Source organism: Bombina bombina, chromosome 11, assembly GCF_027579735.1.
Source record: "Bombina bombina isolate aBomBom1 chromosome 11, aBomBom1.pri, whole genome shotgun sequence".
Taxonomy (NCBI): Eukaryota; Metazoa; Chordata; class Amphibia; order Anura; family Bombinatoridae; genus Bombina; species Bombina bombina.
Window position 1 is genome coordinate 29565747 of NC_069509.1, and position 144179 is coordinate 29709925.

General features: G+C 40.4%; 1 protein-coding gene across 1 annotated transcript; it reads left to right on the forward strand.

Moving 5' to 3' along the window:
• The first annotated feature begins 21038 nt into the window (after window positions 1–21038).
• Window positions 21039–79396, forward strand: LOC128642300 (microfibril-associated glycoprotein 4). The gene is made up of 7 exons (XM_053695019.1): window positions 21039–21169; window positions 27091–27247; window positions 28749–28833; window positions 41015–41175; window positions 47119–47215; window positions 47373–47567; window positions 78973–79396. Exons 2-7 carry the CDS (start codon window positions 27242–27244, stop codon window positions 79221–79223), a joined length of 795 nt encoding a protein of 264 aa, XP_053550994.1. The 5' UTR covers window positions 21039–21169; window positions 27091–27241; the 3' UTR covers window positions 79224–79396.
• Window positions 79397–144179: the final 64783 nt, after the last annotated feature.

A 144179-nucleotide genomic window follows, 5' to 3' on the forward strand; every position in this document is an offset into this window, starting at 1 on the left:
ACATGTATTATTGTTTAGTCAAATGTTTTATTTTTATTATTGTTTTGAATAAGATGACCAAGAACGGTAACAGACGCTACTGCACTACATTGAATGTTTTCATTTGCTCTAATTTGTCTATATTAACATACCAACTACGTAAACCTAAGGATGGCTAGAAAGGAAATCTCTGGTAAAACCAAGAAACGTATGTACTTTTATTTTGTTAAATGTTCCATGTTTGTTTTGAATAGGATGACCAAAATAGGTAAACTCAACTGCCTAGAACTAGCTGCAGGGAAGACAGGAAGACACTACTTACCCACCATTACAGACACACCTCACATAGTGTGGACAAAGCACTCTCACATCCACACTCATTTGCAGCACCCCTAACACAGGCCCCCCGCCTTCTTACACGACACACAGAACCTGCACGTTGGATAATTCTGCTCACCTGATAACTCACACCATTACAAGGGAGGTGTACAATGATAAAAATGAAGGGCACTCGCAAAACAGAAAGATACACACAACAATAGGGAGATTGCCACTCTCACAAATGACCCACTGCACTTACGCTGGACAGAAAATTATTCCCCAACCCAGACTATTCTTTAGACTAGACTCTCAGAATGACACAAAGAACCGCTTACAACAAATCGGAAAATATTCTAGTCGTGTTCTGTTCAACTCATAAATATGAAGAATGCCTATTGTCTTACTTCGCTCTCCCTTCCTCTCTCCTCCCCTCCCCCCCCCCCCCCTTTTTTTTTTTTTTTTTTTTTTTTTTTTCTCCACTACACGACATAACTCAAACATGTACAAATGCCTCTTAAAGTGATAACGTGGAACGTGGGGGGTCTCAATACTCCCATCAAACGCAAGGCAGCCCTCAACCACCTTAGAAAATTAGGAGCCGACATCGCAATGTTACAAGAGACACACCTTACAGACACAGAACACCAGAAATTACAGAGAGAATGGGTAAATCATGTAGTTTTCCGCTCCCACACCAGCGCCAGCAGAGGCCTAGCCATACTATTTGGGAAGAGGGTGGCTGTCAGTGTTAAAAACGTTCACCTAGATCCTAACTGTAGATATATCATAGCTGAAGCAACAGTAGACTCCATAGATTACACATTCTGCAATTTGTATGCGCCAAACCACAGAGATACGAAGTTCTGGCAAGACTTGATAAAGACCTTGGTTCCCCATATGGGATCTAAATTGATAATTGGAGGGGACTTCAATATCTCCCCTACACATACACTAGACAGACAATGGCTAGAACCACTCAGACTTAAAGACCCCAAAAAAAATTATAAAGCCAGATACGAATCTAAAATATTTAACATGTTCCATAGGGACACTAATACATGCGACATATGGAGATTGTATAATCCAGAAAGCAAAGAATACACATGCTTATCAAAGGCCAAACATACACTATCTCGGATAGATCTCTTTCTTATAGCCAATAAATTATCAGATGAGGTACAGGGTTGTAGAATACACGACATACTAATCTCAGACCATGCTCCGGTAGAACTAACACTGAGAACCACCAAACACCAAACTAATAGGAACATACTTCGTTTCCCCACATACTTAGTCAAGTCAGAAGCCTTTGTTAAGTTCTTACAGCACTCTTGGACGGATTTCGCAACAGACAATGCAGCACATGTAGACAACCCTAAGCTCTTTTGGGAGACAGCTAAAACCGTGCTGGCAGGCAATATAATCTCTTATGTTGCAAAAGTAAAACACAAAACCCAATATAGATATAGAACCTTGCAAGAACAGCTGGGACAGGCCTATCTACTATACTTACAGAATGAGTCAAGAACAGCATATGACAGATACATAGTTGCCAAAGCAGACCTAGAAGCATTCACAAACCAACAAGCAGCGGCAGGACTGCTAAAGACAGCGGGTAAAATGTATAGATTTGGAAGTAGAGCAGGCAAACTACTGGCGGCCCTAACCAAACCACACTCTGTAAAAACTGGAGTAAGCGCTCTGCGCTGGAAAAATAAAACATATAACAACCCTGAAAACATAGTGGAATGTTTTAAATCATACTATACACTTCTTTATACTAAACAAGCACCAGCACCAACAGAAACAATGGCTCAATTCTGGAGCTCAGTAGAACTACCTCAAATTAGCTCAGACCAAAGAGACGCACTAAACGCCACAATCACACGAGATGAACTAATCAGCACCATCAAAGGTCTCCCCATAGGTAAGACACCAGGCCCAGATGGACTCCCATCGGAGTTCTACAAGGCTTTGCAACCGCAACTAACTACGACACTCATTAAAGTATTCAATGCTTTGATGCTGACTGAAACACAACCCTCTAAAGAGTTCACGGCGGCTCATATCACATTGATCCCCAAACCTGGTAAAGACCACTCACTCCCAGAGTCCTATAGACCGATTTCGCTCCTAAATGTGGACTATAAGCTGTTCACTAAAATTATGGCGAATAGGCTGCGGACGATTCTGCCAGACCTGATACACCCAGATCAAACTGGCTTTGTGTTTGGGCGCACCTCGGTGGTAAATCTCCGAAGGGTCTTACATGTTATAGAACATTACTGGTCAAAAGGAAAGGACAGTGCCACACAGGCCTCATCGGAGGCCTTCCTGCTGTCCTTGGACGCGGAGAAGGCCTTCGACCGAATAGAATGGCCGCATCTGATGGACTCTTTGCGTAGGTTCGGCTTTGAGGGCCCATTTCTAAATGTATTAAGTAAAATTTACGATAAGCCGGTGGCACGGGTCCTTTCCAATGGGCTTTTCTCGGGAGACTTTCCTCTTCAGCGAGGCACTAGGCAGGGATGCCCCCTGTCCCCGCTGCTGTTCAATTTGGCGCTAGAACCATTGGCAATAAAGCTTAGACACACTTTCCCAGGAATCAAAATTAAAGGAGTCCCCCTACACCTTGCGCTATATGCGGATGACATGCTACTATTCGTTGATTCCCCGCGAACCCATATACCCAATATCCTCCGCACGATAGTTGATTTCGGCACCTTCTCCGGGTACAAAATAAACGCCTCCAAATCTGAGGTAATGTGGCTCAATAAACACCCTCAATCCACACATGACTTCCCATTTGTTGAGGTGACGGAGAAACTGACCTACCTAGGTATACACCTACATAGGGACCCCTCAAGCATCTACAAATTGAACATTTCGGAGAAAAGTGCCCAAATCATATCACAACTATCCAATTGGCTTAATCTCCCTCTGGGACTGTCAGGCAGGGTCAACCTGATCAAGATGACAATGTTGCCCAAGATACTCTATCCCTTGCTTATGCTGCCATTCCTCATGACCAAAGCAGATACACAGTCGCTTAACCGAGCAATATCTCAGTTCATTTGGAAAAAAGGCAAACCGAGAATAGCAATGGAGAAGCTTCAGCTTCCATACTCAGCGGGAGGGCTAGGCCTTCCGAATCTTAGACTGTATAACTGGGCGACATTGGCCCGTCTTGTCATAGACTGGCAGCTGAACACAGAACATTTCTGTGATGCCAACCTTGAAAGGGCAGTGGTGGCTCCTATGGCACTGTCCTACCTACCCTATGGAGACCAAAAAACGATCCCGCCAGAGATATATAATAACATACTCTACACAGACCCTCTTAGGGCCTGGCAAGGAATCCATAAACACCTAAAAGCCAATATACCCTCACCAAAATTCATCCCAATAATTGGAAATCCAGACTTCCCTGCGGGGAATGATCAGGAACCATTCCGATTCTGGAATAAATCTGGCCTAACGCTGGTCGGAGATGTCCTGGATCCCTTACACCACGCGGTACGGTCATTCCAAGATTTAAGAACTAAATACTCAATCCCAAATAAACACTTCTACGCCTACTTACAGCTACGCCACTATATTACTTCATTGCAATCCTCGAATGTGGGATTTTGGGATGCGTCACCCTTTGCAGTTTCCCAAACACTATTTAGAGCAGGGTCCTTCTCTCTTTCTCATATATACACCCGCCTGATACAACAAAAAGAGTCACAGATCCTAGAGGACATATCAATTAGGTATAATAATATCTGTTTAACAGTAGTGACGACACAAGACGTCAGGGTGAGCCTAGAACACACACAGCAAGCAACAATGGCAGTATCACACAGAGAAGCACAGGTCAGGATCCTACACATGGACTACATCACGCCCCATAGACTATCGAAGTGGAATAGCTCAATCCAGGATAGATGTGTTAAATGTGGCGCTGCGACCCCATCATTCCATCACTATTTTTACACTTGCCCGAAGATAAGGAGGTTCTGGAGTCAATGTCAATATTGGCTTAAAATTACACTGCAAGTGGACGTAGAATTCACAGAAGCAGAAATTTTCATGCTGAAATGGGAAAACCCACACAAAAGGTTACACAAATTCCTCACATTATATACTATCCTGGCTAGACAATGTATTCTTGCAAGATGGCTAATTAGACAAGCTCCGACAATAGCACAACTGAAACACCTACTGCTTAAACAACTCTTTGTGGAACAATATGATGTTCGACTTGATACAAAACATAGACTGCGCCCCTTCTTGAAAAAATGGGGGGCATTTCTAGACTCACTTGACCCAGACATTCGAAATCAGGTGCTGAAACCTTTTGCTCACTTGGAAACAATGCAACTCATGACACTGGGTGAAGGGGCAGAACACATAGGGCAGAACACACAAAGCCGAGAACCCTTGGAAGTGATGTTATTCTAAAGGGAAGGGAAGGGACTCAAGCCGAATATTCAACCCAGATTACCACACACACTTCCTTTTTTTTTTTTTTTTTTTTTTTTTTTTTTTCTCTCTCTCTCTCCCCTCCTCCTCCTCCCACCCTCTCACCCTCTTCAGCTACTCCTTATTCTTTATTGAAAATGGAAAGATTCACAGTCAAATTGCCTAAGAAACTTGGTCAAATTTATATAGATAGTTATTTTACATGTGTTCAATGTTTTTTTTTAAATGTTTAAAATTAAAATGTTTTAAGGAGTGAAGTGCGCAACTTTGAGCTGAAACCTGAACTATGAACATTACTTCTGCGACATACCACCTCGGCAATGACTTTTAATTGCTCATACTGAACTGTTCACACTTGTGAAATGGAATCCAGACTGTTGTATCACTGCATAATTGTTCATTCGAGGAAATCACTGTCTATACATGTAATGACTATTGTAAAGATGTTGTAAGCGCTTGATTCCTTTAATAAAAACGAATTTAAAAAAAAAAAAAAAAAAAAAAAAAAAAAATCAAGTGAATGTTCTTTTGCTATTTACTTTGCTAGATGATTGAGATTTGTATTGACGGGAAGGTGCTTTCCCTTGTTTTGTTTTAATTTCTTTCTTTCACCTGGTGATGTATTGTACATATTCTACCAATAATAAAAAAAACACTAAATTACAAAAAATAACAAACAAAATGATCAAAAATAAAAATGTTTACACCTAATCTAATAGCCCTATCAAAATAAAAAAGCCCCCCAAAATAAAAAAAACCCTAGCCTACACTAAACTGCCAATAGCCCTTAAAGGGGCCTTTTGTAGGGCATTGCCTTGACTTTAACAGCTCTATTAGGTGAAAAAAAAATACAAAGACCCGCCCCAACAGTAAAACCCACCACCCAACCAACCCCCAAAATAAAAAACCTATCTAAAAAAACTTAAGCTAACCATTGCCCAGAAAAGGGCATTTGTATGGGCATTGCCATTAAAAGGGAATTCAGCTCTATTGCATTGCCCTTAAAAGGGAATTTAGCTCTTTTGTATAAAGCCCAAACTCTAATCTAAAAATTAAACCCACCCAAAAAAGTTTTAAAAAGCCTAACACTAACCCACGACGATCCACTTACAGTTCTGAAGTCCCGACATCCAGGCAGAGAAGTCTTCATCCATCCGGCGAAGTCTTCATCCATCCATCCGGCGAAGTCTTCATCCATCCAGGTGGCATCTTCTATCTTCATCCCGGAGGTGCAGAGCGGGTCCATCCTGAAGATGTCTGACGGGGAGCTCTTCTTTAATACGGCTGCCGCTGTAAACCGAGCTTGAATGCAAGGGCCGTGATTCAAGATGGGTCCCTTGCATTCCTATTGGCTGATTTGAGTGTTAAATTCAAATCAGCCAATAGGAGGCGAGCTTCTGAAATCCCATTGGCTGTTCAAATCGGCCAATTCAAATCGGCCAATAGGATGAGAGCTACTGAAATTCTATTGGTTTAGTTAGTGGTGGTGATGTGGGAGGCCAGAGGTTTAGGGGTTAATAAGTTTATTTAGGTTGCGGCGGTGACGGGGAGCGGCAGGATAGGGGTTAATAACTTTATTTAGGTTGCGGCTGTGTCGGGATAGGGGTTAATAACTTTATTTCGGTTGCGGCAGTGTCGGGGAGTGGCGGGATAGGGGTTAACCATTTTAGTATAGTGGCAGCGTTTAGTGAAAGGCTTTAAATAAAGTTCGGAAAACTCAGAATTACGGCATAATCGTTCACTGTTAGTTAACAACAGTCCGATGCTCATCGCCCCGTACTTGGTGCGTGTGTTTTTGACGTTTTTTTTTATAAATAAGGGGATCGTATTCAGATCCGCGGCGAGTGTCTTGATGCCGGCAAATGCAATGAGATTGACGCTTTGATAATTCTGCCCCATTGCCTATCTATAACTAAATTATGTAAACTTCCAGAATATGGTGTTTTTTACCTTCCCGACATAAAATGGTATAGTATTATAATACTTGCGCAGTTTGCAGTTGTTCGGATAACAAGAAAGAATTATTTCACTAATCTTCAAATTGAGGAGAATCTAGTCTCTCTATTTTTGTTTGAAGCCATTATCCATTGCCCTGTATCACAGCTCCCAACAAATGTTAAAAACTTGCTTGTATTTCATAAAATTATTATAGCCTGGCAAAAACTTTGCGTAGCACTAGATATAGATTTTCATGTTTCCTCTTATTTACCTATGCGAGGTAACCCTCTTTTCCTGCCTGGTTTACATTCCGAAGTATTCAGAATATGGGATCAAAAGGGTCTGGTGTATGTAGCACAAGTTTTATATAGTTTTAATAAAACAAGAACCTTTGACTCCATTTCACAAGAATATAATTTATCTAATAAAACCTTCTACACTTATTTACAACTTAGACACTATATAGTCGGATATAAAGACACAAGGCAGGAGATTAGCCAATTTGGCAAATTAGGTGATTGTATTACCTTACATAGGACGCGTATACATGCTATCTCGTTAATGTATTATTAGCCAAGCAGGGACAATTAGGCTTGGAATTAGTACAGTCAAATTGGAGGACGTATTTCCAAGAGATAACATCAGAGAATATTATAGCAAGTATCAAATGGGTGAAGGAGGCATCCCTTTCTTGTGTGTGGAAAGAATTGCATATAAAGTTAAAGGATTACTTTCTGTTATAATTTTTAAGCTAAACAACTAACATATTAAAGTTAATAAACATTAATTAAAACCTACTGACCTATATTTTCTCCAAAACGAAGTTTCATAACGTTCTAAAAGTTATATATTTTATTCGCTGATGATGTCACGTTATCCTGCCCACTATTTTCAGCACTGCATGTTCAAAATACTTAAACCAATAACTTTGTGTTTAAGGCGCCATTTTGGAACCTAGGTATTGTAAACGGATTGGTACAGAGCAAAGGATAACCACGGAGTGGGTGTGGAAAACAATTAAATTTGCAGACAAGATTTCTGATATACGGTAGAGATATGTTAATGAAATGCTATTGATAAAAAGCGTATTTGGGGTAGTTAGTTAGTAACAGGCATAGAAAATATTTACTTACAGTGGCCCTTTAATTAATAATGCCTACATTACACCTATAAAATTAGCTAAATGGACAGAAGATAGAATAAGTAATTGCCTCAAATGTAATGGAGCTTCTGCAGATTTACTTCACTGCAAACTACCGCCACATATCACTGCTTCCGCTAGCTTCTAGCTTTTTAGAGAATATCGGGCAGACTTGCTGGGCCTATGGATCTTATCTGCCGTCAGTATCTGTCGCCTAGATTTAGAGTTCTGAGTTAGCCGTCAAAACCAGCGTTAGGGGCTCCTAACGCTGGTTTTGGCCGCCCGCTGGTATTTAGAGTCAGTCAGGAAAGGGTCTAACGCTCACTTTCCAGCCGCAGATCCCCCTACGCCAATTGCGTAGCCTATCTTTTCAATGGGATCTTTCTAACGCCGGTATTTAGAGTCTTGGCTGAAGTGAGCGTTAGAAATCTAACGACAAAACTCCAGCCCCCTAATCTGCCGACCGCACACCGCCGCAACCTACATTATCCCTATGTACCCCTAATCTGCTGCCCCCAACACCGCTGACCCCTACATAATATTTATTAACCCCTAATCTGTCCCCCCCAACGTCGCCGCTACCTACCTACAATTATTAACCCGTAATCTGCCGACCGGACCTCACCGCTACTATAATAAAGTTATGAACCCCTAATCTGCTGCCCCTAACACCGCCGACACCTACATAATATTTGCTGCCCCCCCCCAACGTCGCCGCTACCTTACCTACAATTATTAACCCCTAATCTGCCGACCGGACCTCCCCGCTACTCTAATAAATGTATTAACCCCTAAAGCTAAGCCTAACCCTAACCCTAATACCCCCCTAAATTAAATATAATTTTAATCTAACGAAATAAAATAAATCTTATTAAATAAATTATTCCTATTTAAAGCTAAATACTTACCTGTAAAATAAACCCTAATATAGCTACAATATAAATTATAATTATATTGTAGCTATTTTAGGATTAATATTTATTTTACAGGCAACTTTGTATTTATTTTAACCAGGTACAATAGCTATTAAATAGTTAATAACTATTTAATAGCTACCTAGTTAAAATAATTACAAAATTACCTGAAAAAAAAATCCTAACCTAAGTTACAATTAAACCTAACACTACACTATCAATAAATGAATTACATACAAATACCTACAAATAAATACAATTAAATAAACTAACTAAAGTACAAAAAATAAAAAAGAACTAAGTTACAAAAAATAAAAAAATAATTTACAAACATTATAAAAATATTACAACAATTTTAAGCTAATTACACCTACTCTAAGCCCCCTAATAAAATAACAAAGCCCCCCAAAATAAAAAAATGCCCTACCCAATTCTAAAATAAAAATTGAAAAGCTCTTTTACCTTACCAGCCCTTAAAAGGGCCTTTTGCGGGGCATGCCCCAAAGAATTCTGCTCTTTTGCCTGTAAAAAAAAACATACAATACCCCCCCCCAACATTAAAACCCACCACCCACATACCCCTAATCTAACCCAAACCCCCCTTAAATAAACCTAACACTAAGCCCCTGAAGATCTTCCTACCTTATCATCACCACGCCGGGTATCACTGATCCGTCCAGAAGAGGGTCCGAAGTCTTCATCCTATCCGGGCGATGTCTTCATCCAAGCGGGGCCTGAAGAGGTCCATCATCGGGCTGAAGAGGTCCATCATCCGGCTGAAGTCTTCTATCAAGCGGCATCTTCAATCTTCTTTCTTCCGGCTCCATCTTCATCCCGCCGACGCGGAACATCCATCCTGGCCGACGACTTCCCGACGAATGACGGTTCCTTTAAGGGACGTCATCCAAGATGGCGTCCCTCGAATTCCGATTGGCTGATAGGATTCTATCAGCCAATCGGAATTAAGGTAGGAAAAATCTGATTGGCTGATGGAATCAGCCAATCAGATTCAAGTTCAATCCAATTGGCTGATCCAATCAGCCAATCAGATTGAGCTCGCATTCTATTGGCTGTTCCGATTGGCTGTTGTACCTGGTTAAAATAAATACAAAGTTGCCTGTAAAATAAATATTAATCCTAAAATAGCTACAATATAATTATAATTTATATTGTAGCTATATTAGGGTTTATTTTACAGGTAAGTATTTAGCTTTAAATAGGAATAATTTATTTAATAAGATTTATTTTATTTCGTTAGATTAAAATTATATTTAATTTAGGGGGGTGTTAGGGTTAGACTTAGCTTTAGGGGTTAATACATTTATTAGAGTAGCGGTGAGGTCCGGTCGGCAGATTAGGGGTTAATAATTGTAGGTAAGGTAGCGGCGACGTTGGGGGGGCAGATTAGGGGTTAATAAATATTATGTAGGTGTCGGCGGTGTTAGGGGCAGCAGATTAGGGGTTCATAACTTTATTATAGTAGCGGTGAGGTCGGGTCGGCAGATTACGGGTTAATAATTGTAGGTAGGTAGCAGCAACGTTGGGGGGGCAGATTAGGGGGTAATAAATATAATATAGGGGTCGGCGGGGGTTAGGGGCAGCAGATTAGGGGTTCATAGGAATAACATAGGTTGCGGCGCTGTACGGAGCGGCAGATTAGGGGTTAATAATAATATGCAGGGGTCAGCGATAGTGGGGGCGGCAGATTAGGGGTTAATAAGTGTAAGGTTAGGGGTGTTTAGACTCGGGGTACATGTTAGGGTGTTAGGTGCAGACTTAGGAAGTGTTTCCCCATAGGAAACAATGGGGCTGCGTTAGGAGCTGAACGCTGCTTTTTTGCAGGTGTTAGATTTTTTTTTCAGCTCAAACGGCCCCATTGTTTCCTATGGGGGAATCGTGCACAAGCACGTTTTTGAAGCTGGCCGCGTCCGTAAGCACTGCTGGTATTTAGAGTTGCAGTGGCGGTAAATTATGCTCTACGCTCCCTTTTTGGAGCTTACCGCAGCCCTTCTGTGAACTATAAATACCAGTGGTATTTAAAAAAAGAATACACACAAACAGTATACAGCTCCACAGTATCACAGGTGCAAGTGGTGAGAGGGACTGTCAACCTCTATAATGTGTAGAAAAGTAGAAAAATCCACAGCACCTTAGTATATTTTCAATGCTTTATTGAAACATCTTTATCCCATACAGGTACAAAGCAGGTAGGCAGCAACGTTTCGGGATGTTATCCCTTAATCATGCTAATGAGCCTCATCTGTTGAGGTGCATTTATAGGCCTACATATTAACCCCATGTATAATGTTACAAAGTGAAATCTATCACTTAACACCACCACCTAGTGGTTACAAGTATTATTACAATTTAAACACATAAACAAAGTTAAAAACAATATACAATATACCTATTCATATGTTGTTAAAATACATATAAATTTTAACCAATACTTGTTTTTTTACAAAGTAATACTTTTTCTAAGGACCATTGCAGTATTTTTTAATACACAAGTATATATTACAGAAATACTTTGAAGTCCAGCTCTCTGTTAATACCTTTAGGAATTAAAGCATCCAATTTATGTATCCAATATGACTCCTTTTGTTTTAATATGGTTTCCCTATTGCCTCCTCTTCTTAAATTATCCACTCCATCAATTATTTGCCACCGTAACTGACTTATGTTGTGGCCTGCACTTAAAAAGTGACATGATACAGGGGCTTCCTGATCCCCACATCTGATATTGGATCTATGTTGACTCATCCTATCTCGTACCCTTCTGGTGGTCTCACCGATATAGATTTTGGAACACGGGCATTTAATGAGGTATACGACATAGGATGAGTCACACGTATAAAAATTGTTAATGCTAAAAAAAAATTCCTGTTTGAGGGTGTTGAAATTCTGTCCCTTTAATGACTGCACTACAACTTGCACAGCCCAAACATGGAAATGTTCCATAACTCTTTTTAGTAATGTATTTCTGTTTTTTCCGCGATCCCAAATCATTTCTAACTAGAATATCTCCCAAGTTTTGGACTCTGCGGTATGCCATCATTGGTGGTTTTTTAAAAGATGCAACATCCATATTACAATTTTTCAAAATATGCCAGTGTCTGGATATAATGTTTCTAATTTCTCTACTGATGGGGTTAAACTGTGTTACACAAACTACCCTTTCGTCATTCTCTTTCCTAGAAACACTAATACCTTTCTCCTCTGGCTCCTGAACCCTTTTAATCTCATTCTCAATCAATTTTGCAGGGTATCCCCTTTGTATGAATTTATCCCCCATTTCTTGTAATCTACTTGTAATTAGGGATTCTTCATTAACTATCCTTTTCACTCTTTTAAATTGACTACGTGGTAGAGAATTTTTTAAGGGTTCATTATGAAAGCTCTCATATCTTAGCAAAGTATTTCTGTCTGTTTCCTTTCGATGTAAATCAATTTTAAAATTACAATTTTCCTTATTTACATGTATTACTGTGTCCAGGAATACCACTTTTTCTTCACTGAAGGTCAGTGTGAATTTTAAATTATTAACAGCTAAGTTTAGTTCTTCAACAAATGCCAATAGAGTACCAACGTCACCCCACCATACACCAAATATATCATCTATGAAGCGCCAATATGACGCTCCATGCTTTAGGAACAACTTATTTTCATATACAAATTTTTCTTCAACACTATTCATGAACATATTGGCGTATGCTGGGGCGACGTTGGACCCCATGGCTGTACCTCTTATCTTGAGAAACCAATCATCTTGAAACAGGAAGTAGTTATTGTATAACACTATTCTTAACAAACTCTCAAAGAACAGTATTTGACTCTCATTATACAATGTGGAATTTCTAAGTGCCAAGATACATGCACCTATACCACTCTCATGGTTAATTACCGTATATAGACTACTTACATCAAGTGTGTACAAAATACATTTTGCTTTACCCAGTGGTAAACCTTTTAATTTTTCAATAAAATCATTAGTATCTTTAATGTATGATGTTATTTTTTGTACCTCTGGCTGCAAAATCCTATCCAGATATGTGGCTATGTTAGTAAAGACTGACTCTATTCCTGCCACAATTGGCCGCCCAGGGGTTTTTGTTAGATTTTTATGTACTTTTGGGACTGTATAAAAGATTGGTGTTTTGGGCCACTCCACATACAAATATTCACTTAATTTTTTATCTATAATGCCAATCTTAAATGCCCAGTTTAGCACTCTTTTTATCTCTGCCTGTATTTTAGTAAGCGGTATTTAAAAGGTGCGGGGGAAAAAAAACACGCGTAGCTAACGCACCCCTTTGGCCGCAGAACTCTAAATCTAGCCGTATGTTTCTATGTTTCTAAAGTCCTGTAAAAACTAGTTTTCAATCGCCTAACACATTTCCTATCCTCCAACTCATTGCTTGACCCCCTGCAATCTGGCTTCCGTCCCCAACTCTCAACTGAGACTGCCCTCGCCAAGGTTATTAAAGGGACAGTCAAGTCCAAAAAAAAACTTTCATTTTTCAAATAGGGCATGTAATTTTAAACAACTTTCCAATTTACTTTTATCAACAATTTTGCTTTGTTCTCTTGGTATTCTTAGTCGAAAGCAAACCTAGGAAGACACATATGATAATTTATAAGCCCTTGAAGGCCGCCTCTATTTTATTCAATTTTCACAGCAGGGGAGAGCAAGCTCATGTAGGCCATATAGATAGCATTGTGATCACGCCCGTGGCTAGTGGCAGACACTGCATTAATTGGCTAAAATGCAAGTCAATAGATAATAACTAAAAGTCATGTGATTAGGGGCGGTCAAAAGATGCTTAGATACAAGTTAGTCACAGAAGTAAAAAGTGTATTAATATAACAGTGTTGGTTTTGCAAAACTGGGGAATGGGTAATAAAGGGATTATCTATCTTTTTAAACAACAAAAATTCTGGTGTTGACTGTCCCTTTAACAATCTTCTTTCTGCTAAAAACAATGGCCACTATTCTATACTTATCTTACTTGACCTGTCTGCTGCCTTTGACACTGTTGACCATCCCCTCCTCCTCTGGACTCTCAGCTCCCTTGGGCTCTGTGACATTGCCCTCTCCTGGATCCACTCTTATCTCTCTAATAGGTCCTTTTCTGTCTCATTTGCTGGCGACTCCTCCTCTCCATTGCCTCTGTCTGTTGGAGTACCTCAAGGCCCTCTACTCTTCTCTATTTATACTTCCTCACTGGGTAAACTTATCAGTAGGTATGGCTTCAACTATCACCTCTATGCTGATGATACTCAGATCTACCTATCCAACACTGCACTCTCTCCTTCTGTCCTTTCCCACATCAGCGACTGCTTATCTGGATGGCCTCTCACCACCTAAAAATCAACATGTCCAAGACTGAGCTTCTTCTAATCCCCCCATCTAATTCTACTCCAGTTTCTAACTTTACTATCACTGTTGGTGACACCACTATCTCCCTATCATCCAAAGTCTGCTGCCTAGGAGTTAAACTTGACTCCAATCTGTCCTTCATACCCCACATCCAATCGCTCTCTTCATCCTGTTGCAACCACCTACGCAATATCTCCAAAATTCATCCTTTTCTGAGTGCTGAAACTACTAAACAGCTAATCCATTCCCTGGTAATTTCCCGGGTTGACTACTGTAACATCCTACTAACTGGCCTTCCTCTCTCCTGCCTCTCCCCCCCTTCAATCCATCCTAAATGCCTCTGATATGTTAATCCACCTCTCCCGACGCTCTGTATCTGCTGCACCCCTCTGTGAGTCCCTTCACTGGCTCCCCATTCACAGCAGAATTAAATTCAAAATTCTCACTCTGACCTACAAAGCCCTTACCAATGCAGCCCCCCCTACCTGTCCTCACTCATCAACAAATATACTCCAGCCCGTCCCCTAAGATCCAACAACGATCTACTCCTTGCCTCTTCTACCATCACCTCCTCTCATGCTACACTACAGGACTTCTCTTGTGTGGCACCAACCCTCTGGAACACACTTCCTCGAGCTATCAGACTTTCCCCCAACCTCTCCTCCTTTAAACGCTCCCTAAAAACCTTCTTGTTCAGGGAAGCCTATCACCAAATCAGTAACTAGTGAATTCCACTTGCCTAATAGTTGCCCTCATCTAACTCCACACTAACATCATTCCCACCTTTGCAGTCCCCACCTCCTGTTTCTCACCTTCCTACCCATTTAGATTGTAAGTTCCAATGGGAACAGGGCTCCCAATTCCCTCTGTATTTGTTTGTTAAATTTTGTCTAGTGTCTCATATTGTACTGTCCTTTTATCTTTGTTACCAATGGACAGCGCTGCGGAATCTGTTGGCGCTTTATAAATAAAGAATAATAATAATAAATTGTTTTGGGTCATGTCCAAAAATCAAACAGTTTTGGCTAAGGGTGGTTTTCTGGCTTAACAAGATTCTTGATGAGAGAATTATACTAGAATCTCCCTATATTTTTTTTTATGTTCAGGATATACCTCAAAATCTTTTAAAGTAATAAATACTGCTATTATGATTAGTCACAATTTAATTTTAAAGAACTGGGGAAAAAGTCAGCACCATCAATAGTGGCATTTAAACAAGCAATATATTCCCAAATCATGTTTGAACAATTTAATATTCTTGTATCTTCTTCTAAACAGGTCCAAACCTTCTTTGATAAGTGGCTTAATATTATTTTACTTCATCCTATCAGTATCCAATACGTTTTAACAAAACAATTCCACAAGACCGATACCTTTGCAATTCTGATGCTGAGAAATATCTTTCCCTCAGCTTGGTATTAGTGGTTTGAGTCGGGGGCGGGGGGGGGGGGGGGGAGAGGAAGGGAGAAGAACTGTATATATATATATAAAATTTCCCTTATTTATTTATTTTTTTATTTTATTTTAATTTTTTTCAATTTTTTTTTCTCTCACTATTTTAACATTATTAGTTTGTATGTCTATGGGAAAAACCAAGAAAACGCATCAACATGCTGTACACAATATGTTCATCAAGATATTCATTAACATTTAATTTTTACAAATATTTATTTATTTACCATGAAGAGTTCTGAACATATAGCGATAGTGGATAATTTTTTGTTAGTAAGCTAATTTACCAAAAGGAATACGGTCGGTCACGTGTATGCTTGTTTCTCGCTATGTATTTGAATTATGTTACCTTTCGTATTACCTTTTTCTTCTGTATTTGTATTATAATGAACTCGGAAGACATGCTAATGTACGCTGTGTTGATTATAAATAAATGATTTAAAAAAAAAAAAAGACTGGAAAATTGACTGGTTGGGCGTTTAAGAATGGAGTGCCATGTGGGATGTGTAAGAACTGGGGAGTGCTTGTTTGTGTATATAACAGTATGCCTAGTCAGTTTATAAGAGTAAGAGAGTGCCTAATGGGGTAGTAAGAGTAGTATATTTCCAAGTTGGGTGTGTTTGAGTAAGAAAGTCCCTGATGGGGTGTGTAAGAGTAGTAAAGTCCCTTGCTGGGCATGTTAAAGTAGGAGAGTGTCTGATGGGGTGTCTAAAAGTAGTAGAGTCCCTAGTTAGGTGTGTTTGAGTAGTACAGTCTCTGGTTGGGTTTGTTAGAGTGGGAGAGTGCCTGGTGGGGTGTGTTAGAGTAGTAGAGTCCCTGGTTGGATGTGTTAGAGTAGAAGAGTGTCTGATGGGGTGTCTAAGAGTAGTAGAGTCCCTGGTTGGGTGTGTTAGAGTAGGAGAGCCCATGATAAGGTGGGTAAAAGTAATAGGGTCCCTGGTTCGGTGTATAAGAGTAGTAGAGTCCCTGGTTGGGTGTGTTAGAATAGGAGAGTGCCTGGCTGGGTGTGTTAGAGTAGGATAGTTCCAGATTGGGTGTCTTAGAGTTAGGAGAGTGCCTGGTTGGTTGTAGACATGTGCGTTTCGAATTTTGGCTGATTCAGAGATTCAAATGCATCTGAATTTCCGAATCGGCACCATAAGTAAAATCCTGAAAAATTCCGAAAATGAATAAATCAGTTTCCAAATTTTCGGATCCATTATTCATATTTGGAATTTTTCATTGTTCTAATCTAAATCGCAGTTCGCCAACACAAACTAAATCACTAAATAAAGCTATTAACCCCTTAACCAGCAATCCCCCGACATCGCCGACACCAAATAAACCTATTAACCCCTAAACTGCAGTTCCCCAACATCGTAGATACAAACTAAACCTATTAACCCCTAAACTGCAGTTCCCAAACATCGCCGACACTAACTAAACCTATTAACCCCTAAACTGCAGTACACCCACATTGCCAACACTAACTAAACCTATTAACCCCTAAATCGCCGGCCCCCACATCCCAGCAACCTAAATGAACCCCTAAAACCTAACACCCCCTAACTTTAACATAATTAAAATAAACCTAAATTAAAGTTACAATTATTAACTAACTACCTATTTAAAAATAAATTCAAACTTACCTGTGAAATAAAAATAAAACCTAAGCTAGCTACAATATAACTATTTACTACTTAGTTAAAATAAATAAAAATTTACCTGTGAAATAAAAATAAAACCTAAGCTTAAACTAAAAACACCTAACATTACAAAAACTAAAAATCCTAACATTACAAAATTAAAAAACCTAACATTACAAAAATAAAAAACCTAACATTACAAAAATAAAAAAACCTAACAATACAAAATTAAAAAACCTAACATTACAAAAATAAAAAAAACTAACATTACAAAATTAAAAAACCTAAAATTACAAAAAATAAAAAACCTAACATTACAAAAATAAAAAAACCTAACATTATAAAATTAAAAAACCTAACATTACAAAAATAAAAAACCTAACATTACAAAAATTAAAAAACCTAACATTACAAAAAAAAATAAAAACTACAATTACAAAAAATAAAAAAAACTACCATTACAAAAAATAACAAACAAAATTATCCAAAATAATAAAAATTATTCCTATTCTAATACCCCGTTTTTTTTTTTAAAAAAAACACCCCAAAATAAAAAAAAATTATTCTATATATAAACTACCAAGGGCCTTAAAAGGGCCTTTTGTAGGGCATTGCCCTAAAGTTAACAGCTCTTTTGCAAACAAATAAAAACAAACACCCCCTAACATTACAAATCCCCACCCCCCAAACCCACAAAATAAAAAAAACCTAAGTAAAAAAAAAACTAATCTACCCATTGCCCTGAAAAGGCATTCAGCTCTTTTACTGCCTTTAATAGGGCATTCAGCTCTTTCTCGTCCCATCAAAATAAAAAAAAGCCGTAATCTAAAAAAAAAAAACACCCCAAAAAACACTAACCCCAAAATCGGTACTCACAGTTGCTGAAGTTCGGCTAAAGATCTTCATCCCAGCGGCAAAGCATCTTCATCCAGGCGGTTCCATCTGATTTTAACAGCCAACAGGATTTAAGCAGCTCTCATTCCTATTGGCTGATTCAAATCAGCCAATAGGAATGAGAGCTGATTAAATCCTATTGATTGTTTAATTCAGCCAAAATATTTCGCCGGACTTTTTTTTTTTTTTTTTTTAAATGTGGTATTAGAATAGGAATAATTTTTATTTGTATGGATAATTTCATTTGTTATTTTTTGTAATGGTAGTTATTTTTTATTTTTTGTAATTGTAGTTTTAATTTTTTTTGTAATGTTAGGTTTTTTATTTTTGTAATGTTAGGTTTTTTATTTTTAGTAATGATAGTTTATTTATTTTTGTAATGTTAGGTTTTATAGGGGGAAAGCTAAAGTTTTATTTTTATTTCACAGGTAAGTTTCTATTTATTTTAACTAGGCAGTTAGTAAATAGTTATATTGTATCTAGCTTAGGTTTTATTTTTATTTCAGGTGTATTTATTTTTAAATAGGTAGTTAATAATTGTAACTTTAATGTAGGTCTATTTTAATTATGTTAAGGTTAGGGGGTGTTAGGTTTAGGGGTTAATACAGTTATAATTTAGGTTGTTGCAATGTGGGGGTGGGGGTTTAGGGGTTAATGGGTTTAGTTAGTGTTGGCGATGTCGGGGAACTGCGGTTTAGGGGTTAATAGGTTTAGTTAGTGTCAGCGATGTTTGGGAACTGTGGTTTAGGGGTAAATAGGTTTAGTTAGTGTCAGCGATGTCAGGGAACTGCAGTTTTGGGGTTAATAGGTTTAGTGTCGGCAATGTCGGGGAATGGCGGTGTAGGGGTTAATAGCTTTATTTAGTGTTGGCGATGTGGGGGGGGTGGTTTAGGGGTATTTAGGTTTAGGTAGTGTCGGCGATGTGGGTGTCAGCGGTGGTAGTTTTAGATCATTTTGTTTTGGCAATCGTTGACATATTAGTTATGTTAAATTAAATAGTTTTTTCACATCCTTTTTTTTTTTCAGATCCATTCTTTATTCATATGCATTATTCTATTCTAAACAGAATAATGCATATGAATAAAGAATGGATCCAAAAAAACAAACGGATCCGAAAAAACGATTTAACTTAACATAACTAATTTGCCGAATTTTTTTTTTTTTTAAACTTTACTAAACTAATTTGCCGAAATGAAATTATTTATTTAACTAATGAAAACGAAACAAAACAAATTTTTTAGCGTTGCACATGTCTAGTTGGTTGTGTTACAGTAGAAGAGTGCCTGGTTGGGTGTGTTAGAGTAGGAGAGTACCTTGCTGGGTGTGTTAGAGTAGGAGAGTACCTTGTTGGGTGTGTTAGAGTAGGAGAGTACCTTGTTGGGTGTGTTAGAGTAGGAGAGTACCTTGATGGGTGTGTTAGAGTAGGAGAGTACCTTGTTGGGTGTGTTAGAGTAGGAGAGTATCTTGTTGGGTGTTAGAGTAGGAGAGTACCTTGTTGGGTGTGTTAGAGTAGGAGAGTACCTTGTTGGGTGTGTTAGAGTAGGAGAGTACCTTGTTGGGTGTGTAAGAGAAGGAGAGTACCTTGTTGGGTGTGTAAGAGAAGGAGAGTGCCTTGCTGGGTGTGTCAGAGTAGGAGAGTACCTTGTTGGGTGTGTAAGAGAAGGAGAGTACCTTGTTGGGTGTGTAAGAGAAGGAGAGTACCTTGATGGGTGTGTTAGAGTAGGAGAGTACCTTGTTGGGTGTGTTAGAGTAGGAGAGTACCTTGTTGGGTGTGTTAGAGTAGGAGAGTACCTTGTTGGGTGTGTTAGAGTAGGAGAGTACCTTGTTGGGTGTGTAAGAGAAGGAGAGTACCTTGTTGGGTGTGTAAGAGAAGGAGAGTGCCTTGCTGGGTGTGTCAGAGTAGGAGAGTACCTTGTTGGGTGTGTAAGAGAAGGAGAGTACCTTGTTGGGTGTGTAAGAGAAGGAGAGTGCCTTGTCGGGTGTGTAAGAGTAGGAGAGTACCTTGTTGGGTGTGTAAGAGTAGGAGAGTACTTTGTTGGGTGTGTAAGAGAAGGAGAGTACCTTGTTGGGTGTGTAAGAGAAGGAGAGTGCCTTGTTGGCTGTGTAAGAGTAGGAGAGTACCTTGTTGGGTGTGTAAGAGAAGGAGAGTACCTTATGAGGAATCGAAGAGTGGAAGAATGCCTGGTGTAGTAAATTTAAGAGTTGTTTAAAATAGTATGCTCTGTCTGAATCATGAAAGTTTAATTTTAAAGTTACTGTCATTTTAATTCAACTCCTTTTCCTTCATGTTTTTTTCAGGGACAAAAATCTGTGTGTAAAATGCTGCTTTATATAGTGGAATAAATAATTAATTTGAGTTTAATGTTTCTTTTATTATGACATCAATAGTACAAGAGGAGTCTTTATATGTCAAGTTACATTTTCCAACTTTGGAAGGTTGGCTTGCATACTGTATAATGTAACAGCTCAATAAAATATCGCTGGAACCAAAGTGACACTTTATCAGATTACAGCACAATGCTCTACAGTTAAGATCTAGTATTCAAGGGGTTAATGAAAGTGTTTGAACTTTATACAGATCACAATACACCAGGAAGTGTGTTTCACAGCAAATAGTTTTCAGCTGAGAAGTCACTTGCCTAATAATAAATTGTGCAACTGAATGTTGACACAAAGGTTTTTAAACAATGGTCAATATAAAATATCTCCTGTAATAATTAAACACTTGGCATGAATGGCTACCTCAGATTGCATTTTATGTTATTTGTATATGTGTATTTTTACAGGTTAGTGGTGCAATAACGGGTTTTACAGGATAAACCAAGGGAGATAGATGTTTCTGAGGATTTGAGAATTTACCTGTTGAGCAATATCACAACTCCTCCGGTACGTTTAACCACATCTGTTGTCAGACAATGGTTTCCTTTCAGTAAGTGTTGTAACATTACAGCAAATCCCCCATAAACCCAAGATAAAGGAAGATAACTGGATTCCTATAAAAACAAAGCAGTGAAGACACTTACTTGAAACATCTCCTTGTACAAGCTCTATGAACCAGGTAAATCATTTGTATTGTACATTGTATTTCAACTGGTTGCTAAAATCTAATGTATTTATTCTCCAAAGATGCATCTGTAATGAGCATACATACAATTACTGACTGCTTGGGGATTGCTTTTGTTTTTTGACATTGACCACCAAAGGAAAATGTAATGTTACAGCCCTTACCAATTGCTCTTTGAGAGGGTGGCAAGTTTAGAGTCTATTTTTCCACTGGCAGTAAGTGGGTTAAATCGCTGCACCATGTGGAGAACTTGGTGGTAGAGGCTGTCTCACTGCTCTATCTGCTGTCTAACTAGTTAGCTAACTGGGATGATAAGTGTGTGAGAGACTGGCTATATGAGGGTTAAATCACCACACCATGTAAAATACTTGTTAAAATAACGTTAAATTACAGCACTGTGTGAAGAATTGATTATATGAGAGTTAAAGGGGTGTTAAAGGGATGTGAAACCCAGCTTTCAAATTTGCTTCATTGTCTTTTTATCCTTTGAGGGAGCAGCAAATGCATCACTGACAGTTAGCCTAAGACAGCAGTGAGCCAATGACAGTAGACACAGATATGCAGCCACCAATCAGCAGCTAGCTCCTAGCTCTTGTACCTATCTAGATATGATTTTCAACAAAGCACTAGATGGCAGCAGTTTTATAATAATGTTATACATTAGCAAGAGCACTAGATAGCAGCAGTTTTATAACAATGTTATACATTAGCAAGAGCACTAGATGGCTGCAGTTTTATAATAATATTATACATTAGCAAGATCACTAGATGGCAGCAGTTTTATAATAGTGTCATACATTAGCAGGAGCACTAGATGGCAGCAGTTTTATAACAATGTTATACATTAGCAAGAGCACTAGATGGCAGCAGTTTTTTAACAATGTTATACATTAGCAAGAGCACTAGATGACTGCAGTTTTATAACAATGTTATACATTAGCAAGAGCACTAGATGGCAGCAGCTTTATAATAATGTTATACATTAGCAAGAGCACTAGATGGCAGCAGTTTTATAACAATGTTATACGTTAGCTAGAGAACTAGATGGCAGCAGTTTTATAACAATGTTATACATTAGCAAGAGCACTAGATGACTGCAGTTTTATAACAATGTTATACATTAGCAAGAGCACTAGATGGCAGCAGCTTTATAATAATGTTATACATTAGCAAGAGCACTAGATGGCAGCAGTTTTATAACAATGTTATACATTAGCTAGAGAACTAGATGGCAGCAGTTTTATAACAATGTTATACATTAGCAAGAGCACTAGATGGTAGCAGTTTTATAACAGTTATACATTAGCAAGAGCACTAGATGGCAGCAGTTTTATAATAATATTATACATTAACAAGAGCACTAGATGGCTGCAGTTTTATAACAATGTTATACATTAGCAAGAGCACTAGATGACAGCAGTTTTATAACAATGTTATACATTAGCAAGAGCACTAGATGGCAGCAGTTGTATAGTAATGGTATACATTAGCAAGAGCACTAGATGGCAGCAGTTTTATAATAATGTCATACATTAGCAGGAGCACTAGATGGCAGCAGTATTATAACAATGTTATACATTAGCAAGAGCACTAGATGGCAGCAGTTTTATAACAATGTTATACATTAGCAAGAGCACTAGATGGCAGCAGTTTTATAACAATGTTATACATTAGCAGGAGCACTAGATGGCAGTTTTATAACAATGTTATACATTAGCAAGAGCACTAGATGGCAGCAGTTTTATAACAATGTTATACATTAGCAAGCGCACTAGATGACTGCAGTTTTATAACAATGTTATACATTAGCAAGAGCACTAGATGGCAGCAGTTTTATAACAATGTTTTACATTAGCAGGAGCACTAGATGGCAGCAGTTTTATAACAATGTTATACATTAGCAAGAGCACTAAATGGCAGCAGATTTATAACAATGTTATACATTAGCAAGAGCACTAGATAGCAGCAGTTTTATAATAACATTATACATTAGCAAGAGCACTAGATGGCAGCAGTTTTATAACAATGTTATACATTAGCAAGACCACTAGATGGCAGCAGTTTTATAATAATGTTATACATTAGCAAGAGCACTAGATGGCAGCAGTTTTATAACAATGTTATACATTAGCAAGAGCACTAGATGGCAGCAATTTTTTTAACAATGTTACACGTTAGCAAGAGCGTAGATGGCAGCAGTTTTTTATAATAATGTTATACATTAGCAAGAGCACTAAATGGCAGCAGCTTTATAACAATGTTATACATTAGCAATAGCACTAGATAATAGCAGTTTTATAACAATGTTATACATTAGCAAGAGCACTAGATGGAAGTAGATTTATAACACTGTTATACATTAGCAAGAGCACTAGATGGCAGCAGTTTTATAACAATGTTATACATTAGCTGGAGCACTAGATGGCAGCAGTTTTATAACAATGTTATACATTAGCAAGAGCACTAGATGGCAGCACTATTTCCTGTCATGTAGTGCTTCAGGCATGTGCACACTGCCTACCTAGGGATCTCTTCAACAAAGAATAACACAAGAACAAAGCAAATTTGATAATAGAAGTAAATTGGAAACTTTTTTTAAAATTGTATTCTGTGAACCATGAAAGAAAAATTTGGGGTTTCATGTTCCTTTAAAATGGGATAGTGATTTAACCCCTTCATACCCAGTATTTTACACATGGAGGCCGATTAATTATGGCATGAATGAGGCTAAATACTCCTAGTTCCGCGCATGCCTTTAGGCTCACCAGAAACAGGAGTTAAGAAGCAGTGGTCTTAAGACCGCTGTTCCTTAACTCGTTCGCTGCCTCTTAGGCTGTGGACATCAAACCGCCCGATCTCATATGATCAGGTTGATTGAAACTCCCTGCTAGCGGCCTGGCGGCAAATCTGTAGGGGGCGGCATTGCACAAGCAGTTCACTAGTGCTCTTGCTAATGTATAACATTGTTATAAAACTGCTGCCATTTAGTGCTCCTGCTAATGTATGACACTATTATAAAACTGCTGCCATCTAGTGCTCTTGCTAATGTATAACATTATTATAAAACTGCAGCCATCTAGTGCTCTTGCTAATGTATAACATTGTTATAAAACTGCTGCTATCTAGTGCTCTTGCTAATGTATAACATTATTATAAAACTGCTGCCATCTAGTATTCTTTGTTGAAAATCATATCTAGATAGGCACAGGAGCTAGGAGCTAGCTGCTTCTGCTAATGTATAACATTGTTATAAAACTGCTGCCATCTAGTGCTCTTGGTAATGTATAACATTGTTATAAAACTGTTGCCATCTAGTGCTCTTGCTAATGTATAACATTGTTATAAAGCTGCTGCCATCTAGTACTCCTGCTAATGTATAACATTGTTATAAAACTGCTGCCATCAAGTGCTCTTGCTAATGTATAACATTGTTATAAAACTGCTGCCATCAAGTGCTCTTGCTAATGTATAACATTGTTGCAAAACTGCTGCTATCTAGTGCTTCTGCTAATGTATAACATTGTTATAAAACTGCTGCCATCTAGTGCTCTTGCTAATGTATAACATTGTTATAAAACTGCTGCCATCAAGTGCTCTTGCTAATGTATAACATTGTTATAAATCTGCTGCCATCTAGTGCTCTTGATAATGTATAACATTGTTATAAAACTGCTGCCATCTAGTGCTCTTGCTAATGTATAACATTATTATAAAACTGCTGCCATCTAGTGCTCCTGCTAATGTATAACATTATTATAAAACTGCTGCCATCTAGTGCTCTTGCTAATGTATAACATTATTATAAAACTGCTGCCATCTAGTGCTCTTGCTAATGTATAACATTGTTGCAAAACTGCTGCTAACTAGTGCTTCTGCTAATGTATAACATTGTTATAAAACTGCTGCCATCTAGTGCTCTTGCTAATGTATAACATTGTTATAAAACTGCTGCCATCAAGTGCTCTTGCTAATGTATAACATTGTTATAAATCTGCTGCCATCTAGTGCTCTTGCTAATGTATAACATTGTTATAAAACTGCTGCCATCTAGTGCTCTTGCTAATGTATAACATTATTATAAAACTGCTGCCATCTAGTGCTCCTGCTAATGTATAACATTATTATAAAACTGCTGCCATCTAGTGCTCTTGCTAATGTATAACATTATTATAAAACTGCTGCCATCTAGTGCTCTTGCTAATGTATAACATTGTTACAAAACTGCTGCCATGTAGTGCTCTTGCTAATGTATAACATTGTTATAAAACTGCTGCCATCTAGCGCTCTTGCTAATGTATAACATTGTTGCAAAACTGCTGCCATATAGTGCTCTTGCTAATGTATAACATTGTTATAAAACTGCTGCCATCTAGTGCTCTTGCTAATGTATAACATTGTTATAAAACTGCAGCCATCTAGTGCTCTTGCTAATGTATAACATTGTTATAATACTGCTGCCATCTAGTGGTCTTGCTAATGTATAACATTGTTATAAAACTGCTGCCATCTAGTGCTCTTGCTAATGTATAACATTGTTATAAAACTGCTGCCATCTAGTGCTCTTACTAATGTATAACATTATTATAAAACTGCTGCCATCTAGTGCTCCTGCTAATGTATAACATTGTTATAAAACTGCTGCCATCTAGTGCTCTTGCTAATGTATAACATTATTATAAAACTGCTGCCATCTAGTGCTCTTGCTAATGTATAACATTGTTATAATTCTGCTGCCATCTAGTGCTCTTGCTAATGTATAACAGTGTTATAAAACTGCTGCCATCTAGTGCTCTTGCTAATGTATAGCATTATTATAAAACTGCTGCCATCTAGTGCTCTTGCTAATGTATAACATTGTTATAAAACTGCTGCCATCTAGTGCTCTTGCTAATGTATAACAGTGTTATAAAACTGCTGCCATCTAGTGCTCTTGCTAATGTATAACATTGTTATAAAACTGCTGCCATCTAGTGCTCTTGCTAATGTATAACAGTGTTATAAAACTGCTGCCATCTAGTGCTCTTGCTAATGTATAACATTGTTATAAAACTGCTGCCATCTAGTGCTCTTGCTAATGTATAACATTGTTATAAAACTGCTGCCATCTAGTGCTCTTGCTAATGTATAACATTGTTATAAAACTGTTGCCATCTAGTGCTCCTGCTAATGTATAACATTATTATAAAACTGCTGCCATCTAGTGCTCTTGCTAATGTATAACATTATTATAAAACTGCTGCCATCTAGTGCTCTTGCTAATGTATAACATTATTATAAAACTGCTGCCATCTAGTGCTCCTGCTAATGTATAACATTATAATAAAACTGCTGCCATCTAGTGCTCTTGCTAATGTATAACATTATTATAAAACTGCTGCCATCTAGTGCTCTTGCTAATGTATAACATTGTTACAAAACTGCTGCCATGTAGTGCTCTTGCTAATGTATAACATTGTTATAAAACTGCTGCCATCTAGTGCTCTTGCTAATGTATAACATTATTATAAAACTGCTGCCATCTAGTGCTCTTGCTAATGTATAACATTATTATAAAACTGCTGCCATCTAGTGCTCTTGCTAATGTATAACATTGCTATAAAACTGCTGCCATCTAGTGCTCTTGCTAATGTATAACATTGTTGCAAAACTGCTGCCATATAGTACTGCAGAAACGTGCACACTCCTGAACTTAGCTTCCTGCTTTTTAACAAAGGATAACAAAAAACAAAGAAAATATGATAATAGAAGTCAATTGGAAACATGTTTAAAATTGTATTCTCTATCTGAATAATGAAAGTTTCATTGTTATGTCCCTGTTATGCAGAAAATCAGTATCAGCGTGTTATTTATATTACCTTTTATAAATCTTGTTGTTGTTTTATATTTCAACTTATTTCTTTTTTTTTTGTTTACAGAACTCACAAGAAGACAAAAACAGGAATTTAGTAGGAATCCAAAAACAAGGAAAGAGAGAGACGCGTACCATCAGATCTGGCAGGTCTCACTGTGACATATTATATTATAGAGAGATAGACAGACGCACAGACATACAAGACTGGAACAAATATGCTGGTAAGCCAGGGATTTGATGTGAGATCTGTGCACAATAACAAGAGGCAAGTTCAACAGGGCCAGATAACAAGTGGAGCACTAACAGTTGCGCACAAGGGATATCGAGTATATTGCGGCTGTTTGTACACACAGGATGTAGCGCACATATTACAAGTTGAAAGAAAACGCAATTGATTGAGCGCAATTTAATTTAACGTGCGCTGGGATATTGCGACCTCTGAGCTTGGGTTTCATGAAACAAAAAGTGTCCCAAAAAACCTCAAAAAAACATTTAAAAGTACAGTCACACTCATGTTAACACTGTCTATAAAAATGATTAAACAAATGATTGCACACATATGTATTTATGTGTATATATGTCTGTAAATACAGATAAACACATAAAATACATATGTACACTTGTATAGGCACATATATATAGAAGTGCATTGGAACCCTTTGCAAGTAGATGAAAACTTGTTAAAGCATATTCATGCAATATTTATAAATGTAACTGTATTTACAGTAAATATTTCACATTGCAATGTTGTGCACAAAGCAGAATATGTTCTATGTATCTTTAAATAGATATTTATATCTGTATATACAGTACCTATATAGAAAAAGCTTACTTCTAGCGAAGGTAGCACACGAGCAGAAGAGATAAATACCGCACCACTTGTAATATGGCTATGGGACTAACGCAGCAGAAGTGGGAGACAAATATTACCAGGACAGTCTAGTAAAGAAGGTGAACCTCTCAACTGACAGCACCTTCAGTTTGTGAGCTAGTAATGCTCCAGCTATTGATGTGTTTTAAGCAAAGTTGTTAAACACATAGTTAAAGTCCCAGAGCTGAACAAAACGGGTGACTGACAGGGTTGTGTGACTGCTGCTGGCGATTGTTTCACAGGCCATGTCCACTTGGGCCCTTTAAGGGACATAAACCCCATTTTTTCTTTCATGATTCAGATAAAACCTACAATTTTAAACAACTTTCCAATTTACTTCCTTTATCAAATTTTCTTAGTTTTCTTGTTATCCTTTGTTGAAAAGCAGGGAGGTCATTTCAGGAGTGTGTCTGCAGCACTGTATGTCAGTAGTTTTGCAACAATGGTATACAAGAGCAATAGATGGCAGCACTATGTCCTGTCATGTAATTCCCCAGATATGTGCACGCTACCTGCCTAGATATCTCTTCAACTAAGGGTAGCATGAGACCAAAGTAAATTTCATAATAGAAGTAAATTGGAAACTTTAAAAAACAAATATTATTCTCTATATGAATCATAAAAGAAACATTTTGGGTTTCATGTCCCTTTAATCTATGTGTTAATGTGGCAGTAAAACACACAGAACTACATGGTCTAATAAAATACAGCATGCATTTGTTTTTAATGGAATGTCCCTTTAAATTACAAACACAAGCAAGATAAGAAAGAATCTCTCAGGTTTATTACTGTATTTATTGGAGAGATAGACAAACATACAACAATAATGTAATATTCTCTTCTCCAATCAGAAGCTGCCAGTGTTTCTTGCGCTTTTTTTGTCCCTGAGATGTGATTCTGCAACCCCAGACCTGACACCAAAAAACCAAGATAACAGTGAGTATAAATTTCCTAGAAGCCATTCAAACCCTTAGTAGTCTTAAAATCCCCCAATACTGCATACAATACCTGACCCTGTTTCAAACAACACTTGGTGAACAAGGATAAAAAAGGTATAATTTAGTCTCATGAAATGCTGATAGAAAATCCATCTTGGCTTTAAAATATGAGCTAATTTCCTTAAAATATTACCTTGTGATACATGTGAGACGTGTGTGTGTGTGACAGGGCATGTGATACATATGAGACGTGTGTGTGTGTGACTGGGCATGTGATACATATGAGACGTGTGTGTGTGTGACTGGGCATGTGATACATATGAGACGTGTGTGTGTGTGACTGGGCATGTGATACATATGAGACGTGTGTGTGTGTGACTGGGCATGTGATACATATGAGACGTGTGTGTGTGTGACTGGGCATGTGATACATGTGAGACGTGTGTGTGACTGGGCATGTGATACATGTGAGACGTGTGTGTGACTGGGCATGTGATACATGTGAGACGTGTGTGTGACTGGGCATGTGATACATATGAGACGTGTGTGTGTGATAGGGCATGTGATACATATGAGACGTGTGTGTGTGTGACTGGGCATGTGATACATATGAGACGTGTGTGTGTGTGACTGGGCATGTGATACATATGAGACGTGTGTGTGTGTGACTGGGCATGTGATACATATGAGACGTGTGTGTGTGTGACTGGGCATGTGATACATATGAGACGTGTGTGTGTGACAGGGCATGTGATACATATGAGATGTGTGTGTGTGTGACTGGGCATGTGATACATATGAGACATGTGTGTGTGATAGGGCATGTGATACATATGAGACGTGTGTGTGTGATAGGGCATGTGATACATATGAGACGTGTGTGTGACAGGGCATGTGATACATATGAGACGTGTGTGTGATAGGGCATGTGATACATATGAGACGTGTGTGTGACTGGGCATGTGATACATGTGAGACGTGTGTGTGACTGGGCATGTGATACATGTGAGACGTGTGTGTGACTGGGCATGTGATACATATGAGACGTGTGTGTGTGATAGGGCATGTGATACATATGAGACGTGTGTGTGACTGGGCATGTGATACATATGAGACGTGTGTGTGTGATAGGGCATGTGATACATATGAGACGTGTGTGTGTGTGTGACTGGGCATGTGATACATATGAGACGTGTGTGTGTGACTGGGCATGTGATACATATGAGACGTGTGTGTGACTGGGCATGTGATACATATGAGACGTGTGTGTGACTGGGCATGTGATACATATGAGAGATGTGTGTCTGATAGGGCATGTGATACATATGAGACGTGTGTGTGACAGGGCATGTGATACATATGAGACGTGTGTGTGTGTGACAGGGCATGTGATACATATGAGACGTGTGTGTGTGACTGGGCATGTGATACATATGAGACGTGTGTGTGACTGGGCATGTGATACATATGAGACTAGTGTGTGTGACAGGGCATGTGATACATATGAGACGTGTGTGTGTGTGACAGGGCATGTGATACATATGAGACATGTGTGTGACTGGGCATGTGATACATATGAGACATGTGTGTGACTGGGCATGTGATACATATGAGACGTGTGTGTGTGTGATAGGGCATGTGATACATATGAGACATGTGTGTGACTGGGCATGTGATACATATGAGACATGTGTGTGACTGGGCATGTGATACATATGAGACGTGTGTGTGACAGGGCATGTGATACATATGAGACGTGTGTGTGTGACAGGGCATGTGATACATATGAGACATGTGTGTGACTGGGCATGTGTTACATATGAGACGTGTGTGTGTGATAGGGCATGTGATACATATGAGACGTGTGTGTGTGACAGGGCATGTGATACATATGAGACGTGTGTGACTGGGCATGTGATACATATGAGACGTGTGTGTGTGATAGGGCATGTGATACATATGAGACGTGTGTGTGTGACAGGGCATGTGATACATATGAGACGTGTGTGTGTGACTGGGCATGTGATACATATGAGACGTGTGTGTGTGTGTGACAGGGCATGTGATACATATGAGACGTGTGTGTGTGACTGGGCATGTGATACATATGAGACGTGTGTGTGTGACTGGGCATGTGATACATATGAGACGTGTGTGTGTGTGTGTGACTGGGCATGTGATACATATGAGACGTGTGTGTGTGACTGGGCATGTGATACATATGAGACGTGTGTGTGACTGGGCATGTGATACATATGAGACTAGTGTGTGTGACAGGGCATGTGATACATATGAGACGTGTGTGTGTGTGACAGGGCATGTGATACATATGAGACGTGTGTGTGTGACTGGGCATGTGATACATATGAGACGTGTGTGTGACTGGGCATGTGATACATATGAGACGTGTGTGTGACAGGGCATGTGATACATATGAGACGTGTGTGTGACAGGGCATGTGATACATATGAGAAGTGTGTGTGTGACTGGGCATGTGATACATATGAGACGTGTGTGTGTGACTGGGCATGTGATACATATAAGACGTGTGTGTGTGTGTGACTGGGCATGTGATACATATGAGACGTGTGTGTGTGACTGGGCATGTGATACATATAAGACGTGTGTGTGACTGGGCATGTGATACATATGAGACTAGTGTGTGTGACAGGGCATGTGATACATGAGACTAGTGTGTGTGACAGGGCATGTGATACATGTGAGATGTGTGTGTGTGTGACAGGGGATGTGATACATATGAGACGTGTGTGTGACTGGGCATGTGATACATATGAGATGTGTGTGTGTGTGACAGGGCATGTGATACATATGAGACGTGTGTGTGACTGGGCATGTGATACATATGAGACTAGTGTGTGTGACAGGGCATGTGATACATGTGAGATGTGTGTGTGTGTGACAGGGGATGTGATACATATGAGACGTGTGTGTGTGTGACAGGGCATGTGATACATATGAGACATGTGTGTGACTGGGCATGTGATACATATGAGACATGTGTGTGACTGGGCATGTGATACATATGAGACGTGTGTGTGTGTGATAGGGCATGTGATACATATGAGACATGTGTGTGACTGGGCATGTGATACATATGAGACATGTGTGTGACTGGGCATGTGATACATATGAGACGTGTGTGTGACAGGGCATGTGATACATATGAGACGTGTGTGTGTGACAGGGCATGTGATACATATGAGACATGTGTGTGACTGGGCATGTGATACATATGAGACGTGTGTGTGTGATAGGGCATGTGATACATGTGAGACGTGTGTGTGTGACAGGGCATGTGATACATATGAGACGTGTGTGACTGGGCATGTGATACATATGAGACGTGTGTGTGTGATAGAGCATGTGATACATATGAGAGGTGTGTGTGACAGGGCATGTGATACATATGAGACGTGTGTGTGTGACTGGGCATGTGATACATATGAGACGTGTGTGTGACAGGGCATGTGATACATATGAGACGTGTGTGTGTGACAGGGCATGTGATACATATGAGACGTGTGTGTGTGACTGGGCATGTGATACATATGAGACGTGTGTGTGTGACTGGGCATGTGATACATATGAGACGTGTGTGTGACTGGGCATGTGATACATATGAGACGTGTGTGTGTGTGACTGGGCATGTGATACATATGAGACGTGTGTGTGTGTGACTGGGCATGTGATACATATGAGACGTGTGTGTGTGTGACTGGGCATGTGATACATATGAGACGTGTGTGTGATAGGGCATAAGATACATATGAGACGTGTGTGTGTGACTGGGCATGTGATACATATGAGACGTGTGTGTGACAGGGCATGTGATACATATGAGACGTGTGTGTGACTGGGCATGTGATACATATGAGACGTGTGTGTGACAGGGCATGTGATACATGTGAGACGTGTGTGTGTGACAGGGCATGTGATACATATGAGACATGTGTGTGTGACAGGGCATGTGATACATGTGAGACGTGTGTGTGACAGGGCATGTGATACATATGAGACGTGTGTGTGTGACTGGGCATGTGATACATATGAGACGTGTGTGTGTGACAGGGCATGTGATACATATGAGACGGGTGTGTGTGATAGGGCATGTGATACATATGAGACGTGTGTGTGACAGGGCATGTGATACATATGAGACGTGTGTGTGACTGGGCATGTGATACATATGAGACGTGTGTGTGACAGGGCATGTGATACATATGAGACGTGTGTGTGACAGGGCATGTGATACATATGAGACGTGTGTGTGATAGGGCATGTGATACATATGAGACATGTGTGTGACAGGGCATGTGGTACATATGAGACGTGTGTGTGTGACTGGGCATGTGATACATATGAGACGTGTGTGTGACAGGGCATGTGATACATATGAGACATGTGTGTGACAGGGCATGTGATACATATGAGACGTGTGTGTGTGACTGGGCATGTGATACATATGAGACGTGTGTGACAGGGCATGTGATACATATGAGACGTGTGTGTGAGAGGGCATGTGATACATATGAGACGTGTGTGTGACAGGGCATGTGATACATATGAGACGTGTGTGTGACAGGGCATGTGATACATATGAGACGTGTGTGTGAGTCACTGGGCATGTGATACATATGAGATGTGTGTGTGACAGGGCATGTGATACATATGAGACGTGTGTGTGTGTGTGACAGGGCATGTGAGACGTGTGTGTGTGTGACAGGGCATGTGAGACGTGTGTGTGTGTGACAGGGCATGTGATACATATGAGACGTATGTGTGACAGGGCATGTGATACATGTGAGACGTGTGTGTGTGTGACTGGGCATGTGATACATATGAGACGGGTGTGTGTGATAGGGCATGTGATACATATGAGACGTGTGTGTGACTGGGCATGTGATACATATGAGACGTGTGTGTGACTGGGCATGTGATACATGTGAGACGTGTGTGTGTATGACAGGGCATGTGATACATATGAGATGTGTGTGTGACAGGGCATGTGATACATATGAAACGTGTGTGTGACTGGGCATGTGATACATATGAGACGTGTGTGACTGGGCATGTGATACATATGAGACGTGTGTGTGTGTGACAGGGCATGTGATACATATGAGACGTGTGTGTGTGACAGGGCATGTGATACATATGAGACGTGTGTGTGTGACAGGGCATGTGATACATATGAGACATGTGTGTGACAGGGCATGTGATATATATGAGACGTGTGTGTGTGACAGGGCATGTGATACATATGAGACATGTGTGTGACAGGGCATGTGATACATATGAGACGTGTGTGTGTGACAGGGCATGTGATACATATGAGACATGTGTGTGACAGGGCATGTGATACATATGAGACGTGTGTGTGTGACTGGGCATGTGATACATATGAGACGTGTGTGTGACAGGGCATGTGATACATATGAGATGTGTGTGTGTGACAGGGCATGTGATACATATGAGATGTGTGTGTGTGACAGGGCATGTGATACATATGAGACGTGTGTGTGTGACAGGGCATGTGATACATATGAGACGTGTGTGTGATAGGGCATGTGATACATATGAGACGTGTGTGTGACTGGGCATGTGATACATATAAGACGTGTGTGTGACTGGGCATGTGATACATATGAGACGTGTGTGTGACTGGGCATGTGATACATATGAGACGTGTGTGTGACTGGGCATGTGATACATATGAGACGTGTGTGTGACTGGGCATGTGATACATATGAGACGTGTGTGTGACTGGGCATGTGATACATATAAGACGTATGTGACTGGGCATGTGATACATATGAGACGTGTGTGTGACTGGGCATGTGATACATATGAGACGTGTGTGTGACTGGGCATGTGATACATATGAGACGTGTGTGTGACAGGGCATGTGATACATATGAGACGTGTGTGTGATAGGGCATGTGATACATATGAGACGTGTGTGACAGGGCATGTGATACATATGAGACGTGTGTGTGACTGGGCATGTGATACATATGAGACGTGTGTGTGACTGGGCATGTGATACATATGAGACATGTGTGTGTGACAGGGCATGTGATACATATGAGACGTGTGTGTGTGACAGGGCATGTGATACATATGAGACGTGTGTGTGACAGGGCATGTGATACATATGAGACGTGTGTGTGTGACAGGGCATGTGATACATATGAGACGTGTGTGTGACAGGGCATGTGATACATCTGAGACGTGTGTGTGACAGGGCATGTGATACATATGAGACGTGTGTGTGTGACAGGGCATGTGATACATATGAGACGTGTGTGTGACTGGGCATGTGATACATATGAGACGTGTGTGTGACTGGGCATGTGATACATATGAGACGTGTGTGTGACAGGGCAAGTGATACATATGAGACGTGTGTGTGACTGGGCATGTGATACATATGAGACGTGTGTGTGACTTGGCATGTGATACATATGAGACGTGTGTGTGACAGGGCATGTGATACATATGAGACGTGTGTGTGTGTGACAGGGCATGTGATACATATGAGACGTGTGTGTGTGATAGGGCATGTGATACATATGAGACGTGTGTGTGACAGGGCATGTGATACATATGAGACGTGTGTGTGACTGGGCATGTGATACATATGAGACGTGTGTGTGACAGGGCATGTGATACATATGAGACGTGTGTGTGACTGGGCATGTGATACATATGAGACGTGTGTGTGACTGGGCATGTGATACATATGAGACGTGTGTGTGACTGGGCATGTGATACATATGAGACGTGTGTGTGACTGGGCATGTGATACATATGAGACATGTGTGTGTGTGACTGGGCATGTGATACATATGAGACGTGTGTGTGACTGGGCATGTGATACATATGACACGTGTGTGTGACAGGGCATGTGATACATATGAGACGTGTGTGTGACAGGGCATGTGATACATATGAGACGTGTGTGTGACTGGGCATGTGATACATGTGAGACGTGTGTGTGACTGGGCATGTGATACATATGAGACGTGTGTGTGTGATAGGGCATGTGATACATATGAGACGTGTGTGTGTGTGTGACTGGGCATGTGATACATATGAGACGTGTGTGTGACAGGGCATGTGATACATGCGAGATGTGTGTGTGTGTGACAGGGCATGTGATACATATGAGACGTGTGTGTGACAGGGCATGTGATACATATGAGACGTGTGTGTGACTGGGCATGTGATACATATGAGACGTGTGTGTGACAGGGCATGTGATACATATGAGACGTGTGTGTGAGTCACTGGGCATGTGATACATATGAGACGTGTGTGTGATAGGGCATGTGATACATATGAGACGTGTGTGTGATAGGGCATGTGATACATATGAGACGTGTGTGTGACAGGGCATGTGATACATATGAGACGTGTGTGTGACAGGGCATGTGATACATGTGAGATGTGTGTGTGTGTGACAGGGCATGTGATACATATGAGACGTGTGTGTGACAGGGCATGTGATACATATGAGACGTGTGTGTGTGACTGGGCATGTGATACATATGAGACGTGTGTGTGACTGGGCATGTGATACATATGAGACGTGTGTGTGTGTGACTGGGCATGTGATACATATGAGACGTGTGTGTGTGTGTGTGACTGGGCATGTGATACATATGAGACGTGTGTGTGACAGGGCATGTGATACATATGAGACGTGTGTGTGACTGGGCATGTGATACATATGAGATGTGTGTGTGACTGGGCATGTGATACATATGAGATGTGTGTGTGATAGGGCATGTGATACATATGAGACGTGTGTGTGACTGGGCATGTGATACATATGAGATGTGTGTGTGTGATAGGGCATGTGATACATATGAGACGTGTGTGTGACTGGGCATGTGATACATATGAGATGTGTGTGTGATAGGGCATGTGATACATATGAGACGTGTGTGTGACTGGGCATGTGATACATATGAGACGTGTGTGTGACTGGGCATGTGATACATATGAGACATGTGTGTGACTGGGCATGTGATACATATGAGACGTGTGTGTGACTGGGCATGTGATACATATGAGACGTGTGTGTGACTGGGCATGTGATACATATGAGACGTGTGTGTGTGACTGGGCATGTGATACATATGAGACGTGTGTGTGACTGGGGCATGTGATACATATGAGACGTGTGTGTGACTGGGCATGTGATACATATGAGACGTGTGTGTGGACTGGGCATGTGATACATATGAGACGTGTGTGTGACTGGGCATGTGATACATATGAGACGTGTGTGTGACAGGGCATGTGATACATATGAGACATGTGTGTGACAGGGCATGTGATACATATGAGACGTGTGTGTGACTGGGCATGTGATACATATGAGACGTGTGTGTGACAGGGCATGGGATACATATGAGACGTGTGTGTGACAGGGCATGTGATACATATGAGACGTGTGTGTGTGACTGGGCATGTGATACATATGAGACATGTGTGTGACTGGGCATGTGATACATGTGAGACGTGTGTGTGATAGGGCATGTGATATATATGAGACGTGTGTGTGACTGGGCATGTGATACATATGAGACGTGTGTGTGACTGGGCATGTGATACATATGAGACGTGTGTGTGATAGGGCATGTGATACATATGAGACGTGTGTGTGATAGGGCATGTGATACATATGAGACGTGTGTGTGACAGGGCATGTGATACATATGAGACGTGTGTGTGACAGGGCATGTGATACATATGAGACGTGTGTGTGTGACTGGGCATGTGATACATATGAGACTAGTGTGTGTGATAGGGCATGTGATACATATGAGACGTGTGTGTGTGACAGGGCATGTGATACATGTGAGATGTGTGTGTGACAGGGCATGTGATACATATGAGATGTGTGTGTGACTGGGCATGTGATACATATGAGACGTGTGTGTGTGACTGGGCATGTGATACATATGAGACGTGTGTGTGACAGGGCATGTGATACATATGAGACGTGTGTGTGACAGGGCATGAGATACATATGAGACGTGTGTGTGACTGGGCATGTGATACATATGAGACGTGTGTGTGACAGGGCATGTGATACATATGAGACGTGTGTGTGACTGGGCATGTGATACATGTGAGACGTGTGTGTGTATGACAGGGCATGTGATACATGTGAGACGTGTGTGTGATAGGGCATGTGATACATATGAGACGTGTGTGTGACAGGGCATGTGATACATATGAGACGTGTGTGTGACAGGGCATGTGATACATATGAGACGTGTGTGTGACTGGGCATGTGATACATATGAGACGTGTGTGTGTGACAGGGCATGTGATACATATGAGACGGGTGTGTGTGATAGGGCATGTGATACATATGAGACGTGTGTGTGACAGGGCATGTGATACATATGAGACGTGTGTGTGACTGGGCATGTGATACATATGAGACGTGTGTGTGACTGGGCATGTGATACATATGAGACGTGTGTGTGACTGGGCATGTGATACATATGAGACGTGTGTGTGACTGGGCATGTGATACATATGAGACGTGTGTGTGACTGGGCATGTGATACATATGAGACGTGTGTGTGACTGGGCATGTGATACATATGAGACGTGTGTGTGACTGGGCATGTGATACATATGAGACGTGTGTGTGACTGGGCATGTGATACATATGAGACGTGTGTGTGACTGGGCATGTGATACATATGAGACGTGTGTGTGACAGGGCATGTGATACATATGAGACATGTGTGTGACAGGGCATGTGATACATATGAGACGTGTGTGTGACTGGGCATGTGATACATATGAGACGTGTGTGTGACAGGGCATGGGATACATATGAGACGTGTGTGTGACAGGGCATGTGATACATATGAGACGTGTGTGTGTGACTGGGCATGTGATACATATGAGACATGTGTGTGACTGGGGATGTGATACATGTGAGACGTGTGTGTGATAGGGCATGTGATATATATGAGACGTGTGTGTGACTGGGCATGTGATACATATGAGACGTGTGTGTGACTGGGCATGTGATACATATGAGACGTGTGTGATAGGGCATGTGATACATATGAGACGTGTGTGTGATAGGGCATGTGATACATATGAGACGTGTGTGTGACAGGGCATGTGATACATATGAGACGTGTGTGTGACAGGGCATGTGATACATATGAGACGTGTGTGTGTGACTGGGCATGTGATACATATGAGACTAGTGTGTGTGATAGGGCATGTGATACATATGAGACGTGTGTGTGTGACAGGGCATGTGATACATGTGAGATGTGTGTGTGACAGGGCATGTGATACATATGAGATGTGTGTGTGACTGGGCATGTGATACATATGAGACGTGTGTGTGTGACTGGGCATGTGATACATATGAGACGTGTGTGTGACAGGGCATGTGATACATATGAGACGTGTGTGTGACAGGGCATGTGATACATATGAGACGTGTGTGTGACTGGGCATGTGATACATATGAGACGTGTGTGTGACAGGGCATGTGATACATATGAGACGTGTGTGTGACAGGGCATGTGATACATATGAGACGTGTGTGTGACTGGGCATGTGATACATGTGAGACGTGTGTGTGTATGACAGGGCATGTGATACATGTGAGACGTGTGTGTGATAGGGCATGTGATACATATGAGACGTGTGTGTGACAGGGCATGTGATACATATGAGACGTGTGTGTGACAGGGCATGTGATACATATGAGACGTGTGTGTGACTGGGCATGTGATACATATGAGACGTCTGTGTGACTGGGCATGTGATACATATGAGACGTGTGTGTGATAGGGCATGTGATACATATGAGACGTGTGTGTGACTGGGCATGTGATACATATGAGACGTGTGTGTGTGTGGGCATGTGATACATATGAGACGTGTGTGTGACTGGGCATGTGATACATATAAGACGTGTGTGTGACTGGGCATGTGATACATATGAGACGTGTGTGTGACTGGGCATGTGATACATATGAGACGTGTGTGTGACTGGGCATGTGATACATATGAGACGTGTGTGTGACTGGGCATGTGATACATATGAGACGTGTGTGTGACTGGGCATGTGATACATATGAGACGTGTGTGTGACTGGGCATGTGATACATATGAGACGTGTGTGTGACTGGGCATGTGATATATATGAGACGTGTGTGTGACAGGGCATGTGATACATATGAGACGTGTGTGTGTGTGGGCATGTGATACATATGAGACGTGTGTGTGACTGGGCATGTGATACATATGAGACGTGTGTGTGTGTGGGCATGTGATACATATGAGACGTGTGTGTGACTGGGCATGTGATACATATAAGACGTGTGTGTGACTGGGCATGTGATACATATGAGACGTGTGTGTGACTGGGCATGTGATACATATGAGACGTGTGTGTGACTGGGCATGTGATACATATGAGACGTGTGTGTGACTGGGCATGTGATACATATGAGACGTGTGTGTGACTGGGCATGTGATACATATGAGACGTGTGTGTGACTGGGCATGTGATACATATGAGACGTGTGTGTGACTGGGCATGTGATACATATGAGACGTGTGTGTGTGACTGGGCATGTGATACATATGAGACGTGTGTGTGTGATAGGGCATGTGATACATATGAGACGTGTGTGTGACTGGGCATGTGATACATATGAGACGTGTGTGTGTGATAGGGCATGTGATACATATGAGACGTGTGTGTGTGTGTGACTGGGCATGTGATACATATGAGACGTGTGTGTGTGACTGGGCATGTGATACATATGAGACGTGTGTGTGACTGGGCATGTGATACATATGAGACGTGTGTGTGACTGGGCATGTGATACATATGAGAGATGTGTGTCTGATAGGGCATGTGATACATATGAGACGTGTGTGTGTGTGACAGGGCATGTGATACATATGAGACGTGTGTGTGTGTGACAGGGCATGTGATACATATGAGACGTGTGTGTGTGACTGGGCATGTGATACATATGAGACGTGTGTGTGACTGGGCATGTGATACATATGAGACGTGTGTGTGACTGGGCATGTCATTGCACATAACATGAGACCCAGAGAGATAACATTTCTCATTCCTCCTCCAGTCAGGGTCTGTATGGATTCCTGTTACCCCCACGACTGCTCGGATGTGTACAGAACACAGGGACTGACAACGGATGGGGTGTACCTGATATACCCCTCTGGAACTAACTCTCCTGCAGTACCTGTATACTGTGACATGACTAGCCCAGGAGGACCATGGACTGTAAGTCACCATCTTTAATGGACATGAAGCCCAAATGTTTCCTTTGTGATTCAGATGGAGCAGCAATTTTAGAAAACTTTCCAATTTATTTCTATTATCTAATTTGTTTTGTTCTCTTTGTATCCTGTTGAAATGAATACCTAGGTAGGCTCAAAAGCTGCTTATTGGTGGCTGCACATATATGCAACTTGTCATTGGCTTTCAACTATCTCCCAGTCGTGCATTACTGCTCTTCATCAAAAGATACAAAGAGAATGGAACAAATAATAGAAGTAAATTAGAAAGTCGCTATCTAAATAATGAAAGGAAGATGTTGGGTTTCCTGTCCCATTAAGGGTTTGGATAGCTGTGTAACGTGTCTAAATCATTCCATCTGTCACTTTGTGCCTACGCTATCTAGCCATGTGTCTAAAAGCCCTGACTATGAATAACCCTGGCACTAACCAATAACTTCTCTCTCACCTAGATTACAGGTTTTGCACTATAGAGGGTGTGAAAAGAAGTTGCGTTTTTTCACCCCCCATAGCGCTGACATTACAAGATTTAACAACAAGCCGCCTTGTGCGTGCGATATGGTTGCGTTGAGCTCTATAACGCACAAAATAAAAGCACTGCTTTGACGTGCTCGTGCACGCGATCCCTATAGACATCAATGGGGAGAAAGTGTTAGAAAAAAAACTAATGCCTGCGATCGAGGAATGAAAAGCTCCGTAACGCAGCCCCATTGATGTCTATGAGGAAAAAAAAGTTACATTTAAACCTAATACCCTAACATAAACCCCACGTCTAAACATCCCTAATCTGCTGCCCCTGACATCGCCAACACCTAGATAAACGTATTAACCCCTAATCTGCCACTCCAGATATCACCGCCACTATAATAAGGTTATTAACCCCTATTCCCCCGCACCCCAACATCGCCCGCACTATAATAAAGATATTAACCCCTATTATGCAACTCTCCAACATCGCCACCACTAAAGTTATTAACCCCTAGACCTCTGGCCTCCCACATCACTACCACTAAATAAACCTATTAACCCCTAAACCGCCAGTCCCCCACATCGCAACAACCTAAATTAAACTATATTAACCCCTAAACCTAACCCTAACCCTAAAACCCCCTAATGTGAACATAATTAAAATAGATCTAAATTAATGTTACAATTATTAACTAAATAATACCTAGTTAAACTAAAAACAAACTTTCCTGTGAAATAAAAAATAAAACCTAAACTAGCTACAATATAACTAATATTTATATTGTATCTAGTTTAGGTTTTTATTTCACAGGTAAGTTTGTATTTATTTTACCTAGGTAGATTAGTTAGTAAATAGTTATTAACTATTTACAAACTACCTAGCTAAAATAAATACAAACTTACCTGTGAAATAAAAACCTAAGCTGCCTTACACTAAAACCTAACACTACAAAAATAAAAAAACCTACCATTACAATCTACCCCGTTTAAAAAAAAAAAAAAAAAAACACCCCAAAATAAAAAACCTTAATCTATAATAAACTACCAAGGGCCCTTAAAATGACCTTTTATGGGCCATTAAAAGGCCTTTTGTAGGGTATTGCCCTAAAGAAATCGTCTCTTTTGCTTAAAAAAAAACACCCCCTAACAGTATAAAAACCTCCACCCCCTAAACCCACAAAATAAAAAAAAAAGTTAAACCTAATCTACCCATTGCCCTGAAAATGGCATTTGTATGGGCATTTCCCTTAAAAGTACATTCAGCTATTTTGCTGCCCAATAAAAATAAAAAATGGCTATTCTAAAAAAAAAAACACCCCAAAAAGAAAATAAATTAACACAAAATAACAAACTAATTATACAAAATAATAAAAATGATTCCTATTTTAATACCCGTTTAAAAAAAAAAAACACCCAAAAATAAAAGAACCCTAATCTATAATAAACTACCAATAGCCCTTAAAGGGGCCTTTTGTAGGACATTGCCCTAAAGAAAACATCTCTTTTGCTACAAAATAAAAACAAAGACCCCCTAACATCACAAACCCCCACCCCCCAAACCCACAAAATAAAAAAACTAACTAAAAAGACCTAATCTACCCATTGCCCTGAAAAGGGCATTTGTATGGGCATTGCCCTTAAAATGGCATTCAGCTCTTTTACTGCCCTTAAAAGGGCATTCAGCTCTTTTAGAATTGCCCAATAGCCCTAATCTAAAAAAAAAAACACCCCCAAAAAAACTTAAAAAAACCTAACACTAACCCCTCTTTAGGTACTCACAGTTGCTGATGTCCGGCTTGAACGATCTTCATCCCAGCAGCTCCATCTTTATCCATCGAGGGACCGGCATCTTCTTCATCCCTGCGGAGGCGGATCGGTCGATGCGGAGGTCCAGGCGAAGGTCCAAGGCGGAGGTCCATCGATCCGACGTGGAGGTCCTCTTCATGCGATCGCCCCGGCCGCACACTGAGGATTCAAATGCAAGGTACTCTTTTTATACTGGGGGTACCATTGCATTCCTATTGGCTGAAAAAATGAAATCAGCCAATAGGAATTAGAGCTGCTGCTAAAATCCTATTGGCTGTTCAAATCACCCAATAGGATTTAAGCAGCTCTCATTCCTATTGGCTGTTTCAAATCTTCAGTAACTGTGAGTACCTAAAGAGGGGTTAGTGTTAGGGTTTTTTTTTTAAGTTTTTTGGGTTTTTTTTTTTTTTTTAGATTAGGGCTATTGGGCAATTCTAAAAGAGCTGAATGCCCTTTAAAGGGCAGTAATAGAGCTGAATGCCCTTTTAAGGGCAGTGAAAGAGCTGAATGCCCTTTTAAGGGCAGAAATAGAGCTGAATGCCCTTTTAAGGGTAATGCCTATACAAATGCCCTTTTCAGGGCAATAGGTAGCTTAGTTTTTTTTTAGAGTTAGGTTTTTTATTTTGGGGGGTTGATTGGGTGGTGGGTTTTACTGTTGGGGCGTCTTTGTATTTTTTTTTTTCAGGTAAAAGAGCTGATTTCTTTAGGGCAATGCCCTACAAAAGACCTTTTTAAGGGCTATTGGTAGTTTATTGTAGGCTAGGGGGTGTTTTTATTTTGGGGGGCTTTTTTATTTTTATAGGGCTTTTAGATTAGGTGTAATTGTTTTTATTTTGGATAATTTCGTTTATTTTTCATAATTTAGTGTTTGTTATTTTTTAGTAATTGTAGATTTGATTTTTTTAGTAGTGTTAGTTTTTTTTAATGAGTAATCCTATATAATAAAAGGCCAAGTGTGTTTGTCCGAAGCTGTCATGCGCAGTAGAGACTGCGTGCGAGGACAAACACACCTGGCCTGGCGTGTGGTGGAGTGGGCGTGGCCGGGCGGGTGAGACGTGGGCGGGGCCTGGACATGACACAGGTACAAGGAGTATGATTAAAAGATACAACACTCTAACTCTCATAAGCTAATCCCAAAGAAGATGGACCAACCTCAAAAGTCCAACCACAAACTATGCAAAGTAAAATGGAGTGGTGGGATAGCGCTAAAAAAGCTGAGAGGGATAATATACTGCTATAATACATTATTAGACCCTTGGATATTGTACCCAACATTATCAATTTTAATTACATTTCCCTCTCAGCTTTTTTAGTGCTATCCCACCACTCCATTTTACTTTCCCTGGACATGACGCAGACAGGGCTGGGCGTGAAGTGGGTAGGGCTGGGCATGGCGTGGGTGGGGCTGGGTGGGGCGCGGGCGGGGCTGGGTAGGGCTAGATGCCGGGCCGACAGAGAGCTCTAAAGAGAGGGGATAGAGGGAGAGAAACAGCAAATTAGAGGGTGAGAGAGACAGCAAAAGAGAGGGGGGGGAGAGCACAAAAAAGAGGGGGGGAGAGAGCACAAAAGGGAGGGGGAGAGAGCAGAAAAGAGAGGGGGGGAGAGAGCAGAAAAGAGAGGGGGAGAGAGCAGAAAAGAGAGGGGGAGATTGCACAAAAGAGAGGGGGAGAGAGCACAAAAGAAAGGGGGGAGAGAGCACAAAAGAGAGGGGGGAGAGAGCAAAAAAGAGAGGGGAAGAGAGCACAAAAGAGAGGGGGGAGAGAGCACAAAAGAGAGGGGGGAGAGAGCACAAAAGAGAGGGGGGAGAGAGCACAAAAGAGAGGGGGAAGAGAGCACAAAAGAGGGGGGAGAGAGCACAAAAGAGAGGAGGAGAGAGCATAAAAGAGAGGGGGAGAGAGAGCAAAAAAGAGGGAGAGGGACAGCAAATGAGAGGAGAGGGAGAGCAAATGAGAGGAGAGAGAGAGCAAATGAGAGGAGAGAGAGCAAACAAGAGGGGGAAGAGAGAGAGCAAAAGAGAGGGGGGGGAGAGAGTGCAAAAGAGGGAGAGAGACAGCAAATGAGGGGGGGGGGAGAGCAAAAGAGAGGGGGGAGAGAGAGTAAAAGAGAGGGGGGGAGAGAGCAAAAGAGAGGGGGGGAGAGAGAGAGCAAAAGAGAGGGGGGAGAGAGAGAGCAAAAGAGAGGGGGAGAGAGCAAAAGAGAGGGGGGGAGAGAGAGTAAAAGAGAGGGGGGATAGAGAGAGAGCAAGGGGTGGGACCGCTGTACTGCAAAAAATGGCCCTTGTACACAGGATTTAGGACTAGTTTACTATATTTAATTTGTAGTTATTTTAATTTTAGTCTAATAGTTATGTTAGGTTAATTAATACAGGCAGTCCCGGGTTACAGACATCCGACTTAAGTACAACTCGTACTTACATACAGAGAAAATAGAGCTTTATCGACAATCCTTCTTTCCAGGATAATCCAAATTACTGAAAATCGAATTGTCACAAGGACAGAAAGTGATGTGAAATTTTCTGAACAGGGGCACAAATAGCAAAACAAACTTTATCCTATGCTATCCAAAACAAAAAAAAAATGTTTGGCTAGAGTTTCACCTAAAAAAAGTGCCTGTTCCAACTTACATACAAATTCAACTTAAGAACAAACCTACAGAACCTATCTTGTTCGTAACCTGGGGACTTTTTTTTAATTTCCCAGCTAAGTTTTTATTTATTTTAAGATAGGGATCTTGTAATTTAAATGTAAAGTTAGGGGGTTGTTCGGTTTAGGGGTTAATAGTTTAATTTAGTTTTTGGCAATGTGGGGGGCTGGTGGTTTAGGGGTTAATAGGTTTATTTAGTGGTAGTGATGTGGGAGGCCAGAGGTTTAGGGTTTAATAACTTTATTTAGTGTCGGCGCTGTCGGGGAGCGGCGGAATAGGGGTTAATATCTTTATTATAGTGTGGGCAATGTTGGGGTGCGGGGGAATGGGGGTTAATAACTTTGGTATAGTGGCGGCGATGTCGGGAGCGGCAGATTAGGGGTTAATATCTTTAATATAGTGTTTGCGATGCGGGAGTGCCTTGGTTTAGTGGTTAGTAGGTAGCTTATGGGTGTTAGTGTACTGTGTAACACTTTAGTTACGAGTTTTATGTAACAGTTTTTTTGCATAAAACTCATAACTACTGCTCTCAGATGGCGGTACGGATCTTGTCGTTATAGGGTGTAAAGCAAGATTTTTAGCTTTTAATGGCCGCGCTATGGGAATAACATGCAAAAAACGTAATTTTTTCGAGGGCGAGACTGATGTTGCGTTACAGGCTAAAAGGCTTTCAGTACAGCTATACCTACAAGACTCGTAATGGCTGTGTTGCTGTTTTAACGCTGAAATGGCCATTTTTTCAGCATTAAAACACGAGCGCAAAACTCGTAATCTAGGTGTCTGTGAGCTGTTTCTTAAAGTGGTATCTTATGCTCCTTGTATCCATATATATCTTCAGTTCTAGATCTAAACTAAACATATATCTGCAATGTCCATAAAGGTATTTAATGTGCAATCTGCAAATCATAATGTCTTTTATTTACCCGTCTCTCACACTATAGGAAGGTGGCCCAAGTGCCCATCTCTTATTTCTGTGGCATCATTTATTCACATGACCTATGGTTTCTTCCAGGTATTTCAAAAGCGATTTAATGGTTCAGTAAACTTTTACCGTGGTTGGGAAGAATATAAATCTGGATTTGGATGTGCAAACGGGGAGTACTGGCTGGGTAATTATTGCAACCACCCAATTATGCTATCCTCACAAGTTCCTACATTTTATACAGGATTCTAGATCGCTACCCTTCCTTGCCCTGTACAATATGAGGGAAGCACAACATGATATATATTCTACAGATATATTTACATTTTTTTTAACCATTGTAGGATTGCAGAATATTCATCGTCTTCTGCAGAAAAAGTCCTATTATCTGAGAATTGATATGGAAGATTTTGAGAATGAGAAAAGATTTGTTACATATGGTACATTCTACATCTCACCTCTTGCAATATCTCCTGAGGAGGATGGGTACAGACTGCATATCAGCGGATTCAAGGAAGGCGATGAATTAAAACCGACAGGTACAACAATATTTACTTTCTATATGCACCAATATTTAGTGTTCACAATGAGAATCAATTATTCATATTTTATCATTTTTGTGCTGACTAAAGTGACATGGGATAGACCAGATCTAATAAAAAGATCTTTATTGGAAGAAAGCATGCCCCTATATAGCTTTAATAACCAGTGATCTCTGTGGTAATAGGGATCACCTGGTGTTCATAATTGGGCATTTATTTGTGTAGAGGCTTGGGGGAGGCCCTATGTGCAGATAAAGGTTATTTAAAGGGACACTAAACCCAAATTTTTTTCTTTCGTGATTCAGATAGAGCATGCAATTTTAAGCAACTTTCTAATTTACTCACATTATCAATTTTTCTTCGTTCACTTGCTATCTTTATTTGGAAAAAAAGGCATCTAAGCTTTTTTTTATTGGTTCAGACTCTGGACAGCACTTTTTTATTGGTGGATAAATGTATCCACCAATCAGCAAGAACAACCCAGGTTGTTCACCAAAAATGGGCCGGCATCTAAACTTACATTCTTGCATTTCAAATAAAGATACCAAGAGAATGAAGACAAGTTGATAATAGGAGTAAATTAGAAAGTTGCTTACAATTGTATGCTCTATCTGAATCACGAAAGAAATAATTTGGGTTCAGTATCCCTTTAACTATATCCACATTTTTTTTATATGCGGATAACCTTTTCTTCTTTTAACAAGAGTTTAGAAAAAAAAACACACAATATTTTTTACAATTTTTTTTTATTAAACTTTTAATAAAATGATTAATTTTTTAACACATTTTGTTGCAGGGTTCTCACATGTTTATATAAATAAAGTAATGGTACAGTTTGAATGTGCTGGGACTGCTGAAAAAAACAACAACGTTTTTTGTCACTAACAATGATCTAAAGCGGGGCTTAATATGAGCAGCATCTTAAACTCCAAAACAGCTTAGCACAAGGGTGGAAATGGCTCAGCAGTTAAAGAGTTAAACTGGAGGTGAAATTTGCAGTTCCTCCAATGGTGATGAGTCCCTGAGTCAGGAGTCTGCCTAACCCTGCACAATTGGGTGCTGCAGTGTTTGTGAGTTTAACGTTGTTCATTAAAACTAATCTGCCTTGAATTTTCGGGGCAACCTACATCATGTGACACAATGTGTGACTTGTTCTTGTCTTATTAAAAGAAAAAACTTCCCTAACATGTGAAAATAACACAAGCAATACGTTCCATAGCTCTAAAAAGGCTGATATATATATATATATATATATATATATATATATATATATATATATATATATATATATATATATATATATATATATATAGTGTTTTTACAAACCATGTGTATGTGTGTGTATATATATATATATATATATAGTGTTTTTACAAACCATGTGTATGTGTGTGTATATATATATATATATATATATAGTGTTTTTACAAACCATGTGTATGTGTGTGTATATATATATATATATATATATATAGTGTTTTTACAAACCATGTGTATGTGTGTGTATATATATATATATAGTGTTTTTACAAACCATGCATATATATATATATATAGGGCGCAATCCGATATACGGCGTAGTTTTCGGCGCAAGCGAGGGAACCCGCGCCGCCCGTAGTTTCACCGGGCACATCGGGGTATTACATATACCCCGCCGGCAGTTGCTAAAGTGCCGTAAATCGGATAAACTAGCGATGTCCAGAAATCAGCGTAACTACAAATTTCTGGAGTCGCCAGTGACTTACGGCACTTTAGAAACTGCCTGCACCTAAAAAAAGTAACTAAAATATTAAATCTCCCATAACTGTCTAACACGCCTCCCAAAAATAAGCCCGACACGTATACCCCTATATCCGCAATCCCCCCTCTCACTCCTAATAATAAATGTATTAACCCCTAGACCCACAATGCAATAAGCCTAATTATTAACCCCTAAATCACCATAGCCCACACCGCAATAAACCTATCCTAGTATTATTACTGGAATAACATAAATCACAAGTGTGTGAATTATGTTAGAAAGGGTTATGCTTTTATACACTGTGTTAGAGTTGTCATCACATGTCAAAGAAATAGATTGCGTTATAAAATATAACTTTTATTTTTATTGATTAAAATAGACAGCTGATATTGTGTTGCTGTCCTCACTAGACTTGTTAAAAACACTTCTCCTTTAAGTTGGCAATTATTATTATTAATTCTTCAGTTGGTTTTCATCATCATCATCATCATCATCATCATCATCATCATCATCATCATAGGTATTGTAAAATATAACATTTAAAGCCTTAAAGAAGGATGTTCCGCGCCGGAGGTCTTCAAGATGGAGCCGTTCCTCATCGGATGGATGAAGATAGAAGATGCCGCTTGGATGAAGACGTCTGCCGGTCCGGATGTCCTCTTCTGCCCGGATAGGATGAAGACTTCTGCCGGTCTGGATGTCATCTTCTGGCCCATCGGATGAAGACTTTGGCCTGGCTGGGTAAAGACGGCTCAAGGTAGGGTGATCTTCAATGGGGTAGTGTTAGTTTTTTTTAAGGGGAGATCGGGTGGGTTTTAGAGTAGAGGTGTGTGGGTGGTGGGTTGTAATGTTGGGGGGGATTGTTCTTTTTTTACAGGTAAAAGAGCTGATTACTTTGGGGCAGTGCCCCGCAAAAGGCCCTTTTAAGGGCTATTTGTAATTTAGTTTAGGATAGGGAATTTTATTATTTTGGGGGCCTTTTTTATTTTATTAGGGGGCTTAGATTAGGTGTAATTAGTTTAAACTTCTTGTAATATTTTTTTATTTTTTGTAATTTAGTGGGGGGGGGTTGTACTATAGTTTAGTTTATTTAATTGTATTTTATTTTAGATAATTGTAGTTAATTTATTTAATTAATTTATTGATAATGTAGAGTTAGGTGTATTTGTAACTTAGGTTAGGATTTATTTTACAGGTAATTTTGTAATTTATTTTAACTAGGTAGCTATTAAATAGTTAATAACTATTTAATAGCTATTGTACCTAGTTAAAATAAATACAAAGTTGCCTGTCAAATAAATATAAACCCTAAAATAGCTACAATGTAATTATTAATTATATTGTAGCTATATTAGGGTTTATTTTATAGGTAAGTATATAGTTTTAAATAGGAATAATTTAGTTAATAATATTAATATTATTTATATTTATTTAAATAATAGTTAAGTTGGGGGGTGTTAGGGTTAGACTTAGGTTTAGGGGTTAATAAATTTAATGTAGGTGGCGGCAGGGTCCGGGAGCGGCGGTTTAGGGGTTAAACACTTTATTTAGGTGTGACGGGGTCCGGGAGCGGCGGTTTAGGGGTTAATACATATAATGTAGGTGGCGGTGGGCTCCGGGAGCGGCGGTTTAGGGGTTAATACACTTTATTAGGTTTTGCGGTGGGGGATTGCGGTTGACAGGTAGATAGACATTGCGCATGCGTTAGGTGTTAGGTTTTTTTTGCAGGCATTTTAGGGAGTTACGGTGCTCCCATACTCAGCGCAAGGCCTGCTACGGCTGCATTTTATGGCGAGGTGAAAATGGAGTAAGATTTCTCCATTTTTGCCACGTAAGGCCTTGCGCTGGATATTGGATACCGAATTGTGCGGGTTTTATATGTTAGTCTATGGGTGAAATATAGGGTACCAAACCCGTGCAAAAACCAGCGTCGCCGACTTTTGCGGGCGACGCTGCATATCGGATGGGGCCCTTAGTGTTTATACAAACCATGCGCATATATATAATATATATATATATATATATATATATATATATATATATATATATATATATACACAGTATATTTAGTGTTTCTAAAAACCATGCATATATAACCTAATGTGAATTATCATACTTGTTAACGGGACAGTAAAGTCAACATTAAACTTTCACGATTCAGACAGAGCATGCCATTTAAAAATAATTAAATTATCTAATTTGCTTGTTCTCTTTGTATCTTTTGTTGAAAGCATACCTAGATAGGCTCAAGAGCAGCAAAGCAGTACTGGAAGCTAGCTGCTGATTGGTGACAACACATATCTCATGTCATTGACTCACTCTGTGTGTCAGCTAGCTCCCAGAAGTTCATTTCTACTCCTTTAACAAAGGATACCAAGAGAATGAGGCTAATTTTATAATAGAAGTAAACTGGAATATTTTTAAAACTAAATGCTCTATCTGAATCATGAAAGAAAAGGCTTAATGTCTCTTTAAATGGAGCTTAAACCATTGGTTACTATTAGGGATGGGCGAATGTGCTGAAAGTCCAATTTGTTTTGTAGAACTAATAGTCCTGTGGACATTTGTTTGGTAGAACTAATAGTCCTGTGGACATTTGTTTGGTAGAACTAATAGTCCTGTGAACATTTGTTTGGTAGAACTAATAGTCCTGTGGACATTTGTTTTGGACAAAATCCATTACAATTCTGTAATTTAATGTTATTTTTGTATTTCTAATGTTACTTTTCATTTCGAATGTTCATAATTAGATTGAATGTCCACATTTGAAACTTTGAATGTAACATTTGATTTAACAAATACTATTCAGAAGTTCAGTAGTTCATGTGCTAGGGCATTTAGTAAAATGATACTTAATAGATACAAGTATATCAATTTGAATTTTTCTATTTCAAATATTATATTTAAAGACAACATTAGAAATACTATTACATTAGTTGAATGTTAGAATATTTTATAAACATTCGAAATTCAAATGAAATTTGTTTCATTTTTCGAATGTTGCAAAACATTTGCCCATCCCTAGTTACTACTCACCATGTTATTGTATTTTCCTCTTGCACCTGCAACTCTCACCAAAGTCATATTCTAATTTGAACCGTTTACAAGCGCTGGATAGTGAAACTCTGTCTCGTTACACTGGGTGCCACCATTTTGGAGTACAACAAGTATTCTCACACACTGGGTTGGAGTACAACAAGTATTCTCACACACTGGGTTGGAGTACAACAAGTATTCTCACACACTGGGTTGGAGTACAACAAGTATTCTCACACACTGGGTGCCGCCATCTTGGAGTACAACAAGTATTCTCACACACTGGGTGCCACCATCTTGGAGTACAACAAGTATTCTCACACACTGGGTGCCGCCATCTTGGAGTACAACAAGTATTCTTACACAATGGGTGCAACCATCTTGGAGTACAACAAGTATTTTCACACACTGGGTGCCGCCATCTTGGTGTACAACAAGTATTCTCACACACTGGGTGCCGCCATCTTGGAGTAAAAGTATTCTCACACACTGGCATCTATTTATCAACCCGTCAACTGTGCAGCATTCGCTGGCACCAATACGCTCGCCTAAGATCGCCAAACATCGCTGCCGCGGACCTGAATACATTCTCCAAAGTTACCAAAAAAGCTGTCAAAAAGCCGTGCACCAAGTACGGGGCGATGACTAACAGTCATCGATCTTGCTGCTCTTCAGCTTTTTCACAGCTTTATTGGTACCCTGTCACTAAACACCCACACTATACTATACTGTTTTACCCCTAAACCGCTGCTCCCGGACCCCGCTGCAACTAAATAAAGTTATTAACCCCTAAACCGCCGCTCCCTGAGCCCACCGCCACTCTAATAAACGTATTAACCCCTATCCTGCTGCTCCCGGAGCCCACCGCCACCTACATTATACTTATTAACCCATAATCTGCCCCCCCTACACCGCTGCCACCTACATAACACTTATTAACCCCTAATCTGCCGCCCTGATACCTTATTAACCCATAATCTGCCCCCCCTACACCGCTGCCACCTACATAACACTTATTAACCCCTAATCTGCCGCCCTGATACCGCCGCCACCTACATTATGTTATTAACCTCTAATCTACCACCCCTACACCGCCGCCACCTACATTACACTTATTAACCCCTAATCTGCCGTCCCCAACATCGCGGACACTATATTAAATTTATTAACCCCTAAACCTAAGTCTAACCCTAACACCCCCTAACTTAAATATAATTTAAAAAAATATAAATAAATATTAATATCATTAACTACATTATTCCTATTTAAAACTAAATACTTACCTATAAAATAAACCCTAAGATAGCTACAATATAACTAATAGTTACATTGTAGCTAGTTTAGGATTTATTTTTATTTTACAAGCAAGTTTGTATTTATTTTAACTAGGTACAATAGTTACTAAATAGTTATTCACTATGTAATAACTACCTAGTTAAAATAAAGACAAAAGTACCTGTAAAATAAAACCTAACCTAAGTTACAATTACCCTAACACTACACTATAATTAAATAAATTAAATACAATTAATTACAATTAAATAAAAGTACAAAAAAACCCCACTAAATTACAGAAAATAATAAAATAATTACAAGATTTTTAAACTAATTACACCTAATCTAATCCCCCTAACAAAATAATAAAGCCCCCCCAAAATAAAAAAAAGCCCTACCCTACATTACCTTAGAATTCTATCAGCCAATCGGAATTGAAGGGATGCCATCTTGGATGACGTCACTTAAAGGAACCTTCATTCGTCGGGTAGTCGTCGGCCGAGAAGGATGCTCCGCGTCGGATGTCTTGAAGATGGACCCGCTCCGTGCCGGATGGATAAGGATAGAAGATGCCGTCTGGATGAAGACTTCTGCCCGTCTGGAGGACCACTTCTGCCCGGCTTGGATGAAGACTTCTCCCGGCTTTGTTGAGGACTTCGGCCCGGTTGGGTGAAGACGTCTCCCGGTAAGGTGATCTTCAAGGGGTTAGTGTTAGGTTTTTTAAGGGGGGATTGGGTGGGTTTTAGAGTAGGGTTGGTTGTGTGGGTGGTGGGTTTTAATGTTGGGGGGGGGGATTTGTATTTTTTTTTACAGGTAAGAGCTGATTACTTTGGGGCAATGCCCCGCAAAAGACCCTTTTAAGGGCTATTTGTAATTTAGTGTAGGGTAGGGCTTTTTTATTTTGGGGGGGCTTTATTATTTTGTTAGGGGGATTAGATTAGGTGTAATTAGTTTAAAAATCTTGTAATTATTTTATTATTTTCTGTAATTTAGTGTTTTTTGTACTTTAGATAAATTTTATTATAATTTTAAGACCGCTGCTACTTAACTGCTGTTTCCGGCAAGCCTAAAGGCTCACGCTGAAACAGGGGGATCAGGGGCCATTTAGCCCTTGATAATTCGACCCCATTGTATCATAGTTAAAATAAATACAAACTTGCCTGTAAAATAAAAATAAACCCTGAGACAGCTACAATGTAGCTATTAGTTATATTGTAGCTATCTTAGGGTTTATTTTATAGGTAAGTATTTTTAAATAGGAATTATTTAGGTAATCATATTAATTTTTATTTAGATTTATTTAAATAATATTTAAGTTAGGGGGTGTTAGGGTTATACTTAGGTTTAGGGGTTAATACATTTCGAATAGTGGTGGCGGTGTAGGGGGCGGCAGATTAGGGGTTAATAAGTGTAATGTAGGTGGCGGTGGGCTCCGGGAGTGGTGGTTTAGGGGTTAATAGGTTTATTTGGTGCGGCGGTGTAGGGGGCGGCAGATTAGGGGTGTTTAGACTCGAGGGTTATGTTAGGGTGTTACGTGTAAACAATACCATAGGAATCAATAGGATATCGGGCAACAGCGAGCATGAGCTTTCGATGCTTTCAGACTCCAATTGATTCCTATGGCATCCACCGCCTCCAGGGCGGCGGATTGAGACCAGGTACGCTGGGCCGGAATAGTGGCGAGTGTACCTGCTAGTTATTTGATAACTAGCAAAAGTAGTCAGATAGTGCCGAATTTGCATTCGGAACATCTGTAGTGACGTAAGCATCGATCTGTGTCGAACTGAGACCGGCGGATCGTATGTTACGTCACAGATTTCTACTTTTGCCGCTTTGTAGGGTTTGATAACTAAGGGGAATCAGGCTCGCCACAAATACGCTGCAGAATTCCAGGGTATTTGCGGTTGACGGCTTTATAAATAGATGCCACTGGGTGCCTCTATCTTGGAGTACAACAAGTATTCTCACACGCTGGGTGCCGCTATCTTGGAGTACAACAAGTATTCTCACACACTGGGTGCCGCTATCTTGGAGTACAACAAGTATTCTCACACACTGTGACAGAAGTAATGCACATTCATAGCTCAGTGATATTGTTGTCTTCATGACGCAGCTTAATAAGCACTTCGGTTTAGTGCGCACAATACAGAGCAGGGCTGTACGTTTTTGTAGTGGCTGCATTGCTCTGAATCTTTAGTTATGTAACTTTTAAACTGTGTATAAAACATGCACATATATAAAGTTTCTGCTTTCCATTTTACAAGCTAACCCAAAGGGGGCCGATTTATCAATGTCTGGTAGACATGATATGATGTAGCATATCATGTCCACCAGACATCGCTGAATGCCGACAGCATACGCTGTCGGCATTTAACATTGCACAAGCAGTTCTGGTGAACTGCTTGTGCAATGCCACCCCCTGCAGATTTGCGGTCAATCGGCCGCTAGCAGGGGGTGTCAAGCAAACCGATCGTATCCGATTGGGCGGATTGATGTCCACAGTCTCAGAGGCGGCAGACGAGTTAAGGAGCAGCAGTCTTAAGGCTTATTAACACCTATTGTTCGTGAGCTAACCCGATTGCATTTAACCAAGTGCTCTATAGCTGATGTGGGTTATGAAGTTTGTACTTTCCAATGTCCTTCACATATTAGAAAATGTTATATTTATATTAAATATATACCGGTTATAATAGTTTTTTTGTAAAATATATATATTTACCCAAATATTTATATGTATATACAGGTAAAGTTAAATAACCAGAACATTTTCCCTTGTGTAAAGAACCTTTGAAATGTAAAATATTTACAGTATATATACACATTAAAGGGATACAAAGCCCAGATTTTTTCTTTAATGATTCAGATGAACCCATTTTTGGTTCAGCCCCCTAGGTAGTGCTACATTTAGCCACCAATCAGCAAGCGCTGCGCTACCCAGATTCTGAACCAAAAATGGGCCGGCTCCTAAGCTATACATTCCTACTTTTCAAATAAAGATAGCAAAAGAATGAATAAAAAATTATAATATAAGTAAATTAGAAAGTTGCTTAAAATTGCTGCTCTATATGAATCATTAAAGAAAAAAAATCTGGGTTTAGTATCCCTTTAATAAATATTAATACTAATTATAAACATAAATTATGCTTACCTGATCATTTCATTTCCTTCTGTATGAGGAGAGTCCACAGCATCATTGCTGTTGGGAAATACTGAACCTGGCCACCAGGAGGAGGCAAAGACACCGCAGCCAAAGGCTCAAATACTCCCCCTACTTCCCTCATATCCCCAGTCATTGTGCCAAGGGAACAAGGAACAGTAGGAGAAATATCAGGGTATAAATGGTGCCGAAAGAGAAAACAAATTTTGGTCCGCCATCGGAATATACGGCTGGGGGACGTGGACTCTCCTCATACAGAAGGAAATGAAATTATCAGGTAAGCATAATTTATGTTTTTCTTCTTAATATGAGGAGAGACCACGGCATCATTCCTTACTGTTGGGAAACTTATACCCAAGCTCTAGCGGACACTGAATGATAACGGGAGGGGTAAAAAAGGGGGACTCTAATCTGAGGGCACCACAGCCTGTAAAACCTTTCTCCCAAAAGCTGCTTCAGCCGAAGCAAAAACATCAAATTTGTACAATTTTGAAAAAGAATGTAAGGAGGACCAGGTAGCCGCCTTACAAATCTGATCCATAGAGGCCTCATTCTTAAAGGCCCAAGAGGAAGCCACCGCTCTAGTGGAATGAGTCGTAATCCTCTGAGGAGGTCTAAGTCCCGCTGACTTGTAAGCTAAGCGTATAACACTCCTCAACTATAAAGATAAGGAAGTCGAAGAGGCCTTCAGATCCTTACACTTCCCAGAGTAGATAACAAACAAAGACGAAGTTTGTCTAAAATCGTTAGTAGCTTGAAGATAAAACTTCAAAGCCCGAACAACATCCAGATTATGAAGTAACCAGTTCTTTAAAGAAGAAGGATTCTCCTGATGTTACGATCAGACACCACCTTAGGAAGAAACCCCAAGCGGGTATGTAGAACAGCCTTATCCGAGTGGAACACCAGATAAGGAGGCTCATATTGCAAGGCCACCATTTCAGAAACTCTGCGTGCCGACACAATAGCCAATAGAAAAAGAACCTTCCAGGACAACAGTTTAATGTCTAACGAATGCATAGGCTCACACGGAGCTCGTTGTAAAAACTTAAGAACAAGATTCAAACTCTAAGGAGGTGCGTTAAATCTAAACACAGGTCTCATCCTGATCAGAGCCTTAACGAAGGACTGCACGTCAGTGAGCTCTGCGAGCCTCTTGTGCAGCAAAACAGAAAAGGCCGAAATCGGTCCTTGCAGGGAACTGGAAGAAAGGCCCTTCTCCAGACCCTCCTGTAGAATGGAAAGAATCCTGGCAGCCTTGATCTTATGCCAGACAAAACCACGCTCTTCACACCAGAACAAGTAAGCTCTCCACACATTATGGTAGATGCGACGAGTAACAGGCTTACAAGCCTGAATGAGAGTGTCAATAACCCTCTCAGAGAAACCTCTCTTGGCTAAGACTAAGCGTTCAATCTCCACGCAGTCAGCCTCAGAGAATCTATATTTTGATGAACAAAGGGACCCTGTACAAGCAGATCCCTGCGACAAAGTAACCTCCATGGAGGAGATGAGAACATCCCCACCAGGTCCACATCCTTCACTGCCATGTTGGAGCAAACAGTATCACTGATGCTCGCTCCTGCTTGATGCGGGCCACTACACAAGGGAGAAGTGGAAAAAAGGAAATTTATACTTACCTGATAAATTGATTTCTTCTACGATACGACGAGTCCACGGATTTCACCCTTACTTGTGGGATATTAACCTCCTGCTGAAAAAAGAGGAGTAGACCGAGCGCCAAGGGTGTAACCTTGAGCTTATATACAAGGACCTCCTAGCCGGCCCGAAAAAAAGCTAATCAGTGTTAGAATGTATAATGCGCCTGAGAAGGCAGAGGTGATAAGGTACAGTGGTGGGTCAAGATATAAAACTCCTAGGTGGCCGGGAATGTAGTAAATATTATTTAATACATATTATGCAATAGAGAAATATACTTATACAAAAGGTTAAAAGGCTAATCAGAAATAAAATAAATAAAGCGTCATAAACAATGTACATAAAAAGCAATTGAAATGCTAGAATATTAAACACAACAGTTGATAGAAATATGGAATCATAAATAAGATAGGCAAATGATGAATGGAGGTGAGATAGGTATACCAATTTGTGGAATAGTGTCCAGTGGCATGATTAATGTCCAACAGAAGAAAATCCAGTGTCCAAGTGTCAACAAGTACTCCAAATAGTGTGTAGTCCAAATGTCAAATAAACATCCAAATGGTGCTGCTGGTGGAATAAAAAACTAACACTGCAAAAATGAAGGAAGCAAATAGTGGTGGGTGTCTGGGTGTAAAGACACAAAAAAACAAATAAAAATAGAAAAAATGGGAAAAAATGTGTGCCCAAAATATATATAAAAAGGTATAAAAAATTATAAAAAGGTATAAAAAATTAAAAACGAAGTGAATGTTCCTCCAATATGGTCCTAATGGTGCTCAGTGTCCTTAAAAAATGATCAAAAAAATCCTAAAAAGAAAAATGAAAAAGACATAGTGTAGATGTACAAAAGGATAAAAGCTTGTTGAAAATGTGCTTACCAACTGTCGACGCGTTTCGGCCTTATGCAAGGCCTTTTTCAAGACAATAGAGTATGTGGCATTAAGTGGCCTTATATAGGGTAAGCATAGATATGTTTAGGCGCCAAAATCACTATTTTGGACCACCCACTTCCTGGTGGAATGCATTATGGGTAAAGACTAATCAAATTGAATAAAAATGGTTAAAAATGGTTAAAAATCAGAACTATCAATAGTAGTAGTGCTTGGAATAACTGATAACCTGAATGTGGTGATGTTGACATGATACTAATATTTTATACATGTTTATAATAATATGATATCGCATTTAGGGGTCAAATGTATTACTTCCGGTTTCGGCCAAAAGGCACTTCCAGTTTCAGTAAGGGAGTATATAGATTGATATAGAAGAGAGATGTATGGCTTCATAATCTAGTCATTAGGTTTAGGGGTGCTAATATATAGCCATAATTCGAGTGTAGTTAATTCATAATAACTGGTCACGGAGAACCGGAAGTTGAAATGTGACGTGACACACATATTGGGTTGAACTGTCACAAGTCAACTCACTTTAGCATTTAAAACCTTATATAGAAATATCCAAATAGTCTGTATATATCCATGGTGGTGGATATCGTAAGCGTTGCTATTGTGGAGCTCTTTGATGATGTTTGATTTGTTTGGTGTTTATGTGTACATTGAGCGATTCTTGCTATAACCAGGACCTGTGCTATTGCCTACACCGGAAGTGATACCATTCTCACACTTACAGTTTTCCGTAAGCTAACAAGGTTCATTACAAGAACCATCCACTTCATATTGGGTAATAAGCTTGGTTAATAATCCACCAAGTAATTACATACTAAGATACAATCTTCTGTACAAACGTATTTCCCTTGATGTTCCTTACTCTACTAAGACCGGAAGTGATGTGAGTTCTAGTCCGGCGTAATAAGAGACACTTTTATATATTTATTTATATTCCACAAGATTTAGTAAACATTTGGACTATTGTCCATTTTTTAGTGTTCATTTGAATTTAAGTTGAAAAGTCCCCTTGTACGAATGATCCCCATCCCAGCAGTCTCCCATTTTTGATAATAAAAGAAACCAGGAGGATATATATTTTCAATCCACAATGACACCCTTAGGATATTGACGAAACCGGAAGTACGCCCCATTTCCGGTTTGTCACATTCTGGTATTTACCGTAAGGAATATACCATTCACATCAATAGCCACTATAATCTATCAGACCTCGTTTTTTGCTAACCTAATTAGCCTAATCTATATACACCATCTCCTAAGAGGGACCCTGTTAATGCCGATACCGGAAGTCATGTCACATTTCAACTTCCGGATCTCCGTGACCAGTTTATTATGAATTAACTACACTTGAATTATGGCTATATATTAGCACCCCTAAACCCAATGACTAGATTATGAAGCCATACATCTCTCTTCTATATCAATCTATATACTCCCTTACTGAAACCGGAAGTGCGTTTTGGCCGAAACTGGAAGTAATACATTTGACCCCTAAATGCGATATCATATTATTATAAACATGCATAAAATATTAGTATCATGTCAACATCACCACATTCAGGTTATCAGTTATTCCAAGCACTACTACTATTGATAGTTCTGATTTGTAACCATTTTTAACCATTTTTATTCAATTTGATTAGTCTTTACCCATAATGCATTTCACCAGGAAGTGGGTGGTCCAAAATAGTGATTTTGGCGCCCAAACATATCTATGCTTACCCTATATAAGGCCACTTAATGCCACATACTCTATTGTCTTGAAAAAGGCCTTGCATAAGGCCGAAACGCGTAGACAGTTGGTAAGCACATTTTCAACAAGCTTTTATCCTTTTGTACATCTACACTATGTCTTTTTCATTTTTCTTTTTAGGATTTTTTTTATCATTTTTTATAAGGACACTGAGAACCATTAGGACCATATTGGAGGAACATTCACTTCGTTTTTAATTTTTTATACCTTTTTATAATTTTTTTATACCTTTTTATATATATATTGTATACATTTTTTCTATTTTTATTTGTTTGTTTGTGTCTTTACACCCAGACACCCACCACTATTTGCTTCCTTCATTTTTGCAGTGTTAGTTTTTTATTCCACCAACAGCACAATTTGGACTACACACTATTTGGAGTACTTGTTGTTGACACTTGGACACTGGATTTTCTTTTGTTGGACATTAATCACGCCACTGGACACTATTCCTCAAATTGGTATACCTATCTTACCTCCATCCATCATTTGCCTATCTTATTTATGATTCCATATTTATATCAACTGTTGTTTTTAATATTCTAGAATTCCAATTGCTTTGTATGTACATTGTATAGGATGCTTTATTTATTTTATTTTATTTCTGGTTAGCCTTTTAACCTTTTGTATAAGTATATTTCTCTATTGCATAATATGTATTAAATAATATTTACTACATTCCCGGCCACCGAGGAGTTTTATATCTTGACCCACCACTGTACCTTATTAACCTCCTGCTAACAGGAAGTGGCAAAGAGCACCACAACAGAGCTGTTTATATATAGCTCCTCCCTTCCCTCCACCCCCAGTCATTCGACAGAAGGTTTAGGAAGAGAAAGGAAAAGCTAAAGGTGCAGAGGTGACTGAAGTTGTAAAAATTAAATATAATCTGTCTTAATATGACAGGGAGGGCCGTGGACTCGTCGTATCGTAGAAGAAATCAATTTATCAGGTAAGCATAAATTTCCTTTTCTTCTACAAGATACGACGAGTCCACGGATTTCATCCTTACTTGTGGGATACAATACCAAAGCTACAGGACACGGATGAAAGGGAGGGACAAGACAGAGACCTAAATGGAAGGCACCACTGCTTGAAGAACCTTTCTCCCAAAAACAGCCTCAGAAGAAGCAAAAGTATCAAATTTGTAAAATTTGGAAAAAGTATGAAGAGACGACCAAGTCGCAGCCTTACAAATCTGTTCAACAGAAGCATCATTTTTAAAGGCCCATGTGGAAGCCACAGCCCTAGTAGAATGAGCCGTAATTCTTTCAGGAGGCTGCTGTCCAGCAGTCTCATATGCCAGGCAGATGATACTCTTCAGCCAAAAAGAAAGAGAGGTAGCCTAGCTTTCTGACCCCTACGCTTTCCAGAATAAACAATGAATAATGAAGATGATTGACGTAAATCCTTGGTTGCCTGTAAGTAAAACTTCAAGGCACGGACCACATCCAGGTTATGTAACAGACGCTCCTTCTTAGAAGAAGGATTAGGACACAAGGAAGGAACAACAATTTCCTGATTAATATTCTTATTTGAAACAACCTTAGGAAGAAATCCAGGTTTGGTATGTAAAACCACCTTATCAGAATGAAGTATAAGATAAGGTGAATCACATTGTAACGCTGAAAGCTCAAACTCTTCGAGCAGAAGCAATAGCAACCAAAAACAGAACTTTCCAAGATAACAATTTAATATCTATGGAATGCATGGGTTCACATGAAACCCCTTGAAGAACTCGAAGAACTAAATTCAAACTCCAGGGAGGAGTAATTGGTCTGAATACAGGCTTAATTCTGGTTAGAGCTTGACAAAAAGACTGAACATCTGGCACATCTGCCAAACGTTTGTGAAGCAAAATTGACAAAGCAGAAATCTGTCCCTTTAAGGAACTTGCTGATAACCCTTTCTCCAATCCTTCTTGGAGAAAAGACAGAATCCTGGGAATCCTAACTTTACTCCATGAGTAACCCTTGGATTCACACCAATAAATATATTTACGCCATATCTTATGGTAGATTTTTCTAGTGACAGGCTTACGAGCCTGTATCAAGGTATCGATGACCAAATCAGAGAATCCCCGCTTAGATAAAATCAAGCGTTCAATCTCCAAGCAGTCAGCTGCAGAGAATTTTGATTTGGATGTTGAAAAGGTCCTTGAATGAGAAGGTCCTGTCTCAAAGGAATTTTCCACGGTGGCAGAGATGACATGTCCACTAGATCCGCATACCAAGTCCTGCGTGGCCACGCAGGCGCTATCAGGATTACTGAAGCTCTCTCCTGTTTGATCCAAGCAATCACGCGTGGAAGGAGAGGAAACGGTGGAAACACATAAGCTAGGCCGAACGACCAAGGTACTGCCAAGGCATCTATCAGTTCAGCCTGAGGATCCCTCGACCTGGATCCGTAACGAGGAAGCTTGGCATTCTGACGAGATGCCATCAGATCTAATTCCGGTCTGCCCCATTGGCGAATCAATGAGGCAAACACCTCCAGATGGAGTTCCCACTCCCCCGGATGAAAAGTCTGACGACTTAGAAAATCCGCTTCCCAGTTCTCTACTCCTGGGATGTAGATTGCCGATAGATAGCAAGAGTGGGCCTCCGCCCATCGGATTATCTTTGATACTTCTATCATCGCTAAGGAACTCCTTGTTCCCCCCTGATGATTGATATATGCCACAGTCGTGATATTGTCCGACTGGAATCTGATTAATTTGGCCGAAGCCAACTGAGGCCACGCCTGAAGCGCATTGAATATTGCTCTCAGTTCCAGAATATTGATTGGAAGTAGAGACTCCGCCTGAGTCCAAATACCCTGAGCCTTCAGGGAATTCCAGACTGCACCCCAGCCCAGAAGACTGGCGTCCGTTGTCACTATCACCCACGAGGGTCTGCGGAAACACGTCCCCTGGGACAGATGATCCGGTGACAACCACCAAAGAAGAGAGTCTCTGGTCTCTTGATCCAGATTTATCTGAGGAGATAAATTCGCATAGTCCCCATTCCACTGTCCGAGCATGCACAGCTGCAGTGGTCTGAGATGAAAGCGAGCAAACGGAATGATGTCTATTGCCGCTACCATTAATCCAATGACCTCCATACACTGATTCACTGATGGCCGAGGAATGGACTGAAGTGCTCGGCAAGTATTTAGAATCTTTGATCTTCTGACCTCCGTCAGAAATATTTTCATGTCTACCGAGTCTATCAGAGTTCCCAAGAAGGGAACCCTTGTCCGTGGAACTAGTGAACTCTTTTCTATGTTCACCTTCCAACCGAGTTCTCAGGAAAGACAACACTGTGTCCGTGTGAGATTTTGTCAGATAAGTCGACGCCTGAATCAAAATATCATCCAGATAAGGCGCCACTGCTATGCCCCGTGGTCTGAGAACCACTAGTAGGGCCCCTAGAACCTTTGTAAAGATTCTGGGTGCAGTGGCCAACCCGAAAAGAAGAGCCACGAACTGAGAATGTTTGTCCAGGAAGGCAAACCTTAGGAATTGATGATGATCCTTATGAATAAGGATATGAAGGTATGCATCCTTCAAGTCCACGGTAGTCATATATTGACCCTCCTGGATCATTGGTAAGATTGTTCGTATAGTCTCCATCTTGAACGATGGGACTCTGAGAAACTTGTTTAGACACTTGAGATCTAAAATGGGTCTGAAAGTTCCCTCTTTTTTGGGAACCACAAAGAGATTTGAGTAAAACCCCTGTCCCTGCTCCAGTTTTGGAACTGAACAAATTACTCCCATGGTAGAGAGGTCTTCTACACAGCGTAAGAACGCCTCTCTTATTATCTGGTCTACAGACAATCGTGAAAGATTAAATCTCCCTCTTGAGAGAAAATCCTTTAATTCCAGTTGATACCCGTGGGTCACGATTTCCAATGCCCATGGGTCCTGAACATCTCTCGCCCAAGCCTGGGTAAAGAAAGAAAGTCTGCCCCCTACAAGATCCGGTCCCGGATCAGGGGCCGTCCCTTCATGCTGTCTTTGTAGTAGCAGCGGGTTTCTTGGATTGTTTACCTTTATTCCAAGCCTGGTTGGGTCTCCAGACGGACTTGGATTGAGCAAAATTCCCTTCCTGCTTTGTGGAGGAAGAGGAAGCAGAGGGCATTTCTTTAAAATTTCGAAAGGAACGAAAATTATTTTGTTTGCCCCTCATCTTAACAGACTTATCCTGAGGTAGGGCGTGACCTTTACCTCCAGTAATGTCAGAAATAATTTCCTTCAATTTAGGCCCGAATAGGGTCTTGCCCTTGAAAGGAATAACTAAAAGCTTAGATTTTGATGACACATCAGCAGACCACGATTTGAGCCATAACACTCTACGTGCTAAAATGGCAAATCCTGCATTTTTCGCCGCTAATTTAGCAATTTGAAAAGCGGCATCTGTAATGAAAGAATAAGCTAGCTTGAGCACCTTAATTCTATCCAAAATATCCTCTAATGGGGTCTCTACCTTCAGAGACTCTTCTAGAGCATTAAACCAGAAAGCTGCTGCAGTAGTAACTGGAACAATGCAGGCTGTAGGTTGTAAAAGAAAACCCTGATGAATAAATAATTTCTTTAGAAGACCCTCTAACTTTTTATCCATAGGGTCTTTGAAAGCACAACTGTCCTCAATAGGTATAGTTGTACACTTAGCCAGGGTAGATATAGCTCCCTCCATCTTAGGGACCGACTGCCAAGAGTCCCGAATGGTGTCTGATATGGGAAACATTTTCTTAAAATTAGGAGGAGGAGAGAACGGTATACCTGGTCTATCCCATTCCTTTTTTACAATTTCCGAAATTCTTTTAGGAACCAGAAAAACATCAGTGTAAGTAGGCACCTCTAGATATTTGTCCATCTTACACAATTTCTCTGGTGGTATCACAATAGGGTCACAATCATCCAGAGTCGCTTAAACCTCCCGAAGTAACAGGCAGAGTAGTTCCAGCTTAAATTAAAAGGACATGACGTCCGAATCTGTCTGAGATAATATCTTTCCTGAATCTAAAAGTTCTCCCTCAGACAGCAATTCTCTGACCCTCAACTCAGAGCACTGTGAGGGTACGTCGGAAATAGCCAATAAAGCATCAGAGGATTCAGTATTCACATTAATACCTGACCTACTGCGTTTACCCTGTAACACTGGTAATTTAGATAATACCTCTGTAAGGGTAGTTGACATAACTGCAGCCATCTCCTGCAGAGTAAAAGAATTAGACGCACTAGAGGTACTTGCCGTCGTTTGTGTGGGCGTTAAAGGTTGTGACACTTGGGGAGAATTAGATGGCATATCCTGATTCTCTTCAGACTGAGAATCATCCTTAGGCACACTTTCTTTACTTAAAATATGCTTTTTACATTGTAAGGCCCTTTCAGTACAAGAGGTACACAACGTAAGAGGGGGATCCACAATGGCTTCTAAACACATAGAGCAATTAGTATCCTCAATGTCAGACATGTTGAACAGACTAGCAATAACCACAATAGTCGTTAAACACTTTATTTATTGATTAAAACAATTTTTTGAAAAACGTGTACTGCGCCTTTAAGGAATAAAAAAGCGCACAAATTTTTCCAAACTGCCCAAAAACGTTAAATAACGCTGTAAAATTAGCTACACATAATCAATAGTGCCAAAAATTATTGCACCCTAAGAGCAAAGGGTGAAATTAACCTCTAAAAGATATTTATAGCAAAAAATATGTTTAATTTGAAAAAATAACCCCTGCACCTTGCCACAGCTCTGCTGTGGCGCCTACCTGCCCCCAGGGTACTGCAAAATGACTCGACAACAATCCGGTTAACAGAACACTAGTTTAGGCCCAACCGGAGCTAATGCCTGCTGCCTTCTCAGCCAGAGTAAGCTGCACGTCTGAGCGAGCGAAAATAGGCCCCGCCCATCATGGACGATGTTCGCATTAGACTGTACAACCGCATGGGAAGCGGTTAGCATAAAGCCATGTGGTCCCTCAGTACAACATAAATAAACAGCCATACTGATTATTTGATCTTCCCAAATAAAAAACATTAAGCTGCCTCTCCCAGTGTCCCTTTATATATTTTATCTTCCATCCATGAGATCGAAGAAGATATAGAAGAGCTTTCGAATGGTCTTCTGCCAGACGACAGGATGGTGCTTGAACCAGAATATCGTCCAAGTATTGCGCCACTGCTATACCTCTGGTTCTGGGCACTGCAAGCAGAGCCCCAAGAACCTTCATAAAGACTCTTGGAGCAGAAGCTAGACCAAACGGAAGTGCAACAAACTTGAAGTGCTGGTCCAGGAACGCAAACCTTAGGAACTTGAAGTGTTCCTTGTGTATTAGAATGTGAAGGTAAGCATCATTCAGATCTATCATCTATCGTGGTCATGAACTGTCCTTCCTGAACTAAAGGAAGGATGGACCTTATTGTCTCCATCTTGAACGAGGGTACAGCTAGGAATTTATTTAAGCACTTTAGGTCCAGAATCGGGGGGAAAGTTCCCTCCTTCTTTGGGACCACAAAAGGATTTGAGTAGTTTCTCAGACCTCTTTCTGCAAGAGGTACCGGTACAATGACTCCCAGGGATGAGAGATCCCTAACGCACCCCAGAAAGGCTTCTTGCTTTTCTGGCCTTAAAGACAGGTTTGACAAGAGGAATCTGCCCCTGGGTGGATGAGACTTGAAACCTATCCTGTATCCCTGAGTGATGATCTCCAGGACCCACGGGTCTTGCATGTCCTCAAACCAAGCGTCCAAAAAGAACAATAGTCTGCCCTCTACTAGATCAATAGCCAAATCGGGGTCTGACGCTTCTTGTTTTGCTTGTACTTATTCCAGGACTGAGCTGGCTTCCAAGTCCCCTTGGATTGCTCTGGCTTTGCGGAGGGATGCTGACTTTGGGATATATCTGAACGAAAGGAACGAAAATTAGGACCTTGACCCTTAGGTTTGTTCTTCTTATCCTGCAGTAAAAAGGCACCTTTGCCTCCCGTAACAGTGGAGATAATTGAGTCCAGGCCTGGACCAAATAGAATATTTCCCTTAAATGGGAGGGAAAGAAGTCTTGACTTCGATGTCATGTCCGCAGACCAGGACTTCAGCCAAAGTGCCCAGCGGGCTTGAACAGAAAAACCTGAAGCCTTATCATTCAGGCAAATAATCTGCATATTTGCATCACAAATCAAAGAATTAGCCACCCTTAAAGCCTTAATTCTTTCCAGGATGACATTGAGGGGGCCCTCCACCTTGATCAACTCAGATAAGGAGTCACACCAGTAGGTAGCCACTCCAGCAACAGCCGCTGCCGGTTGAAATATCCCGTATGTTGAAACATCTTTCTTAACGGAGTTTCTATCTTTTTATCCATGGGCTCTTTAAATTACGAACTATCCTCAAGCGGGATAGTAGTGAATTTAGCCAGTGTGGAGATAGCGCCATCCACCTTGGGGGTGGAACCCCAAACTCCAATTGAAAGTCTGGAACCGGGAATCATTTCTTAAAGGAAGAAGAAGGGGAAAAAGAACCAATTCTTTACCATTCATTCTTAATAATGTTCGCCATCTTTACGGGAACCGGGAAAGTCTGTGGTACAACCCTGTCCTCGTAGACCCTATCTAATTTAGGAATCAAAGGCTCCTCAGGCAATTTAGGCTCTGGGACCTCCAGTAGCCAAAACTTCCTTTAGCAGAAAGCGTTCAATCCTAAATCTAAAGTCTGGTTTCTCCACAGCTGGAGGCCTAGAGGCAGCAGATTCCGACCCAGAAAGAGCACCCTCTGAAGTATCAGAGACATCTTCATCAGCGGATAATCTTGTATTAGATAAATCCAATAAACTAGTAGATGATCCCTGGGAAGGATAGCAATATTTGACTTTTCGCTTGCGGTTAGCAGGGTGAGGCCACAGACACTGCCGTTAGTAACTGCTCAGTAAAGTCTGGTGGTAAAAGGGCTCCTCCAGATGGAGGATTAGGAGTGCTATGGGAAGCTGCATGTGTATTAGGAGATGACTGTAGGGTGCGCACCTCACGGGACGGAGACTTCTCAGTGGTGCTAAACATATTAACTTTTTTTTACATGATTACATTATCAATGTATGTGGAACATAATTGAGCAGGAGGGTATACTACGGCCTCCTCACAATATAGACAGGTATTAGACTTAGGTAAAGAGGGAGTACCCTCTAATGCATCAGAATCCTCTATAGCTTGCGCTTATAAAACAGACTATAGAGTAATAAGATAAACGGCACCTTTATACCCCCAATGGCTGGGGCACTCACCACCTCCTATGACCCAAGCCAAACAGAGAAACTGATTCTTCTCCGGTAAACCGCACGGTCAGGAAAGAGGAAACTAGTGCCTAGATTTAGAGTTTTGCGGCCAAAGGAGCTCTCTGAAGGGCTGCGTTAGGCTCCAAAAAGGGAGCGTACAGGCATATTTACCGCCACTTCAACTCTCAATACCAGCGTTGCTTACGGTAGCGGCTAGCTGGAAAAACGTGCTCGTGCATGATATACCCATAGAAAACAATGGGGCAGTTTGGGCTGAAAACAAACCTAACACCTGCAAAAAAGCAGCGTTAAGCTCCGAACGTAGCCCCATTATTTCCTATGGGGAAACACTTTCTAAGTCTGCACCTAACACCCTAACATGTACCCCGAGTCTAAACACCCCTAACCTTACACTTATTAACCCCTAATCTGCCGCCCCCACTATCGCTGACCCCTGTATTGTATTATTAACCCCTAATCTGCCGCTCCGTACACCGCCGCAACCTACATTATACCTATGTACCCCTAATCTGCTGCCCCTAACATCGCCGACCCCTATATTATATTTATTAACCCCTAATCTGCCGCCCCCAACCTACACTTATTAACCCCTAATCTGCCGACCGGACCTCGCCGCCACTCTAATAAATGTATTAACCCCTAAACCGCCGCACTCCCGCCTCGCAAACCCTTTAATAAATAGTATTAACCCCTAATCTGCCCTCCCTAACATCGCCGACACCTAACTTCAAGTATTAACCCCTAATCTGCCGACCGGACCTCGCCGCTACTCTAATAAATGTATTAACCCCTAAAGCTAAGTCTAACCCTAACACCCCCTAAATTAAATATAATTTTAATCTAACGAAATAAATTAAATATTATTAACTAAAGTCTTCCTATTTAAAACTAAATACTTACCTGTAAAATAAACCCTAATATAGCTACAATATAACGAATAATTATATTGTAGCTATTTTAGGATTTATATTTATATTACAGGCAACTTTGTATTTATTTTAACTAGGCACAATAGCTATTAAATAGTTATTTACTATTTAATAGCTACCTAGTTAAAATAATTACAAAATTACCTGTAAAATAAATCCTAACCTAAGTTACAATTAAACCTAACACTACACTATCAATAAATAAATTAAATCAATTAACTACAAGTACCTACAATTACCTACAATTAAATAAACTAAACTAAATTACAAAAAAAAACAACACTAAATTACAAAAAATAAAAAAAGATTACAAGAATGTTAAGCTAATTACACCTACTCTAAGCCCCCTAATAAAATAACAAAGCCCCCCAAAATAAAAAAATTCCCTACCCTAATCTAAATTAAAATAGTTAACATCTCTATTACCTTACCAGCCCTTAAAAGGGCTTTTTGCGGGGCATGCCCCAAAGAAATCAGCTCTTTTGCCTGTAAAAAAAAACACAATACCACCCCCCAACATTACAACCCACCACCCACATACCCCTACTCTAACCCAAACCCCCCTTAAATAAACCTAACACTACCCCCCTGAAGATCTCCCTACCTTGAGTCGTCTTCACCCAACCGGGCCGAACTCTTCATCCGATGGACCAAAAGAAGACATCCGGAGCGGCACAAGTCTTCATCCTATCTGGGCAGAAGAGGACATCCGGACCGGCAGACATCTTCATCCAAGCGGCATCTTCTATCTTCATCCATCCGACTAGGAGTGGCTCCATCTTCAAGACCTCCGGCGCGGAACATCCTTCTTCACCGACGACTACCGACGAATGAAGGTTCCTTTAAGTGACGTCATCCAAGATGGCGTCCCTCGAATTCCGATTGGCTGATAGGATTCTATCAGCCAATCGGAATTAAGGTAGGAAAAATCTGATTGGCTGATTGAATCAGCCAATCAGATTCAAGTTCAATCCGATTGGCTGATCCAATCAGCCAATCAGATTGAGCTCGCATTCTATTGGCTGATCGGAACAGCCAATAGAATGCGAGCTCAATCTGATTTTTCCTACCTTAATTCCAATTGGCTGATAGAATCCTATCAGCCAATCGGAATTCGAGGGACGCCATCTTGGATGACGTCACTTAAAGGAACCTTCATTCGTCGGGTAGTCGTCGTTGAAGAAGGATGTTCCGCGCTGGAGGTCTTGAAGATGGAGCTGCTCCTCGTCGGATGGATGAAGATAGAAGATGCCGCTTGGATGAAGATGTCTGCCGGTCTGGATGTCCTCTTCTGCCCGGATAGGATGAAGACTTCTGCCGCTCCGGATGTCTTCTTTTGGTCCATCGGATGAAGAGTTCGGCCCGGTTGGGTGAAGACGACTCAAGGTAGGAAGATCTTCAGGGGGGTAGTGTTAGGTTTATTTTAGGGGGGTTTGGGTTAGAGTAGGGGTATGTGGGTGGTGGGTTGTAATGTTGGGGGTGGTATTGTGTTTTTTTTTTACAGGCAAAAGAGCTGATTTCTTTGGGGCATGCCCCGCAAAAAGCCCTTTTAAGGGATGGTAAGGTAATAGAGCTGCTATTTTAATTTAGATTAGGGTAGGGAATTTTTTTATTTTGGGGGGCTTTGTTATTTTATTAGGGGGCTTAGAGTAGGTGTAATTAGCTTAAAATTCTTGTAATCTTTTTTTATTTTTTGTAATTTACTGTTTGTTTGTTTTTGTAATTTAGTTTAGTTTATTTAATTGTAGGTACTTGTAGTTAATTGATTTAATTTAATTTATTTATTGATAGTGTAGTGTTAGGTTTAATTGTAACTTAGGTTAGGATTTATTTTACAGGTAATTTTGTAATTATTTTAACTAGGTAGCTATTAAATAGTAAATAACTATTTAATAGCTATTGTACCTAGTTAAAATAAATACAAAGTTGCCTGTAAAATAAATATAAATCCTAAAATATCTACAATATAATTATTCGTTATATTGTAGCTATATTAGGTTTTATTTTACAGGTAAGTATTTAGTTTTAAATAGGAAGACTTTAGTTAATAATATTTAATTTATTTCGTTAGATTAAAATTATATTTAACTTAGGGGGTGTTAGGGTTAGGGTTAGACTTAGCTTTAGGGGTTAATACATTTATTAGAGTAGCGGCGAGGTCCGGTCGGCAGATTAGGGGTTAATACTTGAAGTTAGGTGTCGGCAATGTTAGGAAAGGGCTGATCGGAACAGCCAATAGAATGCGAGCTCAATCTGATTTTTCCTACCTTAATTCCAATTGGCTGATAGAATCCTATCAGCCAATCGGAATTCGAGGGACGCCATCTTGGATGACGTCACTTAAAGGAACCTTCATTCGTCGGGTAGTCGTCGTTGAAGAAGGATGTTCCGCGCTGGAGGTCTTGAAGATGGAGCTGCTCCTCGTCGGATGGATGAAGATAGAAGATGCCGCTTGGATGAAGATGTCTGCCGGTCTGGATGTCCTCTTCTGCCCGGATAGGATGAAGACTTCTGCCGCTCCGGATGTCTTCTTTTGGTCCATCGGATGAAGAGTTCGGCCCGGTTGGGTGAAGACGACTCAAGGTAGGAAGATCTTCAGGGGGGTAGTGTTAGGTTTATTTCAGGGGGGTTTGGGTTAGAGTAGGGGTATGTGGGTGGTGGGTTGTAATGTTGGGGGTGGTATTGTGTTTTTTTTTTACAGGCAAAAGAGCTGATTTCTTTGGGGCATGCCCCGCAAAAAGCCCTTTTAAGGGATGGTAAGGTAATAGAGCTGCTATTTTAATTTAGATTAGGGTAGGGAATTTTTTTATTTTGGGGGGCTTTGTTATTTTATTAGGGGGCTTAGAGTAGGTGTAATTAGCTTAAAATTCTTGTAATCTTTTTTTATTTTTTGTAATTTACTGTTTGTTTGTTTTTGTAATTTAGTTTAGTTTATTTAATTGTAGGTACTTGTAGTTAATTGATTTAATTTAATTTATTTATTGATAGTGTAGTGTTAGGTTTAATTGTAACTTAGGTTAGGATTTATTTTACAGGTAATTTTGTAATTATTTTAACTAGGTAGCTATTAAATAGTAAATAACTATTTAATAGCTATTGTACCTAGTTAAAATAAATACAAAGTTGCCTGTAAAATAAATATAAATCCTAAAATATCTACAATATAATTATTCGTTATATTGTAGCTATATTAGGTTTTATTTTACAGGTAAGTATTTAGTTTTAAATAGGAAGACTTTAGTTAATAATATTTAATTTATTTCGTTAGATTAAAATTATATTTAACTTAGGGGGTGTTAGGGTTAGGGTTAGACTTAGCTTTAGGGGTTAATACATTTATTAGAGTAGCGGCGAGGTCCGGTCGGCAGATTAGGGGTTAATACTTGAAGTTAGGTGTCGGCAATGTTAGGAAAGGGCAGATTAGGGGTTAATACTATTTATTATAGGGTTTTTGAGGCGGGAGTGAGGCGGTTTAGGGGTTAATACATTTATTAGAGTAGCGGTGAGGTCCGGTCGGCAGATTAGGGGTTAATAAGTGTAGGTAGGTGGTGGCGACGTTGGGGGGGCAGATTAGGGGTTAATAAATATTATGTAGGTGTCGGCGATGTTAGGGGCAGCAGATTAGGGGTACATAGGGATAATGTAGGTGGCGGCGGTGTGCGTTCGGCAGATTAGGGGTTAAAATTATTTATTAGAGTGGCGGCGATGTGGGGGGACCTCGGTTTAGGGGTATATAGGTAGTTTATGGGTGTTAGTGTACTTTAGAGCACAGTAGTTAAGAGCTTTATAAACCGGCGTTAGCCCAGAAAGCTCTTAACTATTGACTTTTTTCTGCGGATGGAGTCTTGTTGGTAGAGGCTCTACTGCTTACTTCAGCCAAGACTCTAAATACCAGCATTAGGAAGATCCCATTGAAAAGATAGGATACGCAATTGGCGTAAAGGGATCTGTGGTATGGAAAAGTCGCGGCTTGGAAGTGAGCGTTAGACCCTTTCCTGGCTGACTCTAAATACCAGCGGGCAGTAAAAAGCAGCGTTAGGACCCCTTAACGCTGCTTTTGACGGCTAACGCAGAACTCTAAATCTAGGCGAGTGTGACCACACCCGGTCACATGGTGCGCAATGCAGGACCGCCCCTGCTATAGGAAAAAGCACGCCAAGCCATCAGCCTGCACAGCTTACAAAAACGAATGTGAAAACCTGTACGTTTCAACATCTGCCTGAGCCTTATCTCACACATGTCACAGCATAATCATAATAAAATAAAATTATTTGATTAATCCCCCCTGTTCAATAATCCCCCTCCGGAAATATTAACCCTTGATTCCATACAGATAAAAGGAGCCACACAGTGACCCTGTCTTCTTGCGTTATCATATGTGTATAAAAATGAAAAAATCTTACCGGAATCTATGCCGGGGAACAGAAACACGGTCCTTCAAGTGTGACAGACCGTAGCATCGCTTCTGACATGGACTTGAGTGAAGCTGACATGGACTGATTGCTTAGGAGCTGTTAATCTGAGTCTGGATGGTTTCGCAGAAAGACTCTCCCTGCATCTCCAGACTCTAACTTTCTACAACGCTCTCACTGAGAGGCTGACAAGACTACTTAAAACTCCAGTCCTATTTCTAAGGGCAGATACCTTTATAAGGAACTACTCCTAATCTTCTGACACTTCTCTGCCAACCTCCTGTGATGAAAGGCAAAGAATGACTGGGATATGAGAAAAGTAGGGGGGAGTATTTGAGCCTTTGGCTGGGGTGTCTTTGCCTCCTCCTGGGGGCCAGGTTCAGTATTTCCCAACAGTAAGGAATGATGCCGTGGACTCTCCTCATATTAAGAAGGAAAATTATTTAATGTTTTGAGGTATTTTGGTGGCAAGGGCTACAAAAAATAAATTGCAACCACTTACTAAATCCTTATTATCCATATTAAACATTTTATTGCAGGGCAACTAGAAGCAGGAATCCCTGTACAATAGACATATACAGAAATAATAGCAATACAGCATACAGGTGATTAGATCTAATTGTTATTATGTTACAGAAAATCTTCAGTTGAAACTAAACTGTTTCAATTTACAACTCTTAGGCCTAGATTTGGAGTTTGGCGGTAGCCGTGAAAACCAGCGTTAGAGGCTCCTAACGCTGGTTTTAGGCTACCTCCGGTATTTGGAGTCACTCAAAATAGGGTCTAACGTTCACTTTTCAGCCGCGACTTTTCCATACCGCAGATCCCCTTACGTAAATTGCGTATCCTATCTTTTCAATGGGATTTTTCTAACTCCGGTATTTAGAGTCGTGGCTGAAGTGAGCGTTAGAAATCTAACGACAAAACTCCAGCCGCAGAAAAAAGTCAGTAGTTAAGAGCTTTTTGGGCTAACGCCGGTTCATAAAGCTCTTAACTACTGTACTCTAAAGTACACTAACACCCATAAACTACCTATGTACCCCTAAACCGAGGTCCCCCCACATCGCCGCCACTCGATTAATTTTTTTTAACCCCTAATCTGCCGACCGCCACCTACGTTATACTTATGTACCCCTAATCTGCTGCCCCTAACACCGCCGACCCCTGTATTATATTTATTAACCCCTAATCTGCCCCCCACAACGTCGCCGCCAGCTACCTACAATAATTAACCCCTAATCTGCCGACCGCAAAGCGCCGCCACCTACATTATAGCTATGTACCCCTAATCTGCTGCCCCTAACACCGCCGACCCCTATATTATATTTATTAACCCCTAATCTGCCCCCCTCAACGTCGCCTCCACCTACCTACACTTATTAACCCCTAATCTGCCGAGCGGACCGCACCGCTATTATAATAAAGTTATTAACCCCTAATCCGCCTCACTAACCCTATAATAAATAGTATTAACCCCTAATCTGCCCTCCCTAACATCGCCGACACCTAACTTCAATTATTAACCCCTAATCTGCCGACCGGAGCTCACCGCTATTCTAATAAATGTATTAACCCCTAAAGCTAAGTCTAACCCTAACACTAACACCCCCCTAAATTAAATATAATTTTAATCTAACGAAATTAATTAACTCTTATTAAATAAATTATTCCTATTTAAAGCTAAATACTTACCTGTAAAATAAATCCTAATATAGCTACAATATAAATTATAATTACATTGTAGCTATTTTAGGATTAATATTTATTTTACAGGCCAATAGAATGCGAGCTCAATCTGATTGGCTGATTGGATCAGCCAATCGGATTGAACTTGATTCTGATTGGCTGATTCCATCAGCCAATCAGAATATTCCTACCTTAATTCCGATTGGCTGATAGAATCCTATCAGCCAATCGGAATTCGAGGGACGCCATCTTGGATGACGTCCCTTAAAGGAACCGTCATTCTTCAGTTGGACGTCGCTGGAAGAAGATGGGTCCGCGGTGGAGGTCTTCAGGATGGAGCCGGTCGTCATCGGATGAAGATAGAAGATGCCGCTTGGATCAAGATGGTTGCCGGTCCGGATCGCCTCTTCTTCCCGGATAGGATGAAGACTTTGGAGCCTCTTCTGGAACTCTTCAGCCACCGGATGATGGATCGCCAGCCCCCGCTTGGGTTGGATGAAGATTTTGGAGCCAGGATGGATCGGTGATACCTGGTGAGGTGAAGACAAGGTAGGATGATCTTCAGGGTCTTAGTGTTAGGTTTATTTAAGGGGGGTTTGGGTTAGATTAGGGGTATGTGGGTGGTGGGTTGTAATGTTGGGGGGGGTATTGTATGTTTTTTTTTACAGGCAAAAGAGCTGAACTTCTTGGGCCATGCCCCGCAAAGGGCCCTGTTCAGGGCTGGTAAGGTAAAAGAGCTTTGAACTTTAGTAATTTAGAATAGGGTAGGGCATTTTTTATTTTGGGGGTCTTTGTTATTTTATTAGGGGGCTTAGAGTAGGTGTAATTATTTTAAAATTGTTGTAATATTTTTCTTATGTTTGTAAATATTTTTTTATTTTTTGTAACTTAGTTCTTTTTTATTTTTTGTACTTTAGTTAGTTTATTTCATTGTAGTTATTTGTAGATATTGTATTTAATTAATGTATTGATAGTGTAGTGTTAGGTTTAATTGTAGGTAATTGTAGGTATTTTATTTAATTAATTTATTGATAGTATAGTGTTAGGTTTAAATGTTAAAAAACATACATACACAGATTGTAGCATCATTACATTTCATGTAAATACATCTCATCTTTTAAATCATTTGATATGTTTACAGAGACATTTTTAATCTATTTGGTTGCCAAAAGCATTATTTCTATATCTGCAGAAAATAAACAACAGGCAAAAAGAATCAATAATATATACAACTATAGAAAAATAGAAAGATCCCATTCTTTGTTCATTCCTTTAGGGGTAAGTGTCCCTAATATTAGGGACACTTACCCCTAAAGGAATGAACAAAGAATGGGATCTTTCTATTTTTCTATATAATATAGAATATAGAAATAATGCTTTTGGCAACCAAATAGATTAAAAATGTCTCTGTAAACATATCAAATGATTTAAAAGATGAGATGTATTTACATGAAATGTAATGTAATAATGCTACAATCTGTGTATGTATGTTTTTTTAACATTTGATGTATTGATAGGGTTAAATTCTCTCTATCGCCACCTAGTGGTGTTTAGGTATATAAAGGTGTGAGAATTGTTTGTTTGGCATGGCATGAATACGTTGCCCGAAACGTTGCCCGTTATTTGTCTTATCTAATAAATATTAGATTTATGCTGTCACCTTCCTGACTGTTCTTAGCTAGACACATCTAGTTAGCCAATCACAAGAGACAAATGTGTGCAGGCACCAATCAGTAGCTAGTCCCCACTAGTGTAGGATATGTGCATATTCTTTTTTAACAAGGTATACCAAGAGAACGAAGCACATTTGATAATAGAAGTGAATTTAAAAGTGTCTTAACATTACATGCTCTATCTGAATCATGCAAGTATAATTTTGACTTTCCTATCCCTTTAATAAGTGATTCACACTCATTGAAAGTATAAATGATCCTTTGCTCAGAGATAAAAAAAATAATAGATCCACTGGGGAGCAGTTGATATATATACCATATACCTCTGAACCCTTATATCTTTTTTGTAATATTTTTATGAATAATTTTTATCAGTGTATATATGAGTGTAACTGTATATTTTCATGTATTTATGTTGTGCTTGGTGCAACTTTTAACTCCTTGGCTCCGAATTATCAAATGGTGGGCGGACATGATTAGCTGTAGCAAATGATGTCTGCCCGACATAGCTAAATGGTTCTGGTGAACTGTTAAATGCTGCCCCCTACAGATTCGGGGGTGTCAATCAACCTGATCGTATCTGATCGGGTTGATTGCTCTCCGCCGCATCAGAGGCGGCGGACTAGTTAAGAAGCAGTGGTCTTAAGACAGCTGCTTCTTAACTGTTGTTTCTGGTGAGACTGAAGGCTCGCTCGGAAACAGGGGGATCAGGGACCATTTGGCCCTTGTTAAATCGCCCCCCTTATCCATTATGTGAGGTCTTCAGTTGCGCTAACTTGAAGAGCGTAAAATGCAAATGCTCTTGCATGTTAATGCGGGCGCAATATAAAGTTAGCATGCCTCCTGTAATTTAGCCTTTAATGTTTGAAATGTTTAAGGTGAATTTTTTTTTTCCAGGAAATGGTCTAGCAACACAAAACGGTATGAAATTCTCCACTTACGACCGAGATGGAGATATATATCATGCAAACTGTGCTTTGATCTTTAAGGGGGCATCTTGGTACAGCAACTGCCACAGCGCAAACTTGAATGGTAAATATCTGAAAGGTGAAACCACGGAGTATGCAACTGGCATGACGTGGTCTCCCTGGAAAGGACAATACTACTCCCTAAAGACATGTGAGATGAAGATAGCGCCAGCCGAGTAACCCTCACATCACCATCCTGAGTGTGCGCTGATATTACTGCTGTACAAACAACTCTTCACAACTTATATTTGTCTGCAAAATACAGTTTAAACAATTCTGTCTATTAAGAAATATATTTGTTTTGCTTTTTTCAAAAAAATAATAATAAAAAATAAAGCATTTTTATTTCATAATTTTTTTAAATGTTTGATATTATGTGTGCAGGGTCTGAGATACTAGGCACAGGGTAATTAAATATTTCCTGGCAGGTTTAAGCTGGGATTACAAATAGTCCTAGACTGATTTAAAGGCTTTGAAAGCTGCAAAAATGTATACAGCTGTGGAGCAGGGAGATGTGACTGAGGTTTTTAGGGTTATCAGGTGTCCTCTGTAAAATACTACATGACCAGCAGATGAATGAGCAGTAGTTGTGTCTATCATTAGACCTCAAAGCAGACCAGTGCCCCTGCATCCCCGCTGTCAGTCACATGACAACATCAAATCACTAATTAGTGCACTGCCCCTGCAGCCCCTCTGTCAGTCACATGCCCAAATCAAACCACTAATTAGAGCACTGCCCCTGCAGCCCCTCTGTCATTCACATGCCCAAATCAAACCACTAATTAGAGCACTGCCCCTGCAGCCCCTCTGTCATTCACATGCCCAAATCAAACCACTAATTAGAGCACTGCCCCTGCAGCCCCTCTGTCATTCACATGCCCAAATCAAACCACTAATTAGAGCACTGCCCCTGCAGCCCCTCTGTCATTCACATGCCCAAATCAAACCACTAATTAGAGCACTGCCCCTGCAGCCCCTCTGTCATTCACATGCCCAAATCAAACCACTAATTAGAGCACTGCCCCTGCATCCCCGCTGTCAGTCATATGACAACATCAAACCACTAATTAGTGCACTGCCCCTGCATCCCCTCTGTCAGTCACATGACCAAATCAAACCACTAATTAGAGCACTGCCCCTGAAGACCATTTGTCATTCACATGCCCAAATCAAACCACTAATTAGACCACTGCCCCTGCATCCCCGCTGTCAGTCACATGACAACATCAAACCACTAATTAGTGCACTGCCCCTACAGCCCCTTTGTCAGTCACATGACCAAATCAAACCACTAATTAGAGCACTGCCCCTGAAGACCCTCTGTCATTCACATGCCCAAATCAAACCACTAATTAGAGCACTGCCCCTGAAGCCCCTCTGTCAGTCACATGCCCACATCAAACCACTTATTAGAGCACTGCCCCTGAAGCCCCTCTGTTAGTCACATGACCACATCAAACCACTAATTAGAGCACTGCCCCTGAAGCCCCTCTGTCAGTCTCATGCCAACATCAAACCACTAATTAGAGCACTTGCCCTGTGACACTTCTGTGAGCACCATACTCACATTATATGTCAGATCAGACCCCTGGCTCTGAAGCCCTTTTGTTATGGATATGCCACATCAGACCTCAGATCAGACCCAATGCCCTGCACCCCTCTGTCAACTACATACCCACATACCCCACAGCCCTTACCTTGATATGCCCTGTCAGCTGCTGTGTGTATATGTACATATTTATCAAGCTATATTTTACATAATTAATATAAGATCCATAGGATTCAATGGATAACATTAATTATGCAGATAGATCAATATTTATTTCTATGGTTAACTAGGATCCTAAGATTATAAATAACTCTTGTGTTTATTGCTTTGGTGTCATCCTTTTTACGTTTGGCAGTGTCAACAGGTGAAGGTGACCTAATACATATAGTGTGAGTGTAAATACAGTGATTCCTACTCAAGACAAGGTTTACTGAGAAATGAGATTGCAATTATATATTTAATGAGGTAACAGTACTCAATAGAAATAATATGTGACTTGAAACAAAGCACTGATGAGAGATACACAAACAGTGCATCTAATCCTTAAGGGACTGTACAACATTTATCAGCAAATATTCTTTGCATTGCAAGGTATATGTTTTAAAATCAAAATAATATAATTTTGCTACCATAAATTAGATACTCCCCACTGTATAACCTGCTTTAGGCAATCAGAGCCAGATGTAAATAAGTTCCAGCTCTTAGCTAACTAATCACTGTGGAGGATGTTGCAGGGCCAGGTAAATGTCACCATAAGTATGATAATAGCACCACATTCTCTCTGGTAGAAAGTGGAACAAGCACACATGTCAGAGGCATTTTACAGCAAACAGCTAATGTCGAGACACAAGGTGGGCGTGAACAGCTGATTAAGCAGCTCCGAGGAGCGGTAATTTTAAACTATTTTAGCCGCATTTGCAGCGGTTCTATCTGGGACATCTTACACGGAGCCCACGCTGAGTGAGGACATATCAAAGTGTATAATCCGTGCATTAAAGCCTGGGAATTGGGACACTGGGATACCCATTCAGCATTGAGCAAACAGTGACTGCTAAACAACCAGAACTGCCAGTGAGCCTTTAAACTGTTTGGAGCCTGTACATACCTCATTTTGTTTGAGGGCACTTCCTGTGAGTAGATACCCTGAAGGGGCTCACCTTGTATATGATTATGTATGTTTTTTAAAAATATAAAATTGATTTGCACTATGTAGGTACTTTTGTGCGCTTTTCTGTTCTTATCTTTGCCTTAGATCTTTTCTTCTATCCGTGGGATAACGGATGTGTTTGTGAATACAGCAGCCAGCACCTACCTAGATCCCCTAACATTGTGTGGGGCCATCACATATCCTTTTTTATAAAACACCAATAAATTACAATATTAAGAATTGTCCAGAATTGTATATACTACATGTGATTGATAGTGAGTATAAGTGCTTGTAAAATCATCATATTATATGTGGTATATTTTTTCATTCATTATTTGTTTGTGAGTTATTCAACTCTTAGAGAGCGCAGTTTTTTAGTATTCTATCACCCTTAGGAGTGATTTATACTTAATTTTGTTTATATATATATATATATATATATACATATATTAATTTATTTAAAAATTTCTAAGATAGATGTGCAAGATTTGTGAGTGCACTATAATCACACAGAGGACTAACAAAGAAGTGTAACATTAGACAATGGGAGAGTTAAAAGTGTCACAGGCAAAGGTCATCAGTACAATGTGAATTACTGTTAAGATACAAATAGCAATAAAGTTTATAAACAGATATAAGGTAAGTTGCCAATTGTAAACCATCCTGGCACAATACACAAAGGTTACTCTGTATACATAGAATAGGCACTTTGTTTCACTTGCAAATACAAACCTAGGTCAGTGTGTTTGAATTGCAACAATTACTAGGGAAGATGTTGCAATACACAGAGCTGACACACGGCTAGATTTGGAGTTTTGTCGGTAAGGACCCGCGTAGCTAACGCCGGCTTTTTTCTGGCCGCACCATAAAAATAACTCTGGTATTGAGAGTCCACATAAAGGCTGCGTTAGGCTCCAAAAAAGGAGCGTAGAGCATTTTTAACGCAGCTTCAACTCTCGATACCAGAGTTGCTTACGCAAGCGGCCAGCCTCAAAAACGTGCTTGTGCACGATTCCCCCATAGGAAACAATGGGGCTGTTTGAGCTGAAAAAAAACCTAACACCTGCAAAAAAGCCGCGTTCAGCTCCTAACGCAGCCCCATTGTTTGCTATGGGGAAACACTTCCTAAGTCTGCACCTAACACCCTAACATGAACCCCGAGTCTAAACACCCCTAACCTTACACTTATTAACCCCTAATCTGCCGCCCCCGCTATCGCTGACACCTGCATTTTATTTTTAACCCCTAATCTGCCGCTCCGTAAACCGCCGCTACTTACATTATCCCTATGTACCCCTAATCTGCTGCCCCTAACACCGCCGACCCCAATGTTATATTTATTAACCCCTAATCTTCCCCCCACAACGTCGCCTCCCCCTGCCTACACTTATTAACCCCTAATCTGCCGAGCCGACCTGAGCGCTACTATAATAAAGTTATTAACCCCTAATCCGCCTCACTAACCCTATAATAAATAGTATTAACCCCTAATCTGCCCTCCCTAACATCGCCGACACCTAACTTCAATTATTAACCCCTAATCTGCCGACCGGAGCTCACCGCTATTCTAATAAATGTATTAACCCCTAAAGCTAAGTCTAACCCTAACACTAACAACCCCCTAAATTAAATATAATTTTAATCTAACAAAATTAATTAACTCTTATTAAATAAATTATTCCTATTTAAAGCTAAATACTTACCTGTAAAATAAATCCTAATATAGCTACAATATAAATTATAATTACATTGTAGCTATTTTAGGATTAATATTTATTTTACAGGCAACTTTGTAATTATTTTAACCAGGTACAATAGCTATTAAATAGTTAAGAACTATTTAATAGTTACCTAGTTAAAATAATTACAAAATTACCTGTAAAATAAATCCTAACCTAAGTTACAATTAAACCTAACACTACACTATCAATAAATTAATTAAATAAAATACCTACAATTACCTACAATTAAACCTAACACTACACTATCAATACATTAATTAAATACAATATCTACAAATAACTACAATGAAATAAACTAACTAAAGTACAAAAAATAAAAAAGAACTAAGTTACAAAAAATAAAAAAATATTTACAAACATAAGAAAAATATTACAACAATTTTAAACTAATTACACCTACTCTAAGCCCCCTAATAAAATAACAAAGACCCCCAAAATAAAAAATGCCCTACCCTATTCTAAATTACTAAAGTTCAAAGCTCTTTTACCTTACCAGCCCTGAACAGGGCCCTTTGCGGGGCATGCCCCAAGAAGTTCAGCTCTTTTGCCTGTAAAAAAAAACATACAATACCCCCCCCCAACATTACAACCCACCACCCACATACCCCTAATCTAACCCAAACCCCCCTTAAATAAACCTAACACTAAGCCCCTGAAGATCATCCTACCTTGTCTTCACCTCACCAGGTATCACCGATCCGTCCTGGCTCCAAAATCTTCATCCAACCCAAGCGGGGGCTGGCGATCCATCATCCGGTGGCTGAAGAGGTCCAGAAGAGGCTCCAAAGTCTTCATCCTATCCGGGAAGAAGAGGCGATCCGGACCGGCAACCATCTTGATCCAAGCGGCATCTTCTATCTTCATCCGATGACGACCGGCTCCATCCTGAAGACCTCCACCGCGGACCCATCTTCTTCCGGCGACGTCCAACTGAAGAATGACGGTTCCTTTAAGGGACGTCATCCAAGATGGCGTCCCTCGAATTCCGATTGGCTGATAGGATTCTATCAGCCAATCGGAATTAAGGTAGGAATATTCTGATTGGCTAAATAAAGCTAACACTAAGCCCCTGAAGATCTTAAATAAACCTAACACTAAGCCCCTGAAGATCTTCCTACCTTGTCTTCACCTCACCAGGTATCACCGATCCGTCCTGGAGAGCTCCTCCGATGTCCTGATCCAAGCCCAAGCAGGGGGCTGAAGATGTCCATGATCCGGTCGAAGTCTTCATCCAAGCGGGGCAGAAGAGGTCTTCCATCCGATTGAAGTCTTCATCCAAGCGGGGCAGAAGAGGTCTTCCATCCGATTGAAGTCTTCATCCAGGCGGCATCTTCTATCGACATCCATCTGGAGCGGAGCGGCAGCATCCTGAAGACCTCCGACGCGGAACATCCATCCTGGCCGACGACTGAACGACGAATGACGGTTCCTTTAAATGACGTCATCCAAGATGGCGTCCCTCGAATTCCGATTGGCTGATAGGATTCTAACAGCCAATAGAATGCGAGCTCAATCTGATTGGCTGATTGGATCAGCCAATCGGATTGAACTTGATTCTGATTGGCTGATTCCATCAGCCAATCAGAATATTCCTACCTTAATTCCGATTGGCTGATAGAATCCTATCAGCCAATCGGAATTCGACGATGTTAGGGAGGGCGATGTTAGGGAGGGCAGATTAGGGGTTAATACTATTTATTATAGGGTTAGTGAGGCGGATTAGGGGTTAATAACTTTATTATAATAGCGGTGCGGTCCGCTCGGCAGATTAGGGGTTAATAAGTGTAGGCAGGTGGAGGCGACGTTGAGGGCGGCAGATTAGGGGTTAATAAATATAATATAGGGGTCGGCGGTGTTAGGGGCAGCAGATTAGGGGTACATAGCTATAATGTAGGTGGCGGAGCTTTGCTGTCGGCAGATTAGGGGTTAATTATTGTAGGTAGCTGGCGGCGACGTTGTGGGGGGCAGGTTAGGGGTTAATAAATATAATATAGGGGTCGGCGGTGTTAGGGGCAGCAGATTAGGGGTACATAGGGATAACTTAGCTGGCGGCGCTTTGCGGTCGGCAGATTAGGGGTTAAAAAAATAAATCGAGTGGCGGCGATGTGGGGGGACCTCAGTTTAGGGGTACATAGGTAGTTTATGGGTGTTAGTGTACTTTAGAGTACAGTAGTTAAGAGCTTTATGAACCGGCGTTAGCCCAGAAAGCTCTTAACTACTGACTTTTTCCTGCGGCTGGAGTTTTGTCGTTAGATTTCTAACGCTCACTTCAGACACGACTCTAAATACCGGAGTTAGAAAGATCCCATTGAAAAGATAGGATACGCAAATGACGTAAGGGGATCTGCGGTATGGAAAAGTCGCGGCTGAAAAGTGAGCGTTAGACCCTTTTTTGAGTGACTCAAAATACCGGAGTTAGCCTAAAACCAGCGTTAGGAGCCTCTAACGCTGGTTTTCACGGCTAACGCCAAACTCCAAATCTAGGCCACAGTATGGTGCTGTTTTCTCATATAACATAAGACATAATACCTGTGAATGTGTCACTAGCAATGATATATACATCTTTTTTATTTGTAAAGCGTGTAGTGTTTTACAGTAAATGGACACACCCATTGAAAAGCATCTTGAATGCTAATTATCATATCCTTTAAGTGTCTAGTTAGGGACACATGTTCCTGTATATTTCAAACAATAATTGTGCAGCTGCATGAAGGTTTGGGATTCCATGGAATGCACCACAGTGTCTCTGCTGAGAGTTGAAAAAAATGCAATTTTTAGATTTTAATTGCTAGATAATCAGTAATAACAATTGATGAAAGGTCACTGCGACATTATAACTGCATAATTGCCTTTTATGAGGAATTGCATTCAGATATAATTCAAATTGAGCGCCATATACTGTGAGGGAAAAAGTTATTTGATCCCCTGCTGATATTGTGTGTTTGCCCACTGACAAAGCAATGATCAGTCTATAATTTTAATGGTAGGTTTATTTGAACAGTGAGAGACAGAATAACAACAACAAAATCCAGAAAAACGCATTTCAAAAAAGCTATAAATTGATTTGCATTTTAATAAATGAAATAAGTATTTGATCCCCTATCAATCAGCAAGATTTCTGGCTCCCTGGTGTCTTTTATACAGGTAATGAGCTGAGATTAGGAGCACTCTCTTAAAGGGAGTGCTCCTAATCTCAGTGTGTTACCTGTATAAAAGACACCTGTCCACCGAGGCAATCAATCGATCAGATTCCAAACTCTCCACCATGGCCAAGACCAAAGAGCTATACAAGGATGTCAAGGACAAGATTGTAGACCTACACAAGTCTGGAATGGGCTAAAAGACCATCGCCAGGCAGCTTGGTGAGAAGGTGACAACAGTTGGTGCAATTATTTGCAAATGGAAAAAACACAAAATAACTGTCAATCTCCCTCGGTCTGGGGCTCCATGCAGGATCTCACCTCGTGGAGTTGCAATGATCATGAGAATGGTTAGGAATCAGCCCAGAACTACACTGGAGGATCTTGTTAATGATCTCAAGGCAGCTGGGACCATAGTCACCAAGAAAACAATTGGTAATACACTACACCATGAAGACTGAAATCCTGCAGTGCCTGCGAGGTCCCCCTGCTCAAGAAAGCACATGTACAGGCCCGTCTGAAGTTTTCCAATGAACATCTGAATGATTCAGAGGGGAACTGGGTGAAAGTCTTGTTGTCAGATGAGACCAAAATCGAGCTCTTTGGCCTCTGTGATTGCCAACAAGGGCTTTGCCACCAAGTACTAAGTCATGTTTTGCAAACAGGTTAAATACTTAATTCCGAGAATACAATTGCAAGGAATGTACTTGAATAGCACTCTACATCACAGCTAGAATTCATCACAGAGTACTGTCATGGGAAACTGACCCATAGAAATGGGGAAAATAAAACTTAACCTGTATTAATTAAAGATAAATATCAAATAAAAATTAAAAACCACAGTTGGTGAATAAGTGTATGACAGGAGTTGCTAATATACCCCAGAGATATAATGTCACTGGGATTAAAATTAGTACCCCATTAGATAGGTAATAGGCCAAGGGCTCAACCTGGAAGGTATGTGGGGATGATTGTGACCATCAAACAGCAACTAGATATTCTACAACAGAAAACATAATTTATGTAAAAACTTACCTGATAAATTCATTTCTTTCATATTGGCAAGAGTCCATGAGCTAGTGACGTATGGGATATACATTCCTACCAGGAGGGGCAAAGTTTCCCAAACCTCAAAATGCCTATAAATACACCCCTCACCACACCCACAATTCAGTTTAACGAATAGCCAAGAAGTGAGGTGATAAGAAAGGAGCGAAAGCATCAAACAAGGAATTGGAATAATTGTGCTTTATACAAAAAAATCATAACCACCACAAAAAAGGGTGGGCCTCATGGACTCTTGCCAATATGAAAGAAATTAATTTATCAGGTAAGTTTTTACATAAATTATATTTTCTTTCATGTAATTGGCAAGAGTCCATGAGCTAGTGACGTATGGGATAGCAGATACCAAAGATGTGGAACTTCCACGCAAGAGTCACTAGAGAGGGAGGGATAAAATAAAGACAGCCAATTCCGCTGAAAAAACAATCCACAACCCAAATCAAAAAGTTTTAATCTTTATAATGAAAAAAACTGAAATTATAAGCAGAAGAATCAAACTGAAACAGCTGCCTGAAGTACTTTTCTACCAAAAACTGCTTCTGAGGAAGAAAAAACATCAAAATGGTAGAATTTAGTAAAAGTATGCAAAGAAGACCAAGTTGCTGCTTTGCAAATCTGATCAACAGAAGCTTCATTCTTAAAAGCTCAGGAAGTAGAAACTGACCTAGTAGAATGAGCCGTAATCCTCTGAGGAGGGGATTTACCCGACTCCACATAAGCATGATGAATCAAAAGCTTTATCCAAGACGCCAAAGAAATGGAAGAAGCCTTCTGACCTTTCCCAGAACCAGAAAAGATAACAAATAGACTAGAAGTCTTTCTGAAATCTTTAGTAGCTTCAACATAATATTTCAAAGCTCTTACTACATCCAAAGAATGTAAAGATCTCTCCAGAGAATTCTTAGGATTAGGACACAACGAAGGGACAACAATTTCTCTACTAATGTTGTTAGAATTCCCAACTTTAGGTAAAAATTTAAATGAAGTCCGCAAAACCGCCTTATCCTGATGAAAAATCAGAAAAGGAGACTCACAAGAAAGAGTAGATAACTCAGAAACTCTTCTAGCAGAAGAGATGGTCAAAAGGAACAAGACTTTCCAAGAAAGTAATTTAATGTCCAAAGAATGCATAGGCTCAAACGGAGGAGCCTGTAAAGCCCTCAAAACCAAATTAAGAATCCGAGGAGAGATTGACTTAATGACAGGCTTGATACGAACCAAAGCCTGTACAAAACAATGAATATCAGGAAGATTAGCAATTTTTCTGTGAAACAGAACAGAAAGAGCACAGATTTGTCCTTTCAAGGAACTTGCAGACAAACCCTTATCCAAACCATCCTGAAGAAACTGTAAAATTCTAGGAATTCTAAAAGAATGCCAAGAGAATCTATGAGAAGAACACCAAGAAATGTAAGTCTTCCAAACTCTGTAATAAATCTTTCTAGACACAGATTTACGAGCCTGTAAGATAGTATTAATCACTGAGTCAAAGAAACCTCTATGACTAAGCATTAAGCGTTCAATCTCCATACCTTCAAATTTAATGATTTGAGATCCTGATGGAAAAATGGGCCTTGAGATAGGTCTGGCCTTAACGGAAGTGTCCAAGGTTGGCAACTGGCCATCCGAACGAGATCCGCATACCAAAACCTGTGAGGCCATGCTGGAGCCACCAGCAGTACAAACGAACGCTCCGTTAGGATTTTGGAAATCACTTTTGGAAGAAGAACTAGAGGCGGAAAGATATAAGCAGGTTGATAATTCCAAGGAAGTGACAACGCATCCACCGCTTCCGCCTGAGGATCCCTGGATCTGGACAGGCACCTGGGAAGTTTCTTGTTTAGATGAGAAGCCATCAGATCTATTTCTGGATGTACCCAGATTTGAACAATCTGAAGAAATACCTCTGGGTGAAGAGACCATTCGCCCGGATGTAACGTCTGGCGACTGAGATAATCCGCTTCCCAATTGTCTATACCTGGGATGTGAACCGCAGAGATTAGACAGGAGCTGGATTTCGCCCATACAAGTATCCGAGATACTTCTTTCATAGCCTGAGGACTGTGAGTCCCACCTTGATGATTGACATACGCCACGGTTGTGACATTGTCTGTCTGAAAACAAATAAACAATTCTCTCTTCAGAAGAGGCCAGAACTGAAGAGCTCTGAAAATCGCATACAAAGCTGGAGAGGTCTCATGTGAAAACGAGCAAAGGGGATCGCGTCTGATGCAGCAATCATGAGACTTAGAATTTCCATGCACAAAGCTACCGAAGGGAATGATTGAGACTGAAGGTTTCGACAAGCTGAAACCAATTTCAGACATCTCTTTTCTGTTAGAGAGAAAGTCATGGACACTGAATCTATGTGGAAACCCAAAAAGGTTACCCTTGTCTGAGGAATCAAGGAACTCTTTGGTAAATTGATCCTCCAACCATGTCTTTGAAGAAACAACACAAGTTGATTCGTATGAAATTCTGCAGAATGTAAAGACTGAGCAAGTACCAAGATATCGTTTAAATAAGGAAATACCGCAATACCCTGCTCTCTGATTACAGAGAGAAGGGCACCGAGAACTTTTGAAAAGATCCTTGGAGCTGTTGCTAGGCCAAAAGGAAGAGCAACAAACTGATAATGCTTGTCTAGAAAAGAGAATCTCAGGAACTGATAGTGGTCTGGATGAATTGGAATATGATGATATGCATCCTGAAAGTCTATTGTGGACATATAATGCCCTTGCTGAACAAAAGGCAGAATAGTCCTTATAGTCACCATTTTGAATGTTGGTATCCTTACATAATGATTCAATATTTTTAAATCCAGAACTGGTCTGAAAGAATTCTCCTTCTTTGGTACAATGAACAGATTTGAGTAAAACCCCAGGCCCCGTTCCAGATCTGGAACTGGCACAATTACCCCAGCTGACTCCAGGTCTGAAACACATTTCAGAAATGCCTGATCCTTTACTGGGTTTACTGGAATGCGTGAGAGAAAAAATCTTCTCACAGGTGGTCTTACCTTGAAACCTATTCTGTACCCTTGAGAAACAATGTTCTGAATCCAAAGATTTTTTTTGCTGGAATGAGGGCCGCACCTTCATGCGGACTTGGGAGCTGGTTTTGTTTTTCTAAAAGGCTTGGATTTATTCCAGACTGGAAGTTTCCAAACGGAAACTGTTCCTTTAGGGGAAGGGTCAGGCTTCTGTTCCTTATTCTGACGAAAGGAACGAAAACGATTAGCAGCCCTATATTTACCCTTAGATTTTTTATCCCGAGGCAAAAAAGCTCCCTTCCCCCCAGTAACAGTTGAAATTATAGAATCCAACTGAGAACCAAATAATTTATTAACTTGGAAAGAAAGAGAAAGCAACGTTGACTTCGAAGTCATATCGGCATTCCAAGACTTAAGCCATAAAGCTCTTCTAACTAAAATAGCTAAAGACATATACCTGACATCAATTCTAATGATCTCAAACATGGCATCACAAACAAAGTTATTAGCATGTTGAAGAAGTTTAACAATGCTATAAGCATTATGGTCTGACACTTGTTGCGCTAAAGCCTCCAACCAGAAGGTGGAAGCCGCAGCAACATCAGCCAAAGAAATAGCAGGTCTAAGAAGATTACCTGAACATAAATAAGCCTTCCTTAGAAAGGATTCAAGCTTCCTATCTAAAGGATCCTTAAAAGAAGTACTATCTGCCGTAGGAATAGTAGTACGTTTAGCAAGAGTAGAGATAGCCCCATCAACTTTGGGGATTTTTTCCCAAAACTCTAATCTATCAGATGGCAAAGGGTACAATTTCTTAAACCTTGGAGAAGGAGTAAATGAAGTACCTAGACTATTCCATTCCCTAGAAATTACTTCTGAAATAGCATCAGGAACTGGAAAAACTTCTGGAATAACTACATGAAGTTTAAAAAACGAATTTAAACGCTTATTCGTTTTAATATCAAGAGGACTAGACTCCTCCATATCTAATGCAATCAACACTTCTTTCAGTAAAGAACGAATAAACTCCATCTTAAACAAATATGAAGATTTATCAGTGTCAATATCTGAGGCAGAATCTTCTGAATCAGATAGATCCTCATCAGAAATAGATAAGTCAGAATGATGGCGGTCATTTAAAAATTCATCTGAAATATGAGAAGTTTTAAAAGACCTTTTACGTTTACTAGAAGGAGGAATAACAGACAGAGCCTTCCGAATAGAATTAGAAACAAATTCTTTTACATTAACAGGAACATCCTGAACATTAGATGTTGAAGGAACAACAACAGGTAATGGATTATTACTAATGGAAATATTATCCGCGTTTGATAGTTTATCATGACAACTAACACAAACTACAGCCGGAGGAACAGTTACCAAAAGTTTACAAGAAATGCACTTAGCTTTGGTAGAACCAACATCAGGCAGCGTCTTTCCAGAAGTAGATTCTGATCCAGGGTCAGGTAGTGACATCTTGCAATATGTAATAGAAAAAACAACATATAAAGCAAAATTATCAAATTCCTTAAATGACAGTTTCAGGAATGGGAAAAAATGCAAAACAAAACAAGCCTCTAGAAACCAGAAGCAACTAAAAAGTGAGACTGAAATAATGTGAAAAAAACTGGCACCAAGTATGACGCCCACATTTTTTGGCGCCATAAACGTCTGCAACAAACACGAGTCAAAAATGACGCAACTACGTGAAAACTTCCGGCGTCAACTACGACGCCGGAAATGACGTAATTCTCGCGCCAAAAAAGTCTTGCGCCAAAAATGACGCAATAAATTCTAGCATTTTCTGCACCCGCGAGCCTAATAGCCCGCAATTTAGAAGAAAAAAGTCAATTGAAAATTTTAAGGTAAGAAATTTTTTTAATTCATATGCATTTTCCCAAAAAATGAAACTGACAGTCTGAAAGAAGGAACACTGATTGACCTGAATCATGGCAAATATAAGTTTAAAACATATATTTAGAACGTTACATATAAAGTGCCAAACCATAGCTTAAAGTGTCATAAATAAAATAAGACTTACTTACCCTAAGACACTCATCTACATATAGTAGATAGCCAAACCAGTACTGAAACGAGAATCAGTAGAGGTAATGGTATATAATAGTATATCGTCGATCTGAAAAGGGAGGTAGGAGAAGAAATCTCTACGACCGATAACAGAGAACCTATGAAATAGATCCCCTAGAGGAAGACCATGGTATTCAAATAGGCAATACTCTCTTCACATCCCTCTGACATTCACTGCACTCTGAGAGGAAAACCGGGCTTCAGCCTGCTGCGAAGCGCATATCAACGTAGAAATCTAGCACAAACTTACTTCACCACCTCCATGGGAGGCAAAGTTTGTAAAACTGAATTGTGGGTGTGGTGAGGGATGTATTTATAGGCATTTTGAGGCTTGGGAAACTTTGCCCCTCCTGGTAGGAATGTATATCCCATACGTCACTAGCTCATGGACTCTTGCCAATTACATGAAAGAAATCTATTTTTAGCTCATCAGCTAATCACTAGAATATACTTGTGCTGGTGGTACCATTATAAGGATCCTAAATTGGTGTGTGGGAGCTATTCGATCTGTGTTACATGTAAATATATTGATATTCCCTGAATATTGGGTACCAGACCAAATAAACACACATAAAAACCTCCCTTATATTCTATGGAAATGATTCGATCTCCAGGGTGGCGTCAGTATTATTGATATAGTTTGTAATAGCCAATATATGTTAATATTGATTATAGGTAATAGTGGCATAAATCTTTCATAAAGGAAATCCCTGTATAGTCGTGTGTTTGTCACACTTTCATTGGATTAGAGTTGTGTTAATAACCTGGAGTTATTACAATTGACAACTACATGGGTAACCGTGAAAGGTTTATTTAGGTGTACTTCTTATACTAATAGTAGCTTGCACCAAGCAACATAACATGTTTAAGGTCAGCACGTGATCGGAGCACAAACATACTTGGAGTTAGTGTAACAAAGTGGGTCTACCCCTTTGAAATAATCGCTACAGGTAAGCTCCTACTAATAGTATTTAATAATCTTGTATGAGACGTACACACACAACAATTGTAGCTGTTATGGAAAGAAACACCTCCAACCCTATTAGTGATAAATGAACCCGGGATTACTTCCCTTAGTTATGTAATTAATAATTACGGGTGTTGGGCTTCTATATAATATAAATCGAGTATTGTTGTGTCTGTATCTATCGGTACTGTACCCTTGTGTTTCTTTGGTAATACTGAAAAAAGCACTCCCGCTATAATTCGGGTTTATAATAGTATCCATTGGGATCCGAAATTTGTTTGACTAGAGCATGAGGTATATATTATTTATATTATTAAAATAACAATTATCCGGTTTACAAATTACAGGTCCCACGGGTGAAGATTAATCCACATCCTATGTATATTTAAAGTAAGGTTGAGATAATTACGTTAATATACTGGCAAAGCCGAAAGGCGAAACATGTCAGGGCGTATGGAGACTCTGTGTCTTGTTTTTAACTAAACAGTTGCGTGAATGTGTGTGACCCAATATAGAATTAATTTACTTTAAGTCAAGGACTCATAGTTCATTATTTCTGTGGATAATTTGTGGATAAGTGTCAGTATATTAACGTAATTATCTCAACCTTACTTTAAATATACATAGGATGTGGATTAATCTTCACCCGTGGGACCTGTAATTTGTAAACCGGATAATTGTTATTTTAATAATATAAATAATATATACCTTATGCTCTAGTCAAACAAATTTCGGATCCCACTGGATACTATTATAAACCTGCATTATAGTGGGAGTGCTTTTTTCAGTATTACCAAAGAAACACAAGGGTACAGTACCGATAGATACAGACACAACAATATCCAATTTATATTATATAGAAGCCTAACACCCGTAATTATTAATATCATAACTAAGGGAAGTAATCCCGGGTTCATTTATCACTAATAGGGTGGGAGGTGTTTCTTTCCATAACAGCTACAATTGTTGTGTGTGTACGTCTCATACAAGATTATTAAATACTATTAGTAGGAGCTTACCTGTAGCGATTATGTCAAAGGGGTAGACCCACTTTTATACGCTAACTCCTAGTATGTTTGTGCTCCGATCACGTGCTGACCTTAAACATGTTATGTTGCTTGGTGCAAGCTACTATTAGTATAAGAAGTACACCTAAATAAACCTTTCACGGTTACTCTTGTAGTTGTCAATAGTAATAACTCCAGGTTATTAACACAACTCTAATCCAATGAAACTGTGACAAACACACGACTATACAGGGATTTCCTTTATGAAAGATTTATGCCACTATTACCTAGAATCAATATTAACATATATTGGTAATTACAAACTATATCAATAATACTGACGCCACCCTGGAGATCAAATAATTTCCATAGAATATAAGGGAGGTTTTTATGTGTGTTTATTTGGTCTGGTACCCAATATTCAGGGAATATCAATATATCTACATGTAACACAGATCGAATAGCTCCCACACACCAATTTAGGATACTAATAATGGTACCACCAGCACAAGTATATTCTAGTGATTAGCTGACGAGCTAAAAATATATTTCTGTTGTAGAATATCTAGTTGCTGTTTGATGGTCACAATCATCCCCACATACCTCCCAGGTTGAGCCCTTGGCCTATTACCTATCTAATGGGGTACTAATTTTAATCCCAGTGACATTATATCTCTGGGGTATATTAGCAACTCCTGTCATACACTTATTCACAACTGTGGTTTTTAATTTTTATTTGATTTTTATCTTTAATTAATACAGGTTAAGTTTAATTTTCCCCATTTCTATGGGTCAGTTTCCCATGACAGTACTCTGTGACGAATTCTAGCTGTGATGTAGAGTGCTATTCAAGTACATTCTTTGCAATTGCCTTGCAATTGTATTCTCTTAGTTGCTCTCTCTCATATGTACAGCACCTAGGTCCCTCCCTGACAACATTGTATCCTCTTTTGCCCCCCATATTACAGGGGCAGGAGTATTGGGTTATTGGGACACATCACCTGTAGTGCCATCGTTATTTCTTATTGTCCTTCTAAATACTTGATTCACTCATTAAAATGCAAATCAATGTATAACTTTTTTTAAAATGCGTTTTTCTGGATTTTTTGTTGTTATTCTGTCTCTCACTGTTCAAATAAAAAATTACTGATCATTTCCTTATAGGACACGGATGAAAAGGAGGGACAAGACAGGAACCTAAACGGAAGGCACCACTGCTTGAAGAATCTTTCTCTTAAAAACAGCCCGGACGAGGCAAAAGTATCAAATTTGTAAAATTTGGAAAAAGTGTGAAGAGACGACCAAGTTGCAGCCTTGCAAATCTGTTCAACAGAAGCATCATTTTTAAATGCCCATGAGGAAGCCACAGCCCTAGTAGAATGAGCCGTAATTCTTTTAGGAGGCTGCTGTCCAGCAGTCTCATATGTAAAACGGATGATACTCTTCAGCCAAAAAGAAAGAGAGGTAGCCGTAGCTTTCTGGCCCCTACGTTTTCCGGAAAAAAACAACAAATAATGAAGATGATTGACGAAATTCTTTAGTCGCCTGCAAGTAAAACTTCAGGGCACGGACCACGTCCAAGTTATGTAACAGACGCTCCTTCTTAGAAGGATTAGGACACAATGAAGGAACAATAATTTCCTGATTAATATTTTTGTTGGAAACAACCTTAGGAAGAAAACCAGGTTTGATACGTAACACTACCTTATCGGAATGAAAAATAAGGTAAGCAGAATCACATTGTAATGCCGAAAGCTCAGAAACTCTGCGAGCAGAAGAAATAGCAACCAAAAATAAAACTTTCCAACATAACAATTTAATATCTATGGAATGCATAGGTTCAAATGGAACCCCTTGAAGAACCTTAAGAACTAAATTCAAACTCCAAGGAGGAGCAATAGGTCTAAACACAGGCCTGATTCTAGTCAGAGCCTGACAAAAAGATTGAACATCCGGAATATCTGCCAGACGTTTGTGTAGCAAAATAGATAAAGCAGAAATCTGTCCCTTTAAGGAACTTGCTGATAACCCTTTCTCCAATCCTTCTTGGAGAAAAGATAAAATCCTAGGAATCCTAATCTTACTCCATGAGTAGCCCTTGGATTTGCACTAATAAAGATATTTATTCCATATCTTATGGTAAATCTTTCTAGTAACAGGCTTACGTGCCTGGATCAAGGTATCAATGACCGAATCAGAGAACCCTCGCTTAGATAAAATCAAGTGTTCAATCTCCAAGCAGTCAGCTGCAGAGAAATTAGATTTGGATAATGGAAGGGTCCCTGAATGAGAAGGTCCTGCCTCAGTGGAAGCTTCCACAGCGGCAGAGAGGACATGCCCACCAGATCGGCATACCAAGTCCTGCGAGGCCACGTAGGAGCGATGAGAATCACCGAAGCCCTCTCCTGTTTGACTCAAGCAATCACCCAGGGAAGGAGAGCAAATGTCGGAAACACATAAGCTAGGTTGAATGACCAAGGCACTGCCAAGGTATCTATCAGTTCGGCATTAGGATCCCTGGACCTGGATCCGTATCTCGGGAGCTTGGCATTCTGACGAGATGCCATAAGATCCAGCTCCGGTCTGCCCAATCTGAGAATCAGGTTGGCAAAGACCTCCGGATGGAGTTCCCATTCCCCCGGATGAAACGTCTGTCTGCTCAAAAAATCTGCTTCCCAGTTGTCCACTCCTGGGATGTAGATTGCTGACAGAGAACAAGAGTGAGCTTCCGCCCACCGAATTATCTTGGATACTTCTGTGATTGCTAAGGAACTCCTTGTTCCTCCCTGATGATTGATGTAAGCCACAGTCGTGATGTTGTCCCACTGAAATCGGATGAATTTGTCTGAAGCCAACTGAGGCCAAGCCTGAAGCACATTGAATATTGCTCTCAACTCCAGAATATTGATGGGAAGTAGAGACTCCGACCGAGTCCACACACCTTGAGCCTTCAGGGAATTCCAAACTTCACCCCATCCTAGTAGGCTGGCGTCCGTTGTCACCCATGAGGGTCTGCGGAAGCACGTCCCTTGGGACAGATGATACGGCGACAACCACCAAAGAAGACAGTCCCTCGTCTCCTGTTCCAGGTCTATTTGAGGAGACAAATTTGCATAATCGCCATTCCATTGTCTGAGCATGCTCAGTTGTAGAGGTCTGAGATGAAAACGAGCAAACCGAGTGATGTCCATTGCAGCCACCATTAATCCAATTACCTCCATGCACTGAGCCACTGATGGCTGAGGATTGGCCTGAAGGGATCTGCAGGTATTCAGAATCTTTAACTTTCTGACTTCTGTCAAAAAGATTTTCATGGATAGAGGGTCTATTAGAGCAGTGTTTTTCAACCAGTGTGCCGAGATCCTCAGGCGTGCCACGGCAGACTGACAACAGTGTGACATATTTTTTAAATTTTGCTTGTTTTTTACTCTGGGCATCTATGTATGCTTGTGTGTGTGTGTGTATATATATATATATATATATATATACACACCCACTGTGCTCTACAGATAACACTTTTCCCAGTGCAGGGGTGTCCCTCTTTCAAATTTTGAAGTATTGGGAGGTATGAGACAGGCTCATCAGGCAGGCATCATTTACAAACATGACATATTGACATTCATTCACAGACAATCATTATGATTGTTTGTGAATGAATGTCAATATGGCACGTATAGTTTGTAGGAGGCACAGTACAGTATGTGTGTGTGTGTGTATATATATATATATATATATATATATATATATATATATATATATATATATATATACTGTATATAAATGCTGTATTAGGCTACAATGTGTGATTTTGTTAAATTTTGGGATGGTGGTGTGCCGCAGGATTTTTTAATGTAAAAAAGTGTGCCATGGCAAAATAATGGTTGAAAATCACTGTATTAGAGTTCCCAGGAAATGAACCCTTGTCTGTGGAATTAGTGAACTCTTTTCTAGATTCACCTTCTACCCGTGAGTCCTTAGAAAGGATAGAACAATGTCGGTATGAGACTTTGCCAGCTGATAAGACGACGCCTGGATCAGAATATCGTCCAGATAAGGCGCCACTGCAATGCCCCGCGGCCTGAGAACCGCCAGCAGAGACCCTAGAACCTTTTGTGAAGATTCTGGGTGCCGTGGCCAGCCCGAAAGGAAGGGCCACGAACTGAAAATGTTTGTCCAGAAAGGCAAACATCAGGAACTTGTGATGATCTCTGTGGATAGGAATATGAAGATATGCATCCTTTAAGTCCACGGAAGTCATATATTGACCCTCCTGGATCAATGGAAGAATTGTCCGAATAGCCTCCATCTTGAAGGATGGAACTCTGAGAAACTTGTTTAGACTCTTGAGATCTAAAATGGGTCGGAACATTCCCTCTTTTTTGGGAACCACAAAAAGATTTGAGTAAAACCCCTGCCCCTGTTCTGGAACGGGACAAATTACTCCCATAGTGGAGAGGTCTTTTACACAACGTAAGAACGCCTCTCTTTTTATCTGGTCTACAGACAATCATGAAAGAAGAAACCTTCCCCTTGGGAAGGAATTTCTGAACTCCAACTGATACCCTTGAGACACGATTTCTAGTGTCCAGGGATCCTGAACGTCTCTTATCCAAGCCTGGACAAAGAGAGAAAATCTGCCCCCTACTAGATCTGGTCCCGGATCGGGGGCCACCCCTTCATGCTGTCTTGGGAGCAGCAGCGGGATTCTTGGGTTGTTTACCCTTGTTCCAAGCCTGGTTGGGTCTCCAGGTGGGCTTGGCTTGTGAATAATTCCCTTCCTGTTTAGCGGAAGAGGAAGGGGGGACTCCTTTGAAATTACGAAAGGAACGAAAATTACTCTGTCGTCCCCTTTGCTTAGATGTTTTATCTTGAGGGAGGAGATGACCCTTACCTCCCATAATAATAAATGATTTCTTTTAAGTCAGGCCCGAATAGGGTCTTTCCCCTGAAAGGAATAGCCAAAAGCTTGGATTTAGAGGACACATCCGCAGACCAAGATTTTAACTATAAAGCTCTTTGTGCTAAGATGGAGAATCCCAAACTCTTAGCCGCTAATTTGGTGATCTGAAAGGAAGCATCCGAAATAAAAGAATTAGCCATCTTAAGGGCCTTAATTCTGGTCTGTATTTCCTCTAAAAAGGTCTCAGTTCTAAGAGACTCTTCTAGAGTGTCAAACCAAAAAGTAACCACAGTCGTGACTGTTACAATGCAGGCCGCCGGTTGCAATAAAAACCCTTAATGAACATAGAGTTATTTGAGAAGACCCTCCAACTTCTTATCCATGGGGTCTTTGAAACCACAACTGTCCTAGATAGGAATAGTTGTACGCTTCGCCAGGGTAGAGATAGCTCCCTCCACCTTAGGGACCGTCTGCCAAGATCCCGAACGGTGTCAGCTATAGGGTACATTTTCTTAAAAATAGGGGAAGGGGAGAACGGGATACCCGGTCTTTCCCATTCCCTTGCAATAATTTCCGAAATTCTCTTAGGAACCGGAAAAACATCGGAATAAGAAGGGACCTCTAAGTATTTGTCCATCTTACTCAATTTCTCTGGTGGGACCACAATAGAATCACAGTCGTCCAGAGTCACCAAAACCTCTCGCAGCAAAAGACAGAGGTGTTCAAGCTTAAATCTGAAGGACATGACGTCCGAATCTGTCGGGGGCAATGCACTTCCTGAGTCAGACAGTTCCCCCTCAGACAAGGCCTCCCTACCCCCCATTTCAGAGCCCTGGGAGGGTACATCGGAGATAGCCATCAAAGCATCAAAAGTTGCAGAGACCACATGGGCCTCTGTCCTACTGCGTTTGCCTTGTAAAACTGGCAACTTAGATAAAACTTCTGTAAGAGTGGATGACATAACTGCAGCCATATCCTGCAGAGTGAATGAAGTGGATGCAGTTGAAGAACATGGCGTCGTTTGAGCGGGCGTTAAAGGTTGTGACGCTTGGGGAGAAAGTTGCGCAATACCCTGAGTCTCATCAGGCTGAAAATCATCCTTAGATACACTTGCATTAGACGACGAATGAAGGTTCTTTTAAGTGACGTCATCCAAGATGGCGTCCCTCGAATTCCGATTGGCTGATAGGATTCTATCAGCCAATCGGAATTAAGGTAGGAAAAATCTGATTGGCTGATTGAATCAGCCAATCAGATTCAAGTTCAATCCGATTGGCTGATCCAATCAGCCAATCAGATTGAGCTCGCATTCTATTGGCTGTTCCGATCAGCCAATAGAATGCAAGCTCAATCTGATGGGCTGATTGGATCAGCTAATTGGATTGAACTTGAATCTGATTGGCTGATTCAATCGGCCAATCAGATTTTTCCTACCTTAATTCCAATTGGCTGATAGAATCCTATCAGCCAATCGGAATTCGAGGGACGCCATCTTGGATGACGTCACTTAAAGGAACCTTCATTCGTCGTCTAGTCTTCATGCAGGAAGGATGTTCCGCGCCGGAGGTCTTGAAGATGGAGCCGCTCCTCGTTGGATGGATGAAGATAGAAGATGCCGCTTGGATGAAGATGTCTGCCGGTCCGGATGTCCTCTTCTGCCCGGATAGGATGAAGACTTCTGCCGGTCTGGATGTCCTCTTCTGGTCCATCGGATGAAGACTTCGGCCCGGTTGGGTGAAGACGACTCAAGGTAGGGAGATCTTCAGGGGGGTAGTGTTAGGTTTATTTAAGGGGGGTTTGGGTTAGAGTAGGGGTATGTGGGTGGTGGGTTGTAATGTTGGGGGGTGGTATTGTGTTTTTTTTACAGGCAAAAGAGCTGATTTCTTTGGGGCATGCCCCGCAAAAAGCCCTTTTAAGGGCTGGTAAGGTAATAGAGCTGTTAACTTTTTTAATTTAGATTAGGGTAGGGAATTTTTTTTATTTTGGGGGGCTTTGTTATTTTATTAGGGGGCTTAGAGTAGGTGTAAATAGCTTAAAATTCTTGTAATCTTTTTTTTTTTTTAATTTAGTTTAGTTTATTTAATTGTAGGTAATTGTAGGTACTTGTAGTTCATTTATTTAATTTATTTATTGATAGTGTAGTGTTAGGTTTAATTGTAACTTAGGTTAGGATTTATTTTACAGGTAATTTGGTAATTATTTTAACTAGGTAGCTATTAAATAGTAAATAACTATTTAATAGCTATTGTACCTAGTTAAAATAAATACAAAGTTGCCGGTAAAATAAATATAAATCCTAAAATAGCTACAATATAATTATTCGTTATATTGTAGCTATATTAGGGTTTATTTTACAGGTAAGTATTTAGTTTTAAATAGGAATACTTTAGTTAATTAGAGTTCATTTATTTCGTTAGATTAAAAACATAATTTATGCTTACCTGATAAATTCCTTTCTCCTGTAGTGTAGTCAGTCCACGGGTCATCATTACTTATGGGATATTAACTCCTCCCCAACAGGAAGTGCAAGAGGATCACCCAAGCAGAGCTGCTATATAGCTCCTCCCCTCTACGTCACACCCAGTCATTCGACCGAGAACCAAACGAGAAAGGAGAAACTATAGGGTGCAGTGGTGACTGGAGTATAATATAAAAATTTAGACCTGCCATAAAAAACAGGGCGGGCCGTGGACTGACTACACTACAGGAGAAAGGAAATTATAAGGTAAGCATAAATTATGTTTTCTCCTGTTAAGTGTAGTCAGTCCACGGGTCATCATTACTTATGGGATACCAATACCAAAGCTAAAGTACACGGATGACGGGAGGGACAGGCAGGATCTTTATACGGAAGGAACCACTGCCTGAAGAACCTTTCTCCCAAAAACAGCCTCCGAAGAAGCAAAAGTGTCAAATTTGTAAAATTTGGAAAAAGTATGAAGAGAAGACCAAGTTGCAGCCTTGCAAATCTGTTCAACAGAGGCCTCATTCTTAAAGGCCCAAGTGGAAGCCACAGCTCTAGTAGAATGAGCTGTAATTCTTTCAGGAGGCTGCTGTCCAGCAGTCTCATAGGCTAAACGTATTATGCTACGAAGCCAGAAAGAGAGAGAGGTAGCTGAAGCTTTTTGACCTCTCCTCTGTCCAGAATAAACGACAAACAGGGAAGAAGTTTGTCGAAAATCTTTAGTTGCCTGTAAATAAAATTTCAGGGCACGGACTACATCCAGATTGTGTAGAAGTCGTTCCTTCTTTGAAGAAGGGTTAGGACACAATGATGGAACAACAATCTCTTGATTGATATTCCTATTAGTGACTACCTTAGGTAAGAACCCAGGTTTAGTACGCAGAACAACCTTGTCTGAATGAAAAATCAGATAAGGAGAATCACAATGTAAGGCCGATAACTCAGAGACTCTTCGAGCCGAGGAAATAGCCATTAAAAACAGAACTTTCCAAGATAACAATTTGATATCAATGGAATGAAGGGGTTCAAACGGAACACCCTGTAAAACGTTAAGAACTAAATTTAAGCTCCATGGTGGAGCAACAGTTTTAAACACAGGCTTAATCCTGGCCAAAGCCTGACAAAAAGCCTGAACGTCTGGAACTTCTGCCAGACGTTTGTGTAAAAGAATGGACAGAGCTGAGATCTGTCCCTTTAAGGAACTAGCAGATAAACCCTTTTCTAAACCTTCTTGTAGAAAAGACAATATCCTAGGAATCCTAACCTTACTCCATGAGTAACTCTTGGATTCGCACCAATGTAAGTATTTACGCCATATTTTATGGTAAATCTTTCTGGTAACAGGTTTCCTAGCCTGTATTAAGGTATCAATTACTGACTCCGAAAATCCACGCTTTGATAAAATCAAACGTTCAATTTCCAAGCAGTCAGCTTCAGAGAAACTAGATTTTGATGTTTGAAAGGACCCTGAATCAGAAGGTCCTGTCTCAGAGGCAGAGACCAAGGTGGACAGGATGACATGCCCACTAGATCTGCATACCAGGTCCTGCGTGGCCACGCAGGCGCTATTAGAATCACTGATGCTCTCTCCTGTTTGATCCTGGCAATCAATCGAGGAAGCATCGGGAAGGGTGGAAACACATAAGCCATCCCGAAGGTCCAAGGTGCTGTCAAAGCATCTACCAGGACCGCTCCCGGGTCCCTGGACCTGGACCCGTAACAAGGAAGCTTGGCGTTCTGGCGAGACGCCATGAGATCTATCTCTGGTTTGCCCCAACGTCGAAGTATTTGGGCAAAGACCTCCGGATGAAGTTCCCACTCCCCCGGATGAAAAGTCTGACGACTTAGGAAATCCGCCTCCCAGTTCTCCACTCCCGGAATGTGGATCGCTGACAGGTGGCAAGAGTGAGACTCTGCCCAGCGAATTATCTTTGATACTTCCATCATCGCTAGGGAACTTCTTGTCCCTCCTTGATGGTTGATGTAAGCTACAGTCGTGATGTTGTCCGACTGAAACCTGATGAACCTCCGAGTTGTTAACTGAGGCCAAGCCAGAAGGGCATTGAGAACTGCTCTCAATTCCAGAATGTTTATTGGAAGGAGACTCTCCTCCTGAGTCCATGATCCCTGAGCCTTCAGGGAATTCCAGACAGCGCCCCAACCTAGTAGGCTGGCGTCTGTTGTTACAATTGTCCAGTCTGGCCTGCTGAAGGGCATCCCCCTGGACAGATGTGGCCGAGAAAGCCACCATAGAAGAGAATTTCTGGTCTCTTGATCCAGATTCAGAGTAGGGGACAAATCTGAGTAATCCCCATTCCACTGACTTAGCATGCAAAATTGCAGCGGTCTGAGATGCAGGCTTGCAAAGGGTACTATGTCCATTGCCGCTACCATTAAGCCGATTACCTCCATGCATTGAGCCACTGACGGGTGTTGAATGGAATGAAGGACACGGCAAGCATTTTGAAGCTTTGTTAACCTGTCTTCTGTCAGGTAAATCTTCATTTCTACAGAATCTATAAGAGTCCCCAAGAAAGGAACTCTTGTGAGTGGAAAGAGAGAACTCTTCTTTTCGTTCACCTTCCACCCATGCGACCTTAGAAATGCCAGTACTAACTCTGTATGAGACTTGGCAGTTTGAAAGCTCGACGCTTGTATCAGAATGTCGTCTAGGTACGGAGCCACCGAAATTCCTCGCGGTCTTAGCACCGCCAGAAGAGAGCCCAGAACCTTTGAGAAGATTCTTGGAGCCGTAGCTAATCCGAATGGAAGAGCGACAAACTGGTAATGCCTGTCTAGGAAGGCAAACCTTAGATACCGGTAATGATCTTTGTGAATCGGTATGTGAAGGTAGGCATCCTTTAAATCCACTGTGGTCATGTACTGACCCTTTTGGATCATGGGTAAGATTGTCCAAATAGTTTCCATTTTGAACGATGGAACTCTTAGGAATTTGTTTAGAATCTTTAAATCCAAGATTGGTCTGAAGGTTCCTTCTTTCTTGGGAACCACAAACAGATTTGAGTAAAACCCCAGTCCGTGTTCCGACCGCGGAACCGGGTGGATCACTCCCATTAGTAAAAGATCTTGTACACAGCGTAGAAACGCCTCTTTCTTTATTTGGTTTGTTGACAACCTTGAAAGATTAAATCTCCCTTTTGGGGGAGAGGTTTTGAAGTCCAGAAGATATCCCTGAGATATGATCTCTAACGCCCAGGGATCCTGAACATCTCTTGCCCAAGCCTGGGCGAAGAGAGAAAGTCTGCCCCCCACTAGATCCGTTCCCGGATCGGGGGCCCTCAATTCATGCTGTCTTAGGGGCAGCAGCAGGTTTTCTGGCCTGCTTGCCCTTGTTCCAGGACTGGTTAGGTTTCCAGCCTTGTCTGTAGCGAGCAACAGCTCCTTCCTGTTTTGGTGCAGAGGAAGTTGATGCTGCTCCTGCCTTGAAGTTACGAAAGGCACGAAAATTAGACTGTCTAGCCCTAGGTTTGGCTCTGTCTTGAGGCAGGGCATGGCCTTTACCTCCTGTAATGTCAGCGATAATTTCCTTCAAACCGGGCCCGAATAAGGTCTGCCCCTTGAAAGGTATGTTAAGTAATTTAGATTTAGAAGTAACATCAGCTGACCAGGATTTTAGCCACAGTGCTCTACGTGCCTGAATGGCGAATCCGGAATTCTTAGCCGTAAGTTTAGTTAAATGTACTACGGCATCTGAAATAAATTAATTAGCTAGCTTAAGGGTTTTAAGCTTATTTGAAATCTCATCTATAGTTGCTGAGTCAAGAGTCTCTTCCAGAGACTCGGACCAAAATGCGGCCGCAGCCGTGACAGACGCAATACATGCAAGGGGTTGCAATATAAAACCTTGTTGAACAAACATTTTCTTAAGGTAACCCTCTAATTTTTTATCCATTGGATCTGAAAAGGCACAGCTATCCTCCACCGGGATAGTGGTACGCTTAGCCAGAGTAGAAACCGCTCCCTCCACCTTAGGGACCGTCTGCCATAAGTCCCGTGTGGTGGCGTCTATTGGAAACATTTTTCTAAATACAGGAGGGGGGGAAAAGGGTACACCGGGCCTATCCCACTCCTTAGTAATTATCTCTGTAAGCCTCTTAGGTATAGGAAATACGTCAGTACTCGCTGGTACCGCATAGTATCTATCCAGCCTACATAATTTCTCTGGGATTGCAACGGTGTTACAATCATTCAGAGCCGCTAATACCTCCCCTAGCAGTACACAGAGGTTTTCTAGTTTAAACTTAAAATTTGAAATGTCTGAATCCACTCTATTTGGATCAGATCCGTCACCTGCAGATTGAAGCTCTCCGTCCTCATGTTCTGCAAATTGTGACGCAGTATCTGACATGGCCCTATTATTATCAGCGCACTCTGTTCTCACCCCAGAGTGATCTCGCTTACCTCTAAGTTCTGGTAATTTAGACAAAACTTCAGTCATAACATTAGCCATGTCCTGTAGGGTGATTTGTAATGGCCGCCCTGAAGTACTCGGCGTTACAATATCACGCACCTCCCGAGCGGGAGATGCAGGTACTGACACGTGAGGCAAGTTAGTCGGCATAACTTTCCCCTTGTTGTTTGGTGAATGATGTTCAATTTGTACAGATTGACTTTTATTTAAAGTAGCATCAATGCAATTAGTACATAAATTTCTATTGGGCTCCACCTTGGCTTTTGCACATATAGCACAGAGATATTCCTCTGAGTCAGACATGTTTAACAAACTAGCAATTAGACTAGCAAGCTTGGAAATACTTTTCAACTCAATTTACAAATAATATGTAAAACGTACTGTGCCTTTAAGAAGCACAGAAAAGAACTATGACAGTTGAATAACAATGAACCGGAGAAGTTATAAAAACCAAATTCTTCCCAGTAAAGGCATAAATTTAGCAAGGATTGCCCCCATTAGCAATGGATAACTAACCCTTAATAGCAGAAAAAAATGTACAAAATATAAACGTTTTTTTATCACAGTCAAAGCACAATCTCACAGGTCTGCTGTGAGTGATTACCTCCCTCAAAATAAGTTTTGAAGACCCTTGAGCTCTGTAGAGACGATCCGGATCATGCAGGGAGAGAAAACAGACTTGTGACTGAATTTCTGATGCGTAGCAAAAGCGCCAAAATAGGCCCCTCCCCCTCACACACAACAGTGAGGGAAGTTCAGTGAAACTGTCTTAAATTTAAAATAAACGAAGCCAAGTGGAAAAACAGTGCCCAAAACAATTTTTCACCAAGTACCTCAGATAATTAAACGATTTAACATACCAGCAAACGTTTAAAATCTAATAATATGAAATGTTATTAAAAAGCCTGCTGCTAGTCGTTCCCACTGCAAGATAGGCTAAAAGTTATATGCATACAGTATTGTCCCAGTGAAGTGCCATTCCCCAGAATACTGAAGTGTAAACATATATATATACATAACAGCCTGATACCAGTTGCTACTACTGCATTTAAGGCTGAACTTACATTATATCGGTATTGGCAGTATTTTCTTAGTCAATTCCATTCCTCAGAAAATAATATACTGCAACATACCTCTTTGCAGGTGAACCTGCCCGCTGTCCCCTGATCTGAAGTTTACCTCACTCCTCAGAATGGCCGAGAACAGCAAAATGAATCTTAGCTACGCCGGCTAAGATCATACAAAAACTCAGGTAGATTCTTCTTCAAATTCTACCTGAGAAGGAACAACACACTCCGGTGCTGTTTAAAATAACAAACTTTTGATTGAAGATATAAAAACTAAGTATAATCACCACAGTCCTCTCACACATCCTATCTATTAGTTGGGTGCAAGAGAATGACTGGGTGTGACGTAGAGGGGAGGAGCTATATAGCAGCTCTGCTTGGGTGATCCTCTTGCACTTCCTGTTGGGGAGGAGTTAATATCCCATAAGTAATGATGACCCGTGGACTGACTACACTTAACAGGAGAAATTATATTTAACTTAGGGGGGTGTTAGGGTTAGGGTTAGACTTAGCTTTAGGGGTTAATACATTTATTAGAGTAGCGGCGAGCTCCGGTCGGCAGATTAGGGGTTAATGAGTGTAGGTAGGTAGCGGCGACGTTGGGGGGGGCAGATTTGGGGTTAATAAATATTATGTAGGTGTCGGCGATGTTAGGGGCAGCAGATTAGGGGTTCATATGTATAATGTAGGTGGCGGCGATGTGCGGTCGGCAGATTAGGGGTTAAAAAAATTATTAGAGTGGCGGCGATGTGGGGGGGTCTCGGTTTAGGGGTACATAGGTAGTTTATGGGTGTTAGTGTACTTTAGAGCACAGTAGTTAAGAGCTTTATAAACCGGCGTTAGCCCAGAAAGCTCTTAACTACTGACTTTTTTCTGCGGATGGAGTCTTGTCGGTACAGGGTCTACCGCTCACTTCAGCCAAGATTCTAAATACCAGCGTTAGTAAGATCCCATTGAAAAGATAGGATACGCAATTGGCGTAAGGGGATCTTCGGTATGGAAAAATCGTGGCTTGGAAGTAAGCGTTAGACCCTTTCCTGGCTGACTCTAAATACCAGCGGGCGACCAAAAGCAGCGTTAGGAGCCCTTAACGCTGCTTTTGACGGCTAACGCCAAACTCTAAATCTAGGCGTTAGAAACTAAATTAAACCCTTGAACTGTCCCAACGAGTCACTGAATAGACCAACGTGAATGGCGCTCCTAAGACCGCTTGTGATAATTGCAAACACAAGCTGACTTAGGCCACACCGGAGCCTAGAGGCATGCTGCTCAAAGACAGGATCCGGATAGTAATTGCGCGTATAAGCGCGCAAAACGCTAAGCCCCGCCCATCGTAGGCGCAACTAAAGTCCCCGGCTACAGTAAGAACCGCATGGGAAATAAAAATGTCGGTATCTTATAAAGAGTACCTTGAACCACCAATGTGTCCCCTCAAAATAAAAACACACTCTCCTGTCCAACCATTATATTAGCAAAAGTTAATGTTAGGACACTTTGCTACTCATGCCACAATCTCCCAGCGTCAAGCCCACAATTAAACATAGCCACCGGTTAACCCTTTATTAGGTCAATGATTATGCTGAATTTCCAAATAAAAAGGGGATACCTATGCACACAATTTGACCCTGTGCAAACTGATTACCCCTTCCCGGTACAGGGAATAAGTGCCAGTCTGTTCTGAGATACTTCAGTCTCCCCAGAAGTAAATGACTGTACATACCTCAATGCTGAGCGCAGTATGAAGCTGTCCCACACAATGAAGATGTTCCTTTTCCTCGCCTCCAGCACATCTGTGGGGACAAACAGGGTCTTAGATAATTTCTGCTAAGACCATCAGCAGGGCAGCAATCAATATGGGAGCGTAGAAAGAATGAAAATCTCCCCAGTCCATTGCTGAAAAGCGTGAAGCTCTAGCCCTGAGAAAAATAGCACACACTGGTACCATTTAAAAATAATAAACTCTTGATTGAAGAATCTAAACTAAAACCTCACTTTACCTCTTCCTATCACTAACACAGTCAAAGAGAATGACTAGAATGGGAGGGAAGGGAGGAGCTATATATACAGCTCTGCTGTGGTGCTCTTTGCCTCCTCCTGCTGACCAGGAGGCGATATCCCATAAGTAAGGATGAAATCCTTGGACTCGTCATATCTTGTAAAAGAAAAAGCCTGTTTCTGAATAGTGAGCCATATCCATTTAGGAGATAGTTTGGACAACACTATATTCTATAGGCTTCTTGCACCATAGCATCAGCAGTTGGCTCCATAACCTCCAAACCAGAGGATCAAATGTAGAATAATAATGTTCTCCACATGCTTCGCTGTTTTCTTTGGCATTTTCCACAAATCAGATTCTTGGAGTACAACAGAGAATGCACCATGGAATGGTTACCGGCCATATTGATTGATAGTTGAGGTAAAATATTGCATTGTTAACATAACAGGAAAGAGTTGGTTAAGATATTCTGGGTCCTGGGTGGCTAATACATAAGAATTTAATATAATTCCTCCTTTATATTGCTCCATAGGTAAACATTAAGGAGCAGATACTGAGTGACCTTATATCTTTATATGTTACAGGGTCTGCTGACGAGCGGCCAGAGGATCAAACATCACTCAGAATTCTAGCATGGGCGCCATTAACTGTAATGCTGCCTATAGCACATCTTCATGATGGCATTCATGGCTTCAATAAATACATTCATAAAAAGAATACAGATGATCCACCTGGATTTGTACTAAAAAAAAAAGTCTATAAGATTCTATCGATCCCTCTCATAAATGTATCTGTGCTCTGTCTCAATACAATTCATGTAACACAATTGATAAAATGACTACATCACCTTTTTCTGGCGTTTTGAAACACTTTATCATAAATATACACACAAAAACTTATACTCACATATACATAAACACACACAAATACATATACACACATATACAGAAACACACACATACATAAACGCACACATATATACATACATATACAGTAACACACACAAATACATATACACACATATACAGAAACACACACATACATATACACACACATATATACATACACATACAGTAATACACACACATACATTTACACACATATACAGAAACACTCACACATACATAAACACAAATATACAGAAACACACACACATACATAAACACAAATATACAGAAACACACAAATACATAAACACAAATATAAAGAAACACACAAATACATATGCACACTATACAGAAACACACACAAATACATGTAAACAAATATACAGAAACACACACATATATATACAGTATATACATAAATATACAGAAACACACACAAAAACACACATACATATGCACACGTATAAAAAAAACACACAGAAATACATATACATTAATATACAGAAACACACACAAAAACACACATACATATGCACACATATATAAAAAAATACACACACATATATAAATAAATATACAGAAACACACACAAAAATTAATTCACAAATATACAGATATACGTACAAAAACGTATACACAAATATATAGAAACACACACAAATACATATACACAAATGTACAGAAACACACACATATATATATATATATATTTATATATACACACACAAATATATTTACATAAATATACAGAAACACACATACATATACCCACATACACACATATACATTCATATACATATACTGAAACACACAAAAATACATACAGACACACACCTATACATACACACACATATACTTACAAACACACACACAAAACACACACACTTATACACATATACATAAATACTTACACAAACATACATACACACACATACTTACAGACACACACAAATATAAACATGTACAAATATACAGAAACACACACATAAATAAACAAAAAACAACACACAAATCCATTTTGAAAATAGTATTTTCAGGCCAAAGTCTTCTAATTCTTTAAGCAGAAGTCCTGTACATATTCATATACGGCTAGATTTGGAGTTTGGCGTTAGCCGTGAAAACCAGCGTTAGAGGCTCCTAACGCTGGTTTTAGGCTGCCGCCGGTATTTGGAGTCACTGAAAAAAGGGTCTAACGCTCACTTTTCATCCGCGACTTTTCCATACCGCAGATCCCCTTACGTCAATTGCGTATCCTATCTTTTCAATGGGATCTTTCTAACTCCGGTATTTAGAGTCGTTTCTGAAGTGAGCGTTAGAGCTCTAACGACAAAACTCCAGCCGCAGGAAAAAAGCAGGAGTTAAGAGCTTTCTGGGCTAACGCCGGTTCATAAAGCTCTTAACTACTGTACTCTAAAGTACACTAACACCCATAAACTACCTATGTACCCCTAAACTGAGGTCCCCCCACATCGCCGCCACTCGAATTTTTTTTTAACCCCTAATCTGCCGACCGCAAAGCGCCGCCAGCTAAGTTATCCCTATGTACCCCTAATCTGCTCCCCCTAACACCGCCGACCCCTGTATTATATTTATTAACCCCTAACCTGCCCCCCACGTCGCCGCCAGCTACTTACAATAATTAACCCCTAATCTGCCGACCGCAAAGAGCCGCCACCTACATTATAGCTATGTACCCCTAATCTGCTGCCCCTAACACCGCCGACCCCTATATTATATTTATTAAACCCTAATCTGCCCCCCTCAACGTCGCCTCCACCTGCCTACACTGATTAACCCCTAATCTGCCGAGCGGACCGCACCGCTACTATAATAAATGTATTAACCGCTAATCCGCCTCACTAACCCTATAATAAATAGTATTAACCCCTAATCTGCCCTCCCTAACATAGCCGACACCTAACTTCAATTATTAACCCATAATCTGCCGACCGGAGCTCACCGCTACTATAATAAATGGATTAACCCCTAAAGCTAAGTCTAACCCTAACACTAACACCCCCCTAAATTAAATATAATTTAAATCTAACGAAATTAATTAACTCTTATTAAATAAATTATTCCTATTTAAAGCTAAATACTTACCTGTAAAATAAATCCTAATATAGCTACAATATAAATTATAATTACATTGTAGCTATTTTAGGATTAATATTTATTTTACAGGCAACTTTGTAATTATTTTAACCAGGTACAATAGCTATTAAATAGTTAAGAACTATTTAATAGTTACCTAGTTAAAATAATAACAAAATTACCTGTAAAATAAATCCTAACCTAAGTTACAATTAAACCTAACACTACACTATCAATAAATAAATTAAATACAATTCCTACAAATAACTACAATGAAATAAACTAACTAAAGTACAAAAAATAAAAAAGAACTAAGTTACAAAAAATAAAAAAATATTTACAAACATCAGAAAAATATTACAACAATTTTAAACTAATTACACCTACTCTAAGCCCCCTAATAAAATAACAAAGACCCCCAAAATAAAAAAATGCCCTACCCTATTCTAAATTAATAAAGTTAAAAGCTCTTTTACCTTACCAGCCCTGAACAGGGCCCTTTGCGGGGCATGCCCCAAGAAATTCAGCTCTTTTGCCTGTAAAAAAAAACATACAATACCCCCCCCCCCCAACATTACAACCCACCACCCACATACCCCTAATCTAACCCAAACCCCCCTTAAATAAACCTAACACTAAGCCCCTGAAGATCTTCCTACCTTGTCTTCACCTCACCAGGTATCACCGATCCGTCCTGGCTCCAAAATCTTCATCCAACCCAAGCGGGGGCTGGCGATCCATCATCCGGTGCTGAAGAGGTCCAGAAGAGGCTCCAAAGTCTTCCTCCTATCCGGCAAGAAGAGGACATCCGGACCGGCAAACATCTTCATCCAAGCGGCATCTTCTATCTTCTTCCATCCGGTGCGGAGCGGGTCCATCTTGAAGCAGCCGACGCGGATCCATCCTCTTCTTCCGGCGACTCCCGACGAATGACGGTTCCTTTAAGGGACGTCATCCAAGATGGCGTCCCTCGAATTCCGATTGGCTGATAGGATTCTATCAGCCAATCGGAATTAAGGTAGGAATATTCTGATTGGCTGATGGAATCAGCCAATCAGAATCAAGTTCAATCCGATTGGCTGATCCAATCAGCCAATCAGATTGAGCTCGCATTCTATTGGCTGTTCCGATCAGCCAATAGAATGCGAGCTCAATCTGATTGGCTGATTGGATCAGCCAATCGGATTGAACTTGATTCTGATTGGCTGATTCCATCAGCCAATCAGAATATTCCTACCTTAATTCCGATTGGCTGATAGAATCCTATCAGCCAATCGGAATTCGAGGGACGCCATCTTGGATGACGTCCCTTAAAGGAACCGTCATTCGTCGGGAGTCGCCGGAAGAAGAGGATGGATCCGCGTCGGCTGCTTCAAGATGGACCCGCTCCGCACCGGATGGAAGAAGATAGAAGATGCCGCTTGGATGAAGATGTTTGCCGGTCCGGATGTCCTCTTCTTGCCGGATAGGAGGAAGACTTTGGAGCCTCTTCTGGACCTCTTCAGCACCGGATGATGGATCGCCAACCCCCGCTTGGGTTGGATGAAGATTTTGGAGCCAGGACGGATCGGTGATACCTGGTGAGGTGAAGACAAGGTAGGAAGATCTTCAGGGGCTTAGTGTTAGGTTTATTTAAGGGGGGTTTGGGTTAGATTAGGGGTATGTGGGTGGTGGGTTGTAATGTTGGGGGGGGGGGTATTGTATGTTTTTTTTTACAGGCAAAAGAGCTGAATTTCTTGGGGCATGCCCCGCAAAGGGCCCTGTTCAGGGCTGGTAAGGTAAAAGAGCTTTTAACTTTATTAATTTAGAATAGGGTAGGGCATTTTTTTATTTTGGGGGTCTTTGTTATTTTATTAGGGGGCTTAGAGTAGGTGTAATTAGTTTAAAATTGTTGTAATATTTTTCTTATGTTTGTAAATATTTTTTTATTTTTTGTAACTTAGTTCTTTTTTATTTTTTGTACTTTAGTTAGTTTATTTCATTGTAGTTATTTGTAGGAATTGTATTTAATTTATTTATTGATAGTGTAGTGTTAGGTTTTATTGTAGGTAATTGTAGGTATTTTATTTAATTAATTTAATGATAGTGTAGTGTTAGGTTTAATTGTAACTTAGGTTAGGATTTATTTTACAGGTAATTTTGTTATTATTTTAACTAGGTAACTATTAAATAGTTCTTAACTATTTAATAGCTATTGTACCTGGTTAAAATAATTACAAAGTTGCCTGTAAAATAAATATTAATCCTAAAATAGCTACAATGTAATTATAATTTATATTGTAGCTATATTAGGATTTATTTTACAGGTAAGTATTTAGCTTTAAATAGGAATAATTTATTTAATAAGAGTTAATTAATTTTGTTAGATTTAAATTATATTTAACTTAGGGGGGTGTTAGTGTTAGGGTTAGACTTAGCTTTAGGGGTTAATCCATTTATTATAGTAGCGGTGAGCTCCGGTCGGCAGATTAGGGGTTAATAATTGAAGTTAGGTGTCGGCGATGTTAGGGAGGGCAGATTAGGGGTAAATACTATTTATTATAGGGTTAGTGAGGCGGATTAGGGGTTAATAACTTTATTATAGTAGCGCTCAGGTCTGCTCGGCAGATTAGGGGTTAATAAGTGTAGGCAGGTGGAGGCGACGTTGAGGGGGGCAGATTAGGGGTTAATAAATATAATATAGGGGTCGGCGGTGTTAGGGGCAGCAGATTAGGGGTACATAGGGATAATGTAAGTAGCGGCGGTTTACGGAGCGGCAGATTAGGGGTTAATAATATAATGCAGGGGTCAGCGATAGCGGGGGCGGCAGATTAGGGGTTAATAAGTGTAAGGGTAGGGGTGTTTAGACTCGGGGTACATGTTAGAGTGTTAGGTGCAGACGTAGGAAGTGTTTCCCCATAGGAAACAATGGGGCTGCGTTAGGAGCTGAACGCGGCTTTTTTGCAGGTGTTAGGTTTTTTTTCAGCTCAAACAGCCCCATTGTTTCCTATGGGGGAATCGTGCACGAGCACGTTTTTGAGGCTGGCCGCGTCCGTAAGCAACTCTGGTATCGAGAGTTGCATTTGCGGTAAAAATGCTCTACGCTCCTTTTTTGGAGCCTAACGCAGCATTTTTTTGGACTCTCAATACCAGAGTTAATTTTATGGTGCGGCCAGAAAAAAGCCCGCGTAGCTAACGCACCCCCTTGGCCGCCAAACTCCAAATCTAGCCGATAGTTAATGAATTTGTCCCATTGTTTATTGTGCTGTCATACAATTGTTTATTTTTATTATCAATATACATGTGAACCTCTCTATTCCCAGCACATCTATAACCATTAAACAAACCAGGGACCAATCCACTTTCAAACTCAGTTAAACAAGTATATTGTATTGCCCTCTGCTGGACAGATCAATTCATGATTCTAAGATTTTCTAAGGCCTAGATTTAGAGTTCGGCGGTAGCCGTCAAAACCAGCGTTAGAGGCTCCTAACGCTGGTTTTGGCCGCCCGCTGGTATTTGGAGTCAGTGATTAAAGGGTCTAACGCTCACTTTACAGCCGCGACTTTTCCATACCGCAGATCCCCCTACGCCATTTGCGTAGCCTATCTTTTCAATGGGATCTTTCTAACGCTGGTATTTAGAGTCGTTTCTGCAGTGAGCGTTAGAGCTCTAACGACAAGATTCCAGCCGCCTGAAAAAAGCAGGAGTTAAGAGCTTTCTGGCTAACGCCGGTTCATAAAGCTCTTAACTACTGTACCCTAAACTACACTAACACCCATAAACTACCTATGTACCCCTAAACCGAGGTCCCCCCACATCGCCGCCACTCGATTAAAATTTTTAACCCCTAATCTGCCGACCGCCACCTACGTTATACTTATGTACCCCTAATCTGCTGCCCCTAACCCCGCCGACCCCTATATTATATTTATTAACCCCTAACTTGCCCCACACAACGTCGCCGCAAGCTACTTAAAATAATTAACCCCTAATCTTCCGACCGCAAATCGCCGCCACCTACGTTATCCCTATGTACCCCTAATCTTCTGCCCCTAACATCGCCAACCCCTATGTTATATTTATTAACCCCTAATCTGCCCCCCACAACGTCGCCGACACCTACCTACACTTATTAACCCCTAATCTGCCGAGCGGACCTGAGCGCTACTATAATAAAGTTATTAACCCCTAATCCGCCTCACTAACCCTATCATAAATAGTATTAACCCCTAATCTGCCCTCCCTAACATCGCCGACACCTACCTTCAATTATTAACCCCTAATCTGCCGACCGGAGCTCACCGCTATTCTAATAAATGTATTAACCCCTAAAGCTAAGTCTAACCCTAACACTAACACCCCCCTAAGTTAAATATAATTTTTATCTAACGAAATAAATTAACTCTTATTAAATAAATGATTCCTATTTAAAGCTAAATACTTACCTGTAAAATAAATCCTAATATAGCTACAATATAAATTACATTTATATTATAGCTATTTTAGGATTAATATTTATTTTACAGGTAACTTTGTATTTATTTTAACCAGGTACAATAGCTATTAAATAGTTAAGAACTATTTAATAGTTACCTAGTTAAAATAATTACAAATTTACCTGTAAAATAAATCCTAACCTAAGATATAATTAAACCTAACACTACCCTATCAATAAAATAATTAAATAAACTACCTACAATTACCTACAATTAACCTAACACTACACTATCAATAAATTAATTAAACACAATTGCTACAAATAAATACAATTAAATAAACTATCTAAAGTACAAAAAATAAAAAAGAACTAAGTTACAGAAAATAAAAAAATATTTACAAACATAAGAAAAATATTACAACAATTTTAAACTAATTACACCTACTCTAAGCCCCCTAATAAAATAACAAAGACCCCCAAAATAAAAAATGCCCTACCCTATTCTAAAATACAAAAATTACAAGCTCTTTTACCTTACCAGCCCTGAACAGGGCCCTTTGCGGGGCATGCCCCAAGAAGTTCAGCTCTTTTGCCTGTAAAAGAAAACATACAATACCCCCCCCCCAACATTACAACCCACCACCCACATACCCCTAATCTAACCCAAACCCCCCTTAAATAAACCTAACACTAAGCCCCTGATGATCTTCCTACCTTGTCTTCACCATGCCAGGTTCACCGATCCGTCCTGGCTCCAAGATCTTCATCCAACCCAAGCGGGGGTTGGCGATCCATAATCCGGTGCTCCAAAGTCTTCCTCCTATCCGGCAAGAAGAGGACATCCGGACCGGCAAACATCTTCTCCAAGCGGCATCTTCTATGTTCTTCCATCCGATGACGACCGGCTCCATCTTGAAGACCTCCAGCGCGGATCCATCCTCTTCTTCCGACGACTAGACGACGAATGAAGGTTCCTTTAAGGGACGTCATCCAAGATGGCGTCCCTCGAATTCCGATTGGCTGATAGGATTCTATCAGCCAATCGGAATTAAGGTAGGAATTTTCTGATTGGCTGATGGAATCAGCCAATCAGAATCAAGTTCAATCCGATTGGCTGATCCAATCAGCCAATCAGATTGAGCTCGCATTCTATTGGCTGTTCCGATCAGCCAATACAATGCGAGCTCAATCTGATTGGCTGATTGGATCAGCCAATCGGATTGAACTTGATTCTGATTGGCTGATTCCATCAGCCAATCAGAAAATTCCTACCTTAATTCCGATTGGCTGATAGAATCCTATCAGCCAATCGGAATTCGAGGGACGCCATCTTGGATGACGTCCCTTAAAGGAACCGTCATTCGTCGTCTAGTCGTCGGAAGAAGAGGATGGATCCGCGCTGGAGGTCTTCAAGATGGAGCCGGTCGTCATCGGATGGAAGAACATAGAAGATGCCGCTTGGAGAAGATGTTTGCCGGTCCGGATGTCCTCTTCTTGCCGGATAGGAGGAAGACTTTGGAGCACCGGATTATGGATCGCCAACCCCCGCTTGGGTTGGATGAAGATCTTGGAGCCAGGACGGATCGGTGAACCTGGCATGGTGAAGACAAGGTAGGAAGATCATCAGGGGCTTAGTGTTAGGTTTATTTAAGGAGGGTTTGGGTTAGATTAGGGGTATGTGGGTGGTGGGTTGTAATGTTGGGGGGGGGGTATTGTATGTTTTCTTTTACAGGCAAAAGAGCTGAACTTCTTGGGGCATGCCCCGCAAAGGGCCCTGTTCAGGGCTGGTAAGGTAAAAGAGCTTGTAACTTTTTAAATTTAGAATAGGGTAGGGAATTTTTTATTTTGGGGGTCTTTGTTATTTTATTAGGGGGCTTAGAGTAGGTGTAATTAGTTTAAAATTGTTGTAATATTTTTCTTATGTTTGTAAATATTTTTTTATTTTCTGTAACTTAGTTCTTTTTTATTTTTTGTACTTTAGATAGTTTATTTAATTGTATTTATTAGTAGCAATTGTGTTTAATTAATTTATTGATAGTGTAGTGTTAGGTTAATTGTAGGTAATTGTAGGTAGTTTATTTAATTATTTTATTGATAGGGTAGTGTTAGGTTTAATTATAACTTAGGTTAGGATTTATTTTACAGGTAAATTTGTAATTATTTTAACTAGGTAACTATTAAATAGTTCTTAACTATTTAATAGCTATTGTACCTGGTTAAAATAAATACAAAGTTACCTGTAAAATAAATATTAATCCTAAAATAGCTATAATATAAATGTAATTTATATTGTAGCTATATTAGGATTTATTTTACAGGTAAGTATTTAGCTTTAAAGGGACACTGAACCCAATTTTTTTCTTTCGTGATTCAGATAGAGCATGCAATTGTAAGCACATTTCTAATTTACTCCTATTATCAATTTTTCTTCGTTCACTTGCTATCTTTATTTGAAAAAGAAGGCTTCTAAGCTTCTGTTTTGTTTCAGGACTCTGGACAGCTCTTTTTTATTGGTGGATGAATTTATCCACCAATCAGCAAGAATAACCCAGGTTATTCACCAAAAATGGGCCGGCATCTAAACTTACATTCTTGCATTTCAAATAAAGATACCAAGAGAAGGAAGAAAATTTGATAATAGAAGTAAATTAGAAAGTTGCTTAAAATTGCATGCTCTATCTGAATCATGAAAGAAAAAATTTGGGTTAAGTGTCCCTTTAAATAGGAATCATTTATTTAATAAGAGTTAATTTATTTCGTTAGATAAAAATTATATTTAACTTAGGGGGGTGTTAGTGTTAGGGTTAGACTTAGCTTTAGGGGTTAATACATTTATTAGAATAGCGGTGAGCTCCGGTCGGCAGATTAGGGGTTAATAATTGAAGGTAGGTGTCGGCGATGTTAGGGAGGGCAGATTAGGGGTTAATACTATTTATGATAGGGTTAGTGAGGCGGATTAGGGGTTAATAACTTTATTATAGTAGCGCTCAGGTCCGCTCGGCAGATTAGGGGTTAATAAGTGTAGGTAGGTGTCGGCGACGTTGTGGGGGGCAGATTAGGGGTTAATAAATATAACATAGGGGTCGGCGATGTTAGGGCAGCAGATTAGGGGTACATAGGGATAACGTAGGTGGCGGCGGTTTACGGAGCGGCAGATTAGGGGTTAAAAGTGTAATGCAGGGGTCAGCGATAGCGGGGGGCGGCAGATTAGGGGTTAATAAGTGTAAGGCTAGGGGTGTTTAGACTCGGGGTACATGTTAGAGTGTTAGGTGCAGACGTAGGAAGTGTTTCCCCATAGGAAACAATGGGGCTGCGTTAGGAGCTGAACGCTGCTTTTTTGCAGGTGTTAGGTTTTTTTTCAGCTCAAACAGCCCCATTGTTTCCTATGGGAGAATCGTGCACGAGCACGTTTTTGAGGCCGGCCGCGTCCGTAAGCAACTCTGGTATCGAGAGTTGTATTTGCGGTAAAAATGCTCTACGCTCCTTTTTTGGAGCCTAACGCAGCATTTGTTTGAACTCTCGATACCAGAGTTAAATTTATGGTGCGGCCAGAAAAAAACCCGCGGAGCGTTAACAGCCCTTTTACCGCCAAACTCCAAATCTAGCCGTAAGTATTTCATTTTTCTGCTTGATGCAACCGTTACTACAGCAACAGATACATATCTGCCACTAAATCAGTTCAATTATAACTTAATTGTAATGAAAATGTTCAATAAACATATAAACTGATGAGGTTCTTAATAATGAAATCCCATTTACTGTACACCTGCACATCTAGGGCGCAATCAAATATACGGCGCAGGTTTCGGCGCAAGCGTGGGAACCTGCGCCGCCCGTAATTTCACCTTGCACATCGGGGTATTACATATACCCCGCCGGCAGTTCATAAAGTGCCGTAAGTCTGATAAACTAGCGATGTCCAGAAATAAGCGTCAATACAAATTTCTGGAGTCGCCAGTGACTTACGGCACTTTAGAAACTGCCGGCGCCTAAGAAAAGTAAAGGAAATAACAAATCTCCCGTAAAAGTCTAACACGTCTCCCAAAAATAAGCCCCAACACGTAAAACCCCTATATCCGCAATCCCTCCTCTCACTACTAACCCCTATATCCGCCATCAAACCCACACCGCAAGTAATAACTCAATTATTAACCCCTAAACCGCCATAGCCCACAACGCAATAAACCTATTCAAGCATTAACCCCTAAACCGCCATAGCCCACATAGCCTATTAAATGTATTAACCCCTAATCTGCCACCGCCAACATCGCCGCCACTATAATAAATTTATTAACCCCTAAACCTAAGTCTAAACCTAACACCCCCCTAACTTAAATATTATTTAAATACATCTAAATAAATTTACTATTATTAACTAAATTATTCCTATTTAAAACTAAATACTTACCTATAAAATAAACCCTAACGGCTAGATTTAGAGTTCTGCGGCCAAAGGGGTGCGTTAGCTACGCGTGCTTTTTTTCTCCCGCAGCTTTTAAATACCGCTGGTATTTAGAGTTCACAGAAGGGCTGCATTAGGCACCAAAAAGGGAGCGTATAGCATAATTTACCGCCACTGCAACTCTAAATACCAGCGGTGCTTACGGACGCGGCCGGCTTCAAAAACGTGCTCGTTCAAAAAAGCAGCGTTCAGCTCCTAACGCAGCCCCATTGTTTACTATGGGGAAACACTTCCTATGTCTGCACCTAACACCCTAACATGTACCCCGAGTCTAAACACCCCTAACCTTACACTTATTAACCCCTAATCTGCCGCCCCCGCTATCGCTGACCCCTGCATATTTTTTTTAACCCCTAATCTGCCGCTCCGTACACCGCCGCAACCTACGTTATCCCTATGAACCCCTAATCTGCTGCCCCTAACACCGCCGACCCCTATATTATATTTATTAACCCTAATCTGCCCCCCACAACGTCGCTGCCAGCTACCTACAATAATTAACCCCTAATCTGCCGACCGGACCTCACCGCTACTCTAATAAATGTATTAACCCCTAAAGCTAAGTCTAACCCTAACCCTAACACCCCCCTAAGTTAAATATAATTTAAATCTAACGAAATAAATTAACTCTTATTAAATAAATTATTCCTATTTAAAGCTAAATACTTACCTATAATTATATTGTAGCTATTTTAGGATTAATATTTATTTTACAGGCAACTTTGTATTTATTTTAACCAGGTACAATAGCTATTAAATAGTTATTTACTATTTAATAGCTACCTAGTTAAAATAATTACAAAATTACCTGTAAAATAAATCCTAACCTAAGTTACAATTAAACCTAACACTACACTATCAATAAATTAATTAAATACAATACCTACAAATAAATACAATTAAATAAACTAACTAAAGTACAAAAAATAAAAAAGAACTAAGTTACAAAAAATAAAAAAATATTTACAAACATTAGAAAAATATTACAACAATTTTAAACTAATTACACCTACTCTAAGCCCCCTAATAAAATAACAAAGCCCCCCAAAATAAAAAAATCCCTACCCTATTCTAAATTAAAAAAGTTCAAAGCTCTTTTACCTTACCAGCCCTTAAAAGGGCCTTTTGTGGGGCATGCCCCAAAGAAAACTGCTCTTTTGCCTGTAAAAGAAAAATACAACCCCCCCCCAACATTAAAACCCACCACCCTAGCCACACTACTTGACAAAGATATTCTGTCCTGTTTATATTGTGTCAAATATATTACTGTAATTGCTAAAAGGTGTGGCAACAATCATATGCTCTCGCTGATTTTTGTTATTTGACAGCACAACTGTATAACTTCAGCATTTATGTATTGCCTTTTCTGTCAAACTTTTTCTGTTTATTTTCGTTCCTCAATAAAAATATTTAAAAAAAAAAAAAAAAAAAACACCACCCACATACCCCTAATCTTACCCAAACCCCATTTAAATAAACCTAACACTACCCCCCGAAGATCATCCTACCTTGAGTTGTCTTCACTCAGCCGAGCCACCGATGGAACCGAAGAAGAGATCCGGAGCGGCAGAAGTGATCCTCCAAGGGGCGCTGAAGAAATCTTCCATCCGATGAAGTGATCCTCCAGGCGGCGCTGAAGTCTTCCATCCCGGCGATGTCATCTTCCAAGCGGCGCTGAAGAAGTCTTCCATCCCGGCGATGTCATCTCATCTTCCAAGCGGGGTCTTAAATCTTCTTCTTCAGGATCCATCTTCATTCCGCCGACGCGGAACATCCTTCTTCCCCGACGGACTACCGACGAATGAAGGCTCCTTTAAGGGACGTCATCCAAGATGGCGTCCCTCGAATTCCGATTGGCTGATAGGATTCTATCAGCCAATCGGAATTAAGGTAGGAATATTCTGATTGGCTGATGGAATCAGCCAATCAGAATCAAGTTCAATCCGATTGGCTGATCCAATCAGCCAATCAGATTGAGCTCGCATTCTATTGGCTGTTCCGATCAGCCAATAGAATGCGAGCTCAATCTGATTGGCTGATTGGATCAGCAAATCCGATTGAACTTGAATCTGATTGGCTGATTCAATCAGCCAATCAGATTTTTCCTACCTTAATTCCGATTGGCTGATAGCATCCTATCAGCCAATCGGAATCTGAGGGACGCCATCTTGGATGACGTCCCTTAAAGGAACCTTCATTCTGTTTTAGGATGTCGGAAGAAGAGGATGGATCCGCGCTGGAGGTCTTCAAGATGGAGCCGGTCGTCATCGGATGGAAGAACATAGAAGATGCGGCTTGGATGAAGATGTTTGCCGGTCCGGATCTACTCTTCTGCCCGGATAGGATGAAGACTTCTGCCAGAAGATGGAGTTCTTCAGCCGCCGCTTGGATCAAGACTTCAGCCGGAGGATGGACGTCACTCTTGGGCTTGGATGAAGACTTCGGAGGCTCTTCTGGATCGATCGGTGAACCCGGTGTGGTGAAGACAAGGTAGGGAGATCTTCAGGGGCTTAGTGTTAGGTTTATTTAAGGGGGGTTTGGGTTAGATTAGGGGTATGTGGGTGGTGGGTTGTAATGTTGGGGGGGTATTGTATGTTTTTTTACAGGTAAAAGAGCTGAATTATTTGGGGCATGCCCCGCAAAGGGCCCTTTTAAGTGCTGGTAAGGTAAAAGAGCTTTTCTATTTTAATTTTAGAATAGGGTAGGGCATTTTTTTATTTTGGGGGTCTTTGTTATTTTATTAGGGGGCTTAGAGTAGGTGTAATTAGCTTAAAATTGTTGCAATATTTTTCTAATGTTTGTAAATATTTTTTTATTTTTTGTAACTTAGTTCTTTTTTATTTTTTGTACTTTAGTTAGTTTATTTAATTGTATTTATTTGTAGGTATTTGTATTTAATTAATTTATTGATAGTGTAGTGTTAAATTTAATTGTAGATAATTGTATGTATTTTATTTAATTAATTTATTGATAGTATAGTGTTAGGTTTAATTGTAACTTACGTTAGGATTTATTTTCCAGGTAATTTTGTAATTATTTTAACTAGGTAGCTATTAAATAGTTATTAACTATTTAATAGCTATTGTACCTGGTTAAAATAATTACAAAGTTGCCTGTAAAATAAATATTAATCCTAAAATAGCTACAATATAATTATAATTTATATTGTAGCTATATTAGGGTTTATTTTACAGGTATTTAGCTTTAAATAGGAATAATTTATTTAATAAGAGTTAATTTATTTCGTTAGATTTAAATTATATTTAACTTAGGGGGGTGTTAGTGTTAAGTTTAGACTTAGCTTTAGGGGTTAATACATTTATTATAGTAGCAGTCAGGTCCGGTCGGCAGATTAGGGGTTAATACTTGAAGTTAGGTGTCGGTGAGGTTAGGGAGGGCAGATTAGGGGTTAATACTATTTATTATAGGGTTATTGAGGCGGGAGTGAGGCGGATTAGGGGTTAATAACTTTATTATAGTAGCGGCGAGGTCCGGTCGGCAGATTAGGGGTTAATAAGTGTAGGTAGGTGTCGGCGACGTTGAGGGGGGCAGATTAGGGGTTAATAAATATTATGTAGGGGTCGGCGGTGTTAGGGGCAGCAGATTAGGGGTACATAAGTATAACGTAGGTGGCGGCGGTGTGCGGTCGGCAGATTAGGGGTTAAACAAATTTATTATAGTGGCGGCGACGTGGGGGGGCCTCGGTTTAGGGGTGCATAGGTAGTTTATGGGTGTTAGTGTACTTTAGAGCACAGTAGTTAAGAGCTTTATGAACCGGCGTTAGCCCAGAAAGCTCTTAACTCCTGTTTTTTTCTGCGGCTGGAGTTTTGTCGTTAGATTTCTAACGCTCACTTCAGCCAAGACTCTAAATACCGGCGTTAGAAAGATCCCATTGAAAAGATAGGATACGCAATTGGCGTAGGGGGATCTGCGGTATGGAAAAGTCGCGGCTGCAAAGTGAGCGTTAGACCCTTTAATGACTGACTCCAAATACCAGCGGGCGGTAAAAACCGGCGTTAGGACCCCCTAACGCTGGTTTTGAAGGCTACCGCAGAACTCTAAATCTAGGCGTATGATAGCTACAATATAATTAATAATTACATTGTAGCTATTTTAGGATTTATTTTTTATTTTACAGGCAACTTTGTATTTATTTTAACTAGGTAGAATAGTTATTAAATAGTTAATAACTATTTAATAACTTCCTAGCTAAAAGTGCAAATTTACCTGTAAAATAAAACCTAACCTAAGTTACAATTACACCTAACACTACACTATCATTAAATAAATTAAATTAATTAACTACAATTACCTAACATTAAATACAATTAAATAAAATAAACTAAAGTACAAAAAGAACAAACACTAAATTACAGAAAATAAAAAAAATTACAAGAAGTTTAAACTAATTACACCTAATCTAAGCCCCCTAATAAAATAAAAAAAGCCCCCCAAAATAATAAAATTCCCTACCCTATACTAAATTACAAATAGACCTTAAAAGGGCTTTTTGCGGGACATTGCCCCAAAGTAATCAGCTCTTTTACCTGTAAAAAAAGAAATACAACCCCCCAACATTAAAACCCACCACCCACACACCCAACCTTACTCTAAAACCCACCCAATCCCCCCTTAATAAAACCTAACACTACCCCCTTGAAGATCACCCTACCTTGAGCTGTCTTCACCCAGCCAGGCAGAAGTCTTCAGCCGATCCGGGCAGAAGTCTTCATTGAATCCGGGCAGAAATCTTCATCCAAGCGGCATCTTCTATCTTCTTCCATCCGACGAGGAGCTGGTCCATCTTGAAGACATCCGACGCGGAGCATCCTCTTCCATCGACGGCGACTGTAGAATGAAGGTTCCTTTAAATGACGTCATCCAAGATGGCGTCCCTTCAATTCCGATTGACTGATAGAATTCTATCATCCAATCGGAATTATCGGATTGAAGTTCAATCCGATTGGCTGATCCAATCAGGCAATAGGATTGACCTCGCATTTTATTGGCTGTTCCAATCAGCCATTAGAATGTGAGCTCAATCCTATTGGCTGATTGCATCAGCCAATAGGATTTTTCCTACCTTAATCCCGATTGGCTGATAGAATTCTATCAGCCAATCGGAATTGAAGGGATGCCATCTTGGATGACGTCATTTAAAGGAACCTTCATTCTACAGTCGCCATCGATGGAAGAGGATACTCCGTGTCAGATGTCTTCATGATGGACCCACTCCTCGTCGGATGGAAGAAGATAGAAGATGCCGCTTGGATGAAGATTTCTGCCCGGCTGGAGGACCTCTTTTGCCCGGATTCGATGAAGACTTCTGCCTGGCTGGGTGAAGACGGCTCAAGGTAGGGTGATCTTCAAGTGGGTAGTGTTAGGTTTTCTTAAGGGGGGATTGGGTGGGTTTTAGAGTAAGGTTGGGTGTGTGGGTGGTGGGTTTTAATGTTGGGGGGGTGTTGTATTTCTTTTTTTACAGGTAAAAGAGCTGATTACTTTGGGAGCAATGCCCCGCAAAAAGCCCTTTTAAGGGCTATTTGTAATATAGTATAGGGTAGGGAATTTTATTATTTTGGGGGGCTTTTTTATTTTATTAGGGGGCTTAGATTAGGTGTAATTAGTTTAAACTTCTTGTAATTTTTTTTATTTTCTGTAATTTAGTGGGGGGGTTTTGGTACTTTAGTTTATTTTATTTTATTGTATTTAATGTTAGGTAATTGTAGTTAATTAATTTAATTTATTTAATGATAGTGTAGTGTTAGGTGTAATTGTAATTATGTTAAGTTTTATTTTACAAGTAAATGTGTACTTATTTTAGCTAGGAAGTTATTAAATAGTTATTAACTATTTAATAACTATTCTACCTAGTTAAAATAAATACAAAGTTGCCTGTAAAATAAAAATAAATCCTAAAATAGCTACAATGTAATTATTAATTATATTGTAGCTATCTTAGGTTTTATTTTATAGGTAAGTATTTCGTTTTAAATAGGAATAATTTAGTTAATAATAGTAAATTTATTTAAATAATATTTAAGTTAGGGGGGTGTTAGGGTTAGGGTTAGACTTAGGTTAGCCTATTAAATGTATTAACCCCTAATCTTCCGCCCCCAACGTCGCCGCCACTATAATAAATTTATTAGCCCCTAAACCTAAGTCTAACCCTAACCCTAACACCCCCCTAACTTAAATATTATTTAAATACATCTAAATAAATGTACTATTATTAACTAAATTATTCCTATTTAAAACTAAATACTTACCTATAAAATAAAACCTTTGCGATGTTGGGGTTGGCGGATTTAGGGGTTAATAATTTAGTTATTACTTGCGTTGTGGGCTATGGCGGTTTAGGGGTTAATAGACTTTAATAGTTATTGCGGTGGGGGATTGCGGTTGACAGGTAGATAGACATTGCGCATGCGTTAGGTGTTAGTTTATTTTTGCAGGCATTTTCGGGAGTTACGGTGCTCCCATACTCAGTGCAAGGCCTGCTATGGCTGCCTTTTATGGCGAGGTAAAAATGGAGTAAGATTTCTCAATTTTCGCCACGTAAGGCCTTGCGCTGGATATTGGATACCGATTTACGACGCGGTCCCATGTTAACCTATGGGAATAATAATTGGGAGCGAAGGGTGAAATATATGCGCGTAACTTGTATGCTACGCCGTATATGTAATACCAAAATCGCGTAAAAAATGGCGGCGGAGGATTTTGCGGGTGATGCTGCATATATAATGGAGGCCCTAGTTCCTAAAGTACTAGGGGCAAATATGTATGTAACACTCTAGGTGCTCGTTTAGTTAAAGCTCTCCACTCAGACTTGTCAGAACTGTGAGGAGAAGAATTTTAGAAAGACAAATTTTAGTTTGAGATATGTTTATCTATGAGGGTTCTCAATATGAAGGTTAGACACCTAAATTACAATAAAATTAATAAAAAAAATCCCCAAAGATTAGGTGAGATTTTTCTCCATGCTACTGAGTTTTATTTATCTGTCTCTAGCTGTTAATGTCACTAATACATATATTTACCTTGTCTGTTTGTTCAGGATAATGTGTGTCACTCACCTCTCCTCCTAAGTGTGAGAACATGACCTATTTATATATTATTTGTTATTATCGTTTATTTATAACGCGCCAATATTTTACCCAGCACAATAAAAAGGTATATTACATTCATAAGGGTACAATACAATAAGTGAGCTATAGATATATATATATTTATACAATTAAATATATATATATTCTTATACAAAGTGAGCTACAGTTAGATATATATACAGTGTCCCACAAAAGTGAGTACACCCCTCACATTTTTGTAAATATTTTATTATATCTTTTCATTTGACAACACTGAAGAAATTACACTTTGCTACAATGTAAAGTAGTGAGTGTACAGCCTGTATAACAGTGTAAATTTGCTGTCCCCTCAAAATAACACACAGCCATTAATGTCTAAACCGTAGGCAACAAAAGTGAGTACACCCCTAAGGGGAAATGTCCAAATTGGGCCCAAAGTGTCAATATTTTGTGTGGCCACCATTATTTTCCAGCACTGCCTTAACCCTCTTGGGCATGGAGTTCACCACAGCTTTACAGGTTGCCACTGGAGTCCTCTTCCACTCCTCCATGACGACATCACAGAGCTGGTTGATGATAGGGACCTTGCACTGCCTCACCTTCCATTTGAGGATGCCCCACAGATGCTCAATAGGGTTTAGGTCTGGAGACATGCTTGGCCAGTCCATCACCTTTACCCTCAGCTTCTTTAGCAAGGCAGTGGTCATCTTGGAGGTGTGTTTGGGGTCGTTATCATGTTGGAATACTGCCCTGCGGCCCAGTCTCCGAAGGGAGAGGATCATGCTCTGTTTCAGTATGTTACAGTACATGTTGGCTTTCATGGTTCCCTCAATGAACTGTAGCTCCCCAGTGCAGGCAGCACTCATGAAGGCTCGGACCATGACACTCCCACCGCCATGCTTGACTTTAGGCAAGACACACTTGTTTTTGTACTTCTCACCTAGTTGCCACCACACATGCTTGAAACCATCCGAACCAAATAAGTTTATCTTGGTCTCGTCGGACCACAGGACATGGTTCCAGTAATCCAAGTCCTTAGTCTGCTTGTCTTAAGCAAACTGTTTGTGGGATTTCTTGTGCATCTTTCACCCTTCAACCTCTGCAGCAATGCTGGCAGCACTCATACATCTATTTCCCAAAGACAACCTCTGGGTATGATGCTGAGCACTTCTTTGATTGACCATGGTGAGGCCTGTTCTGAGTGAAATCTGACCTGTGAAACCGCTGTATGGTCTTGCCCACTATCAGTTTCAGGGTCTTGGCAATCTTCTTATAGCCTAGGACATCTTTATGAAGAGCATCAATTCTTTTTTTTTTTAGGTTTCAAAGAGCTTTATTAAATATGCAACAAAAATACATATAACTCAAGTATCAACATAAGGGGCCAGTCTGCCCCACAACACATTCTTAGGAGGTAAAAGGTTACAATATACTGAAATCAACGGTGGTAAGGTCTCAATATATCCCATATGATAATTATGATATCAACCACCTTGTATAAAAAACACTTTAGAGGCTCGAGAGAGCCAAGTAGGAAAGTATAGAAAAAGGATAGGGGGGAAAGGAGGGGGAGGGGATTGTCATACAGTAAGGGGTCAGAAGGATTTCTACTTATCAAGTACATTAGTCTCAAGACCAATCCATCTTACTCAAGTGTCTATATAGTCAGAGGATAGCACATTAGGTTTCCAAGTTGTGTCATAAGAGTCATTCCAGTCAGCCCATGTCAGCTCAAAAAGATCTGAGTTACCCAATTTATAGAAAGTATCCTTCTCCATAGTGTAGAGATAGGCCATATAAGAACAAACCTTAGACCAGCTAGGCGGAGACTCCTTCTTCCAATCGCAAGATATTAAATGTTTTATGGACATAAAAAGGTATATGCATATATATGCATGATGCTTAGGAAGGGTATGCACACCAATATGAAGTAGGGCGACTGACGGAGATCTGCGCAGAGATATACCCAGTTTGGGAAGAACCCGGAAACATCTGGTCCATAAAGAGTGAAGTTTGGGGCACTCCCACCAAATATGCAAGGAGTCACCCCTCTGGCCACAGCCTCTCCAACAGTGAGGAGACGTGCTAGGGAATATTTTAGCCAGAGTGTGTTCCCAGACATCTCTCGTGAATGACTTGCCAAGTAGGGATTCCCATCTCAAGAGGTGGGCTCAATTCTTTTTTTCAGATCATCAGAGTTCTTTGCCATGAGGTGACATGTTGAAATTCCAGTGACCAGTATGAGAGAGTGTGAGAGCGATAACACCAAATTTAACACACCCGCTCCCCATTCACACCTGAGACCTTGTAAGAATAACGAGTCACATGACACCGGGGAGGGAAAATGGCTAATTGGGCCCAATTTGGACATTCCCACTTAGGGGTGTACTCACTTTTGTTGCTAACGGTTTAGACATTAGACACTGTTTGTTGAGTTATTTTGTGGGGACAGCAAATTTACACTGTTATATTATTATTATTATTCTTTATTTATAAAGCGCCAACAGATTCCGCAGTGCTGTTCATATGTAACAAAGATAAAAGGACAGTACAATATGAGGCACCAGACAAAATTTAACAAACAAATACAGGAGGAATTGGGAGCCCTGTTCCCGTGGGAACTTACAATCTAAATGGGTAGGAGGGTGAGAAACAGGAGGTGGGGACTGCAAAGGTGGGAATGATGTTAGTGTGAAGTTAGATGAGGGCAACTATTAGGCAAGTGGAATTCATTAGTTACTGATTTGATTATAGGCTTCCCTGAACAAGGTGGTCTTTAGGGAGCGTTTAAAGGAGGAGAGGTTGGGGGAAAGACTGACAGCTCGAGGAAGTGCATTCCAGAGGGTTGGTGCCGCACGAGAGAAGTCCTGTAGTCTAGCATGAGAGGAGGTGATGGTAGAAGAAGCAAGGAGTAGATCGTTGTTAGATCTTAGGGGACGGGCTGGAGTATATTTGTTGATGAGTGAGGACAGGTATGGGGGGGCTGCATTGGTAAGGGCTTTGTAGGTCAGAGTGAGAATTTTGAATTTAATTCTGCTGTAAATGGGGAGCCAGTGAAGGGACTCACAGAGGGGTGCAGCAGATACAGAGCGTCAGGAGAGGTGGATTAGCCTAGCAGAGGCATTTAGGATGGATTGAAGGGGGGAGAGGCGGGAGAGAGGAAGGCCAGTTAGTAGGTTGTTACAGTAGTCAAGCCGGGAAATTACTAGGGAATGGATTAGCTGTTTAGTAGTTTCAGCACTCAGGAAAGGACGAATTTTGGAGATATTGCGTAGGTGGTTGCGACAGGATGAAGAGAGCGATTGGATGTGGGGTATGAAGGATAGATTGGAGTCGAGCGTAACTCCTAGGCAGCGGACTTCGGGTGATGGGGAGATAGTGGTGTCACCGACAGTGGGCTCGCTTCCATTGAGTGGTAATTCGGTTTGCGTGCACTCACAAACCGTTAAATATGCTGTCGAAAGCAATATCGTTTATCGACTGTTTCCAATGGCGCATTATACCTCAATATCGGCAGCTGGACTCCGGCTGCTGAAAAAATCTTTGCGTCCCATAGAAAGTTATAGAAGCCGTTAATCAATAAATTATACCAGGTTTCCAATGAAAGCGCAAACCGTTAATATACTGTCGGAGGCTGTCGATACATTGAGAAATATTACACCCAGCTCAACTAGGTATAAAAGAGGAAAATTGTGCTTTTTGAGACCTATTTTCTATTGAAATTATAAAACTTGCAAATAATGCAAGTGTTTTAATGTAGAAATAAATTGTTATAAGTAATATTTATTGTTGTCTCATGTATAGAAATAGTTGAACTTATATTCTAATAGAAATATCAGTATATATTTAAATATAATAATATATGCAAGAACATATCTGCAGAATGCAAACTAGACCTATGCCTAGGGCAGCAATACATATTACTTATATTTATGAAGTGGTAAATATAATTATATTAAAAAATAGTATTTGATTATTAAAAATATGGATAAGTGTATCTTTATTTTTCTTGAGAGGTGATCACCGGTAAGGAGCACGGACGTTAAACGTAAATTCTATAGCGTAAGGTCGGGTTACCTTAGCAACTAATTGATTTTCAAGAAATCCGACATCAGATGGAAGCGTTAACACAACGTTAACTTACAGCTACACGAAAAGAGTGACTGCACGCTATCCGCAAAATATTTCAATGGAAACCTGGTATTAAAATGGAGCCGCAAATTACTTTTAGCTGTCGGCTGCTTCGGTAGCTTACGGCTCCATTTTTAACGACTCAATGGAAGCGAGGACAGTAATAGTAAAGTTAGAAACTGGAGTAGAATTAGTTGGGGGGATTAGATGAAGCTCAGTCTTGGACATGTTGATTTTAGGTGGTGAGAGGCCATCCAGGAAGAAATGCCAGATAAGCAGTCGCTGATGTGGGAAAGGACAGAAGGAGAGAGTGCAGGGGTGGATAGGTAGATCTGAGTATCATCAGCATAGAGATGATAGTTGAAGCCATAGCTACTGATAAGTTTACCCAGTGAGGAAGTATAAATAGAGAAGAGTAGAGGGCCTAGAACAGAGCCTTGAGGTACTCCAACAGACAGAGGCAGTGGAGAGGATGAGTCGCCAGCAAATGAGACAGAAAAGGACCTATTAGAGAGATAAGAGTGGATCCAGGAGAGGGCAATGTCACAGAGCCCAAGGAAGCTGAGAGTCCGTAGGAGGAGGGGATGGTCAACAGTGTCAAAGGCAGCAGACAGGTCAAGTAAGATAAGTATAGAATAGTGGCCATTGTTTTCAGCAGAAAGAAGATCGTTATACAGGCTGGATCTATGTTATGTGGTACGCTGGGCTCTTTACTGCATGACGTAGATCTATGTTATGTGGTACGAAGGGCTCTTTACTGCATGACGTAGATCTATGCTATGTGGTACGCTGGGCTCTTTACTGCATGATGTAGATCTATGTTATGTGGTAGACTGAGCTCTTTACTGCATGATGTAGATCTATGTTATGTGGTACGCTGGGCTCTTTATTGCATGACGTAGATCTATGTTATGTGGTACGCTGGGCTCTTTACTGCATGATGTAGATCTATGTTATGTGGTACGCTGGGTTCTTTACTGCATGACGTAGATCTATGTTATGTGGTACGCTGGGCTCTTTACTGCATGACGTAGATCTATGTTATGTGGTATGCTGGGCTCTTTACTACTGCATGACGTAGATCTATGTTATGTGGTACGCTGGGCTCTTTACTGCATGACGTAGATCTATGTTATGTGGTACGCTGGGCTCTTTACTGCATGATGTAGATCTATGTTATGTGGTACGCTGGGCTCTTTACTGCATGACGTAGATCTATGTGATGTGGTACGCTGGGCTCTTTACTGCATGACGTAGATCTATGTTATGTGGTACGCTGGGCTCTTTACTGCATGACAAAGATCTATGTGATGTGGTATGCTGGGCTCTTTACTGCATGATGTAGATCTATGTTATGTGGTACGCTGGGCTCTTTACTGCATGATGTAGATCTATGTTATGAGGTATGCTGGGCTCTTTACTGCATGATGTAGATCTATGTTATGTGGTACGCTGGGCTCTTTACTGCATGATGTAGATCTATGTTATGTGGTACGCTGGGCTCTTTACTGCATGATGTAGATCTATGTTATGTGGTATGCTGGGCTCTTTACTGCATGATGTAGATCTATGTTATGTGGTACGCTGGGCTCTTTACTGGATGACGTAGATCTATGTTATGTGGTACGCTGGGCACTTTACTGCATGACGTAGATCTATGTTATGTGGTACGCAGGGCTCTTTACTGCATGACGTAGATCTATGTTATGTGGTACGCTGGGCTCTTTACTGCATGATGTAGATCTATGTGATGTGGTACGCTGGGCTCTTTACTGCATGACGTAGATCTATGTTATGTGGTACGCTGGGCTCTTTACTGCATGACGTAGATCTATGTTATGTGGTACGCTGGGCTCTTTACTGCATGACGTAGATCTATGTGATGTGGTACGCTGGGCTCTTTACTGCATGATGTAGATCTATGTTATGTGGTACGCTGGGCTCTTTACTGCATGACGTGGATCTATGTTATGTGGTACGCTGGGCTCTTTACTGCATGATGTAGATCTATGTTATGTGGTACGCTGGGCTCTTTACTGCATGACGTAGATCTATGTTATGAGGTACACTGGGCTCTTTACTGCATGATGTAGATCTATGTTATGTGGTACGCTGGGCTCTTTACTGCATGACGTAGATCTATGTTATGAGGTACGCTGGGCTCTTTACTGCATGATGTAGATCTATGTTATGTGGTACCCTGGGCTCTTTACTGCATGATGTAGATCTATGTTATGTGGTACGCTGGGCTCTTTACTGCATGACGTAGATCTATGTTATGTGGTACGCTGGGCTCTTTACTGCATGACGTAGATCTATGTTATGTGGTACGCTGGGCTCTTTACTGCATGACAAAGATCTATGTTATGTGGTACGCTGGGCTCTTTACTGCATGACGTAGATCTATGTTATGTGGTAAGCTGGGCTCTTTACTGCATGATGTAGATCTATGTTATGTGGTACGCTGGGCTCTTTACTGCATGACATAGATCTATGTTATGTGGTACGCTGGGCTCTTTACTGCATGATGTAGATCTATGTTATGTGGTACGCTGGGCTCTTTACTGCATGACGTAGATCTATGTTATGTGGTACGCTGGGCTTTTTACTGCATGACGTAGATCTATGTTATGTGGTACGCTGGGCTCTTTACTGCATGATGTAGATCTATGTTATGTGGTACGCTGGGCTCTTTACTGCATGACGTATATCTATGTTATGTGGTACGCTGGGCTCTTTACTGCATGATGTAGATCTATGTTATGTGGTACGCTGGGCTCTTTACTGCATGATGTAGATCTATGTTATGTGGTACGCTGGGCTCTTTACTGCATGATGTAGATCTATGTTATGTGGTACGCTGGGCTCTTTACTGCATGATGTAGATCTATGTTATGTGGTACGCTGGGCTCTTTACTGCATGACGTAGATCTATGTTATGTGGTACGCTGGGCTCTTTACCGCATGACGTAGATCTATGTTATGTGGTACGCTGGGCTCTTTACTGCATGACGTAGATCTATGTTATGTGGTACGCTGGGCTCTTTACTGCATGACGTAGATCTATGTTATGTGGTACGCTGGGCTTTTTACTGCATGACGTAGATCTATGTTATGTGGTACGCTGGGCTCTTTACTGCATGATGTAGATCTATGTGATGTGGTACGCTGGGCTCTTTACTGCATGACGTAGATCTATGTTATGTGGTACGCTGGGCTCTTTACTGCATGATGTAGATCTATGTCATGTGGTACGCTGGGCTTTTTACTGCATGACATAGATCTATGTTACGCTGGGCTCTTTACTGCATGACGTAGATCTATGTTATGAGGTACACTGGGCTCTTTACTGCATGACGTAGATCTATGTTATGTGGTACGCTGGGCTCTTTACTGCATGACGTAGATCTATGTTATGAGGTACGCTGGGCTCTTTACTGCATGACGTAGATCTATGTTATGTGGTACGCTGGGCTCTTTACTGCATGACATAGATCTATGTTATGTGGTACGCTGGGCTCTTTACTGCATGAAGTAGATCTATGTTATGTGGTACGCTGGGCTCTTTACTGCATGATGTAGGTCTATGTTATGTGGTACGCTGGGCTCTTTACTGCATGACGTAGATCTATGTCATGTGGTAGGAAAGGGCTCTTTACTGCATGACATAGATCTATGTTATGTGGTACGCTGGGCTCTTTACTGCATGAAGTAGATCTATGTTATGTGGTACGCTGGGCTCTTTACTGCATGACGTAGATCTATGTTATGTGGTACGCTGGGCTCTTTACTGCATGATGTAGATCTATGTTATGTGGTACGCTGGGCTCTTTACTGCATGATGTAGATCTATGTTATGTGGTACGCTGGGCTCTTTACTGCATGACAAAGATCTATGTGATGTGGTACGCTGGGCTCTTTACTGCATGACGTAGATCTATGTTATGTGGTACGCTGGGCTCTTTACTGCATGATGCAGATCTATGTTATGTGGTACGCTGGGCTCTTTACTGCATGACGTAGATCTATGTTATGTGGTACGCTGGGCTCTTTACTGCATGATGTAGATCTATGTTATGTGGTACGCTGGGCTCTTTACTGCATGATATAGATCTATGTTATGTGGTACGCTGGGCTCTTTACTGCATGACGTAGATCTATGTTATGTGGTACGCTGGGCTCTTTACTGCATGATGTAGATCTATGTTATGTGGTACGCTGGGCTCTTTACTGCATGATGTAGATCTATGTTATGTGGTACGCTGGGCTCTTTACTGCATGATGTAGATCTATGTTATGTGGTACGCTGGGCTCTTTACTGCATGACGTAGATCTATGTTATGTGGTACGCTGGGCTCTTTACCGCATGACGTAGATCTATATTATGTGGTACGCTGGGCTCTTTACTGCATGACGTAGATCTATGTTATGTGGTACGCTGGGCTCTTTACTGCATGATGTAGATCTATGTTATGTGGTACGCTGGGCTTTTTACTGCATGACATAGATCTATGTTATGTGGTACACTGGGCTTTTTACTGCATGATGTAGATCTATGTTATGTGGTACGCTGGGCTTTTTACTGCATGACGTAGATCTATGTTATGTGGTACGCTGGGCTTTTTACTGCATGACGTAGATCTATGTTATGTGGTACGCTGGGCTCTTTACTGCATGACATAGATCTATGTTATGTGGTACGCTGGGCTCTTTACTGCATGATGTAGATCTATGTTATGTGGTACGCTGGGCTCTTTACTGCATGACGTAGATCTATGTTATGTGGTACGCTGGGCTCTTTACTGCATGATGTAGATCTATGTTATGTGGTACGCTGGGCTCTTTACTGCATGATGTAGATCTATGTTATGTGGTACGCTGGGCTCTTTACTGCATGATGTAGATCTATGTTATGTGGTACGCTGGGCTCTTTACTGGATGACGTAGATCTATGTTATGTGGTACGCTGGGCTCTTTACTGCATGAAGTAGATCTATGTTATGTGGTACACTGGGCTCTTTACTGCATGATGTAGATCTATGTTATGTGGTACACTGGACTCTTTACTGCATGACGTAGATCTATGTGATGTGGTACGCTGGCTTTTGTACTGCAAAGGGGTTAAATATATGAAGATCACTTAAAGGGAGAGGAAACCGCAGACAGAGAGATAGATAGGCAGACAGAGAGAGAGATAGACAGAGAGCTAGATAGACAGGCAGAGAGATAGATAGACAGGCAGACAGAGAGATAGATAGGCAGACAGATAGACAGGCAGACAGAGCGATAGATAGACAGAGAGATAGATAGATAGGCAGGCAAAGAGATGGATAGATATATAGATAGGCAGGCAGACAGATAGAGAGATATATAGATAGATGATAGGCAGGCAGACAGAGAGATAGACCAACAGATAGATAGACAGAGAGATAGATAGGCAGGCAGACAGAGAGATAGATAGATCGATAGAGAGATAGATGATAGATAGACAAACAGACAGAGAGATAGACAGGAAGACAGAGAGATAGATAGCCAGACAACCTGCACTAATTAAAGGATCCCCTGTTTTAGGATTGTACACATTCCGCACACATCAAAGCCAGTGGCGATTATATAACTTAATATTTGGGGGGCTAAAAAACTGGGTGAAAAAGTTGAAAGATACAGCACACATAATATATGGAGCCTTTCGCAGCTTAACAGGGTGCTACAGAACCCCCGTAGAACCACCACTGCCTGCTGCATGAAGGGTAGTTCCACCCCTGTGTACAACCTTAGTGAATTTTGGTAAATTCAATTGAATATTTACAAAGAACAAACAGAGACTTAATACATTTATATGTCCTATGACATAATCATCTTTCATATCTGTGACAAAACCTCTTGTGAGAAATAATATTCTTTCCTAAAATAAAGCCTTTGTGAGTCTTGCCGGGTTGTAAAAATATAAGAGGAAGCCACAAACTTCCTATAATTTGATGAAGGATTAATTTGGGGATTTACATTTAAGAACAAGAAAAACGTTTGTTTGTTTTTCTCCAGTTATTTGAAGGAGCGCAAAAGAGGAAATGACTTTATTTGATTGTCAAGTTAATTGTAATTGTGTTTATTTTAAACAGTAAAGAAAACACTAAAGAAAAAATTATCAGGAATTTTAACATAGTGAGGGCGATGCTAACAAAGGCATTCAAAATATATATTCCATTTAATACTTCTCAACTATCCCGAGTTTCCTGGGACAGCCTTGGTTTTTTAAATTATGTCCTGCGATTTAATTCTCCTGGGATTCCGTCCTGCATTGCTAAAATCTACCGTTAAGGTGTGGGCTCGACATGGATGCCCGGCTCTGGGAATCTGACATGAGATCTTTGTAGATTTTGTGTATATATGTGTTTGTATATTGTGACATCTGACCCTCCTGCACTTTACATGAGAAGTTGGTATACTTGTGAATATATATTTGTGAATCTAGCGCACTTTGTGAGTTATTTACTGGGGTGCATGGTCCGTACTCCTGCGATCTGATGACTTAAATGATGTAAAGTTTCTCTAAAAAAAATAATCAGATTTTTGCATCTACGTTCCATAAGGATTCCAGTGCGAAAACCTTGTATGGCAGCCCAGAGTGTGTATAATTTGTACAGAGAGCATCCTTTAAAGGGATATATAATTCTCTGATACTTTGTCCTCAACTGTGCAGAACATAGCTGATCATGACTACCCACGTATGCTGCTCTTAATTAGCTCAAAAAGCCACATCCTGTGCGGGAGCAGCAACTTGACTTTAGCTATATTTTTTGTTCGGGATTCACCTTTTTGGCCATCACGCAACGTCAGTAGCTCACTTTTTAAAAAGTCCTTTTTCAATGGGACTTCCATAGCGCCGGTATTACGAGTTTGCTTGGGAGGCCAAAAAGTGAGCGGTACACTCTATAACCACAAGATCAGTACCGCTATCTAAAGTCAGTAGTTATGAGTTTTACGTTACAAATCTGTAACATAAAACTCATAACTAAACTGCTACAAAGTACACTAAACACCCATAAACTACCTATTAACCCCTAAACCGAGGCCCTCCCGCATCGCAAATACTAAAATAAAATTATTAACCCCTAATCTGTCGCTCCGGACATCGCCGCCACTATTAAAATGTATTAACCCCTCTTCCGCCGCTCCCCATCGTCGCCACTATAATAAATCTATTAACCCCTAAACCGCCGCCCTCCAGCAACGCAAACACTACTTAAATATTATTAAACCCTAATCTGCCATCCACCCACACTGCCGCTATAGTAAACCTATTAACCACTAAACCGCAAGCCCCCACAACTAAATATACTAAATTAAACTATTAACCCCATAACCTCTGGCCTCCCACATCACTACATAAATATATTAACCCCTAAACCTAAGGTAACCCTAAGCATAAGTCTAACCCTAACTCTAACACCCCCTAACTTAAATATAATTAAAATAAATCTAAATAAATCTTACAATTATTACCTAAATAACAACCTAATTGCATCACCCCTTTAAATTTAATATTTTATTGTAATATTTTTTATTTATAAACATGTTCAGTGAACTTTGTGACAAATAAAACTGTTTTATTATTTCATAATATCTTTTGAATTATAAAGAAGGAATCTTAAATAATTATTATTATTAATGTATTGTGCTTGGTAAAATGTCACATGACATTAAAAAAAAAGTATCGGTAATTGGTATCGGCGAGTATTTGAAAACAAGTATCGGTACTTGTACTCGGTCATAAAAAAATGGTATCGATGCAACCCTAGTAGCTATCTTAGGTTTTATTTTTATTTCACAGGTAAGTTTGTATTTATTTTAACTAGGTAGACTAGTTAGTAAATAGTTATAAACCTAACCTGCCTTACACTAAAACCTACCATTACAATCAAATCAAATAAATTAAATTAATCAAATACAATTATCTAAATTACAACAAAATAAATACACTAAATTACACAAAATAAAAAATGAAATTATCAACATCAAAAAACGAATTACTCCTAATCTAATAGCCCTATCAAAATAAAAAAAAACTCCCCCAAAATAATAAAACCCCTAGCCTACACTAAACTGCCAATAGCCCTTAAAAGGGCCTTTTGCGGGGCATTGCCCCAAAGATAACAGCTCTTTTACCTGGCAATAAAAATTACAAACACCCCCCAACATTAAAACCCACCACCCACCCAACCAAATCCCCCAAATAAAACTCTATCTAAATAAACTAACCATTGCCCTGAAAAGGGCATTTGGATGGGCATTGCCCTTAAAAGGGCATTTAGCTCTTTTACTGTGCCCAAAACCTAAGCTAAAAATAAAACCCACCAAATAAACCCTTAAAAAACCTAACACTAACCCCCGACAATCCACTTATAGTTTTCGAAGACCGGACATCCATCCTCATACAGCCGGCGAAGTCCTCATCCAAGCGGGCAGAAGTCCTCATTCAAGCAAGCAGAACTCTTCATCGAAGCGGCCAGAAGTCTTCATCCAAGCAGGCAGAAGTCTTCATCCAGACGACATCTTCTATCTTCATCCATGCGGCGTGGAGCATCCTCTTTTTCCGATTGTCGCTGGAAAATGAAGTTCACTTTAAGTGACGTCTTCCAAGATGGCGTCCCTTACATTCCGATTAGCTGATAGAATTCTATCAGCCAATAGGAATTAAAGGGGAAAAAATCCTATTGATTGAGCTTGCATTCTATTGGCTATTCCAATCAGTCAATAGAATGCAAGCTCAATCCTATTGGCTGATCCAAAGCTCAATCCTATTGGCTGATTGGATCAGCCAATAGGATTTTTTTCCCTTTAATTCCTATTGGCTGATAGAATTCTATCAGCCAATTGGAATGTAAGGGACAACATCTTGGATGACGTCACTTACAGTGAACTTTATTTTCCAGCGATGATCGGAAGAAGAGGATGCTCCACGCCGGATGTCTTGAAGATGGACCCGCTCCGCGCCGGATGGATGAAGATAGATGCCGCTTGGATGAAGACTTCTGCCTGCTTGAATGAAGACTTCTACCGGCTTGGATGAGGACTTCTGCCCGCTTGGATGAGGACTTAGCTGGCTGGATGAAGATGGATGTCCGGTCTTCAAAAACTGGGTTTTATTTTTTGTAATTTAGATAATTGTATTTGATTAATTTAATTTATTTGATTTGATTGTAATGGTAGGTTTTAGTGTAAGGCAGGTTAGGTTTTATTTTACAGGTAAATTTGTATTTATTTTAACTAGGCAGTTAGTAAATAGTTAATAACTATTTACTAACTAGTTTACCTAGTTAAAATAAATACAAACTTACCTGTGAAATAAAACCTAAGCTAGCTACAATATAACTATTAGTTATTTTGTAGCTAGCTTAGTTTTTTTTACAGGTAAGTATGTATTTAGTTTTAAATAGGTATTATTTAGGTAATAATTGTAAGGTTTATTTAGATTTATTTTAATTATTTTTAAATTAGGGGGTGTTAGGGTTAGACTTATGCTTAGGGTTACGTTAGGGTTATGGTTAGGTTTAGGGGTTAATATATTTATGCAGTGTTAGTGATGTGGGAGGCCAGAGGTTTAAAGGTTAATAACTTTAGTATAGTGGCTGCGACATTGGGGGCAGCAGATTAGGGGTTAATATCTGTAATGTAGGTGGCGGCGATGTTAGGGGTGGCAGATTAGGGGTTAATAACTGTAATGTAGGTGGCGGCGATGTTAAGGGTGGCAGATTAGGGGTTAATAGTTTTATTTAGGTGGCGGCGATGTTAAGGGTGGCAGATTAGGGGTTAATAACATTATGTAGGTTACGGCGATGTCGGGGGTGGCAGATTAGGGGTGTTTAATTTTTATGTTAGGGTGTTAGGTTTAAACATAACTTTTTCTTTCCCCATAGACATCAATGGGGCTGCGTTACGGAGCTTTTGTTTCTGCGATCGCAGGTGTTAGGCTTCTTTTTTGCTTCTTCTCCAGACTCCTCCTCTTCTTGCTAAGACGGAATTTGCAGCCAACTGCACCTATTTGAGAGGGACAGTCACTGATTCTGAGCTCTGTCCCGTAGTTGCTGTGCCTCTGAGACAGCCATATATCCGTATTTGAAGAATTTCCCTTAGTTCCACTTACAGAGCACCCAAACACGACCACAAACCGTCCAAACACATCCATGGTGACGGTCTTCAGCTTTCTTCTTCCATGGTGGCACTCCACTGGGGCTGTCCTTTTCCACCCGGTCTTCATCCATCTTCCATCCAATGCTTCTGATCTTACTTCCGACGTCCTCTTCTTGAGGTCAAAGCCACACACTGAAGCTTGAATGCGAGGCACCCCTTTTTATAAGGGTGCCTTGCATTTCTTTAAACTGATTTTTTTAACTCTTAGTTTAATCAACCAATATAAAGAAAGCCTTTTATATTGGCTGACTGGACTAAGAATTCAAAAAGCAACCAATAGAAATGAAAGGTACCATTATATAAGAGGGGAACCTCTAATTCAAGCATCAGTGTGCATAAGAGGACATCGGACGGAACATCAGAAGAAAAGAAGCATTGGATGGAAGATAGAAGATGGATGAAGATGCATTGGATGGAAGAGGCCATCCCCAGAGGAGAGTTGCCATGAATTTAGATAGAAGAGGAGCACCACCGTAGCGGCAATCTAAGGAGCTAGATTCAAGTTTGGTTTGTCCCAAATTTGGGATTTAGCTTTTTTTTTGGGGGGGGGGTAAAATAGATTTTTTATTTCAACTCGCAAAAGAGCTATAATCACTATCCAGATAGGGTGTTTTTAGTGTAGGTTTTTGTTAGCCTAGGTTTTTAAATTCTTGCAAAAGAGCTACAAATCACTTATGCCCCTTTCAGGGCATAATTTTTGCCAGAGATGGTATTTTTTAGGGTAGATTATTGTTAGTGTAGGTTTTTTGTTATCATACGGCCAGATTACGAGTTTTGCGTTAGAAGCTGTGCAGTGCTAACGAGCAGCTTTTAACTTACCGCTCACTTACCTGCAGCGCTGATATTACAAGTTTTTATAAACCCGGCGTTAAAAGGCAAGAAGTGAGCGTTGAGCAAAATTGTGCTCCTTACCGCACTTCAATACCAGCGCTGCTTAAGTCAGCGGTGAGCTGGTCGTACGTGCTCGTGCATGATTTCCCCATAGGAATCAACGGGGCGAGCCGGCTGAGAAAAAGTCTAACACCTGCAAAAAAGCAGCCCCATTGATTCCTCTGGGGAAATAAAATTTATGTTTACACCTAACACCCTAACATGAACCCCAAGTCTAAACACCCCTAAATCTTACACTTATTAACCAATAATTTGCCGCCCCCGACATCGTCGCCACCTACATTATATTTTTTAACCCCTAATCTACCGCTCCGGACATCGCCAACACTATAATAAACATATTAACCCCTAAACCGCCGCACTCCTGCCCCGCAAACATTAGTTAAATATTATTAACCCCTAATCTGCTGTCCCTAACA

Coding starts and splice junctions, on each gene's coding strand:
- LOC128642300 (XM_053695019.1), top strand. Junction 28,834..41,014: donor ACCAAAAAACCAAGATAACA/GTGAGTATAAAT, acceptor TTCCTCCTCCAG/TCAGGGTCTGTATGGATTCC. Junction 47,216..47,372: donor AAACGGGGAGTACTGGCTGG/GTAATTATTGCA, acceptor TAACCATTGTAG/GATTGCAGAATATTCATCGT.